This window comes from Cervus elaphus, chromosome 9 (genome assembly GCF_910594005.1).
Source record: "Cervus elaphus chromosome 9, mCerEla1.1, whole genome shotgun sequence".
Taxonomy (NCBI): domain Eukaryota; kingdom Metazoa; phylum Chordata; class Mammalia; order Artiodactyla; family Cervidae; genus Cervus; species Cervus elaphus.
The window spans coordinates 42,103,620-42,234,849 of record NC_057823.1 but is presented as its reverse complement, the minus strand read 5'-3'; the positions used below and the strand labels follow the sequence as shown (position 1 = coordinate 42,234,849).

The window sequence follows — 131,230 nt, the reverse complement described above, 5'->3', positions numbered from 1 at the left end:
TATCACATCTTCTTTATTCATTCATCTACTGATGGATGCTTTTGTTGTCTTTATTCATTCTTCTAATTATGAACACTTATGCTGTTTCTGTGTCTTGGATATTGTGAATAAAGCCACAGTGAACATGGGAGCAAATATCTCTTCAAGATCCTGATCTCAATTCCTTTGGATAGGCACAAACTCTACTTTCTGACTCACTGACTTATTTGTTCAACTAAAATCTATGGAGTACCTAGTGTGTGTCAAGCATGAACACAAAGCTGAATAGCAGCTTGCCTTACCCAACAAGAGCTAGAGAAGAGACACACCCAGACCTGCTTTTCTAACTGTTACCATGTCTGCAGGACCACAGTCCAACAATGGCATGAGTTCCATAGAACATGGTCAGTGAGAGGCAGTCAGCACCCCAGGGAGTGCAGGAAACTTGGAGCAAGAAGGAAAAGCATTCGAGTCTGACAGAAGGGTACTGGGGCATTGGTAGATGACTTTGCCTCTTTGTGTCTCAGTTTCCTCATCTGTAAAATGGGGATGACAATAGCACCAGTCAGAGATAAGAACTGAGCAAATGGGTAAATGTGAGGCCTTTGGAACAGAGCCTGAATCACAGAAACTGGTATCAGTGGTTAGCTCCTCCTCCTCCTGCTGTTACAGAATGGTGTGCAAAATGCTCTTGAGAGAGTCAGTTCCTAGGCAGGCTGATAAGAAGTCCGGGTCCCCTAGGAGGAGAGAGGGGTCTGGGGCTCTCGAAGAGGAGATAGGGATCTGGAGTTCCCAAGGAGGAGAAAAGGACATTTTTTCTACATTCCTTAGTCACATAAACGTTTTTTTTCTTTAAGCCCAGAGCTGATGATTACACAGTAAAACAGCTCAGCTTAAACTCTGTACTAAGGATTATATAACAACAATATATCCAGCTTGAGGACAGTTTCTCCTTCTTGAAAACCTTCTGACTAATCCTGTTATCTTAAAGTGTATATTATGGGAGTGGATCTGGTAAGATCTTTCTATTGTTAGTTCTAATTCTGTCATCTTAAAATGCAAATTGTGAGAGTGGGTTTAGTAAGACCCTTAACACCTTGATACATTCTTCTGATTTACTATAATAATCAATTTTAAAAGTATATAGCTCCCTTGCTAAGACTAGGGAGGGGGGCACTTTCCACCCCCTTTCTGATGTCTATGTCAGAAGCTTTCTCTGTCTCTTTTTATACTTTAATAAAACTCTGCTATACAAAAGCTCTTGAGTGATCAAGGCTGGTCCCTGGTCCTGAAGCTAAATCTTCTTTGGAGATCACAAATCTGACATCGTTCACCATAAGCTATCACTCTGAGAGATCAAAGAGAGGCATCTACTCCCACTGAAGCAAGGGCAGGATAGCAGACCTGAGTCTCAAGCTCTGCATGCGTTAAAGGCCAGGGTGCATGCAGGAGCTGTGAGGACTCCAGATGCTGAGGTTACAGAGAGAGATAGCAGATCAATCAACTAGTAACTGAGAGGGTAGAAAGCAGAGTTCAAATGTCATTCCAGAATTTTGAAACAATACTCTAATCATGTATAAAAACTAATCAAGAAAAAGAAGAAGAAGAAAAAAAACACCATATTTTGCCTGTTATTCTGCATTCTGAAATCATTGTTTCAGATATGGAACTATCAAAATCAGTACAAATAATAAAGAAGGCCATAAAAATAGAATATAACGATTCTCTTTCTATCTATTCATGACTCCCTCCTAAAACCTTGGCAAATAACAACGAATACTGTGTACCAAAGAAAAACAATTATACCCATGAAACACCTGCAACTCACTTCTGTAAAGCAGAGTTGACTGGAGTTCTGGGTATTAGGTTCTAAACCCAAATTTGCCACAAACTCTTTCTAAACTGAATTGGTTTCTACAGGAAACCAAACCAAAATGAAAGTAAATCCACATGTTGCCCCAACCCACCTCCAAGTACATATGAGCCATCCCTGATGATACAGGTCGGAGCAAAATGAGGAAATGACATACGGGTTTTTCTGAACCAAAAAAAAATTCCAGACATGAGACATGAAAGTATAGGCATGGTGACAAAGATCCCAAACATTTAAAGTCAAGATTCTATTGAAAAGTCCGAAGCAAAACAGCAATAACAGTGCAAGTTACCCTAAATACTGCATGTATCTCTGGGCCTGAATGCCTCCAAATCCTCATCCATCTTGCCCTTCCCTCGACCTCCACACAGTTAAGGTGGTATGCTAATTGCCCTTCCTGAGCCTGTGGGGAAAGTAGTTTCAGTTCTACATGAGAAGCCAGAGGCACATTGCTTTCCTAGCAAAGATACTCTTTTAGGCTGTAGGCATTGCTGTCACTTTCCATTCGTCAACCCTGCACTAACCAATAGAGTAGCTACTGGTCTAGTCACACATGGCTACTGAAATGTAAACTTAAATTAATTAAAATTAATGATTCAGGGGGGCGTCCTTGGTGGTCCAGTGGCTAAGACTCCACACTCCCAAAGCAGGGGGTTTGCTCCCTGATCAGGGAACTAGATCCCAAATGCCACAACTAAGAGTTTGCATAAGGCTTCCCTGGTGACTCAGTGGTGAAGACTCCACCTGCTGATGATGCAGGAGATACAGGTTTGATCCTTGATTAGGGAAAATCCCACATGCTGTGGAAATACTAAGCCCATACTCCACAACTATTGAGTCTGTGTTCTAGAGACCAGGCGGTACAACTACTGAACACATTTGCTGCAACTACTGAAGCCTGTGCTCTACGAGAGAAGCCACCACAATGAGAAGCTGGTGCACGGCAACTAGAGAAAAGCATGCAGCAATGCCAGATGGTAAACGGTCTGCCCTCAATAAGGGAGACCCAGGTTCGATCCCTGGGTCAGGAAGATCCCCTGGAGAAGAAAATGGCAACCCATTCCAGTAGTCTTGCCTGGAAAATTCCATGGACGGAGGAGCCTGATATGCTATAGTCCTTGGGTTCGCAGAGTAGGACACGACTGAGCAACTTCACTAATGAACACCCAGCACCGTCAAAAATCAATCAATAAGTCAACATTTTTAAAAAATAGTTTGATTGCTTGAGTCCTAACGGTGAGGCTAACTAAAAACTGAACATGCCGCAATTAAGACCTGGCACAGACAAATAAATAAATAAATATTTTTTAAAAATCAATTCAGTTCTGGCTGGACTGGTGGCATGATAAGGGCTCAGTAGCCACATGTGGGGATAGTACAAAATAGTAAAAGTATATCACAACTGAGTTTTAGTGGTCAGCCTTGGTCTGACTCGAAGGCTGGAAGGGCGTCCTGGAGCTTAACTCCTCATGCCTGGAAATCTTAAATTATTTCCTGCTGAATATTATTCTATCAGACATTACATTGTTGAAGATATGATTACTTATTTTTTAAATATATATATATATATATGTACTTGCTACTGCTAAGTCACTTCAGTCGTGTCCGACTCTGTGCAACCCCATCCCTGGGATTCTCCAGGCAAGAACACTGGAGTGGGTTGCCATTTCCTTCTCCAATGCATAAAAGTGAAAAGTGAAAGTGAAGTCGCTCAGTCATGTCTGACTCTTCGCGACCCCATGGACTGCAGCCTACCAGGCTCCTCCGTCCATGGGATTTTCCAGGCAAGAGTACTGGAGTGGGGTGCCATTGCCTTCTTATTAATACACGGTATAGACAAATTTGGAAGAACTGTATCTGAAACTACAAACATGAAGTTAGAACACATAGAGGATTTTTATTTTCTACTTTAATACAAAGGACTTTCATTGAGTATGTCATACAATATATATTTCTTCATTGACTGGCTTTTTCCCAATAAGCATATATAACTTTGAAATTAAAACAGGGAAAAAAAAAAAAAAGAATGCTACCGAGCACAGCTATCAGGTTGGTGGGTTTGATGGCCTTGAAATAGGATGACAGCGACAGTCGGGCTTCCCTGCTTTTCCAGCCTCCATCAGTACCCCAATCCTCTAACTAATAACACTCCTTTTATTGCTTCTCCCCCATTAGGTGCTGATTCTTTCTCCTACGCCTTCTAATCCACGTCAAGACATGAACTGCAAAAGGCCAAACACCCTGTGATGAGTGTAGAATTTCACAGAAGTGGAACAGATTCTACGGATGGTCAGACCACCATCCAGTGGCCACCTTCTTTCTTGCTAAAAGGAACTCAATTTTGTGCAAGAATTCACCTCTTCCTCATAGGACTTGGGAAAATTTAACTCTTTCCTTCAATTTAAGGGGTGTATTCCGGTTTATATAACTCAATCACTAGATCCAGTCCTCCTAATAATTGCTGTTTAAGGAGTGGGCTGGTGAGTAAGTTCTGGTTAAAAAACTCAGACTCCACAGAAAAAAATCTGCTCTAAAGAATCTCCATATTTGGCCATTTGCTGCCAGTATATGTGGTCACATTGGGATACGATGCTCCGAACTGCATAAGGGAGCATGAAACACTCTAAGGATGGCAGAGCTGGGGGTGGAAGGAACATGTCCACTGAAGCAACCAGCCCAACAGTAAAATGCCCATTTAATAGGACTCTTCTGTTCCTTAGAACCAAAGGCAACTTATACTTACATGCCTTTGTTGAGGTGTGATTGACTTCTCTGTGAGTTTTGATTTCCCTGAAGTCAACACTGAGCTAATACTCACTACTTACAGACATACTATGGCTGAAAACCTGTGCCTGGGCTCAGAGCTGGGCATCAGTGCCCTAAGGACTGTTAAATTGTTCTAAAAATACCACAGTTGCCAGCCACTACCGTTTCCTCACCGTTCACTACTCAGTTGAAAAAAGTAACCAAGTCATTTATATTTTATTATATTGATAAAATACAAACACTTTCACATATAAAAGGGTAAATCCAATCTCTCCTGGAATTTTTTTCTTTTGGCATAATTTTGGTGCCTTTTTCCATTTTATCTCCTTTAAAATAGGTGGTGGTTTTTTTTTTTTGTTTGTTTGTTTGTTTTTTGTTTTGGCCATGCTATCCAGCTTGCAGAATCTTAGTTCCTCAACTAGGGATCGAACCCATGTCCCTTGCGGTGGAAGCACTGGAGTCCTAACCACTGAACCACCAGGGAATTCCCTAAAATGAATGTTTAATTAATTCTTCCTTAGGAAAAGAAGGCAAATCCTTAGCTGTGAGGGTTAGAGGCAAAATTTTTGGCCTCACAGTATATTTACATTTTAAAACTGGTTGCCAACAAACAAAATCTGAGGTTTTCCATAAAACAGATGTCAGCTTTCTGTCTAAAACTTAGAATTCTAGAACCATTCCAAGCAGCACTCCTTCAATATGGAACCAGGAGCTAGAAGAGGAAGCCACACTGAGCTAACTTCAGTTTTCTGCAGTCTCCATCACTCCCTCCAACCTCTTAGATTCAGCCCATACCTTCTATTTATATTTGCTTGCTTGGAATTTGAATTTGAATTCCTAACTCCTCAGTCATATCTTCCCCACCCCCACCCCCAGATTTATTGAGATATAATTGACAAATAACGCTGTGCAAGTTTAAAGTGTACAACATGATTTGGTACACATTATATATTGTGAAATGATCACCATAAGATTAGTTAACACATCCATCACTTAACATAGTTACCTTTGTGTGTGTGTGTGTGTTGAGAATTGTGTGTGTTGTATGTGTGTTGAGAATATTTAAGATTACTCTCAGCAATCAAGTATAAATAGGTATTATTAACTCTTAGTCATCATGCTATATATGAGGTCCCCACAAGTTAATTCATCTTATAACTGAATGTCTTATCTTTAAACAAAGAAAATAAACATTTCAAGTTTTTTCATCAGAAAGAAGAGATATTTGGTAAGGTTCAGTTATATGTATTTAAAAAGTCATTTTAATACACCTGTGTTTGCAGCCAAAGGTGGAAGCAACCCAAGTGTTATCAACTAGTGAATACATTAATAGAATGTATTATATACATACCATGGAATATTATACAGTCTTTAAAAGTAAGTTCTGACATATATTAGAGCATGAACCATGATGACAATACACTAAGTGAAATAAGATAATTATGTAAAAAACACATGCAGTTCCACTTATATAAGATTCTTGGAATATTCACATTCACAGAAACAGAAAGAATGGTGGCCGGGGAGGGGGAAACAGGGACACATTTAATGGTGAAAAAGTTTCAGTTTTGCAAGGTGAAGAGTTCTTGGGATTCCCTGGTGGTCCAATGGTTAGGACTCTGTGCTTTCACTGCCAAGGGCCTGGGTTCAATCCTTGGTTTGAGAACTGAGATCCCACAAACTGCATGGTGAGGCCAGATTAAAAAAAAGATGAAGTGTTCTGGAGATGGGTGATGTTAATGGCTGCACGACAATGTGAATGTATATCACACTGCTGGACTGCACACTTAAAAATAATTAAAATGGAAAATTGTGTGTTATATATATTTTCTACAATAAAAAAGAAGAATACTAATTATGTTATACATTTCCACTCCTCATTTTCTCTCTCTCTCTCTCGTTTAACCCAGAAGAATAAAGGAGTATAAATTCTGTTCCTAGCACTCAGTTAAAAATAAGCAATTATATTTCACTATACCAGCTACTTCTATAGGGGGTATATTGCAATTGTGGATCAATTGCAATACTTAAAATGTTTATATAGATACAGAGAAAAGATGAAAACAGACACACACCACATTTTTGCTTCCAAGATCATCCCTCAAGAGGTTACTGTGTGGGAAGAAGAAGACATTTCTGTTTCATGCAATTCTGTATTGTCTCTATTATAATGAAGCCCCCATGGACCGAGGATCGTGGCAGGCTACAGTCCATGGAGTCACAGAGTTGGACAGGACTGAGCAACTGAGCACATTGTCCATAGAAGGCAAGGACATGATGAACCTCAAAAACCTTTTAAAAGTTATGGAAAAAAGCTAAAACGATTTTCTATTAAAGAGAGGAGGAAGAGAAACCTCTAACTCTTGTGTCTCCTCTGAAATTAATTCAGAACCACAGAGAAACAAAAAAAGAACTTCCACTTCTATGAAGTCACCAATCATGAGAGGGCCCAGGGCTCTTGAAGCCTGGAACTGGGGTGAGGAGAGACATAATGAGAGAGAACATCTGCAAGAAAATAAAGAGAATCCAGAGTTTTCTAGAGTAGGGAACACACACTAGTGGGCAACAGCAACCCCAGTCCCACTCTCCTTGCAATTTCAAGGGTGTGAGTGTTTGGGCAAATCGCCAAACATCTTTGAACCCTGTGGACCGCAGTAGTGGCAGGATGTTGGGATATAACGGGGACATACATTTTCAAGAGTGAGTGGTTATCTGCTACTAGTGTGGGGAGAAACTGTGAGTGAACCAATAGAAGACTGATTCTTGCTGACACTGGTCAGCTAAGGAGAAATCCAAGCTAAATCACCCAAAATCTGTGATGTGAAGAGTTTTGACACAAGTCAAGGAACTTCCTGTTTTTTGGAAGGGGCCCACACCCAGCTGAGAGGAACAGTGAGAATGGGACAAAAGGCAGGAAGGTTGTACCCATGATGCAAGCCTGCTGATGTGCATGAGTCCCTTCTCAGAAGAATACATTCAAGTGCATAAAATAAAGCACATAAGATCACAAAGGAAGACGTTGAAATAGAGGTACCAAAATACTTTTTAAGTTTGTGGTATTTATGCCCAATAATTCATAATTTGAAAGAAATGATGAGAGTAACTGGTATTTTGGCCTTTCTGTAAAATGATATGAAAATAACTCTAATTTCCACTGGTGACAAATGTATAGGATACATGGGCTGTGTTGCCTGCATTCATTAGAGAAAAATCAAGATCAAAATGTTTCCCATCCAAGTTAACAGATCCCCGGACTACACGCACAGAAGCCTCGGGGATATATGCTACCTCTTCCTCCAATTGAAATGAAGTGAAGTGAAAGTTGCTCAGTCATGTTCAACTCTTTGAGACCCCATGGACTGTAGTCCATGGAATTCTCTAGACCAAAATACTGGAGTGGGTAGTCTTTCCTTTCTCCAGGGGATCTTCCCAACCCAGGGATCGAACTCAAGTCTCCTGCATTGCAGGCGGATTCAGTTTTTCAAAAAACACTGTCCAGGAAAAACTCCATTACTTTAAAGAAAAGTGATAATTTTTTTTAAAGAATGATCATGGAAACTATGTAAAGATAATGCAGGAGGGAAAAACAAAAGAAGTAAAGGCATCTGGCAAATAAAAGATAATGACAAACATTTGAATATAGTAACATGGAATGAAAGCATTCCAAAGCAAGGGGAAGTTAGTGGGGCAGGCACAATAATGCACTCCCTCCCAGCATATCCACATTCTAATCCCCATAAATCATGAATATATAACCTTATATGACAAAGGGGAATTAAGGCAGCAGATAAATCAAGTTTGCTAATAAGGTGACAAATTGAGGAGAGTATCCTTGATCATCCAGGTGGGATTAATATCATCACAAGGGTCCTTATAAGTGGAAGAGAAATGTAGAAAAATTCAAAGTGATCTGATGCAAGGACACATGGAAAAAGAGACATCTAGCAGCTGGAAAAGGCAAAGAAACAGATTCTCCCCTAGAGTCTCCAGAAAGGAAGGCAGCCTTGCTGACACCATGATTTTAACACTGCGAGACCCATATTTGAATTCAGACCTGCAGAACCATAAGATTTTTTATTGCTACAAGCCAATAAGTTTGTGACAAGTTGTTATGGCAGCCATAGAAAACTAATACAATTAAGAACCCCTACTTCTGGAACTTTCCTGGTGGTACAGTGGCTAAGACTCCACCTGCCAACGCAGGGGACACAGGTTTGATCCCTGGTTTGGGAAGATTCCACATGACGTGGAACAATTAAGCCCCTGCACCACAACTACTGAGCCCTCAATCTAGAGGCCACGGACCACATCTGCTGAAACCTGTGTGCTCTCCGGCCTGTGCTCCCCAACAAGAGAAGCCACCATGATGAGAAGCCCGTGTAACACAATGAAGAGAAATCCCCACTCATTGCAGCTAGAGAAAGCCCGTGTGCAGCAATGAAGACCCAACACAGCCAAAAATAAATAAATAAATAGATAACCCCTAGTTCTCCCAGAATAGAGAATCCAGAAATAAACCCACATACCAATTACTCACATATCACATATAAATAAACCCACATATCAATTAATTTTGGGGGACTTCCCTGGTGGTTCAGTGACTAAGACTCTGGGTTCTCAATGCAGGGGGCTTAGGTTCGATCCTTGGCCAGGGAACTAAGTCCTACATGCTGCAACTAAGACCCGGTGCAGTCAAATAAATAAAAATTTTAAATTAATTAATTAATTAATTTTAAAAATTCATCTTCAACAAAGGAGGTAAGAATATACAGTGGAGAAAAGAGTCCCTTCAGTAAGCAGTGTGGGAAAAATGGACAACTGCATGTAAATCAAAGACGTTAGAACACTTTGTCACATCATATAAAAAACAAACTAAAAATAGCCTAAACTCTTAAGTATAAGACATGATATCGAGCTTCCCTGGTGGCTCAGTGGCAAAGAATCCATCTGCCAATGCAGGAGACGCAAGTTCAATCCCTGGTCTGAGCAGATCCCACATGTCACAGAGCAACTAAGCCCATGTCCCACAACTATTGAGCCTGTGCTCTATAGCCTAGGAACAGCAACTGCTGAGCCCACTCACCCTAGAACCATGCTCTGCAACAAGAGAAGCCACCACAATAAGCTCTCCGCTTTGGTTCAGCCTCTTCATTCCTTCTGGAGCTATTTCTCTATTCTTCTCCAGTAGCATATTGGACACCTACCAACCTGGGGGGTTCATCTTTCAGTGTCCTAACTCTTTGACTTTTCATACTGTTCATGGGGTTCTCACGGCAAGAATGCTAAAGTGGTTTGTCAGTTCCTTCTCTAGTTGTCTATGTTTTGTCAGAACTCTCCACCATAACCTGTCTGACTTGGTTGGCCCTATATGGCATGGCTCATAGTTTCATTGAGCCATGAAAGGCTCCTGGGTTTCCTTATTACCTCCTACATATCCAGGAAGGGCACTAAAGACTCCTGTGATGAAACTCAGTTCATCCTCCCCAAAATGTAGCACCTTGGTATGTTGAATATATTGAGCTGAAGGAATTTAAAAATGGGATGTGCAGGAAGGACTTTCCAACCTTTCCTCAAAGCACGTCATAAAATCCTCAGGTAAGACGACCTTCCCTATACCTGGTAGAAAGGCACATCCTCATCCTAAAGGGATACAAAGAGAAATCAATGAACAAGCCTTGCTAAGTTCCCCCTAGTTTACTGCACTTAGCTCATACCCTTTTTCTGTCTGGTCACATCTTTCCATGACTTTCCACTTTTCAACAATTCTATCATGTTTATGTTTAATTGCCTTTTCAGGTCTTCATTTCCTTATGAAGGCTCTCATGTCATGTAAAATGTTAGTCATTCAGTTGTGTCCAACTTTTTGCAGCCCCATGGATGTAGCTCACCAGGCTTCTCTGTCCAAGGAATTCTCTAGGCAGGAATACTGCAGTGGGTAGCCATCCCCTTCTCCAGTGGATTTTCCCAACCCAAGGATCATTGCAGGCAGACTCTACCATCTGAGCACCAAGGAAGTAAAGTTTACATTAAATAAATCCATACACTTTTCTTGTGTTAACCTATCTTTAGTTACAGGGGTCCCAATTAAGAATTGAAAAAGATGAAGGAAAAAGTGTTTTTACTCCCCCAACATCTCCAACCCAGAACCACCAAGAGCACAGATAAAAAATGTTGCAAGAAAATAAAATTGCTAGAGGCAAAAAAGGATGTTCAGTTTAGTTCAGTCTATCAGTCGTGTCTGACTCTTTGTGACCCCATGGGCGCAGCATGCCAGGCCTCCCTGTCCATCACCAACTCCCAGAGTTTACTCAAACTCATGTCCATTGGGTCAGTGATGCCATCCAACCATCTCATCCTCTGCTGTCCCCTTCTCCTCCCACCTTCAATCTTTCCCAGCATCAGGTTCTTTTCAAATGAGTCAGCTGTTCGCATCAGGTGGCCAAAGTATTGGAGTTTCAGCTTCAACATCAGTCCTCCAATAAATATTCAGGACTGATTTCCTTTAGGATGGACTGGTTGGATCTCCTTGCAGTCCAAGGGACCCTCAAGAGTCTTCTCCAACACCACAGTTCAAAAGCATCAATTCTTCAGCACTCAGCTTTCTTCATAGTCCAACTCTCACATCCATGCATAACTATTGGAAAAAGGATAGCTTTAACATCTCCTGGAGAAGAGAATGGCAAACCACTTCAGTATTCTTGCCTGGGAAATCCCAGGAACAGAGGAGCCTGGCTGGCTACAGTCAACAGGGTCTCAAAGAGTTGGACATGACTGAGCAACTAACACACACAAGGTCATAAAAGAACTGAACACCAAAATCAACTAATTGGATTCAATTGACATATATAGACCACGCTACCTAAAAACAGTAGAAAACATATATTTTTTTCAAGAGAACACTGGAACATTTATCAAAGTATACCATGCCCTGAACCACTGAGGAAAACAAAAAAAACCTCAATGTAATTCAAAGAATTTAAATCATACAGAGCATGTTCTCTTGTAATAATGGATTAAACCTAGACAACAGGAAAGCTGTAAGACAACGGGAAAATCTCCATGCTCTTTTCACTAGCATGAACCCAAATGACATCTACAAACGTCAGCAGATGGGAAATAACAGGGCCTCATGCAGGCCAGCCCCACATCCCACACACTCCATATGAGTAGGCAAAACAGGAATATTGGTAAATATCCATTTAAAAAGAGCAAAATCCCAAGGAAGAGAGTCAAACATGATGTAGTAAACCATATATTAAGAACTAAAGGTACATTTCTTATTAGTAACCTGAGAATAAAGCCAGATAGATACTATATATGCTTTAAATTTTTGTAAAATATTAATAATAAATTAATAATAAATTGTAGACAAGTAAGAAATATCATCTAACATACAAAATTGCAAAAGAGACTGAAGCTCTCCTAAAATACAGGAAAGTTAAGTGTCAGTTGCATAGTTTTGGAGCAAATGCAATTAAACATTGGGCAAACCAGTGTTAGATGAACTGACTTTGGGGCAAAACTGATTTGCTTCCAAAAGCAGGGGCATTAGGGAAGAGTCTCAAGCCTCTCAGTTCACATGCAGAATTGTCTGTTCACAAAACAAATCATTTTCTGTCTTGTAAAAAATGCAGAGGCTTAAATTTACTTTACTTAGGTGGCCATCAGCACCACCTCTGAGGACAGATGTTGGTAAAAAGGAGAGCAGGGTTTTGAGTTTGGAAAAAGAATCAAGGTGAATAGAGAGTGTTAGTAAGAAGTGTACACTAAGAGCACCTCCTTGGCCCCTATTGTCATGTCACCCACAATTAGCCTTGATGAGGGGCAGAGACAGGTCTCAGAGATGGAGAAGGATATACATGGAATGATTACATTTTTCAATATATAAATGTATCAAAGCAACATGCATATTTTAAATTTCCACAGTGTTATATGTCAATTATATCTCAATAAAGCTAGAAAAAATAAAGCATTCAAATATATAATCTGAACTATATTTTATATATATAGAGAGAGATGTCTATGTATATATACTCACTCATTCGCCAAAGAACTCAACAAGGGAATTCCCTGGCAGTCCTAAATAAAATCTCCCTTACCATTTTAACAAATGTCAGAACAACTATTTAACAACAGCTATTGCTCATGTTTCTAATAGTATAATGTAATCCACTTTGCCTAGAGTCCCAAAGTGAGATCTTGTGCTAAAAAGAGAAAAATTTCAAAATTTTGCATCAGGTCAAATATTTCCTTCATTCTTTTTGTACACAAAATAAACCTGTCATAAGATATTTGCAAATGACATATCCAGTAAGGGGTTGCTATACAAACTATTAATATAAAAACAGTTCATACAACTCAATATCAAATTTTTTTAAAGCATTAAAAAACAGGCAGAGGATCTGAACACTTTTCCAAAGACATACAGGTGGCCAGTAGGCACATGAAAAATACTCAATATCACTAATTGTCAGGGAAATGCAAATCAAAACCACAATGAAATTTCACTGCCAAGGGTACAGATTTGATCCCTGGTCTGGGAATTAAGATCCCGCCAGTCAAATGGTGTGGCCAAAAAATAAATAAATTTTTTAAAAATTAGCTACAATGAGTTATCACTTCATACTTGGCTATTGTCAAAAAGACAAAAACAACAATTGTTGGTGAGGATGTGGAGAAAAGGGAACCCTCATGTACCCCTGGTAGGAATGAAAACTGATGCAGCCACTGTGGAAAATAGTATAGAAAAATTAAAAATAGAATTACCATACAATCCAACAATTCTACCTCTGGGTAGCTATTCAAAGAAAACAAAGACACGCATCCAAAAAGATATGCACCCTTATATTCATGGCAAATTTCAAAATATGGAAGCAATCATCAACAGATAAATGGATAAAGAAGATATGGTTCACATATACGATGGAATATTATTAGCCAATAAAAAGGAACAAATTTTAGTCACTTGTAGTGAGGTAACATAGATCCTGTCATACATTAATGCACATATATGGAATCTAGAAAAATGATACAGATGAACCTAGTGCAGGGCAACAATAAAGATGCAGATGTAGAGAATAGACTCGTGGACACAGCGGGGGAAGGAGAGGGTAGGATGAATTGACAGAGTAGCATTGAAACATAATGTATTACCTTATGTGTAATAAAGAACCAGTGGGAATTTGCTGTATTACACAGGGAGCTCAACCCGATGCTCTGTGACAACCTTGAGGGGTAGGATGGAGTGGGAGATAGGAGGGAGGGGTTCCAGATGGAGGGAACATACGTAAACCTATGGCTGCTTCATGGTTATGTATGGCAGAAACAACCACAACATTGTAAAGCAATTATCTTCCAATTAAAAATAAATTAGTTTTAAAAGAGAAGATACGGTATATACACATATTACTCAGTCATAAAAAAATAAAATAAAATCTTACCATTTGTGACAATATGGATGGACCCACCAAGAGGTGAAATGTCACACAGAGAAAAATAAACACCATATTTCACTTACATGTGGAATCTAAAAACAAGAATAGATTCATAGACACAGAGAAAAAACTGGTAGTGGCAGGGGAAAGTGAAATAGGTGCAGGTGATTAGGAAGCACAAACTTCCAGTTATAAAATAAATAAATCAAAGGGTGTATTATTCAGGATAGAAAATATAGTCAATAATATAACTTTAATGGTAACAAATGGTAACTGGACTTAGTGTGGCAATTATTTCATGATGTATAAAAATATTAAACCACTATGTTGTACATATGAAACTAATATAACATTATATGTCAAACATAACTTAGCCCTTTTAATGAAAAAGTGAAAGTGGAAGTCATTCAGTCGTGTCCGACTCTTTGCAACTCCATGAACTATACAGTTCATGAAATTCTCCAGGCCAGAATACTGGAGTGGGTAGCCTTTCCCTTCTCCAGGGGATCTTCCCAACCCAGGGATTGAATCCAGGTCTCCCACATCGCAGGCGGATTCTTTACCAGCTAAGCCACAGGGAAGTCTTTTTAATAAATAACTAATATTTTTTTAAATTTTAAATAAAAAGAACCTATCATTGCACTGGACCTTCGGTTTTCTGTAAATGGGAGGCTTATTCAAGGTAAACATTTAAAACACACCACAGTTTCGTAACCCTGCTCTGTCACTTCTTCTTTTTTTTAATTTACAAAGATTCTCAAAACAAAAAAGGAAAGGAGAAAAAAAAAAAAATGGAAGTGGCCTGGAACTGCTGTCACAACGCTCTTCCTGCCCACATTCTGGGCACTTCTCCTTTCCAGAACCTGGCTCCAGCTGCGTCTTGGATAGGGGTGAAGGGGTCTCAACACTTCTTAGGTTTAGCCTCTCCTCTCCTCTTTAGGGTTCTAAACAAAACGGCCACCTGGCCTGGCCCAGCTTGGCCTACAATGGGAACAGCTGACGTCATTGCTTAACTAGAGTGGGAAAAGCCTAGTAACTTCGCTTCTGCTACTCTCTGCTATCCTCTGCTGGTTATGAGTGTTAGCAGCACTAACCCTTCCACCCTCCTCCTTAGTTAAGGAGACTAAGGAATAAAAGCAAGGATCAGAGAACAAGAGAAGGGAGAGAGCTAGTCACTGAAGGAAAGAGTGTGCAAGGTATTGGAATTTCCAGGAGAGAGGTGAATGATAAGATACTGGATAAAGATGTTATTTTTCTAGATGAACATAATATAGTTACTTAAAGGGACTTCCCTAGAGGTCCATTGGTTAAGACTCCGTGCTTCTATTGAAGGGGTCAAGGGTTCATTCCCAAGACAGGGAAGTTCCACGTGCTGTGTGGTCGACAAAAAAAAAAAGTTACTCACAGGAAGTAGGGGAGAAATCCCCCTTGTAACCAAGACCTGCATAACGTGAAGCACTCACTTTAATGGGGCATCTCCCCGCTCCCCTCTTGCTTAGGGTGACCAAATGCCCGTCTGTTTATCCTTCATCAAAACCTTTTCACAAGAAAAGCTCTTGTGAACAGGCAAGAAAGCCTTTTTCAATTGTTTAAAAATAAAAAGATATTAGAAATCATCCAGTCTAACACTCTTCCTTTATAAAAGGATACACCGAGACTTAGAAAGATCGGCTTGCTCAAGGTTTAAAAGATTCTCAAGCCTACAGCAGCAGTTCTCAAAAGAGAACCACTAAAGACCCCTTTACACTCTCAAAAATAAGAACCCCAGGGAGCATTCATGGAAACGTATGTATTGGTATTTACTGCGCTGTGTGCTGTGCTTAGTCGCTCAGTCGTGTCTGACTCTTTGTGACCCCGTGGACTGTGGCCCACCAGGCTCTTCTGTCCATGGGATTCTCCAGGCAAGAATACCGGAGTGGGTTGCCATGCCCTCCTCCAAGGGATCTTCCCAACCCAGGGATCGAACCCAGGTCTCCAGCATCGCAGGCGGATTCTTTACTATCCGAGCCACCAGGGAAGCCCGGTATTTACGGTACCAGAAATTAAAACAGAGAAAAATATGTTCAATAATCAGTAATTTATTGAAAATAGCAATCATAAATCTATTTTAATAATAAAAATATTTTTCATAAAAATGACTATTTCCTAAAACTAAAAAATGTCTAGTGAGAGAAGTAACATTGTTTTATACTTTGCACATTTCATTGCTCTCTGATTTAGTAGAGAAGAGCTGAATTCTCAAATCCACTTCTGCATTCAGTCAGGTACAATATTATACATCATGTTACCTGCCAAAAATCCCACTGTACCCTTGTGAGAGTGAAAATAATAATGTCTTAACGTTATTATGAGCATAGTTTTGACCTTGCATATCCTCTGAAAGGATGCCAGGGTTGCACAAGGATTCCCTGACATTTTGAGAACTGTAGGTGAACACCTGTAGTCAATGTCTCTCAAATCTCCATCTGCTACCTTTACATCCTAGGACACTATTATAATTATGTTATCCTTTACCAATTAAAAAAAAGTCAAAATTTCTGTTAGAGCATTATAGAAAACTCTGAAGACTACATTAGGGATGTCAGACTTGTAAAGAGAAGTTGCATGAGTCACTTCAAAAGGTCAGTTTGCTCTTCAGGGAAACTGAACTAAAATTATGAAAGATATATGCAAATGTTGCTGTGGGTGGTGAAAACAAGCAGTGGTTTCTAGCACTTGGCAATCCAGATAGGAGCTATTCTTTGGCACTGAACTGTTTTTAGCTAGGAAACTATATATGATACAATATAGGGTGAAAAACAGTACAGCTGCCTTTAATTTAATGACAGTTAATGGCTTAAGTCATACAGTTTAGGACAATCAGTGAGTTTAGGACTTTTAAAGTCTTCATCCCATGATTGGGAAGACAACAAAGGTTACTGTATGGAGGAAAGTTTCCATCCTGAGACCTAGAGAATGAAGAAAAGGCTCTGCAAAGCCAGGTATCTGCCTGTCTCCTGCTTCTTCATAGCTCTCAGCTCTGTTTAGCTCTGCTTGGCTCCACACTCTCCTACCTATGCCCTCTGTTTCATGACCCTAAGAAAGGTATCCTTTTTTCCAGGTTTAATCCAGACAGGGCCCCAAGTTCCGAGCACGGGGTTGGGGCGGGGGGGGGAAATCCCAAAGCACTGCACGCACCCCTCAAGGCAACCAGATTCACTGGACCTGGACAATGAGCTGAGGAGAAAGAGGAGAGGAAATGCAGGAGCCAGAACTCTGCTGGAGGCAGGCCATGGGGGTGGCTGATCAACCCCAGGGCAGCCAGCAGCAGCAAGGCCAGGAAGCCAGACATCCTAGAGTGTGAGATCAAGTGGGCCATAGAAAGCATTCCTAGGAATGAATCCAGTTGAGGTGATGGAATTCTAGCTGAGCTATTCAAAACCCTACAAGATGCTGCTGTGAAAGTGCTGCACCCAATATGCCAGCAAATTAGGAAAACTCAGCAGTGGCCATAGGACTGGAAAAGGTCAGTTTTCATTCCAATCCCAAAGAAAGTAATGCCAAAGAATGTTCAAACAATTGCACTCATTTTACATGCTAGCAAAATTACATTCAAAATCCTTCAAGCAAGGTTTCAGCAGTACATGAACCGAGAACTTGCAGATGTACAAACTGAATTTAGAAAAGGCAGAGGGACTGAAGATCAAATTGCCAACATATGCTGGATCACAGAAAAAGCAAGGGAATTAAAAAAAAAACATGTACTTCTGCTTCACTGACTATGCTAAAGCCTTTGATTGTGTGGATCACAACAAACTGGAAAATTCTTAGAGATGGGAATACCAGACCACCTTACCTGTCAAACCTGTATGCAGGTCAAGAAGCAACAGTTAGAACTGGACATGGAACAACAGACTGATTCCAAATTGGGAAAGGAGTACCTCAATGCTGTATATGTCACCCTGCTTATTTAACTTATATTCAGAATACATCAAGTGAAACGTCGGGCTGAATGACTCACAAACTAGAATCAAGATTGCCAGGAGAAAGCTAGAACACTTTCTAACAGCATACACAAAAATAAACTCAAAATGGATAAAGACCTAAATGTAAGACCAGAAACTATAAAACTCTTAGAGGAAAACATAGGCAGCATACTCGCTGACATAAATCACAGCAAGATCTTCTATGATCCACCTCCAGGAGTAATGGAAATAAAAACAATAATAAATAAATGGGACCTAATTAAACTTAAAAGCTTTGGCACAACAAAGAAAGCCATAAGCAAGGTGAAAAGACATCCCTCAAAATGGGAGAAAATTAAGCAACTGAAACAACTGAGAAAGAATTAATCTCCAAAATATACAAGTAGTTCATGCAGCTCAATACTAGGAAAACAAACAACCCAATAAAAAGTGGGCAAAGACCTAAACAGACACTTCTCCAAAGAAGACATACAAATGGCTAATAAACACATAAAGAGACGCTCAACATCACTCATTGTTAGAGAAATGCAAATCAAAACCACAGCAAGGTATCATCTCATACCAGTCAGAATGGCTACCATCAAAAAAAGTCTATACAATAAATACTGGAGATGGTGTGGAGAAAAAGGAACCCTTTTATACTGTTAGTGGGAATGCAAACTGGTACAGCCACTATGGAGAACAGTGTGGAGATTCCTTAAAAAACCAGAATAGAATTGCCATATAATCCAGAAATCCCACTACTAGGCATATACCCCAAGGAAACTAAAATTGAGAGATACACATGTACCCCAGTGTTCACTGCAGCACTATTTACAATTGCTAGGACATGGAAGCAACCTAGATGTCCATCAGCAGATGAATGGACAAGGAAGTTGTGGCACATATACAAAATGGAATATTACTCAGCTATAAAAAGGAATGTATATTTGAGTCAGTTCTAATGAAGTAAATGAACCTAGAGCCTATTATACGGAGTGAAGTAACTCAGAAAGAGAAATACAAATGCTGTATAGTAGCACATTATATAGAATTTAAAAAGATGGTACCAATGGTCCTACTTGTAGGGCAGCAAAGGAGACATAGACATAAAGAACAGACTTTTGGACTCAATGGGAGAAGGATACGGTGGGATGATCTGAGAGAATAGCATTGAAATATATACATATATATATGTAAAAAGATGAACAGTGTAAGTTCTGTGCATAAAGCAGAGCACCCAAAGCCAGTGTTAGGGGATAACTTAGATGGATAGGTGGGGAGAGATTTGGGAGGTAGGTTCAGGGATGGGGACACATGTGCACCTGTGGCCAGTTCATGCTGATGTCTGGCAAAAACCATCAAAACATTGTAATTATCTGCTAATTAAAATAAATGAATTAATTTTAAAAAATAAAAGAAAAAAAAAAGAAAAGAAAGATTGCTGGGAGAAATATCAACAACCTCAGATACACAGATGATACCACTTTAATGGCAGAAAGTGAAGAGGAACTAAAGAGCCCTTTAATGAAATTGAAAGAGGACAGTGAAAAAACCAGCTTAAAACTCAACATTCAAAAAACTAAGATCATGGCATCCAGTCCCATCGCTTCATGGCAAAAAGAGGGGGGAAAGTGAAAACAGTGACAGATTTTGTTTTCTTGGGCTCCAAAATCACTGTGGACAGTGACTGTAGTCATGAAATTAAAAGACACTTTTTCCTTGGAAGAAAAGTTATGACAAACCTAAACAGCATATTAAAAAGCAGAGACATTACTTTGCTGACAAAGATCCATATAGTCAAAGCTATGGTTTTTCCAGTAGTCATGTACAGACATAAGAGTTGGGCCATAAAGAAGGCTGAATGTTGAAAAATTGATGCTTTTAAATTATGGTGCTAGAGAAGACTCTTGAGTGTCTCTTGGACAGCTAGGAGATCAAACAAGTCAATCCTAAAGGAAACCAACCCTGAATATTCATTGGAAGGACTTATGCAAAAGCTGAAGCTCCAATACTTCGGTCACTTGATGCAAAGAGCAAACTCACTAAAAAAGACCCTGATGCTGAGAAATGTTGAGGGCAAGAGGAGATTGAAGGCAACAGAGGATAAGATGGTTGAATGGCATCATTGACTCAATGTACGTTAATTTGAGCAAACTCAGGGAGATAGTGAAGGACAAGGAAACCTGTGTGCTGCAGTCCACAGGGTTGCAAAGAGTCAGATACAACTGAATGACTGAACAACAGCAATCCAGACACTGGAATATAGTTTCAAAGCTGCTAAGAAAACACAAATACCCAGATCCAGTAGCATACCAAAAGAGTGCATTGAACTGTGGTGGGTGAAGTGGCCAGTTAATTTCAGGTTTGTGAATAAGTTCCAATGTTAAGAAATTGTGCACTGTTGTTGGGATTGTAAATTGGCACAGCTACTGTTGGGAGCCGCCGGGATGCACCCAGTCTGTGACAAGGTCATGGGACGAGAGAGGAACCTGCAAGGCAGCTCTTCCTCACATGGGGCTGCCCCGGGGGCCCAATATGTCCCCTCCAGAGCCGCCGGGATGGGACGAGAAAGGAACCTGCAAGGCAGCTCTTCCCCTCGAGGTTGTCCCAGGGGCCCGGTATGTCCCTTTGTTCCTTCTGTCTTACTGTTGTTGGGCTTTCTATTAATTTTTGGAAATTATAATATATAGTAATAAGGCCTCACTGGAAAAGTCCAAGCCTTTTTGGAAATGCTCAAGATTGCTCTGGCTCAGGACACAACCATAAACATCAAGTCATAGAAGAAAAGGCCACAGGTATAGTTTGGCTGCTTGCTTAAAAGATTATAATGTTCTAGAATAGAAAAGAGTAGAGGTGTTTAGATTTAGAAGTAGATATACTGCTTTAGTTTACTTGCTCCTTGGTTGAAAGGGTTTTCACTATTGCTATTTCCTTGCTGCTATTTGTTCATTGTTTCCCATTCTTTAAACAACATGGGATATCATGGGTATTTTTGTAAAATTAGAAAATGGGGTATATAGGATTTTAATAGAAGACTTATATTAATCAGCTTTACTGCCATTATCTTACTATTAATAGAGGTGCTTTGCTGCTTTAGAGGTGTCTTTGCTGTTTAATAGTTAATTGTTGTAAATTGAGATTTTGTGGTTTCAGGTAAAGAAAAATATCAGGTTTTTCTTATGGTACTATTTTCAGAAATGTCAAACATGTTACTGTAACCCTTCCCATGTATTGTTTTATTGCCCAAAGAATTTACACTATATCTGAGATTTGTGAAACATTGTTTTTGTTAGAGTGAGAATGTTAGGCCATTGAGGCAAGAAGACTATGTACGGGACATTTAAGTATAAACCCTGTAATCGGAAACGTTCTAGATGAATGCTTAGGTGAAAAACATGGGGAAAAAAATATTGACGGAAGCACAAACCAATATCTGATGTAATATGTGGTTACTTAAGCAGGAGGTAACATTCATTCTATAAAAACTGAGCTATCCTAAAAATTAAAAAAAAAAAGCTACCTCTTCTACGCAACGTCTGTGTGTGTCTGTCTGTCTGTCTTCTTCCTCGCCGACGCCACTCATCCCTCGGGTATTCCTGGTCCTGCCGGGGCTGGACCGTGGCAAGCTACTATAGAAAACAGTATGGAGGTTTCTCAAAAAACTAAAAATAGAACTACCATATGACCCAACAATCCCCTCCTGAGAAAACCATATTAAGAGACTGGGACTGACAAATATACACTGCTGCCACTGCTAAGTCGCTTCAGTCGTGTCTGACTCTGTGCGACCCCATAGACAGCAGCCCACCAGGCTCCGTCGCCCCTGGGATTCTCCAGGCAAGAACACTGGAGTGGGTTGCCATTTCCTTCTCCAATGCAGGAAAGTGAAAAGTGAAAGTGAAGTCGCTCAGTTGTGTCTGACTCTTTGCAACCCCATGGACTGCAGCCTGCCAGGCTTCCCTGTCCATTACCAATGCCCACATCTCACTCTAACTCATGTCCATAGAGCCGGTGATGCCATCCAACCATCTGATTCTCTGTAATCCCCTTCTCCTCCTGCCTTCAATATTTCCCAGCATCAGGGTGTTTTCCAAGGAATCAGTTCTTCCCATCAGGTAGCCAAAGGACTGGAGTTTCAGATTCAGCATCAGTCCTTCCAATGAATATTCAGGACTGATTTCCTGTAGGATGGACTGGTTGGATCTCCTTGCAGTCCAAGGAATCCTCAAAGTCTTCTCCAACACCACAGTTCAAAAACATCAATTCTTCGGTGCTCAGCTTTCTTTATGGTCCAACTCTCACATCCAGATGTGACTACTGGAAAAACTATAGCTTTGACTGGACAGACCTCTGTCACAAAGAAATGTCTCTGCTTTTTAATATGCTGTCACAGTAATCCAAGTCTATGCCCTGACCAGCAATGCTGTAGAAGCTGAAGTTGAACAGTTCTATGAAGATCTACAAAAGTTTCTAGAACTAACACCCAAAAAGGATGTCCTTTCCATTATAGGGCACTGGAATGCAAAAGTAGGAAGTCAAGAAACACCTGGAATAACAGGCAAATTTGGCCTTGGAATACATAATGAAGCAGGGCAAAGGCTAATAGAGTTTTTCCAAGAGAACGCACTGGACATAGCAAACACCCTCTTCCAACAACACAAGAGAAGACTGTACACATGGACATCACCAGATGATCAATACTGAAATCAGATTGATTATATTCTTTGCAGCCAAAGATCGAGAAGCTCTATACAGTCAGCATAAACATGACTGGGAGCTGACTGTAGGCTCAGAACATGAACTTCTTATTGCCAAATTCGGGTTTAAATTGAAGAAAGTGGGGAAAACGACTAGACCATTCAGGTATGACCTAAATCAAATCCCTTACATACAGAAGAAGTGACAAATAGATTCAAGGAATTAGATCTGATAGAGTGCCTAAAGAACAATGGACAGAAGTTCGTGACATTGTACAGGAGGCAGGGATCAAGACCATCCACAAGAAAAAGAAATGTAAAAAGGTCAAATGGCTGTCTGAGGAGGCCTTACAAATAGCTGAGAAAAGAAGAGAAGCAAAAGGTAAAGGAGAAAATGAAAAATATATCCATCTGAATGCAGAGTTCCAAAGAATAACAAGGAGAGATAAGAAAGCCTTCCTCAACGATCAATGCAAAGAAATAGAAGAAAACATTAGAATGGGAAACACTAGAGATCTCTTCAAGAAAATTAGAGATATCAAGGGAACGTTTCATGGAAAGATGGGCACAATAAAGGACAGAAATGGTATGCACCTAACTGAAGCAGAGATATTACGAAGAGGTGGCAAGAATACACAGAAGAACTGTACAAAAAAGATCTTCATGACCCAGATAATCACGATGGTGTGATCACTCACCTAGAGCCAAACATCCTGGAATGTGAAGTCAAGTGGGCCTTAGGAAGCATAACTATGAACAAAGCTAATGGAGGTGATGGAATTGCAGTTGAGCTATTTCAAATCCTCAAAGATAATGCTGTGAAAGTGGTGAACTCAATAGGTCAGCAAATTTGGAAAACTCAGTACTGGTCACAGCTTGAAAAAGGTCAGTTTTCATTCCAATCCCAAAGAAAGGCAATGCCAAAGAATTCTCAAACTACTACAAATGCACTCATCTCCCATACTAGTAAAGTAATGCTCAAAATTCACCAAGCCAGGATGCAACAGTACGTGAACCATGAACTTCCAGACGTTCAAGCTGGATTTAGAAAAGGCAGAGGAACCAGAGATCAAATTACCAACATCTGTTGGATCAACGAAAAAATAAGAGAGTTCTAGAAAAACATCTACTCCTGCTTTATTGACAGTACCGAAGACTTTGACTGTGTCAGTTCAGTTCAGTCGGTCAATTGTGTCCAACTCTTTCCGACCCCATGAACTTCAGCACGCCAGGCCTCCCTATCCATCACCAACTCCTGGAGTTTACCCAAACCCATGTCCATTGAGTCAGTGATGCCATCCAACCATCTCATCCTCTGTCATCCCCTTCTCCTCCTGCCCTCAATCTTTCCCAGCATCAGGGTCTTTTCAAATGAGTCAGCTCTTCACATCAGGTGGCCAAAACATTGGAGTTTCAGCTTCAACATCAATCCTTCCAATGAACACCCAGGACAAATCTCCTTTAGGATGGACTGGTTGGATCTTCTCACAGTCCAAGGTACTCTCAAGAGTCTTCTCCAACACCACACGTTCAAAAGCATCAATTCTTCAGTGCCCAGCTTTCTTCATAGTCCAACTCTCACATCCATACATGACTACTGGAAAAACCATAGCCTTGACTAGACAGACCTTTGTTGACAAAGTAATGTCTCTGCTTTTTAATATGCTGTCTAGGTTGTTCATAACTTTCCTTCCAAGGAGTAAGCATCTCTTAATTTCATGGCTGCAATCACCATCTGCAGTGATTTTGACTGTGTGGACAGCAATAAACTGTGGAAAATTCTTCAAGAGGTGAGAATACCAGACCACCTGACCTGCCTCTTGAGAAATCTGTATCAGGAAGCAACAGAACTGGATAAGGAACAACAGACTGGATCCAAATAGGGAAAGGAGGACATCAAGGCTGAATACTGTCAGTCTGCTTAATTAACTTATATGCAGACCACATCATGAGAAACGCTGGGCTGGACGAAGCACAAGCTGGAATCAAGACTGCTCGGAGCAATAACAGTAACCTCAGATACTCAGATGACCCCACCCTTATGGCAGAAAGTGAAGAAGAACTAAAGAGCTTCTTGATGGAAATGAAAGAAGTGAGAGAAAAAGTTGGCTTAAAGCTCAACATTCAGAAAACTAAGATCATGGCATCTGGTCCCATCACTTCATGGCAAATAGATGGGGAAATAGTGGAAACAGTGACAGACTTTATTGGGGGGGGGGGGCCTCCAAAATCACTGCTGATGGTGACTAATCAATAAGCCTGCAGTTACATTCCAAACAGTTAATAATCAATAAGCCCGTGGTCACGTTCTAACCAGTTAATAATCGATAAGCCTGTGATTACATCCCGATAGACATGGAGAAAAGTTATGACCTATCTGGAGGCAGGGGTGATTACGGTATGTTTCCTCTTAGCGATGAGTAACCTGGATGTGATCTTCAAGATTCCCTTGTCCAGAGGGGGTCTTATCCTTCCATTGTCATTCCCACAGTCACTAAGCAGAGAGTTCAGAGTCCACTGGAGAGGTGACCGAGCACGATCAGCACGGACAGGCCTCAAATGGAGTCAAGGCCCTGTGAATTCCTTCTTCATCATCAAGAGGCTCTTTAGTTCTTCTTCACTTTCTGCCATAAGGGTGGTGTCATCTGCATATTGATATTGATACTTCTCCCTGCAATCTTGATTCCAACTTGTGCTTCATCCAGTCCCACATTTTGCATGATACACTCTGCATATAAGTTAAATAAGCTGGGTGACAATATACAGCCTTGATGTACTTTTCTCCCAATCTGGAACCAGTCAGAAGTTCCATGTCCGGTTCTAATTGCTGCTAATTAAAAAAAAGAGAGAGAGAGAGAGGGAATTCCTTGGTGGTCCACAGGGAACTCCACACTGTCACTGCCAAGGGTGAACCAAACAAAAACAAATGAAAACAACAAAAAAATGAATCTATGGGGTAATGACTGAAAAACTTTTAGAGTGTACTCAAATCATCTAACGCAGTTCAAACTTTACAGTATTTCAGAAACTCACCTGAACTTAGGAAGAAGGAAGATTTCTTGGTTCCATCTTCCAGCAGTTCTATGACTAAGGAAGTCTTGCTTTCAGAGAAAACTCCAGGTAGTTTTGGTGTGGACAGGATTCCACTGCTCTTTGAGAATAAACTATGGTCAGATGGTGCGAAATGCAGGTTGAAAAGACTCCCACTTAGTGCTTGCCATTGGCAAGGTTTTTGAAGGAGCAGGAATCAGGGTTTTCATTATATACACAATTGGAATTCAACGCAGGTATTCCAAAGACTGCCCTTTAAGAACTCATGATAAGGACTTCCCTGGTGGTCCAGTGGTTAAGTATCTGCATTCCAGTGCAGGGGATGCGGGATTGATCCCTAGTAAGATCCCATATGCCCTGGGGCAGCTAAGCCATTGCACCATAATGCCTGATCTCTCCTGCTACAACTAAGACCGAACCAAATAAATATTGAAAAAAATAAAGACCTAATGATATAATAATATGGTTACTGTCTCTCACACTTCTAAAATTGCAAGCCAAAGAAATACATTTAACCTTGTATCGAGTACATATTTATGTATGTGTATGTAAATATGCATGTATGTTTAAAATGGGCACAAAATTCTGGGAACAATACTTACCCTGACATAGCCTAAAAGTTCTAAAACTTAATGTAACAAAAAGTCCTTTCATTTCCCTCCCTCTAGGTCCTGTTTCTCTGTTGTTCCCCATAAAGGGGAGAGTCGTCCACTTCTCTTTTAAATGTATATTTGGGTCCCTTTCCAAATGCAAATTCCACCTTATCTATGGTTATTTAGGGTAGATTTCAAAGCCTGTGCTTTCAAAGGTAGATTGTGTTTACTTTTGAGGACTCCCCAGACTGCACTGTAGATATTCAAACCAACAGTATTTGGAAGGTGGGGGTGTCTTCTTTTGTTCTCTAAAAGCACCCATAAAATTGTGGAAGTGGGAAGTGTAATGAAGTTAACTAATGGTTTCTTGATGATGGATACTCCCCTCATTCTTCCTTCCTGCAGATATTGAGAAAACAAAAGCCCTATTTCAGAAATACCTGAGTCTATGGACTCATTTCCAAACTAGAGCAATGTGATCTGATATTTCATCTCCACTAGTTTCTTCTATTTAAAAAAAAAAAAAGTGAGTGTTGGCCCACTACATTGATTAACCCATGTACAACTCACAAGGTGAAATGCACCAGTCTAAGACCTGTTGGGAAAGGAAGATTTGCTGCAAGGTTAACTTACTTCCCTGGTGGCTCCGATGGTAAAGCGTCTGCCTACAATGCAGGAGTTCCGGGTTCAATCCCTGGGTTGGGAAGATCTTCTGGAGAAGGAAATGGCAACCCACTCCAGTATTCTTGCCTGGAAAATCCCACGGACGAAGGAACTTGGTAGGCTACAGTCCATGGGGTCGCAAAGAGTCTGACACAACTGAGCGACTTCACTTTCACTTTCCAGGTTTAAAGGGCTTCCCAGGTTGTGCTAGTGATAAAGAATCTGCCTGCCAATGTAGGAGACACAACAGATGCTGGTTCCATCCTTTGTGTCCGGAAGCTCCCCTGAAGAAGAAAATGGCAAACCACTTCAGTATTCTTGCCTCAGAAATCCCATGGATGGAGAAGCCTTGCCAGCTACAGTCCATGGGGTAGCAAAAAGTCATACCGGACAGAACAATCCAGGTTAAAAGAGCTCCCTGTTTTCATTCTGAATGGCATTCAATAGGCAACTTGCAGATTTTTTTTTTTCTTAAGCCCCCTGTAGGGAAGACCCTGATACAGAGAGAGATCAGAGGCAGGAGGAGAAGGGGACAACAGAGGATGAGTTGGTTGGATGACATCACCAACTCAAAAGGCATGAGTTTGAGCAAGCTTGGGAAGATGGTGAAGGACAGGGAAACCTGGTGTGCTGCAGTCCATGGGGTCACAAAGACTTAGAACAACAACAGGAAATGTGCAAAAGGTGCTATCAGAGAAGTCACTGGAAGTGGAAAAAGAGGGAAGGCAAATTCACAAAACCTGGAGAGTAGCTGTAGTTTGAGAAATGGGAGACTAGCTGTAGTTTGAGAAATGGAAGCTCAGACTAGGGCGAGATTTTCCCTGAAGCGATGGTTCTCAACTGTGAGACCAGTTTTTTATTTGCAAATGTGAGGAATCCCTGCAGGCACAGACCAGCAGTGGGCGCAAGAAAACCCGGGGAGTGCCACACCTTTTGTTCCTGCTCATTCCTTCAATTTCTGTCAAGTCCGAACAACAGAGAGGCATGAACCTGCTAGCTTCTCCTTCTTCCTCTTCTTTTTTTCAGAAATTTCCCTAAGAAAATTACTTGTATTTAAAATTTCTTTAAACAACCTTTCACCCTAGAAATGGGAGAATTGAAATTCTGGTTAATTCTGATTTCAAATACCTGCACGGCATTTTTGGAATAGATATTGATCCCCGAGACCTCCCACAATTTCACCCTTACAATGGTGTTAGGGCCAACACGAGATTTTCTTAAAACAGAGTTGGTGTCACGGAACCAAAGTTGGTAATGGGTCATTACCTACTGTGGCGGGCAGCTCCTGTGTCTGGTCATCTTCAGGAGCCCAGCACCAGGGGGTAGGCTGTTTAAAATATATTGCCCACCCTCAGAAATTCCTGAGCCAGGGCGAAATGTACTTGGCTGGATGTGCGCACATCTGGACCCTCCCCTCCCCAGTCTGAAGTGACTGACTAGGAGGCCACAGTTCTAGATTCTCCCTTATGGCCAGCCTATCCCTCCCTTGGCTCATGGCCTTTGTAAGGATCAACCACCCCTGCATCAGAGAACTTGGCCCTGGCAGGGGAGGCCCCCAGAAACTCCTGGAGCCTGGTGTGTGTGTTAGGGGGGGTGGTGCCCACAGGTTGAAACGGGCTAGGAGAGACATCACTTTAAGGACAAAGGCCCGTATAGTCAAAGCTATGGTTTTTCAGTAGATGGATGTGAGAGTTGGACCATAAAGAAGAAGGCTGAGCATAGAAGAATTGATATTTTAAAATTGTGGTGTGCAGGGAGCGGCCTGAACCAAAAGGCTGACTCTGGGAGCTGCCTTGATCCTCAAGGGTCTGTTCGCAGACATAGCTCTCTGTCCCGCCACCCCTCTCTGGAATTTATTATCTAAGTTAAATCTTAACAGAACATTAGCAAGCCTTGAATGCACACATGATGCAGATGGATAAGCCTTTCTCGACCACCCTTAAGATAAACGGGATGCCCTTCTTAACCCTCGACGTTATCAGAGAGTTCTGGTGATTGTTATCTCAAAGTGATGTTTATGGAAAAATATTTTCTCTTCTTAAGATTCTCTTCTTGGTTTAATATAAATGTAACCCTGAGAAATAAAGAATCATCGCTGACTGCAGCGATCCTCTCGACCCCATCTGTTCTGTGTCTTTATTTCTTAGCCTAAAGGAACGCGTCGTGTTGCTCGCTGAAATCTTCTGGCTGGCCCAGCAGTGGTGTTGAAGAAGACTCTCGAGAGTCCCTTGGACAGCAAGATCAAACCAGTCAATCCTAAAGGACATCAACCTTGAATATTCACTGGAAGGACTGATGCTAAAGCTGAAGCTCCAATACTTTGACCACCTGATTCAAAGAGCTGACTCATTGGTAAAGACTCTGATGCTGGGAAAGATTGAAGGCAGGAAGAAAAGAGGTCAATAGAGGATGAAATGATTGGATGGCATCACTAACTCAACGGACATGAATTTGAGCAAATTCTGGGAGACAGTGAAGGACAGGGAAGCCTGGTATGCTGCAGTCCATGTGTTAGGGGAAGCACACTGACTGAAACTGCCCACCCTGGCCAAGCACCACAGTAACCATCTGCATGAGGTATATTTTAAGACAGGAGGTCCCAGTAAGGAACACGGAACTAACAAGCCATCACCAATGGATGAATTTGAAAGAGGTCAAAAGGAGAGACCCCGTGTCCTCAGTTCAGTTCAGTCACTAAGTCGTGTCCCACTCTGTGACCCTTTGGACCGCAGCACGCCAGGCTTCCCTGTCCATCACCAACTCCCAGAGCTTGCTCAAACTCATGTCCATTGAGTCGGTGATACCATCCAACCATCTCATCCTCTGTTGTCACCTTCTCCTTCTGCCTTTCCCAACATCTGGGTCTTTTCCAAGGAGTCATTTCCTCCCATCAGGTGGCCAAAGGATTGGAGTTTCAGCTTCAGCATCAGTCCTTCCAATGAATATTCAGGATTGATTTCCTTTAGGATTCACTGGTTTGACCTCCTTGCAGTCCAATGGACTCTCAAAAGTCTTCTCCAACACCACGGTTCAAAAGCATCAATTCTTCAGCACTCAGCTTTCTTTATAATCCAACTCGCACATCCATACATGACAACTGGAAAAACCATAGCTTTGACCAGGTGGACCTTTGTCAGCAAAGTAATATCTCTGCTTTTTAATATGCTGTCTAGGTTAGTCATAACTTTTCTTCCAAGGAGCAAGTGTCTTTTAATTTCATGGCTGCAGTCACCATCTGCAGTGATTTTGGAGCCCCCAAAAATAAAGCTTGTCATTGTTTCCACTGTTTCCCCATCTATTTGCCGTGAAGTGATGGGTTTGGATGCCATGATCTTCATTTTCTGAATGTTGAGTTTTAAGCCAGCTTTTTCACTCTTTCACTTTCATCAAGAGGCTCTTTAGTTCTTCACTTTCTGCCGTAAGGGTGGTGTCATCTGCATATCTGAGGTTATTGATGTTTCTCCCCATGTCCTACTACCCCCCAGAATCCTCACTGGCATCCATTTTGGTTGAGCAATGCTTGACCCACCAGGAAGGACCCTTAGTCAGAGTGATTCGCCAGAGAAAACTTGGAAACTAATCCTATCACCATATAACCTGAAACTACAAGCCATGTGGCAGAGCAGTTCTCCTGGGTTCTCTTACCCTACTCCTCTTTGCATGGGCACCTCTTCTTAATAAACATCTTTTGCTTTGTCAGCTTATGTGACAATTCATTTCTCAGACAATTCATTTCTGAGTGTTAGACAAGAGCCCACTCTTGGGCCCTGAAAAAGGGGTTCCCTTCCTTCAACTCATGGGGTCTCAAAGAGTCAGACATGACTTAGCAACTGAACAACAACAAGGAGGAATTATGAAAGGTGGGAGGGTCCAGTGGAGAACAGAAAAGAAGGCCAAGAGCGTGGATTGTCCAGCCTCCAGCAACCGAAAGGCTCTGTTATAACAGACCAGGCAGCAGTCCCTGTAAAGAGTCCCAGAAATCAGAGGTCAGATGAACTTGTTGAGTCCCTGGAAATTCCTTAAATACCCTGTTAACTTTTCCAGGCTTTGTTTTCAACTCAGTTAAGAAGTTTGATGCTGGATAACTTCTGAGGATTTATCGGGGTATTAACTCTGGACTAGTGGACTAAGTAAATTTTAAAACAAAACAGGCAGACCAAGTTGGGTTGCTGCCGCCATTGTGCCAGCTTCTTGGGTCTCAGTGAGGCTGGGTGATGCTCCAGAATGGGAGACAAGCCAGTTTGGGAGCAGATTGGCTCCAGCTTCATTCAACATTACTACCAGTTATTTGATAACGATAGAAGCCAACTAGGAGCAGTTTATTCCGACGTCTCATGCTTCACATGGGAAGGACAGCAATTCCAAGGGAAAGCTGCCATTGTGGAGATATTGCCTAGCTTCCATTCCAGAAAACCCAGCACAGCATCACGGCTCAGGACCGTCAGCCCAGGCCGGATAGTTGCATCATCAGCACAGTCGTGGGCCAGCTCAAGGCCAATGAAGACCCCATCATGCAGTTCCACCAGATGTTCCTATCAAAGAGCATCAGGGTTGCTTGGATTTGTACCAATGACATGTTCAGGCTTGCCCTGCACAACTTGGGCGGAACCCTCCCAGCCAGGCATTCATGCTATTTCCTCCTTCTTCCTCCTCCACTTACTATTCAACTGTCCACATTCCTCCAGAGGCTCCTAACATCAACAAATAAGCAGGGCCACGGTGGGAATGGGTGCAGGGTGCTGCTCTAGTGAGCTGTTTCGCGTGATGTTTGGATCCTGGACTAGCTGCATCTGATAGAAGTTTGTGTTGTACCCTCGTATACCTTGGAATGACTTAAGTAATACAAAAGGTTGTCTTTTTTTCTTTTTTTGAAAATCTGCTGACAAGTTGCTTTAGTAACCCATAAAAGTGAAGGAGAAAGCCTCATTACCCAGATACTGATTTGTTCAGATGTTTCAATGTCTCATGGTACAATAAAACCATAAATATTTTCCTAACAACAACAACAAAAAGAACAAGCAATTATATCAAGTAACTGTGAGGCTAAAGGCAGATTTTTTTTTTTAAGTGAGACTAAGGATAACCCTCCAACTAGACTAAATAATGTAAAGAAAGAAAATAAGAATACAAAGTAACATTTAGACTATTTGTTTCTAGTCCTGGGAGACTGGACTAGATCCAGTCTAGTTTCTAGATCTAGTTTCTAGATCCATGGGAGACCTGGATCATTCAGGCCACAGAGGAAGACAGCTGTGTTCGCATCAAGTTGGTTATAGACAGTACATCTGTCTCATCTGTTAAGCCCCAGTAGCCTCCCTTCTGACACAGCTGGGGAGTCTCCAGGAAGGTTACCAGCATGAGCCAGACCCAGGGCCCACCTTACAATTCAGAATTCTGGCTATTACTATTTGTCATGAGGTTTAGGAGCCAGACCTTTATTCCCAAAACCCACAACACAGGCTTTAGGTGCTATTTCTCAGCAAGTTACTACAAGATGAGAGTTTTTGGTTCCCAGACTTTCTACAGTTCTGGGAGAGAATTTTTACCTGACAATGCCTTTCCACAATCTAATGGTGACTGAGACATACAAGACCCCTCATCAGAGACTGGATTCAATTACAGTTACAGGGCAGCTGACTTTCTGGCCTTCAACTCCCATACTCACTAACAACTGTCTGTTTTCGTGTCAAGTCAGTAAGCCAGCAGCCCACATATCTCTCTCCTGGGTTTTCCCAAAATACTTAACTGAACTCTGGTACACATCACAATTCCCTTAGCCTAAGGAGAACCCTTCATTAACACTCTACTGTGTTAAAAGACCCATTAGAGCCTATAATAGTATTAAAGAAAAATTATTCATAACACCATATAAAGCACAATAAGGCAGTCTTTATTCAGGGGACTACTGGGATAGGTGTACAGACCACCGAAGTGGGATTTTGCAATGGAGAGAGTGATTGGGCTCAACTCCAAAGGCAAAAAGGAAAGGTGGAAATTCATAGCCAAGGAGCAAGGTCAGTGGATAGCATATTACCAAGGGAAAACCTTAGGAGTAAAGGGGCATTCAGGATAAAGCAATCTGACCTAAGGGGATTCTTGCTGAAGGCAGGCCAAGGTGATCAGATATCACCTGAGGGATGGTGGGGAGGATGAGCAACCTGATCAGAGATTTCAAGGGTAATCAGAAATCTTGAGGGTGGGGGCTCCTGGTTAAACTGACTGAGCAGGATTCCTCCTAAAGTCGGACAATGTAGAGCAGGAATGGAGGCCTGAAAGTCAGGTCTAGTTGGAAAAATGCTCAGGGAAACCTGGGTAGAGTTTGGCTGAAGAGAGAATCTGCAAACACTCCAGCCTTTTTTCTGCATTATAGAATAGAGCAGAAATTATCAGCGTGAATTATGATTTATGTATCTTTGGGCTGCAGGCAAAAAAATCATGAGAAATGATTTACAGAGTGAAACCCAAATTCTTTAGCCTCTCACCTCATCTGCAGGTTGGTCACACAATTCCCTCCAAATAACAAGTATTTTGCATAATGGTCATTCACTCATTTATTTCATCTTTCTATTGTGCCAATGAGGTTTTCCCATCTTCCAGAAGAAGCTCCGTTTGCTCACCCTTGAGCCAGGCTGCTCTGAGTTGACACCCAGTAAATGATAAATTGAATGAACTCAAAGAGGAGAGTGATTAGGATAGCATATGTGCTGGCAATTATCTCAGTATTCCAAGGAGATGACCTCAACAAAAACAACCAGAATGCAAAAGAGAAGATGAATGGGGTTTTAACCAGTTTAACTGTCAGTTTTAACCAGTTAGGTAGGCCTGGGAGGTAAAAGGCAGAGAGAAGCTGATAACTTTTAAGTTTCAATGCGGGGTCTCAAATTTATCTACAAGAGACTATGAGCAAGCCTGGAAATAATCATAAACAAGCAGAAGTAGGACTGTGACAAGTGTTCTTATTGTAGGACAAATTAGTGGGTGTGTGAGGGTGGGTGGGTCAAGGCCTGTGGTTTTTTGTTTTGTTTTGTTTTTTAATATTTATTTATTTGGCTGTATAAGGTCTTAGTTGCGGCATGCGGGGTCTAATTCCCTAACCAGGACTCAAACCCAGGCCCCTTGCATTGGGAACATGGAGTCTTAGCCACTGGGCCACAAGGGAAGTACCCAGGCCTGTGTTAATTTCTTAGGTCTGCCATAACAAATTGCACAGACTGGGCAACCTAAAACAACAGGAATTTCTTCTCTCACAGTTCTGGAGGCCAGAGTGTGAAATCAAGACACGGCAGAACCACACTCTAGGGAAGAATCCTTCCTTGCTTTCTCTTAGCATCTGGTGATTACCAGCAACCCCTGGCATTCCTGGCCTACTCCTATCTCTGCCTTCATGGTCACATGGTCTTCAACCTGTTGTCTATCTTCATATGACCTACTTATAAGGAACCCATCATTGGACTTCAAGCTCACTCTTAATTCAGTATGACCTTGTCATAACTTGTTCACAACTGCAAAGATCCTATTTCCAAATAAGGCTACTTCCACAGTAATAAGAGATTAGGATTTAAGTATATCATTTTGTGGGATACATTTCAACCCATTACAGGACTCTCACTGCCATCCCTATCTGCACGTGAAATGAACTGAGCTTGAGAGAATGGGGCTGAAGGGAGACTGGCAAAATTAGAAGGGTCAGTAGCTAGAGAGTGTCAGGAAATTCCTGAAATAGATCATGCTATGTTTAAAAGATTTAGTGAAAGCACTCAGAGTGTCTGAGGAATAAGGACTCAGAATTCAGAATTCTCTATGTCTGGAGCAAAAATACATAGTGACTACCATCTGGGTGTTCAGTAGCAGAAACACAAACTGAGATGCACTATAATTACAGGTGTTGAACACTAAGAAGTTTAAAAGTTCAAGTACAGCTAACTGAGGAGGAAAGGGGCACTATGACGTATAAATACCTCCTAAGTATCCCCGGCTCTGTGCTGGGGTGCGTGTGTGTGTGCTAAGTCAGTCATGTCTGACTCTTTGCAAACCTATGAACTGTAGCCCGCCAGGCTCCTCTGTCCATGGGATTCTCCAGGCAAGAGTACTGGAGTGGGTTACCATGCCCTCCTCCCGGGGATCTTCCCTACCCAGGGATCGAACTCACATCTCCTACAAATCCTGCACTGCAGGTGGATTCTTTAGGACTGAGCCACTGCAGAAGCCCCTGTCACTGGAGTACTTATACAAAAAATTTTGTTTGATCCATGTGACCCAGGTATTGTATCATTATATATGAGTGGAGAAACTTATCCACTGCCTCCCAGCATCTAAGCAACCTGCAGAGCAAGGGAACAGAAATAAGATTTCCCTGTTCCTGAGACTGACTGAGAAAAAATACCTAAGATATAGGTACTCCATGGTTATGTGACTTAAACCACACTTGAATAGGAAGGCTAGATGGAGGTGGAAGGGCTGGCATAGGTTCTGTGCTCTGAGAAGGGAATCAGGACACACTTCAGAGTGTGGGATCCAACATGTAGTGAACACTTCTGTCCTACAGGACAGACTCCAAGCTCTTCATGTGGCCCTTAGAGCTCCAGCTTCCTGGGATTCCAGTGTGCATTAAGTGATAAAATGCAGATGGTAAGCCTAGCATATGCCGAACATATTGTGCATGATATCTGCCTTCCCCACCCTGACCCCCACACATCTGGGATCCTTGACCAGTTTTCTCTCCCTGAGCTTCAGCTTCCTACAATTCCAGGATCCTGGGATTCACCTCACTTAAGGAACAGACAGAATGAAGGGGAACACTCAATGAACTGCCATGACCAGGGCTGATTCCCTCCATAAAGAGTCAAAGACTATCCAGGACAAAACTGAAAATCAGAGTGGATATAGAAAACAGGCAGGAGGACTTCCTTCATGATACAGTGGTTTAGAATCCACTTGCCAGTGCAGAAGACACAAGTTCGATCCCCACTCTGGGAACCTGCCTCAGGACAACTAAGCCCAAGAGTGAGCTCTAGAGCCTGCGAGCCACAACTACTGAAGCTTGCTTGCCCAGAACCTGTGCTCTGCAAGGCACAAAGCCATTGCAATGAGAAGCCTGCACACAGCAACTAAAGAGAAGCCCTCACTCGCTGCAACTAGAGAAAGCCTGTGCACAGCAATGAAGGACAAGCACAGCCAAAATAAATAAATTTTTAAAAAGAAAAAACAGGCAGGAAAGACAGACACAGTAAAACATCTATGTGTTCACAGGAAACATGGTTTTCCTAAGGTTTTGCTGCAACTGTGAAATGCCACAATGCACCCATCTTGGAGTGACTTTTATTTTCTTACCACCCACACCCCAGATCTGCTTGCTACACTCTTGTGTGACTATTCCATTAAGTCACCCTCGCCTCCCGAAAACTCATGATCCTTAGTTAATCCCACCTGTCCTGAGCCCACCTTTAAAGAGCATCCAAAGTGCAAGTGACCCCTACTTCCCTAACACCCTCCTTCTCCTCCATCCTTGGCACCTTTTTCCAGTGAACAACTGGGTTATTTTAGGTGCTTTCATTGGAGCCCTTGAATAGTTGGTTATGTTGGTCTTTGTGTAGTTCTCAAAGTCTTATTGACTTTGGCAAAAGGAACAAAACAAAACAAAATATAAAAATAGATGAGCAGCCTTCATGTGACAGCTGGGAGGCCTGTATGGCAAGAAAATTAATCAAGCCAAATTTCTTCATTCAGTGGATTCTCAGAGCCCTTTTTATCAGCCATAACCTCTGATGGATATTGGGGTACCAGGTCAGAATGCTATTATCCTTGCTTCCTAGAAGTCTATGAATAAGTCATAATGTTCAGTACTGTTAGTCTCAGGACTGCTATAGTTTGTTGAGCATCTACTCTGCCCAGAACCATGCTGACTCCTTTACAACAGAGCTTCTCAAACTGCAAAGAGCTGGACTTCCCTGGTGGAAGTGGAAGTGAAGCTTTCACTACAAGGGGCATGGGCTCGATCCCTGGTCAGGGAACTAAGAGCCCACATGCCATTCAACTCAGCCAAAAAACAAAACAAAACAAACTGCAAGTAACTAGAAAGTCTAGTACTAGTATTTGGTTAACGATTCAGACTGTGTTTGGGACAGGAGGGTTCTATTTCTAATGAGCTCTCAAGTAAGCCAGATGTGGCTGGTCCAGGAATCAGACAACAAGGTGGCAGGCACATTTTATACACCTGTATTTGTCATTCATCCACAAGTATATCCTGTGGAATGATGACCTTCTCCCCAGGGGAAGATGTAATTGCTGCCCTTCTGTTTGTAGCAACAGCATTTTTAAGAAAGCTATATGTGGTACTTTACAGTACAAAGTTCACTTTCCATGTTTGGCGTAATCTATGGCTTCCTTTGCTACAGTCCATTCACCTTCCACTCTGCAAGGTGAGTGTGTCATGCCTTCCTCCTGCTCTCACATCTCTACTATCTCTTGTTCCTTCCTGTCAGTCAGGGTTCTCCAGAGAAACAAAACTCTGGAGAGGTGTGTGTGTGTGTGTGTGTGAGTGTGTGTATGAAGAGGGGAGGGAACAGATTGGTTTATTTCACAAGACTGGGTCACATAATTGTGGAGGCTTGCAAGCCCAAAATGTGCAGGGCAGGCCAGCAGATCAGAGACCAAGGGAAGAGAAGATGTTGCAGCTCAAGACAGAAGGCAGCTTGCAGGCAGAATTCCTTAAGTGTGGGATAGGGGGAGGACAGTGTGTGTGTGTGTGTGTGTGTGTGTGTGTGTCTGTGTGTGTCTGTGTGTCTGTGTGTCTGTGTGTGTCTGTGTGTAAACCTCACAGCTTGCAGGCAGAATTCCTTAAGTGTGGGATAGGAGGAGGACAGTGTGTGTGTGTGTGTGTGTGTGTGTGTGTGTGTGTAAACCTCACAGCTTGCAGGCAGAATTCCTTAAGTGTGGGATAGGAGGAGGACAGTGTGCATGTGTATGTGTGTGTGTGTGTGTGTGTGTGTGTGTGTGTGTGTGTGTAAACCTCAGTCTTTACTCTTTTTTGTTTTAATCTTTTGGCGGTGCTGCACGGCATGTGTGATCTTGGTTCCTCAACCAAGGATCAAATTCATGCCCCCTACATTGTTAAAACTCTGAGCTATTTTAACCACTGGACCACCAGGGAATTCCCTTGGTCTTTACTTAGAGACTGATTGAAGCCCATTCATTTATGGAGGATAATCTGTTTTATTGCAAAGTCTACTAATTTAAATGTTAATCTCAGCCAAAAAGTATCTTCACAGCAAATTTGAGACTTCTGTGTGATCAAATAACTGGGCACCAAGACCTTGACAAATTGATGCATAAAATAAACCATCACATCCTGCTTCTTCTTTTGCTGAAGTGTCTGTGTATTCAGAAGTCCACCATGGACTTCCACTCACTTGCTCCCTGTTAGGCTCAGGGTCCAGAGACCACCTTGCCTCCTCTTCTCCCTTCTCTGCTCCTCCTGGCTCCTGCCCAGCCGCTCCTTCCTTTAAGCCACACACTGTAATTCTCTCATCTTTAAGATGGGACCCATTCTCCCTCAGCTACTGCTACTTTTTTCTACTCACTGTCTCCACTCCCTCACCTCCCTTCTCTCTCCAAACTACCCCATCCCAGCACTCTACCACCTCCGTTCTGCTTAGGGGGCCTGTATACCAAATACTATGGGTCAATGCTCTTATCAGTGGTTTTTCCTCATTTCATTTGATCTTGCAGCAGCACTTATCCTCAATGACTATCCCTCTTTCTTGAAAATACCTTTGCCTGCATGGGATTCCAAGGCTCAGCACTGCCCAGACTTCTCTCCACCTCATAGTGGCTGCTCCCTCTCTTTCTCCTTCCCCTACCCACTTCCCCCTTTCCTCTTTTTCCCCTCTGGATCTCCTCTCTTTCTAGTCTCCAAAGCTAGTGTGGCCCATTCAACTCCTCTAAGACAGCTCCTCTACCCATCCGAGTCTGTGCTAGGATCTCAACTCCTATTGTTTGCTGTGACAACAGATTTCCACCTCTAGTCTTGGCTTTCTCCCAGAACCATCATAGCTATTTGTCTTGAGCATTTCAGACCTAGCAAGTCCAAAACCCATCTTTGTCTCCCAACCCCTTCCCAGAAACTGTTTTGCAGTTTCCTAGGCAGACTCTCCAATCACCCAACTGGGGCCAAAACTACACACATTTCTCACTCCTTTAACACCCAGTAGCACACCATGGAGGAAACCACTACTGCTCACCAGCCTCACCTCCACCAGCTGATTCTGGAATGGGCCATGTCCTGCTTGCATTTCTGTGGCTGCTTCAAAATAGCCTCTGCCTCCCTCCATCCAGATCCAATCTGCTCTGCACAGTGATAATAATAAAATTAATAAAAATTATAAATAATTATATATATTATATATTATAAAAATATAAATATAAATAAAAATTTTAAAAATAATAAAATTAAAGTCCCATCAAGCCATGCCCTCACTTGAAAACTTCTAAGTGTAAAATCCATGGTCACTCCATCCAGTTACCCCTTTCTCTAGCCAGGGGACAAGCCTCCTGCTTTATGACCTTTGCATACGCTGTTCCTCTGCTGGAATGATCTTCTTGCACACTTCTGTTCAATTTGCCCTCCACCTGCTCTCTGCTCAAATGTTACCTTATGAAGGTCCTACCCAACCACCCTAGCAGGCTCCTTCTTACCCTGTTTTATTTTTTCATGCCATCTATCATCTGATTCCTCTTCTAGCTCCTAAAAGCCAGGATCATCTATCCACTATGATCTCCCCAAGGTTGACAAAACTGGTGGCACACAGCAAGCACTTTATAAAAATACATACAATCAGCGACATAATAGAAACCAAATGAAACATTACTTGTGAGATGGATCAATGGTCCTTGAGTAGCATTTACATTCAGGGTTTTCTTTCTGTTGCTTTACTTGTGGTATCTGTCATAATCCCACTTGATGTCAAAGAAAGCACCTTCCCACGGTCTCCAGTTGCCTCCCCACCTCCACCCCAAGCTGACACACCATGGCCCTCACTCACTCACTGCCTCCCTGTGCTTCTACACGTTTAGGGCCTTTGCTGTCATGGTGGCCTCCACTTGGGACCCTGTTTTCACCCATGCTTGAGCTTGATCAACTCCCTCATCTCAGATGTCACCATCACAGTGGAACCTGCCCTGACCTCTTTCTTAATACTGTGACCATCCCCAGCTCATCCCCAGCATCCATAACCTGATACTGCTAAGCGTTCTTCTTCCTCTGCACTGCGAATCAAACATAGCAGATCACGTTTTTGATTTTGCCCTGCCCTTCTCACCGATCCCCTCAGCCAATTGTGTTCAAAGATGCACCCTGAGAACCTGGAATAGTACCTAGCACCATGAATGCCTAGTGAGTACTCAGTATACACTTGTCAAATAACTGAATGGCCCCACACATTCAGTAAAGTAGACAGCATTATCCATTTTTTGGGTGAGGAAACTGAGGCACAGAAAGGTTAAGTATAGCCAAGATCATCTGGTTAGGAATTGATGAGGCAGGTTTTAACCTAGGTGCTCTGACTCATAACCACTGTACTGAGCAAAATGCAGTAAATAAACACAAAGCTTTGAAGAGATAGTTCACAGAGAGGTGTCAGTTCGGGGGAAGGAACTGGACAGGGCAGTGAGGACTGATCTGATGCTGAGTTAGGGATTTCTGGGCTCTGAATTTACCTGCTTTAGAACTGCAGTGGACAGAACTATGAGCTCAGATTACCAACACTCAACAGGTAGTTCCCTCACCCACCCGATCACAGGGCTGGGAACTCAGGCATATAGGATCTGGAATTTAGAGCAGGCTGCACTATTTACCAAAGCACCTTAGTCTGACCTGCCTTGGCTAATCCTTGGTTCCTCCCCTGCCTCTCCTCCAAGCCATGATGCCTGGCTGGTGCTCCTGAGAAACGGGTGCAGGTGAGTTCTGTTGAGTCCAGTTAAATCTGAAGCGGGTAGTTCCCACTGGTATCTGCAGGTTCCAGGGAGATGGGAGACCCTGCCTGCACCTGGCTGTCATTTGGGGGACCAATCACTGTTCACAAAAATGAATTTTACTCCTTTGCTTTATCTCCTGCAAAAGTCACAGAATCCAAGCAAACACCAAACGGTGACTCCCTGTTAACTCCCTTACTCAGGAATGATTATTTGTTATTTAGAGGAAGAAACAAAAGGCTCCCAAGTCCTTGAAACAAGGAAAGCAATGCCAAGAAATCCAGTTCCAGACCCCACCTTAGTGGTCCAGTGGTTTAGATTCTGTGCTTCCAATTCAGAGGGTTCAGGTTCCACCCCTGGTTGGGGAACTAGGACCCCACACGACATGCAGCACCACCAAAAAATCAATCAATCAATCAATCCAGTTTCATGGTCCACCCACCTCTTTCACATCTGCTCAACCAGGCCACTTCCTTTCTTTAGGGGAACTGGTATTGTTCTGCTCGATCTGACCGGACATCAGTTATCTGCAGTAGTGTATCCTCTCTAGACTCTGTCTGCATGCTCAGTCATGGCAAGAATACTGGAGTGGGTTGCCATTTCCTCCTCCAGGGGATCTTCCAGACCCAGGGATCCAATCCGCATATGCACTGGCTCTTGCATTGGCAGGCGGATTCTTTACCAATTCTTTCCCACCTGGGAAGCCCATCCTGTTTAGCAGATGGAGACATTCCTTTGCCTTCTTCTATGGGAAAGTTCAACTTCAGTGCCCAGCAGATGAAAAAGGGAAGTGTTGGTGTCAATCAGCCCAGCTCAGGACCCCCAGACATGCTTTCTCCCAAGCTCCAGAACCTGCAAGATTAAGGATGGTCCCAGGAAGACCTCTCTGTCTTCGAGCTACATGTTCAGCATAGTGTAGCGGCAAGGAGCCCTGTCTAGACGTCCAGAGTCCCTAATTCTTCCTGGCCCTCGCTGCGACTCGACTTCAAGTCAAAGTCCATTAGCCCGTTCCCCTGACTCAGTGTGAACAGCTAGCCACACCCTACACTGAAGGGAGCTATAAGCTCCCCGACCACCCACTGGGGGCCAAGACGGACCGAAGTCCCTCTGGGCGCTCCCCAGGGTTGTCCTGATGCCCAGAAGGGACGTGTAACGAGTAGCTGTGAAACTCCGCACATCCTCCGAAAGCCAGGGCTGACACCTTGGGCATCAGACAGCGGATAGAAGAGGAAGGTGAGTCTTCCTTTCCCGAGCCTTCCTCGCCTCTCCAGCGGCCGCGGGCCGGGCGTAGAGGAGGGGTTTTGGCTGGAAGGAGGTTGGGCCTGCGGGCGTGGGGTGGGGGTGCCACACGGCGATTCTGAAATGTAACGGGCCGCGGTGCGCCGCAGCCTCCTTCCTCCGCTCCCCCTCCCAACTCCAGCATTCAGCCTCGGCTCCCGGATCGGCCCTTCTGGGAGTAAACAAGCCCCTTGTACGAGTCCGAAGGGGGAGAACAGAGAAGAGAGGAGCCCCAAGACCAACCTTCCCACACCAGCGGCGGCCCACAGCCGGGCGCACCCGCGCGAGCCCTCCCGCTGGCCCGCTTCTCTGCCCCGCCACCCGCCTCCAGGCGCGGTCCCCGTCGCGCCTTCGAGGCCCCTGCCTCCCGCCCCGCGTCGACGCGCGCCCCCGGCGCAAGCCCGCGGGGAGGCCCGGCAGAGGCGGCGTGGCGGACCCACAAAGCCCCCGGCCAGGCGCCGAGGCCCGGGCGCGCGCGAAGCGGGGCGTGGCAGGGCGGGGCGCGCCGGCCGGGCCGGGCCGGGGGTGTCGAATGTCACCCCTAGCGCACACCTCGGCCGGGGGGCGGAGGAGAGAACCACTGAGATGCGGAGACCTCCCCGGTCCTAGAGCGGAGCAGGAAGTGTCCCAGGGGAGGGAGCCGGAGGGCTTCGGCCTTTCCTTTCCTCAGCGTCCGGCGGGCTCCGGAGGCGGTCAGGCCTGTACGGCCCGCCAACTGGGACTCGGAGAGGAGGTGAGTGCGGCCCGGGCGGCCCCGGCTTCTGCGGCCAGCGCGCGCCACTGCGCGTTCCTCGGTCCCCTGGCTCCCAGCCCCGCGCGCTCCGGCCTCCCCTCCCAGAGCTGAGCGCTGAATCCCTGGGCAGGGGGATGAGACGACACAAATGTTTTCCAGGCGCCTGCATTTGATCCCACTTCTTCCCTCTTAAGCGGAGCCGTGGTTTTCTGGATGAGCAGGAGACGGGGTCTTGGCTAGCCAGGGACAGAGTGGCCCTCGCAGAGAACCCGCCTCAGGAAGGACACCCGGGAGACCGGGCTGGAAGGATGAGGAGCTGCCGCCGTAGACTTCCGCCGCAGGAGGGCTTTGAGGTAGACGCTGAGAAGGAGTTCCATGCTGTGAGGTGAGGAGCCGGGAGCTGGCTAGAGTGGAGGTGGGTGTGGGTGTATAGGGAGGGGACAGGGAGAGATCTGGATCAAAGGAAACCTTGCCCCTTTCCCTGGCATACGGTATGCCCATCCCCTTCCCTTTCAGCTCATCCAGCTCCGTTCCTCCTCGTAGAGCTGCTTTTAAGTACGCCCCGCCCCCTGTTGGATCCTCTTGAATTAATCAACGTTAATTCATTCATCACTCATCATTTCTGAGCTTCCTACGTGCCGGTGCCAGGGTGACAGGAACACGGCTCTCTGTTAGGGATGATGGACTAAGCCCAGAGCCAGATGCCCTAGAGCACTGAGGGTGGGTGCAGACCTGAGGAACCCAGAGGCCCTGGAGATGTGTGATGGCCGAGTTCAGGGAAGGTGGAGTTGAGTCGGGCTGAGATTGGGTGTCAGATACAGGAGCAGACACTGGAGGAAATCCGGTGGTGGGGCAAACTGTAATGTGTGCTGGCATGCTGGGGAGTCTCCTAAACCGGGTGTTAAGGGCAAGGGACCACGTCCAAGGATCTCAGAGGCCTGATGGTGGGGGAGGGGACCGTGTTGGACCGTATTTGCCATTCGTTTTCCCTGGGTCCCTTACTCTGGTTTAGTGGCTGCTACTCTGATGTCGCCCTGCATTTGTGGTTTTGTTTTGTTTTTTTTTTCCATTTATTTTTATTATTTGGAGGCTAATTACTTTACAATATTGTAGTGGTTTTTGCCATACATTGACATGAATCAGCCATGGATTTACATGTGTTCCCCATCCCGATCATCCCTCCCACCTCCCTCCCCATCCCATCCCTCTGGGTCTTCCCAGTGCACCACCCCTGAGCACTTGTCTCATGCATCCAACCTGGTCGCCCTGCATTTGTTCACTGAGGAGATGCAGGGGCTCCTGAGCCCCTTCTCTGCATATGTGGAGACTGTGCCATGACAGCCCCACCTCTGTCCTGCCTGGGGAAGGTCTGTGAGGTGTATGTGGTTTTCTTCATTGTGGTTTGAAGATGACAAGAGAAAAGAAGGCAAGATGGGTGGAGGCCAGGTCGTAGGTCCAGATATCTTTAAATATATACTGAAGTTTACTATTCAGACTTCAGTGAATTGGGTGGAGGCACCTTTTAAAACACTGGTGTTTTTAAATACTTAGTGTTATTTTTCTCTAGTAAACTCAGGATGTGCCTCTTTTGCCTCTCCTCATCTCTTGTTTGGGGGCTTCCCTGGTGGTTCAGCAGTAAAGAATCTGCTTGTAGTGCAGGAGATGCAGGTTAGATCCCTGGGTCTGGAAGATCCTCTGGAGAAGGGCATGGCAACCCACTCCAGTATTCTTGCCTGGAGAATCCCCATGGACAGAGGAGCCTAGCGGGCTACAGTCCATCGCATCGCAGAGCGACTGAGCCTGCACACACGCATCTTTTGTGTGGGTGTCTTCGGGGCTGTCTGCTTTCTTCCCTGCTTCCTGGTGCATACTCCACTGAGCAAGACTGACTTGCTCTGTGTTGGTCTAACTCTGATAGCCCTCACTACCAGCAGGGTGAATTTCCTGTCCTGGATCAGCTTTGAAGGCTTTTCCTGTGCATGTTTGTCTTTGTCTTTTCAGCTCGTTTTGTAAAGGTCTCAAGGGCAAGGACGGTGACTTTGACTCTGAAGCCTCAAGATAGCGGCCTTCTCAGCTCGTCCATTTCAGGTCCCTTCCAGGAGGACCTGGCCATCGAAGGTACCACAGAGTGTTAATTACCATCTCTCTCCTGCATGCGGCCCCACTGGTCTCCTGGGATGCTTGGAACACCAGTGCCACGTTGAAATGTCACTGCTTTTCTCCTGGACTGCCTGCCTTGTTCATCCAGTCCTCAGTTAGGGAAATCATATAATGATGCTTTGGGGAATGGGGTTGTTCCTTTTCTGCCTTTGTGTAAGGATCATCTGCACTGACACTTGTCACATATCCTGGTGCTTCTCCCAAGGGCTGATCTCTGTGGGCTTTTTCACTTTTCCCATCACCACCCCCAAAAAACTACTACAGGAGACCAGAACATTGAAGCCAGTGATTTCTGTTTGGAAATAGGGTCGTCTTCTGCTGCTGACCCCCATCAAATCCCATCATGCCCACAGCCCTGTGCCCCCGAGTCTTGGCTCCAAAGGAAAGTGAGGAGCCCAGGAAAATGAGGAGCCCACCGGGAGAGAACCCTTCCTCCCAGGGTGAGCTTCCCAGTCCCGAGTCCTCCCGCCGCCTCTTCCGACGTTTCTGCTACCAGGAGGCTGCAGGCCCCCGGGAGGCCCTACACCGCCTCTGGGACCTGTGCCGGGGCTGGCTGCGACCTGAAAGGCACACCAAGGAGCAAATCCTGGAGCTGCTGGTGCTGGAACAGTTCTTGGCCATCCTGCCCCGGGAGGTCCAGGGCTGGGTGCGAGCCCAGGAACCTGAGAGTGGTGATCAGGCTGTGTCCGCTGTGGAGGCCCTGGAACGAGAGCCGGGGAGACCCTGGCAGTGGGTGAGCAGAGGGGGCTGGGCTAGGCTGGCTGGGAGAATGGGAAGGGAGAGGGAGAGAGTGGGGCTGGGCAGCAGATGTGGAGAGGGTGGCCACCTTGCGCTTTGATGCTTTGGTGGAGTCACGTATTCCCTGGCCAGGGATGAGGAATTCCATCTAGAGCCATGTGCTTTCGTTATGTCCATGTTGAAGTTTGATAACCCCAAAGGCAGACTCCATTACCAAAAGGCTCTAATTTGTGACACGGTTATGTCATCCCTCTTTATAGCCCTGAACAAGGTGGGTCTGTGCTTCTAGTGGTTGAGTTAATGGTCAGCAGGCCCAGGGAGGGGGGAATTTGCCCAGTCCCTGGCACAATTGCTGGTCCTCATCTGGCCAGGGACTTCTCCACCGAGCTCTAAAGAGCCCTCTCTGGGATTGCAGCTCAAGCACTGTGAAGACCCTGTGGTGATTGACGATGGGGACAGCCCTCCAGACCAAGAGCAAGAGCAGCTGCCAGCAGAGCCCCACAGTGACCTTGCAAAGAGCCAGGATGCCCAGCCCATAGCTCTGGCTCAGAGCCCTGGGCTTCCAAGCAGGCTCTCAGGCCAGCTCAGCGGGGACCCAGGTAGGGTGCCCATGGGAGTGGGGGAGGGGCGTTTGTACCTGGCCCTGTGGGCTTGGAAGTAGCTCTTGACATTTTGGTTCTCTCCTGCTCCCTGAGTGGCTCTGAACCTTTTTCAGGGTCTGGTCCTTCCCTAGAGCAATTCAATGAGAATCTCATGAGAGTGTCCTCTTCATGGTGCCAGGGCTGCCCGGAGGGACCTCTACTGTGAGTAGGTGTTTTTTGAGGCTGCATCATGTCGCTGCTTTGAGGGCGCATCTCTGAGTTTGTTTTGTTGGTTTGGAGACAGCTGGGCACCATCACTGTCCAAATAGGGCCTGCGTGGGGAGCTGAGTATAGCCATGTCCTCTTATCTCTCTGAACATCTCTTTTCTCAGCTAAATAACTTCTGCTCTCAAGATTTTATAATGTTGAAAGAAGATATAAAAATGCCTCCTAGGGAACAGAGTGATATCGCCAGGACTTGCGGCTTGAATGGTGGCTAGCCATGTCTGTAACAAAGTGCACTAATGGCCACAAGCAGTTGGATTTGGCAGCAGATACACTTGGCTTTTAATCCTCCAGCTGTGACCCAGGTCATGCTTCTAAACTCTGCAAGCCTCAGTGTCCTAGTCTGTCCAGTGGAGATAATCTCAATAAAGTGAATGACTTGAACTTGTGGTTTTCCGGTACATAAGAAATTTTTATTTACGCTGTAGTTTGTTACGTGCACAATAGCATTTATGTCTCAAAAAATTGTACTTATTTTAACTGAAAATATTTTATTGTTAACCATTGTGTGAGCCTTCAGCAAGTTGAAATCTTTTTGCTGATGAAAGGTCTTGTTGGTGTCTCTGTGTTGGTGGCTGCTGACTCATCAAAATGGCAGTTGCTGAAGGTTGCTGAAGGTTGGGGTAACTGTCAGTGTCTTAAAATGAGACGGTAATTAACTTTTGCCTCATCGATTGAATCATTCCTTTCAGGAACGATTTTCCTATAGTATATAATGCTGATTCATTGCATTTTACCCACAGAACTTCTTTCTTTTTAAAATAGAATCAGTCCTCTCAAACTGTCATTGCTGTATCAATTGAGTTCATGTAATATTCTAAAGCTTTTGTTGCCATTTCACCAGTCTTCACAGCGTCTTCACCAGGAGTAGATGTCATTTCAAGAAACTGCTTTCTCTACTCATCCATAAGAAGCAACTCTTCAAGTTTTATCATAAGATTTTTGCAGTTCAGTCACATCTTCAAGCTCCACTTCTAATTCTGATTCTTTGCTGTTTCTACCGCATCTGCCATCTCTTCTTCCACTCAAGCCTTGAACCACTCGAAGTCATCCATGAGGATTGGTGTCAACTTCTTTCAAACTCCTGTTGTGTTGATGTTGATATTTTGGTATCTTCCCATGAGTGTTTTTTTTTCTTCTGGCCATGCTGGCTTGTGGGATCTTTGTTCCCCAACCAGCTGTTGAACCTGAGCCCTGGCAGTGAAAGCGCTGAGTCCTAACCGCTGGTAGTGGTGGTTTAGTCGCTAGGTCGTGTCCAACTCTTGCAACCCCATGGACTGTAGCCTGCCAGACTCCTCTGTCCATGGGATTCTCCAGGCAAGAATACTAGAATGGGTTGCCATTTCCTTCTCCAGGGGATCTTCCCGATCCAGGGATAGAACCCGGGTCTCCTGCATTACAGATTCTCTACCGACTAAGCTATGTGGGAACCCCCTAACTGCTAGACCACCAGGAATGTTCTCGTGAATGTTCTTAATGGCATCTAGAACAGTGACTCCCTTCCAGGAGATTTTCAGTTTACTTTGTCCAGATCCATCAGAAGAATCACTGTGTATGGCAGCTATAGCTTTGTGAAATGTATTTCTTACCTTAAATAATAAGACTTGAAACTACTCTTTGATCTATGAGCTTCAGAATGGATGTTGTGTTAGTAGGCATGAAAACAACATTAATCTTGTACATCTCCATCAGAGATCTCTTGGGTGACTATTCAAAAAGCAGTACTGTTTTGAAAGGAATCTTTTTTTTCTGAGCAGTAAGTCTCAACAGTGGGGCTTAAAATATTCAGTGAACCATGTTGTAACCAGATGTGCTGTCATCTAGGCTTTGTTCCATTTATAGAGCACAGGCGGAGTGGCTTTAGCATAATTCTTCAGGGTCCTAGGAGTTTGGGAATGGTAAATGTGCATTGGTTTCAACTTACAGCCACCAGCTGCATTAGTGCCTAACAAGAGAGTCAGCCTGTTCTTTAAAGCTTTGAAGCCAGGCATTGCCTTTTCTGTAGCTATGAAAGTCCTATGTGGCATCTTCTAATATAAGGCTGCTTTATCCACACTGAAAATCTGTTGTGCAGTGTAGGCAGCATCGTTAATGATCTTAACTTGACCTTCTGGATAACTTGTTGCTTCACCTTGCACTTTTATATTATGGAGAAGAGATTTCTTCCTTGAACCTTGTGAATCAGCATCTGCTAGTTTCAAACATTATATTTGTGGCTTTTACCTCTCTCAGCCTTTGTAGAATAAAAAGAACTACGGCCTTGTTCTGGATTAGGTTTTGGCTTAAGGGAATGTTGTGGCTTGTTTGATCTATCTAGACCACTAAAACTTCCACTGTATCAGCAATAAGGCTATTGCACTTTCTTGTGTGTTCATTGGAGTAGCACTTTTAATTTCTTGCAATAACTTTTTGTTTGCATTCACATCTTGGCTGTTTGATGCAAGAGGCCTAGCTTTTAGCCTGTCTCAGCTTTTTTTTATTTTTAGTATTTATTTATTTGGCTGGTGGCATGCAGAATCTTTAATTGCTGCTTGCAAACTCTTAGTTGCTACATGTGGGATCTAGTTCCCTGACCAGGGATTGAACCCAGGCCCCCTGCACTGGGAGTGCAGTCTTAGTCACTGGGCCACAAAAGGGAAGTCCCTCAGTCTGTTTCAGCTTTTGATATGCCTTCCTCACTGTTTTAAATCTTTTAATGTGAGAGGTATGTGACTCTTCCTTTCATTTGGACACTTAGAGGCTATTGTAGGATTGTTCATTGGCCTTATTTCAGTATTGTTGTGTCTCACAAAATAGAGGTCCAAGAAGGAGAGAAATGAGGGAGCCAGCACAACACACACAACACTTACCTGTTAAATTTGCTGTCTTATGTGGGCATAGTTTATGGTACCCGAAAACAATTACAGTGGTAACATCAAAGATCACTGATCACAGGTCACTGTGACAAATACGATAATAATGAAAAAGTTTGAAATATTATGAGAACTCTCAAAATGTGACACAGTAACATGAAGTAAGCCAATGCTGTTGGGAAAATGGCACCAGTAGGATTGCTTTGATGCAGAGTTGCCAGAAATCTTTACTTTTTAAAACACATATCTGCAAAGTGCAATAAAATGAGGTATGCCTGGCTACCCATAAAATACTGAATAGGGGGTCTGAGTTGCCCATGAATTTTTTTTGGCTGCACTGTGGAGTTCACACTCTTAGTTGTGGCATGCAAACTCCTAGGGTTTTTTGTTTTTTAATTTAATTTTACTTATTTCTTTTTGTCTGTGCCAGGTCTTTGTTGCTGTGAGGGTTTTTCTCCAGTTGCGGTACATGGGCTTTTCATGCAGAGCCCAGACCCCAAGACGCGCTTCAGTAATTGCAGCACATGAGCTCAGTAGTTGTAGTTCCCAGACTCTAGAGCACAGGCTCAATAGTTGGAGACTTGTGGAATCTTCCTAGACCAGGGATTGAACCTATGTCTCCTACATTGGCAGACAGATTCTTTGCCACTGAGCCACCAGGAAAGTCCAGGGGTTTTTTTTGTTTAAGATTTTTTTTTTTTTTTTTTTTTTGCTGCACCATGTAGCATGTGGGATCTAGTTCCCTAATCAGGGATTGAATCTGAACCCCTACATTGGGAGCATGGAGTCTTAAACACTGGACCACCATCGAAGTCCCCTGCCCATGATTTTTAGTTGTAATCACCATGGAAAAATTTGGTCCTCTCAGGTTGAAGGAAGTGACCTGTATGGTGTGAGGGTTAGCTCGGGTGGACTCATCATTTTGTACTATAGTTACAGATGGCAGAAGAAAGTATAAGGAGACCAGAAATCCATTCTTGGTGATTCACAGAAGTTGTCCTTACTGTAGTAAACTTCAGAGTGTAGAAAAGTTACATTTCTTTATGTGTGAAACTACACTGATTTTTATACAAATCAAATAAATGCCAGCCTTTCCTTGCTTAAAAATCAAGACAGATGTGCTAGTTTGTTTGGGCTGCTATAATACAGTCCCACAGACTGGGCAGCTGAAACAACAGACATTTCTGTGTCCTAACATGGTCTTCGTTATGTATGTCTGTGTCTTAATCTCCTTTTCTTATGAGGGCATCAGGCATATTGGATTAGGGTTCACTCCCATTACCTCATTTTAATTTAATTACTGCTTGAAAAATCCTATGTCCAAATATATTCCCATTCTGAGGTATTGAGGGTTGGGACTTTTAATATGAATTCAGCAGAGATGCAATTTAGCCCACAACCACAGTCATGAGAAATAACCATTTGCCCAAATAAATGTTTCCCAGGTGGCACTAGTAGTAAAGAACCCACCTGCCAATGCAGGAGACCCAAGAGATGCAGGTTCAATCCCTGGGTTGGGAAGATCCCCTGGAGGAGGAAATGGCAACCCACTCCCAATATTCTTGCCTGGAGATTCCCATGGACAGAGGAGATTGGTGGCCTATAGCCCATAAGGTGGCAAAGAGTCAGACATGACTGAAGTTACCCAGCATGCATGCCCGTGCCAACAGCCTGGGTTCTACAGGTTCTACGGGCTATGAGAGAGTCTTAAGGAACTGTGTCAGCCTGCTCACTTCCGGGTAGAGTTCTGAGATAAGCCAGCTACTGTGTGTCAAAAGGGTCAGAGCTGCCATTTCCCTGAGCAGTAATAATAAATGGACGAAGAAAGTATGATGAGAGTTAGCTATGAGCAATACCTTAAATGTTCAGGTGATTGATCACTGGGAAGAATTTCCATTAAAAACCATATAGTTGTTAATCTTGAAGATTTTCCCCAAAATATAGTTTTTATTTAGAGGCTGAAAGCTTTTCAAAGTAATCCTCAAAGTATTGATGTGCTCATTTATCATGCTGAAAGGTAGGGTAGGGCTGTGTTTTATCCCTCAGAAGGTGGTAGGTATGAGAGCAGAATTAAAACATCCCTTCTTCAAGGGACTTCCCGGGTCCCTATGCTCTATGCTCTATACTCTATGCTTACAGTGCAGGTGGCTCAAGTTTGATTCCTGGTCAGGGAACTAGATCCCACATGCTGCAACTAAGAGTTTGCATGCCACAACTAAAGATCCAGTGTGCTGCAACGAAGATAAAAGATCCAGAGTGCCACAGCTAAGACCTGGCACAGCCAAATAAATAAATAATTATTTTTTTTAAAAGTCCCTTCCTCAAATCCATGCCCACCAACCCTGAGCTGCTGGCAGCAGGGTGATGAGGCTGCCTCCCATAGGGAACTGCTCCCCAAATGTCACTGCTGGCTAAGCTGGCTCCTGTCTTAGGCTCTTGTTCCAAGTAACCACACCTGCCCCTGTTTGCAGAAAGCTTTGCATCCCAAGTGTGAAAGGTGAGGAGCATTGGCTTCTATTTGGTACTGATTTTGCATTATGAGCTGGGGTTAATCTCCTGAATTTTCTCTAAACTGAGAGATGATAGTTCATCCTTCCAAGTTTATTCTATGAAAGGAGCACTTTTTGAAACACAGGTCATTTGACATGACTGCACAATAAGCCAGGTATATGACTCACTTCTTGCAGAAGCCCAAGCAGGAGCTTGTCAGGGGAGAGAAATCACATGAGAATATAGCAGAGGCTCTTTGTAGCCCAGGATAAGGGAGAGGGAGATGATCCCAATGCTACACTCTGCATTTTTTGTGTGATTAGTGGTTAGGGTACTGTGCTAAGTACTCTTCCAGGAACATCTAATAGAGATAAGAAAGATAGGCTTCCTTAAGGAGCTTTGCAGTTTATAAACTTATAAATGTATAAATTTACATGACACTAGAGTCCCACAAAATCTGTTGCCAACAACTCTTACTGACCTTTTACTCTGGAGTTTTAACCTTTATTTCCCTCATATCATGGATGATAGAGCTGAGGTCCCTGGACATGGGAGTCACATAGCTGGTTGGTGGCAGAGCCAACTGGAACCCAGGCATTTCGTGTTAAAGCCCACATTGACATGTCTGAAAGCAAAGCAATAGAAATCCTTATGGTTTGCAAGTGATTTTTACGTACATCATCTGGTGATCCTCTTTCTTCAGGTGAGAAAAGAGACTTAGATTTTTTATGGGATTCTTTTCTGATCTCTTTCAGTCCTGCAAGACACTTCCATTCTTCAGGAAGTGAGTTTGAGGGACGCACAGCAGGTGACTACCTTCCAGCTACCCCCGGTGAGTGATTTCTGGAGCAATGTGCTTAGCACATGTGTTTCAGTATCTATCATGTACTGTGATGGCTGTTGAATGTACATGACCCAAAGGAGATGAAACTCATATTTCTTATTAAAAATTGATAGATCTTTGATTAGTGTGACACACAGGGAGATACTGTAAACTTAATATCTAATGAGCTTTGATATGCATCTTGTGAAAGAAAGATGTATATTTTGATATTCAGTGTTGTTTTATCACTCTGTTGAAGATAGTTGCTGCCTAGTGAACTAGAAATCACCATCATGAAAACCTTTTTTTTTTTTTGGTTTTAAAAAATATATGGTAGTATAGGCATAACATAAAATATACTATCTTAACCATTTTTAATATAGTGTCTTTAAGTGTTCGGTAATATTAAACATATTGATATTGTTGTGGCGCCAATCTCTAGTGTTTTGCCATCTGGTGGTGGTGGTGGCTTAGTCTCTAAGTCATGTCCGACTCTTGCGATCCTGTGGACTGTAGCCTGCCAGGCTCCTCTGTCCATGGGATTCTCCAGGCAAGAATACTGGAGTGGGTTGTCATTTCCTTCTCCATCTGCCCAAGTTGAAATTCCTCACAAATTAAGTAACTCCCTCCATTCCTCATACCCCCCAGCCTCTTGAAGCCACCATTTTACTTATTCTGTGACTTGACTACTCTAGATAGCTCCTGTAAGTGGAATCATACAGCATTTTTCTTTTCATGACTGGCTTATTTCATTAAGCATAATGACCTCAAGGTTCATCCTTGAAGTAACATGTGCAGAATCTCCTTCCTTTTTAAGGCTGAATAGTATTCCCTGCTATGTATATAATGCATTTTGTCTATCTGTTCATTCATTGATGGACACTTAGGTCGCTTTGACCTTTTGGCTATTGTGAGTAATGCTGCTCTGTGATCATGGGTGCACATGAAATTTATATATTTTAAATTTTTTTATGTAACTGTAAATTCACATATAGTTCAATTTACATGAAGTTGAATCTCTTGTACTCACAAGAGATCCCTTATACTTTTATACTAAGTATCAGATTGCTTATACTTTTATACTAAGTAATATTTGTTATTGTTCAGTCACTAAGTGGTGTCTGACTTTTTGTGACCCTGTGGACTGCAGCATGCCAGGCTTCCCTGCCTTCACCATTTCCTGGAGTTTGCTCAAACTGTTGTCCATTGAGTCAGTGATGCCATCCAACCGTTTCATCCTCTTGTCGACCCCCTCTCCTCCTGCCCTCAGTCTTTCCCAGCATCAGGGTCTTTTCCAGTGAGTCCGATCTTCGCATCAGGTGACTGGAGTTTTGGAGCTTCAGCTTCAGCATCAGTCCTTCCAGTGAATATTCAAAACTTTAGGATTGACTGGTTTGATCTCCTTACAGTCTGAGACTCTCAAGAGTCTTCTCACACCACAGTTTGAAAGCATCAGTTCTTCAGCACTTAGCTTTCTTTATGGGCCAACTCACATCCATCCATACATGACTGCTGGGAAAACCATAGCTTTGACTATACGGAACTTTGTCGCCAAAGTGATGTCTCTGCTTTTCAATATGCTGTCTGTGTTTGTCATAACTTTCCTTTCAAGGACCAAGTGTCTTTTCATTTCCTGGCTGCAGTCACCATCCACAGTGACTTTGGAGCCCAGGAAAATAAAGTCTGTCATTGTTTCCATTGTTTCCCTATTTGCCATGAAGTGATGAGATTGGATGCCATGATCTTAGTTTTTTGAATGCTGAGTTTTAAGCCAACTTTTTCACTCTCCTCTTTCACCTTCATCAAGAGGCTCTTTAGTTCCTTTGTGCTTTTCTGCCATTAGGGTGGTGTCATTTGCATATCTGGGTTATTGATATTTCTCCCATATTTCACATGTTAGTAAGGTAATGCTCAAAATCCTTCAAGCTAGGCTTCAACAGTACATGAACCAAGAATTTCCAGATGTACAAGCTGGATTTAGAAAAGGCAGAGGAACTAGAGACAAAATTGCCAGCATCCATTGGATCATAGAACAAGCAAGAGAATTCCAGAAAAACGTCTACCTCTGTTTCATTGACTATGCTAAAGCCTTTGACTGTGTGGATCATAACAAACTGTGGGAAATTCTTAAATGGCAACATCTTGTGAAAATATACAGTGTCACAACTAGCAAATTGACATGGATACATACAAGATACAGGTCATTTGCTTCATTGGAGAATCCTTCATTTTGCCTTTTATAGCCAAACTCACTTCTCTTTTACACCATGCTCTCATCTTTCTCTGACAACTATTAACTTGTTTTATATCTCTGTAATGTTGTCATTTCAAGAAAATTATATGAATGGATTCATACAGTATGTAACATTTGGGAATTTACAGCATAATTCTGTGGAGCTTCAGCCAGGGTTTTGCATGTATCAGTAATCTGTTCCTTTTTTAGCGCTGGGTGCAATGTCTTGGTATGGCCATACTACAGTTTGTTTAACCAGTCACCCATTGAAGGACATCTTGGTTGTTTCTAGTTGGGGCTGTCTTGCTGAATCTGCTCACAGTGCCAATTGTCTCGCTTTTCACACTGTCCACACTGTTCGCTGAACTCAGGGTAGGCAAGGCACGAGCTGAGAGGCTAGAAGAAGACTTGAGGAGCCGTAGGAACTACAGACATGTTTATTCTCTCCTGGCTGGCATAGCAGCCACAATACAGCGTCTCTCCTGGCTGGCGTGGCAGCCATAGCAGCAGCCACAAGGTAATCGTAATGTAGCCATAACAAGCTGTAATATAACCTCATATAACATAATCATGATGTTCTTCCAACATAGCCCCAATGTAGCAGCAGCCAGAGTTTTTCATGGTGAGCTCATACAGGGATACCCCACAAAGTAGCCCGTGACCAAGGGAGTACCTCATGAGTGCATGTGCAGTGCTATAAATGATTTCAGCTGTTAATAGTCATTATTTACAAAATGTGGGGTGAGAGAGCCTGAACACAGCCATCCTGGCTAATTTGCTCTCTCCCCACAGGGGCCATTTTGCATAAAGCTGCTATGAATATTTGCATACAGGTTTTGTGTGAATGTCAGTCTTTATTTCTTTGGGATAAATGCTCAGGCATGCAGTTGTTAAGTTGACTGGGAAGTGCATATTTAGTTTTGTAGGGAAGCTTTTATTTTCCAGAGTAACTTCCTTTTCAAGAGCAACTGTTCCATTTTGCATTCCTGTGAGCTATGTATGACTAAACTACACTGCCTACATCCTCTCACCGTTTGTTGTTGTTACTTTTTTTTTAAAGCCATTCAAATAAGTGATATCTCACTGTGGTTTAAATTTGCATTTCCCTCATGGCTGATAAAGTTGGACATCTTTTCATATGCTTCTCCACTGTCTGAATATCCTCTTATGTGAAATGTTTCTTTATGACTTTTGCCCGTGGTTCTAATTGGACCATTTACTTTTTTACTATTGTTTTAAGAACTCAATATATATTCCAGATACTTGTCCTTTGCTGGATATGTGTTTTGCAGATTTTTCCTCTTACTCTGAAACTTGTCTTTCCATCCCTTTAACAGAGTTTTTAACAGAGCAAAAGTGTTAAATCTGGATTAAGTCCAGGTTGTTAGTTTTTCCTTTTAAGTATCAGGCTTTTGGTATAAAGTCTAAGAACTCTTTGCTTAGTATTAGATCCCAAAGATTTTCTCCTATTTTTTCCTAAAAGTGAGATAGTTTCACATTTTACAGTTGAGTCCATTTAATCCATGATCTGTGATCCATTTACATTTAACTCCATGACCTCTAATTTTGTGTAAATGTGAGACTGAGGTCAAGATTCATATTTTTTGCCAGTTGCTCCAATGCCATCTGTTGAAAAGGCTGCCTCTCCTCCACTGGATTGCTTTTGTTCCCTTGTCAGAAAACTTGAACATATTTGTGTGAGTCTTTTCCTAGGTTCTCTATTCTGTTCCATTGATCTTTGTCTCTTTCTCTGTTAGTACTATACAAGTTTGATTACTGTAGCTATATGCTAAGTCTTAAAGTTGGGTAGATTGAGTCTTTTACTTTATTTTATTCTTTTTTTTTTTCCAAAATTATTTTAGCTATTTTAATCCCTTTGATTTTAGCTATTTTAATTCCTTTCTCTGTAAATTTTAGAATAATCTAGTCCATGACTACAAAGGATCTTACTGAGATTTTGATAGGGATTTTGTTAAACCAACCTGTATATCAATTTGGGGAACACTGGCATTGTTATCATCTGAGTCTTCCAATCTGTGAATGCAATATGGTTCTTCATTTACTTTTTTTTTAATTTATTTCATCACTGTTATATAAATTCTTAGCATATACATTTTGTGCTTGTTTTGTTAGATTTAGAGCTAGGTAATTCACTTTATCAGCAGTTGTAAATTATAATATATTTAAAATTGTGGTGACAACACATTTATTTATAGGATAAGAAACATACTTGATTCTTGTAAGTTTATTTTGTAGTCTGAGACCATGCTGGAATGGTTTAAGAAGGGTTTTGGTGCGGTTTTTGTTTTTGTTTTTAGTTTTTCGCAGTCCTGGATTTTCTGTGTAGACAATTATGTCATCTGCAAATAAGGGCAGTTTTCTTTCTTTCTTTCAGTTTCTAAGAGGGCAAGCTTCTCCTGCCCTATTCCACTGAATGGAACTTCCAGCATAATGTGGAAAAGCAGGGCTGGGAGCAAACCTCCATCCTTGCCCTATTCCCCATCTTAGGGGGAAAGCATTTAGTCTTTCACAGTTAAGCATGTTAGTTGCAAAATTTAAATAAATTCTCTTTATCAAGTTGTGTAAGTTTCTTAATTCCTGTTTTTCTGGAGTTTTTATTGTGTGTGATTGTTGAATTTGTCAAAACCTTTCCTTTGGGTGTGGAGAAAAGGGAACCCTCTTACACTGTTGGTGGGAATGCAAACTAGTACAGCCACTATGGAGAACAGTGCAGAGATTCCTTAAAAAACTGGAAATAGAGCTGCCATATGACCCAGCAATTCCACTTCTGGGCATACACACTGAGGAAACCAGATCTGAAAGAGACACGTGCACCCCAATGTTCATCGCAGCACTGTTTATAATAGCCAGGACATGGAAGCAACCTAGATGCCCATCAGCAGACGAATGGATAAGGAAGCTGTGGTACATATACACCATGGAATATTACTCAGCCGTTAAAAAGAATTCATTTGAATCAGTTCTAATGAGATGGATGAAACTGGAGCCTATTATACAGAGTGAAGTAAGCAAGAAAGATAAAGAACATTACAGCATACTAACACATATATATGGAATTTAGAAAGATGGTAACGATAACCCTACATGCAAAACAGCAAAAGAGACACAGATGTACAGAACAGACTTTTGGACTCTGTGGAAGAAGGCGAGGATGGGATGTTTCGAGAGAACAGCATATATATTATCTCTAGTGAAACAGATCACCAGCCCAGGTGGGATGCATGAGACAAGTGCTCAGGCCTGGTGCACTGGGAAGACCCAGAGGAATCGGGTGGAGAGGGAGGTGGGAGGGGGGATCAGGATGGGGAATACATGTAAATCCATGGCTGATTCATGTCAATGTATGACAAAACCCACTGCAATGTGGTGAAGTAATTAGCCTCCAACTAATAAAAATAAATGAAAAAACAAACAAAAAAAAACCAAAAACAAACAAAAAAACTACATTTTAAAAATGAAAAAAAAAACCAAAAAACCTTTCCTTTATCAGTTGATATGATCATGTGAATTTTCTTTAGACTGTTAATATTGTGGATTATATTGATTGACTTTTGAATTTGAACCAGCCTTTCATCCCTGGAATAAATGCCTTCCTGTGATTCATGCCTTCTTGGTATGAAATTCTCTTTATATATTGCTGAATTTTATTTGCTATTATGTCATTAAGGATTTTTTATTCTTTATTCATGAGAGATGTCTGTCAGTGGTTTTTGTTTGTTTTCTTTACTGTCTTTGCCTAAATTGGCCAGGGTAATACTAGCTTCTGAAGATTAATTGGAAAGTGTCCCGTCTTGTTGTTTTCTAAAAGAGATTGTGTAGAGTTAGTGTTCATTCTTTGAATGTTTGGTAGGATTCTTTAGGGAAACTACAAACTATAGAGGTTTGAGGGTGGGGTGGGGTGTGTGTGGTATTTTAATTATGGATTCAACTCCCTTAATGGTTATAGGACTGTTCATACTGTCTATTTCACAGTGGATGAGTTGTGTAACGTGTTTTTCTTTTTCTTTTTAAAAAATATTTATCTATTTATTTGGCTGCATCGGATTTTAGTTCCACCATGCAATCTACACTGCAATGCAAAAGCTTTAGTTATGGCACACATGCTCTACTGTGTGTGGGCTCAGTTGGCCCCAAGGCATGTGGGATCTTAGTTCCCTAACCAGGGATCAAACCTATGTCTCCTTCATTGGAAACAAGGTTCTTAACTGGTAAACCACCACGGAAGTTCCCAAATGTAAGCATTTCTTATGTAAGCATTTTCGTGCTATCCTGCTTTAACAGCATCCCACAGATTGTAGTATAGTGTGTTTTTGTTTTATTATCAATCACTTTATTTTTAAATTCTCTTGAGCCTTATTCTTCACCATACTTTAGAAGTGTGGTGTTCAGTTTCCAAAGATTTGAAAGTTTTCCAGTTATCTTCCTACTATTGATTTCTAGTTCAATTTCATTGTTTTCAGAGAACATATTGTATGATTTCAAATTTGTTGGGAGTCTCTCCTCTTCTTCCAGGATTTTGATGACCCAGTGTAGGGTTGTCTTGTTTGTATTCTGTAAGCATTTGAGTTAAAAAAATTCTGCAGTTGTTGAGTGAAGTAGTCTATAAATGTTGCTTAGATCTTATTTTTGATGGTGCTATTGAGTTCTGTATTCATGCTTCTTTTCTTTTTTTTAAAAAAATTGCTTTTTTGTTTTTTTGACTTTACTGAATCTTTATTGCTCAGTTTGATTCAGTAGCTTGATTCTGTCTGACTCTTTGCAACCCCATGGACTGCAGCTTGCCAGGCTTCCTTGTCCGTTACCAACTCTGAGAGCTTGCTCGAACTCATGTCCATCAAGTCAGTGATGCCATCCAACCATCTCATCCTCTGTCATCCCCTTCTCCTCCCGCCTTCTATCTTTCCCAGCATCAGGGTCTTTTCAAATGAGTCAGTTCTTCCCATCAGGTAGCCAAAGTATTGGAGCTTCAGCTTCAGCATCAGTCATTCCAGTGAATATTCAGGGTTGAATTTCTTTAGGATTGACTGCTTTGATCTCTTTGCAGAACGAGGAACTCTCAAGAGTCTTCTCCATTATCACAGTTCAAAAGCATCAATTCTTTGGCACTCAGCTTTGTTTACAGTCCAACTCTCACATCCATACCTGACCACCGGAAAAACCATAGCTTTCACTGGGTGGATCTTTGTTGGCAAATTAATGTCTCTGCTTTTTAACATGCTATCTAGGTTGGACGTAGCTTTTCTTCCAAGGAGCAAGTGTCTTTTAATTTCATGGCCACAGTCACAATCTTGCAGTGATTTTGGAGCCCAAGAAAATAAAGTCTCACTATTCCCATTGTTTCCCCATCTATTTGCCATGACGTGATGGGACTGGATGCCATGATCTTTGTCTTTTGAATGTTGAGTTTTAAGCCAACTTTTTCACTGTCCTCTTTCACTTTCATCTAGAGGTTCTTTAATTCTTCACTTTCTGGCATAAGGGTGGTGTCATCTGCATATCTGAGGTTATTGATATTTCTCCCGGCAATCTTGATTCCAGCTTGTGCTTTATCCAGCCTCGCATTTCACATGATGTACTCTACATAGAAGTTAAATAAGCAGGGTGACATTATACAGCCTTGACTTACTCCTTTCCCAAGACTGGTCCCTTTGGAACCAGTCTGTTGTCCATGTCTAGTTCTAACTGTTGTCTCTTGACCTGCAAACAAATTTCTCATGAGGCAGGTAAGGTGGTGTGGTATTCCCATCTCTTTCAGAATTTTCCACAGTTTATTGTGATCCACACAGTCAAAGGCTTTGGCATAGTCAATGAAGCAGAAGTAGATGTTTTTCTGGAACTGTCTTGCTTTTTCTATGATCTAGAGGATGTTGGCAATTTGGTTTCTGGTTCCTCTACCTTTTCTAAATCCAGCTTGAACATCTGGAAGTTCATGGTTCACGTACTGTTGAAGCTTGGCTTGGAGAATTTTGAGCATTACTTTGCTAGTGTGTGAGATGACTGCCATTTTGCGGTACTTTGAACATTCTTTGGCATTGCCTTTCTTTGGGATTGGAATGAAAACTAACCTTTTCCAGTCCAATGGCCACTGCCGAGTTTTCCAAATTTGCTGCCACATGGAATGCAGCACTTTCACAGCATCATCTTTTAGGATTTGAAATAGCTCAGCTGAAATTCCATCACCTCCACTAGCATTGTTTGTAGTGAAGGCCCGCTTGATTTCACATTCCAGGATGTCTGGGTCTAGGTGAGTGATCACAGCATTGTGGTTATCTGGGTCATTAAGATCTTTTTTGTATAGTTCTGTGTATTCTTGCCACCTCTTCGTAATATCTTCTGCTTCTGTTATGTCCATACCATTTCTGTCCTTTATTGTGCCCATCTTTGCAAGAAGTGTTCCCTTGGATCTCTAATATTCTTGAAGAGATCTCTAGTCTATCCCATTCTATGTTTTCCTCTATTTCTTTGCATTGATCACTGAGGAATGCTTTCTTACCTCTCTTTACTATTCTTTGGAACTCTGCATTCAGATGGATATATCTTTCCTTTTCTCCTTTGCCTTTAGCTTCTCTTTTTTTCTCAGCTGTTTGTAAGTCCTTTGCAGACAGCCATTTTGCTTTTTTGCATTTCTTTTTCTTGGGGATGGTCTTGATCCCTGTCTTCTGTACAATGTCACGAACCTCCGTCCATAGTTCATCAGGCGCTCTATCAGATCTAATCCCTTGAATCTATTTCTCACTTCCACTGTATAATCGTAAGAGATTTGATTTAGGTCATACCTGAATGGTCTAGTGGTTTTCCCTACTTTGTTCAATTAAAGTCTGAATTTGTCAATAAGGAGTTCATGAACTAAGCTCTCAGTCTTGTTTTTGCTGACTGTATAGAGCTTCTTGGTCTTTGGCTGCAAAGAATATAATCAGTCTGATTTTGGTATTGACCATCTGGTGATTTCTATATGTAGTCTTCTCTATTAGCCTTTGCCCTGCTTCATTTTGTACTCCAAGGCCAAATTTGCCTGTTATTCCAAATGTTTCTTGTCTTCCTGCTTTTGCATTCCAGTCCCCTAAAATGAAAAGGACGTCTTTTTTTGGTGTTAGTTCAGAAGATCTTGTAAGTCTTCATAGAACCATTTAACTTCAGCTTCTTCAGCATTACTGGTTGGGCCATGGACTTGGATTACCATGGTATTGAATGGTTTGCCTTGAAAACAAACAGAGATCATTTTGTTTTTGAGATTACATCCAAGTACTGCATTTCAGACTCCTTTGTTGACTATGATGGCTACTCCATTTCTTTAAGGGATTCTTGCCCACAGTAGTAGATATAATGGTTATCTGAGTTAAATTCACCTATTCCAGTCCATCTTAGTTCGCTGAGTCTTAAAATGTTGATGTTCACTCTTGCCATCTCCTGTTTGACCACTTCCAATTTACCTTGATTTGTGGACCTAACATTCCAGTTTCCTATGCAATATTGCTCTTTATAGCATCAAACTGTGCTTCTATCACCTATCACATCCACAGCTGGGTATTGTTTTTGCTTTGGCTCCATCTCTTCATTCTTTCTGGAGTTATTTCTCTACTAATCTCCTGTAGCATATTGGGCACCTACCGGCCTGGGGAGTTCATCTTTCAGTGCCCTATCTTTTTGCCTTTTCATACTGTTCATGGGGTTCTCAATGGCAAGATGTGATTTGCCATTCCCTTCTCCAGTGGACCACATTTTGTCAGAACTCTCCACCATGACCTGTCTGTCTTGGCCCTACATGGCATGGCTCATAGTTTCATTGAGTTAGACAAGGTTGTGGTCCATGTGATCAGACTGGCTAGTTTTCTGTGATTGTGGTTTTCAGTCTGTCTGCCCTCTAGTGGAGAAGGATAAGAGGCTTATGGAAGCTTCCTGATGGGAGAGACTGACTTAGGGGGAAACTGGGTCTTGTTCTGATGGGCAGGGCCATGCTCAATAAATCTTTAATCCAATTTTCTGTTGATGGGTGGAGCTGTGTTCCCTCCCTGCTATTTACCTGGGGCCAAACTATGGTGGAGGTAATGAAGGTAATGGGGACCTCCTTCAAAAGATCCCATGCAAGTACTGCTATACTAACTGCCTCGAACCCTGCAGCAGGCCAACACCAAAGCACACCTCCGCTGGAGACTCCTAGACACTCCCGGGCAAGTCTGGGTCAGTCTCTTGTGGCGTCACTGCTCCTTTCTCCTGGGTCCTGGTGCACACAAGGTTCTGTTTGTGCTCTCCAAGAGTCTCCCAGTCCTATGTAAGTTCTGGCAGCTCTATGGTGGGGTTAATGGTGACCTCCTCCAAGAGGACTTATGCCATACCCAAGTCTGCTGCTCCCAGAGGCCCTGTCCCTATGGCAGTCCTCTGCTGACCTGTACCTCCACAGTCAGTCAGTTCAGTTCAGTTCAGTCGCTCAGTCGTGTCCGACTCTGCAACCCCATGAACCGCAGCACGCCAGGCCTCCCTGTCCATCACCAACTGCAGGAGTCTACCCAAACCCATGTCCAATGAGTCAGTGATGCCATCCAACCATCTCATCCTCTGTCGTCCCCTTCTCCTGTCCTCAATCTTTCCCAGCATCAGGGTCTTTTCAAATGAGTCAGCTCTTTGCATCAGGTAGCCAAAGTATTGGAGTTTCAGCTTCAGCACCAGTCCTTCTAATGAACACCCAGGACTGATGTCCTTTAGGATGGACTGGTTGGATCTCCTTGCAGTCCGAGGGACTCTCAAGAGTCTTCTCCAACACCACAGTTCAAAAGCATCAATTCTTCAGCACTCAGCTTTCTTTATAATCCAACTCTCACATCCATACATGACTACTGGAAAAACCATAGCCTTGACTAGATGGACCTTTGTTGACAAAGTAATGTCTCTGCTTTTTAATATGCTGTCTAGGTTGGTCATAACTTTCCTTCCAAGGAGTAAGCAGATTTTAATTTCATGGCTGCAATCACCAGGAGACAGTCAAAACAGTTCTGTCTCAGTCTCTGTGGGGTCCTTGGGTCCTGGTGTGCACAAGCTTTGTTTGAGCCCTCTGAGCGTCTGGCAGGAGTGGGGTTTGATTCTGAATGCGAATTTGCCCCTCCTGCCGTCTTGCTGGGGCGTCTCCTTTGCCCTTGGCTTTGGGGTATCTTCTCACAGCTGCTCGAGCGCCACGCAGCCGCCGCTCCAGCGCCGTAGCGTCTTGCTGGGGTTTCTCTGACCTTGGACGTGGGGTATCTGCTCAAGGCCGCTCTAGTGAAGCACAGCCACTGCTTCTGACCTTGGACATGGAGTACCTCCTCAGTTCAGTGTAGGCTTTAAACTCCTATGAGAGTCTAATGTTGCCACTGATCTGATAGGAGGCAGAGTTCAGGCAGTAATGTGAGTGATGGGGAGCATCTGTAAATACTGAGGAAGCTTTGCTCTCTTGTCCACCACTCACCCCTTGCTGTGTGGCCTGGTTTATCTAACAAGCCACAGATGGGTCCCAGTTCCTGACCCGGGCGTTGGGGACCCCTGGACCAGGGTGATCAGACATGACCTAGGGTATGGTAAGGGATGAGGAACCCAATCAGTTGTTGAAGACAGAAGATTCTGGTTAAACCACTACGCTATGCTATGCTATGCTTAGTCGCTGGTTAAACTGACTTAATGCTGAAATTTGGTTTTATGAGGAAGTGCACAGAGGGCATAGGGGAAGGTTCAGGAGCCTGACTAAAGTTTGATCAAGCAAAGAGTTTTTGTCATATAACTTTTTAGTGATAGTGTTGCAGAAAAAATGTGGCACACGTGAGAGGATGGTCATGTCCTAGGTCTTGAATGATTCCCTGGGACAGTCCACCAAGTGAGGGTCATTGGCTATGTGCAGGAGGGAATTCACTAGCAGACCATAGTAAAGTGGAAGCAAGTTTAGAGAAATACACACTCTGTAGATGGCTTCCTTGGTAGCTCAGGTGGTAAAAAATCCACCTGCAGTGTAGAAGACCCAGTTTCATCCCTGGATTGAGAACATCCCCTGGAGAAGGGAATGGCTACTCACTCCAGTATTCTTGCCTCAAGACTTCCATGGACAGTGGGGTCACAAAGAGTCAGACACAACTGAGCAACTAACACTTTCACTTTCACACACTGTGGACAGTGTGGGTCACTGCAAAAGTTGAGAGCAGCAGCCCCAGAGCATGAGGTCGGGGTCTTGGGAAGTACGAGGCGCTGGGAGAAAATACTCCACAGTGTGTATGGTCTGGGAAGGCAAGAGTGGCCCTGAGGTGTGGCAGTGGTTACTTTTTATTAGCTGAGTAACTTCATAGGCTAACGAGTGGGAAGATTATTCTAATTTGGGGAAGGAGCAGAGATTCCAGGAATTGGGCCACCACTCCCTTTTTGACCTTTTATGGTTGTCCTCTGAACTGCCGTGGCATCTGTGGATGTGTCATTTAGATACTAATATGTTCCCAGAGTGTATAATGAGGCTCAAGTCCACCAGAAGGGACATCTTCCACCCTCCCAGGCGTAGTTGGTTCTAACCAGTCTATATCCTACTCTGTTGTTAATGGTTGTGTCATTCTTTTAATGGTTGTGCCCTGCCCTCTTCCTTCCTGTCTCACTTTCTCTGGGTAATATACATAAGTTATCCCAGTGTTTTATATCCCTTTACCCTTCCTATTTTATAATACAATTGATTTAAGTAGTTTTTCTGCATACATTAAGAATCATGTCTGATATTTAGAACTATGTTAGACAATGTTACAACCTTTGCTTCAACTGTCAAACATTATTTAGTAAACTTAAAAAGAAGGAAAGCCTATTGTCTTTGCTCATATTTTGGCTTAACATTTTCTTCCTTTCTTATGTTCCATAATTACTTTTATTATTTTCTTGTTTCCTTTCTGTTTAGGGAATTTTCTTTAGCCATTCTTTTAAGATAAATCTGCTGGTGGCAAATGTAGCTATTTTTGATTCCTCTGGGAATGTCTAGATTTTCCCTTCACTCCTGAAGTATATTTTCATCAGTTATAAAATCTACAGTTGACAGTTCTCTTTCAGCGCTTGAAAAGTACGGTTCATGCACAGTTTCTGACCAGAAATCTGCTATCAGATTTGGTTCAGACTTTCTTCCTATAGGAAAGATCCCATTTTTTAAAATTTTGTGTTTAGGTTTCAGAAGTTTCTTATGATGTATCTTCCGGGTCCTTCACTATCTCTTGGAGTTTGCTCAGATTCATGTCCATTGAGTTGGTGATGCTGTCTAACCGTCTTATCTTCTGCTGCCCTCTTCTTTGGCCTTCAGTTTTTCCCAGCATCAGGGTCTTTTCCAATGAGTTGGCTCTTCACATCAGATGGCCAAAGTATTGGAACTTCAGCTTCAGCATCAGTCCTTCCAATGAATATTCAGGACTGATTTCCTCTAGGATCTACTGGTTGGATCTTCTTACAGTCCAAGTGACTCTCAAGAGTCTTCTTTTAACACCACAATTCAAAAGCATCAATTCCTTGGCTCTCAGCTTTCTTTATTGGTCCAACTCTCACATCCCTGCATGACTACTGGAAAAACCATAACTTTGATTATAGACCTTTGTTGGCAAAGTGATGTCTCTCCTTTTTAATATGCCGTCTATGGGGTCTCACAGAGCTGGACACGACTGAAGCGACTTAGCAACAGCAGCAGCAAGGTTTGTCATAACTTTTCTTCCAGGGAACAAGCGTCTTTTAATTTCATGGCTGCAGTCACTGTCCGCAGTGATTTTGGAGCCCAAGAAAATAAAATCTGCCACTGTTTCTACTTCTCACCCATCTATTTGCCATGAAGTTATGGGACTGTATGCCAGGATCTTAGTTTTTTGAATGTTGAGTTTTAAGCCAGATTTTTCACTCTCCTCTTTCATCCTCATCAAGAGGCTCATTAGTTCTTTGCCTTCTGCCTTCAGAGTGGTATCATCTGCATATCTGAGCTTATTGATATTTCTCCTGGCAGTCTTGATTACAGCTTGTGATTCCTCCATCCCAGCATTTAGTCTGATGTACTCTGCATGTAAGACATACTCCCTTCCCAATTTTGAACCAGTCTCTTGTTCCATGTCAAGTTCTAACTGTTGCTTCTTGACCTGCATCTCTTTAATTGCTTCCATTAAGTACAACTAAAAGTCCAGAAAATTATACATTTTTAAAAAACACAGCAAACTCTTAAAGGTGGAGAGGGGAAAACAAGCAGGTAGTCTACCATATTACTGACAGGTGAAGGAACAAATCAAGCTCCCCCCTTAACTTGTCTCCACTGGCTCCAAAGTCAGAGGACTCCTGAGGGGGGTTGATAGTTCCTGATATGATCTCCACTGATATAGTGGTGGTAGTGGGGGAGGACTCTTATCAGCAACAGGGATGGAAGTTCCAGGTCCCTGCTTGGCATTTTCTGAGACCACCCCAGCGGGGGTGTTTGAACACTTCATTGCAGCCTAATGAGGGTGGAAGTTTAGACTCTGACTCACTCACTCCTATCATGAGCAAGTTTGGAGGGTTTTTCTGTGGTGCTTGGCTGGAGTAGAGCAGGTATTGTCTGTCTAGCTACTTTCTCAGTCCTGTGCCTTAGAGAACAGGCTTTTGTTAGGGTTTTATTTTTATCTGTGCCTATTGGGGTTTTGGAGTCTCTGGCTCCTTCAGCTTCAAGTTCTGATTTGATATATGAGGCAGAAAGGAAAATGAGGGTACTCACCACTGTTGTTCCTCCTGTTCCAAGGTTTCTATCTGGTGTGCCTCCCTCTCTCCACCTTTCATAGTCTGCTGTGTGTTTTCTTTTTTTTTTTAATGTATGATTTCCTGGGATTTTAGTTTTACTTAGTGGGAGCACTTAAAGAAAGGTATGTCTCCTCCATCTTCAAGAAGGAAACAGAGGTCTCCTCTGAAAATCTGATTTTAAATGGACCTATATATTCCCCCCACCCATTCTTGTTATAAAAATTGGCAAGATTTAGAAAAGTAAAAGCATATTACATGTTTCCAATTTTCTGAGATTTCTGAGTATTTTCATGAATTTGTTTCTTTTCTCTGCCATTTTGCTTATGCCTTTCTAGGATCATGTTGTATTTGAGTCCTGTTTTTATTAAAGCTTTGTCTCCAAAGTGTGTGTATGTAAGCATTTTTCCACGTGATATAAAAGCTCCCTGAGTATCCTAGTGACTGTCAGTGATTGGAGCATCACTGATCTGTTGATGGGGCCCTGGGACTTGGGTTTGCTTCCATGATGCCATGAACATCTGTGCCCACCGTGTTTTGTTCCTATTCCAGTTTGGGGTAGATTCATAGACACCTGTCCAAGGGTCACGGGAAAAACATCCAAGTCTATTTTGATAATACATACTGCCAATTTTGTCTTTAGAATCTTCAGAATGAGACACCTCCACAGTGCTGTCTGAGAGCACTGATTTCTTTCATATTTCATCAATAGTGTCAATTACTGTCTTTTCCTTATCAATTTCTCATATTGAGAGACTTCCTAGGGAGGGGGAAAATAAAACTTTTTCCTCTACTTTCTAAGGTTTAGTGGCCAGGAAACTGCAAATTGAACCAATAGAAGACAGATTAACAGGTGAAAATTTTTTATTTTGTATGCCTATGGGATGCCTCACAGGAATGAAAACTAGAAAGCAGTCAGATCCAGAGATTTATATACCATTTTAACCACGTGCATGTATGCTCAGTCATGTTAGACTCTTTGCGATCCCAAGGACTGTAACCCACCAGGCTCCTCTGTCCATGGAATTTTTCAGGCAAGAATACTGGGAGTGGGTGGCCATTTCTTCTTCCAGGGGATCTTCCTGTCACAGGGATCAAACCAGAGTCTCTTGTGTCTACTTCACTAGCAGGCAAATTCTTTACCACTGCACCGCCTGGGAAACCCATTTTAACCACAGGCAGTTCATTTATGGAGAAATGACAAGAGGATTTTGAGCTTCAAGGGCTAATAAATTGTGGGAAGGTAGATATGTATAGAAACTAATGGAAGATAAAGATTATTTAGTTAAGTTCGCTATGCTGTCTCTGGGCTGATAAGAGTCTAGAGTTCTGTCTGGTAATTAAGTCACCTTACCTCCCTGGTAGGAGGGGAGGCACACTTGCACAGAGGAACATTTACGGCCTGCCTTTAGGCAAATGGGGGGAGGGTACTTTTTTTTTTTTTTGCAGTCTTCCTGTTTATCCATTCCCTACAACTCAAAAAGATCCTTGGGCCAAAGTGGTGTATTTCAGGGTGGCATATTTCTTGCCCACTTTAAGACCAATATCAATTTCTCTCCTGCGGGCCACTGAGAGGAGAGCCTGTGACTTCCTGAGCCTTGGCTTCCATTCTGTGGAACTTGGAGGACAGATTTCCCCCACACTGGCCTCTGGCTAGCAGTAAAGCCACTTGAGAAATGTAAGCTCTCAGGTCCCACCCTAGACCTGTAGAGGCAGAATGTGCATTTTTACCAAGATGCTTTGAGTGATATGTATCCAAGTTTGAGAAGTCCAGCTCCAAATTGATTCAACCTTAGAAGTTTTTTTTTTTCCTTTTTGGCCACACTGCATAGGATTTAGGACCTTAGTTCCCTGACCAGGGATTGAACCCATGCCCCCTGCAATGAAATCAGGGAGCCTTAACCCCTGGACTGGCAGGGAAGTCCCTGAAATATTGTGTTTATTTTTATTTTTAACTTTTTCGGCATTGATATCAAATTTGGGGAAGATTGCCAGAATAGTAGACTTGCAAATAGCCTTACTTTATTTATTTGTAATTTTATTTTTATTTTTTGGCTGTGCTGAGTCTTCATTGCTGCCAGGTTTTCATCTAGTTGTGGTGAGCAGGGGCTGTAGTTATGGTGCACAGGCTTCCCATTGCAGTGGCTTCTCTTGTTGCGGAGCATGGGCTCTAGGGCTCAGGCTTCATGTGGGCTCCGTAGTTGCAGCTCCTGGGCTCTAGAGCACAGGTTCAATAGCTGTGACACATTGACTTAGTTGCTCTGCGGATCAGGGATCGGACCCATGTCTACTGCACAGGCAGGCGGACTCTCTACCACTGAGCCACCAGGGAAGCCCTGGTCCTTTGCTTTAATTCCCCCATTCTCTGTCACTTTCTCTCGCTTGTCCCTCCCTCCATCCCTCCCTCCTACTGTCTTTCTGTCTCTGCCTCACCCCTACCCACTGCCCCACCTCGTTTTTTCCCCCAGAATTTTTAGGGAGTTATATGCAGACATTCTACCCCTTTTATCTCTTTGTTCATGCCAAGGGGGCATATTTCCTAAAAGCCAGGGCAGTTCCTTGCATAACCATAATGCAATTACTACATTCTGGAAATTCAGCATTGAAATAGTGATCTTAGAGCATCATGCTTCCCAGTTAGTTGTCCTGTGTCCAACATTTTCTCCTTGAAATTTCAGTGTTTGTCACAGTGTCAATAGTTCTGAAGAGTGAAGACTAGTTGTAATGCAGACTCTGCTCAGATAAGTTTTAACTTGCATTGAGATTCAGGTTACATGTTTTGGTGGAAGTGCCAAGCTGGGTTGTGTCTTTCCCCATGTGGCATGTTTTGGCCATTGAAGGGGTTTTCCCCATATGGGTGATGCCAGCTCTGACCTCGGGGGTAAGGATCTCAGGTGATTTTTAATGTGACCCACATATATAGAATTTATGTATAATTGTTACATATATATTTTTTTATATTAATGTTTTTTAAATCTTTGCTGAAATGATGGCTGAAGATGGTCTCTATATTTTCACTTTTTTTAATCTAGTTTTTGTGCTAAAATTTGCATACAACACACCTATTTTTGGACATGAATCTGAGTAAACTTTGAGAGATGGTGGAGAAGAGGAGCCTGGCATGCTACAGTCCTTGAGGTTGCAGAGTCAAGACATGACTTAGCGACTGAACAACAATAACACCTGTTTTAAATGTAAAGTTTAGAGAGTTTTTGACAACTGTCTACACATGTAACCATTAACCAATCAAGATATAAAACATCTCCATCATCCTAGGAGTTCCCTGTGTCCTTCTGCATGCCCTCTCTCCCAGACCAGCATTGATTTCCTTTTTGTCCCAATAAGGTTTGTTCTTGTTTTAAAATTTTTTTTTTTTTTTTTTGCTGAGCGAAGGCAGCCCCCAGGAGCGGCCGCCCCCACCCGGCGCCGGCCCGCGCGCGCTTGTTTTAAAATTTTATATAAATGGAATCCTACTGTATGATAGAGGAGTCAGGCTCCTCTTTCTCAGCCCAGTGATTTAAGCATCATTCGTCTTGTGTGTATTAGTAGTTTGTCCTCCGTTGTATAGCTGCGTCACAATTAATTTATCCAGGGTGATTCTCTGGCAGTCCAGTGGTTAAAACTCCCCTCTCTCACTGTGGAGGGCCCACACCGGTTGGGTAACTAAAATCCCACAAGCCACATAGTGTGGCCAAAAACAAACACACATAGTTGCTTTATCCACTGACCTGTTGGTGAATATTTGGGTCACTTCAGCTTTTGAATGTTATGAATGAAGCTTTTATGAACATTCATATGCAAGTCTTTTTGTGAATGTATGTTTTCCTTTCTCTTGGGCAATACCTAGGAATGAATATGGTATATACACTTGCCATAGGGGAAGTGTATATGTAATGAACTACAGGAGAACTGGCTGTTTTCTATAGTGATCTAACCACTTATTCTCCTACCTTCAATGAATATGAGTTCCAGTTTTTACATATCTTCACCATAACCTGGCACTGTCATTTTTAAAAACATGTATTTTGGTTATTGAAATAGATATCTTAATGTGGTTTTGATTTGCACTTCTCTGTTGACTAATGAAGTTGGATATCTTTTCATGTGCCTGTGCATCATTTCTGCATCTTTTGTGAAGTGTCCAAACGTTTTCTCTGCTCATCAGGTTGCTGGTCTTATTGCGTTTTAGGAACTTTTTAAAGCATACATGTTCTAGATAAGTCCTTTGTCAGATACATGTATTGAAAGTATGTTTTACCAGTCTTCAGCTTGCCTTTACATTGTTTTAATGATGTCTTTTGAAGATCGTAGCTTCCCTGGTGGCTCAGAGGGTAAAGCATCTGCCTGCAATGCGGGAGACCTGGGTTCAATCCCTGAGTCGGGAAGATCCCCTGGAGAAGGAAATGGCAACCCACTCTAGTACTCTTGCCTGGAAAATTCCATGGGCAGAGGAGCCTGGTAGGCTACAGTCCATGGGGTTGCAAAGAGTCAGACATGACTGAGCATCTTCACTTTCACTTTTGAAGGTCATATATCTTCAATTTTAATGAGATTGAATTTATCAGTTTTTTCTTTTATCATTTAATACTTTTTGTGTCCTATCTAGCAAATCTTTGTCTAGCCTATGGCCACAAATATTTTCCTACTGTGTGTTTCATAGTTCTGGGTTTTGCATTTAGGTCTTTGCTTTTTTTTTTTTTCCTCTTTTTTCCCCTCTAGCTGCAATGAGCAGCATGTGGGAATCTTAGCTCCCTGACCAGGGATTGAGCCCCCCTGCCATGGAAGCATGGAGTTTTAACCACTGGACAGCAAGGGAAGTCCCTTTGGTTCCTTTTAAAATTATATTTTGTGTATGGTATGAGGTGTAGGGTTTGTGTTTTGTTTTGGTTTTATTTTTTTATGTTGATATTTAGTTATCACAATTTACTGAAAGATTTCCCTTTCTTCCATTGAATTGCCTTGGTACCTTTGTCAAAAATTGATTGTCCACATATGTCTGGACATCTGGGCTCTATATGGTGCACTGATTTATGCTTTGATCCTTTGTGTCAAGAACACTGTAACATTATACTGTGTCTTTGCAGTTGGTAGTGAGTCCTCCAGTTTGACTTTTGTTTTACAGAGTTCTTTTGGCTACTCTTAAGTTCTTAGTATGTCATAAATTTTCGAATCAACTTAAATAAATAAAGCCTCCTGGAATTTTTATATGGAATTTCACTGAATTTATAGATCATTGTGGGGAAATTGACATCTTAACAGTATGAAGTCTTCCCATCTAGAAACATTTAAATCCTTCCATTTACTTAGTTCTTCAGTGTTTGGATAGTGTACATATTTAGTAAACATTTTCCTTAAGAATTTCATGATTTTTTATGCTATTGTAAGTGGTATGTTTTTTTAATATTTCGTCTTCCACTTGTTCATATATAGAAATAAAATTGATTTTTGAATGTTGACTCTCTATCCAGCAACCTTGTTAATTTTACTTGTTGGTATAGAAGCTCTCATGAAGATTCCAGGGGATTTCTGTGATTGGATTGTAGGACTTTTGACCTCTGGGCTCAAGTGAAATTTATCAGCTTTCTTTTTGAAACTTCATCAAAGTGAACATTGGTACTGGTATTTTATATACATTTTTTTCATGTACTAGTAAAGATGAATTTTTTTTATATGTTTTAAAATACTTACTTGGTTCCCTCACTTTTTTTTTTACTATATTAGGAAGCTTTACCAGTTGTGTTGTAAGGGCTCCATATATTTTAAGTACTCTTTGCCTTTCATTAATGGTGCATCTCTGTTCCCAATTTGTCATTTGTCTTTTAATTTCATTCATGCTGTTTCATCACTGTGAATATTTATAATTTATGTGGAGTATCTGCCAATTGCTTTTTCATATGGCCTCTCTGTTTTTAGTGCTTGAAAGCTTTTTGGTTGGGAGTTGGGCTTCAAGTTGTTTTTTTTTTGTAGTAATTATGATAAAAGATCAAAATCTAGTTTTATTTCTAAGTAGTTACCAACTGTATCAGGCACATCAGATGAAAATAATATTTTTCCCCCACTGGTTAGGGTCCTGTTTTTACTTTTAGATTTTTTCCGTAAGTAAAATTTATTAATTAAATTTTTACATATTACCAAATTTTGTTTCTGAACTTTTTCTTCTCTTCTCTGTTGGCCTGTTTTTGTTCCAGAGCCACATTTCTGATATTGAAGCTCTTTTCTAAAATGATCACCCTACTAACTTGTTAAACATTTTCTTGCAATCCTTTCTATGTCACTAATATTACTGATTACTCATACAACCATAAAGTGATTGACGCATACTTAGAATTTTTCTAATTGAAATCATATTATTTTTTATTTTATGATTGTTAAGTATAGCCACAGTTAATAACAAGCTGATTTTTTTTTTAAAAAAGAAAGAACAAACTCATCATTAGATAAACAAGCATCTTCTCAACATTGCTGATTATTATTGTTGTTGTTTAGTCTCTAAGTTGTGTCTGAGTCAATCCCACCAGGCTCCTCTGTTCATGGGATTTCCCAGGCAAGAATACTGTAGTGGTTACCATTTCCTTCTCTAGGTGTTCTCAACCCAGGGATTGAACTCATGGCTCCTGAATTGGCACATGGATTCTTTACCACTGAGCCACCAGGGAAGCCCTAAGCTAATTATCAGGGAAATGCAAATCAAAACTGCAGTGAGGTTACCACCTCACACTGGTCAGAATGGTCATCATTAAAAAATCTCCAAATAATAAATGCTGGAGAGCGTGTGGAGAAAATGGAACCCTCCTACCCTGTTGGTGGGAATGCAAGCTTGTGCAGCCACTGTAAAAAATACAGTGGAAAAAAATGTATGGAAACATATGGAGGGTCCTCAGAAAACTAAAAATAGAACTGCCATATGGTTCAGCAATTCCACTCCTGGAAATAAACCTAGACAAAACTATAGTTCAAAAAGATACATGCACCCCGGTGTTCATAGCAGGACTGTTCACAATAGCCAAAACATGGAAACAACCTAAATGTCCTTGGACAGATAAATGGATAAAGAAGATGTGGTACATGTATACAATGAAATACTACTCAGCCATAAGAAAAAAAAATGGAGCAACATGGATGCAACTAGAGATTACCATACTAAGTGAGTCAGAAAGAGAAAGACAAATACCGTATGATATGACATGTGGAATCTAAAAAAATGGCACAAATGAACCTATCTACAAAATACAGACTCACAGACATAGAGAACAGACTTGTGGTTGGGGAGGGATGGAGGGAGAGGGTTGAACTGAGATTTTGGGATTGGTAGATTCAAACTCTTACATTTAGAATGGATAAACAAGGTCCCACTGTATAGCACTGGGAACTATATTCAGTATCCTGTGATAAACCTTTATGGGAAAGTGTGTGAAAAAAAGGAATGCATATTTGTGTATAACTGAGTCCGTACAGCAGGGACTGGCACAACATTGTAAACCAACTATACTTCAGTGAAAACTAGCATAAATAAATAAATAAATGGACCTCTTAAGACAAAACCCAATTGCCCAATAAATCCACAAAGAGATGTTCATTGAGCTAAGGGGAGTTACACTGCTATGATTGCCTCATACCCACAGTGTTGCTAGAACCTTAGATTTTTCACAATACCCAGCGTATTGGCAAAGGTGTATGGAAATAGGCATGCCAGTGGGCTGCCAGTGGGAATGTCCTTTAGGTACTCTACCTGCAAACCAGTGTGGAAATACTTAAGATTAGTCAAAATGTGTGTTCCCATGGCTCCCTCTGCATATATACTCTGGAGACACTCTCACACATGGACGAGGTGACAGATGAGAACTTACAGAACAGTACTGTCATTTCATGCTATATTCATATGTACTGGGAGTTTGAAAGACATGCATAGAATATTAAACACCAATTCCATAGTGAAGCCTCCTTCTAGGAAGGTTTAGTGGTGGGACCTTCATTTTTACATACATCTCTGATGATTTACTAGAAATAGAATTACTAGATCACAGGGTATCCTTCTGCTAGTTCAAGTGTTCATTTTTCTCAGTTGTGTATAAAGGCCTACTTTTCTACATCCTGAAGTACCTGGGGGAGAATCACACTTAATTTTTTCTGATCAAATGGATTTGGGCCAAAAAAAAAAATTATAAATAAGTAATTGTAAGCATACACCTATGGTTATATGAACATAAGACTGTTGAATTTTATTTATATTCGGATGATTGACATTTTAAGGCAATGCATGTTTAGAAAGACTTCTAGGGGCCTATTAGAAAGCTTTAACCCAGCAAATTCCAATCTTGACTTCTTGTCACAGTTACCTGTATAACTCTTCATGGTTTTTTTCCTTGAAAGGATAATGCTATTTCATAATTCAGAAGATGCTTATTGAACCAGTGTTGTTTCTTGGCTATTGTAGAACAGTTTCTTGCCCATGGCTTTGTTGACATTTTGGCTGGATAATTCTTTGTCACGTTGGCTATCTGGGGCACCACCACCCAGGGACGTGTTACGCGGCATCCTTGGCCTTCACCCCCTCGATGCCAGTAATGCCTACCCCTCAGTGGTGACAAAAATGTCTCCAGACATTGCCAGACATCCTCTGAGCACAGTCAGTCCCCCTTGGGTGAGAACCACTGTGCTAAAAAAAAATAAAATAAAATAAAAAATTGTACTGATGTAGGAGAATAACTTTTTAGTAGGAGATTCACATTGATGCATGTTGGGATGAAACGTACTGTGGACAAAATGTTAATTTATTGACTCTAGCTGCAGAGTTGTATATCCTTCATGTTTATTGTATTACTCTGTTTTCTCTAGGCTTAATTTGAAAAATTAAAAAGTGTGTATGTGGCTGGGAGGAAGGGTCCTAAGATACTGGAGGAGATTCACTGAAAACTCTCCTGGGACTCCCCTGGTGGTCCAATTTTTAAGATTCCTTGCTTCTAATGCAGGATACATGGGTTCAATCCCTGTTCAGGCAATTAAAATCCCACATACTGCATGGTCAAAAACAGAAAACTAACAAAAATTTTCCTTACCCAGCCTTTCCCATGCCCCTTCTTCCTGGCACCTGGCCCCAGGGCAATCATATATGGCTATAACTGGTAATATTTTGAAGTCTTTTCCAATTAAATGTATAAAGGACTTTTTTTAAAAACCCCGAACAGAATTTTATTTTAAATGCTTTGTGATTAAAACCTTTGCAGAAAATATGTGCACGTTAAGCTAATGTATAGTGCATGCTGAGTAGAAATGTATTTATGTATTTCTGTTCTGGAATTAGAAGGTGCAAACAGAAATGTCAACTAGACCAGTAATTGTCCATCTTTCACATTTTACATCTCCCAACTATTCTGTCAAATGATCGAGGTTCCAGATTACTACAAACAAAATGAGTAATTTTTCAGTGACATTTACATTTGCCATTAATCTATTGTCATATTAGTATTTACAGGAAATTTGAGAACCTAGCATCATGCTCTAACTGGCAAAGAATTGTAATTCCATATTGTAAATGACTTCCTTATTTTTATGGTCTCTTGATATTATGTGGATGTGCCATCATGTCACAAATAAAAGTTAATTTTTGATACATTCCCATGGTTCGTGACACAAAGTATAAGAAAAGTCTCAATATTACACTTATCTGGAAAGTCCTAGCTCACTCTGCAGAAGCAGCCAATGGTCAAGACTTCTAGGTAGAATCTAGACCATCTTTGCACAGATGCTTTTTTCATGTAACAATACACCTTGGAGGGCTTCCTACTCAGGACAGATAAGCTCTTATTTTTTTCTAATACTGGTGATTATGCCTTATAGGATATCCTGCAGCGTACGTAAACAGTCTTCTGTTGAGCATAAATGTTGTTTTCAACTTTAACTATCATCACCAGTGCTGCAGCAGAGGAGCTCATATAGACCTTATGCTGCACATGTGCAGAATAAACTCCAGAACTGGGATCTCTGCATTACATGGATCATTTGGAGACATTCTGCATTTGCCTGTTTGGGGTTGTAGATATGCAGCCTCTCCAGCACTGTGTAGGAAGACCTGTCCTACACATCCTTGGCCACCCTGTGAGGTAGCCACTGTTTGGATTCTGCCAAACCATATGCATCTGAGGGTGGATCTCAGGCTAGAACTGGGGAGACTGTGAGCTCTGCAGCAGCCTCTCTGCTTTGTCTTTCTCCCAGCTGTATACGTTGCTAGGGGCTCTGCCTCAGACTCATCTTCCTTCCCGCATCCCTCCCCTAGCTTGTGCCTGGATTGAGGTGTACTTGTTCTGTGGTTTCAGAACCGGGTTTCTCCTTTCAAGGATATGATCTTCTGCTTCTCAGAAGAGGACTGGTCCCTTCTAGACCCTGCCCAGACTGGCTTCTACGGAGAGTTCATCATTGGAGAAGACTGTGGGGTCTCCCTGCCTGCAAGTAAGACTTAACTCAGCTCTCTCCTGAGACCAGGGACCTGGGGGCCCACATCTTACCTCACTGTTCACCCCCACTCCCTAATGGGACGCGCCTGTGCCCAGTGGTGCCAGGGCCACTCTGCAGATTAACCATTGCCTGGTGTATCACGTGAAAGTTAGGCTTGTTACCTGACTGTTTTACATACACACCAAATATAACTTGTATCCCTTGCATTTGCTCTTCTATCGTTCTTACTCTGACTCTTTTCATTGCTGGTTTTCTGGTAGGCCTGAAAGAGTTGTCCCAAGCCCACAGCTTCCCCCTAGTGTCCACTCCCCTGCCCTCTCCCCGCCTGCCCTGGCCCTTCCACTTTCCCTGCATGGCCCCTTTTGGTGGTCTCGGTGTGTTGTGCGTCCCTCCAACTTCTCTCTCCTCTACTGTCTCAGAGTCACCACTGTCCTCCCGCTTTGGTTTCCTGCGGGAGCAGAGGCCTGATGAATGCATATCCTTCCCTTTTCTGTGAATAGATGATGCAGCTGCCCAGCTGGATCTCTCCCAGGGAGAAGAGAATGAGCCACGTGTTCCAGAGTTGCAGGACTTCCAGGGGAAGGACATGTCCCAGGTCTCCTACTTGGGTGAGAATGATACCAGAACTCAGTGGAATGCAAGGCTGCTGCTGGCCAGAGGCAGGCCTGCTCCTTCTACCACTCTCTGACCATGTCTCTGACCATGACTATCACCCCTGGACCATGTCTTGGTAGAATGAGTCCTGCCTCATCCCTCATTCCTTACAGAAAAAATGTGGTATTTCAGTTTTCCCAGGTGTGGGGATTGCCCTCTTTCAACCAGGAACTAGGATATGATGGGAATATCTTTCTCCTCTGCTGTAAGTAACATCTGGCTTGTGGTAACAATGCAGTGACCGCTTTATAAGTAAGGTCAGATGCTCTCCAAAAGTCAGGTGGGAGAGGAGGAGGGCATGCCACCTCTGGCTGGGCATTGGGCACAGTGCCTCTGGGTGCCTCACCTGTCTTCTTCCAGCCACATACTGCAGGTAGTGTAAGGAAACTGAGGCTTGGGGAGGTGCTGGGGTTTGGTTGACGTGCCACAGCTCAGCAGCAGCATTTCCCACCCCCCTACCCCCACCCCCAGCTTTCCATGTCACCAGAGCTTGTGTTTGTAACCACTGTGCTTTAATGCCTTAAGATGCCTGCTTCTTCAGGGGAAAAGCTTTGTACCATGCCAGCAGTACCCCCAGGCCTCCTTTCTCTTAGGACTTTGAGCTGGCACAGAGCAGATCAGTATTTCACTCGCCACCCCCACCTGGAACAAGCAACCAGGGCCTCTGGTGTGCTCAGTTTCCCATCCCATCTCTGCCCCAGCAGACTGTCCAGACTATGTTTATGCAGTGTCTGTGTGGAGAACTGGAAATCCCACCACAGAAAGTGAAAATGACTGCATGGATGCCAGTTACTTGTCCACAGTCAAGTGGATGGGGCAGAACCCAGATCCACGTTCATTCTGTCTAGCTTCAAAACCCATGTTCATGGTGTTGGCCCATTTTGCCTACAGGTTTATTTGCTCATCAGACATTAATTTACTGAGTGACTGCCCTGAGAGGGAGCCCAGGCCTGCTCTCGCATCACAGCCTGGCATCTCTTAAGATGCCTCTTCCAGGTAGTGCTGCAGCAGCAGAAAAAATGAATTTTTCATTTTCTTCTCTGGAAAGACTTTCCAAGTCTCCAGCCATTCCAGGTAGAAGAAAGAAGAAAGCGGGATGAGCTGCAGGTGCCAGAGTTCCAGACAAGCCAGCAGACAGTGCTCCCTCAAAGCACCTGCCCAGGTAAAGGAATTCTTAGGAGGGTGTGGGGGTGGGTGCCCCTGTGTGTGATGAGTGGCTTGAGTGTGTATATATGTGTGTAGTATGTGTGTGCATGTAGCATGCGGGTATGATGTGTACATGTGTATCTGTGTATGTGTGTGCATGAATGTGGTAGTAGGATGTATGGTGTATATGTATGTAGTATGTTTGGTGTATTGTGTGTGAATGTGTACATGTGTAGGGTATATGGCATGTGTTGTATACATGTGAGCATGCCTGTGGGCATTTGTGTATGTGGTACATATATGTTTATATAATGTCTGCTGTGTTGTGTGTGTGAAATTGTGCGTGTGTGGTTATGTGCATGCATATGTGTTGTGTATGTATATACATCTGTGCTGGTGATGGTGGGGGTGGTGTAGGTTTAGGAATTGAGCTTTCTAAAATTTCTGCTGACAGTTCCTGAGAGTTACTGAGGCTGCCTGCCCTAGGTTTGTTTTTCTAGGATCTTTTCCAGCTGACTCCCAGTCTGAGTCTCTCCCCTCCATGCCTTTCTCTTGTGGGTTGGTTGAGGCAGGGTGCTGACAGAGTGCTTTTGGACACATGGTCTGTGTATTTCTTTTCTGTGCATATAAGACCAGAGTCCCTGGACAATGTTGCAATTAAAGAACAGGTTAGCAGAATGCTAAAAGGAGGACCACTGGAGAGTGTGCTCAGCACCATTTAGACTCTGAGTCTCTAGTCCTTACTTAAATCCACTGTGTCACAGAGGGTTTTTTGCAAGTACAGTGACTCATGCACAATTTGATACCATTCAGAGGCAAGATTTGCATGATATTCTGGTATTTCCACCTAGTATCATGCAGAGTTCACAGTCATTTGTATTCACCCCCTATCCTGTGTAGACTAAAGGGATTTTCTGTTTTTGTAAATCTACAGCAGATCTAGGTTGAGAGTCCTCCCTCCCCACAAGCTTTGATGCCCTGGTTTTCTGAGGAGCCTGCTTCTGCATGCCGAGGGTGATCATCCCTGTGTGGCTCATTCCTAGTTCAGCTTGATTCTCAAGATGAAGTTTGAATCCTCTCTGCTTCTGCCTGCTCACAGGAGGTCTCAGCCCTGGCAGCATACTTACAGAATGTGGATTTTCATTACCACAGGGGAGTTTTCACTCTCCCATTGCTGAGCTCTGATACTGAATCTATTTTGAAATGAGAAGAAGCTAAGGGTTGCTATCTATCTAAGATCAGTGAGAGATGATAAATTGCAGAGAATAGGCACCATTTTTATTTTGGTAGTTCTTCCCACACCTTCTCACAGCAGGTGAAGGGTCTGCATCGCCACATCCACACTCACAAAGGACCCTTCCAACCAGTTCCATTTGTGTCAGTCCAACCAGCACATTATAATGCTACCACTGAGACTGAATATCTTTTCTTGTTTATTGTGTTTTTTCTGTGAATTGCCTAGTGAATACTCTTTGGTCCTTTTCTTTTTTCTTCATTTTTGCCCTTCCCCCTTCACATTTGATAAGCTCTGTGTCTTTATGTCCCAAGCACTGCAGCAGTATAAGGTCTTTACGTGATTATATTCATGTATCTTTATGTACCTTCTGAGGTAGGTATCATCCTAGTCAGCATAGGCTACTAGATCAGAATAGCGAAGAGATATGTTCTGTTAAACAGTATAAATTTATTTCTCAAGTTCTGGAGGTTGAGAAGTGTGAGATCAGGTCAGCAGCAGATTCAGTGTGTGGTGAGGACTCTTCCTGGCTTGTAGTTGGCTTCCTTCTCCCTAATGCACTCACATGACCTTTCCTTGCTACACAGAACTCTTGTCTCCTCTTCTTATAAAAGTACTAATCCCATCACAAAAGTCCCACCTTCAAGATCTCATATAAACCTAATTACCTTCCAAAGACCCCACTTCACAAACCATCACATTGGGAATTAGTGCTTCAACATAAAAATTTTGGAAGGACACAAATCCTTGGCCCATAGTATCAGACTGAGGATCTGAACCCATGTGATTAAGAGACACCATGCTCTTTATTCCATAGCTGCTTGTCCTTTCCGTGAATTGCCTCCTAAGTGCATGCATGCGTGCTCAATCACTTCAGTTGTGTCCGAGTCTTTGCGACACCATGGACTATAGCTCGCCAGGCTCCTCTGCCCATGGGATTCTCCAGGCAAGAATACTAGTGTGGGTTGTCATGTCCTTCTTGAGGGGATTGTCCCAACCCAGGATCTATCCTGCATCTCCTGTGTCTCCTGCATTGCGGGTGGATTCTTTACTGCAGAGTCATTGGGGAAACCTTGTCCTAATTATTTGTACATAATTCTTACTACTTTTTAACTTTCTTTACGTGTCTTTTAGCACATAATTTTTAAAAATTATTTATTTCTTTATTTTTGATTGTGCTGGGTCTTTGTTGCTGCTTGCCAGCTTTCTCTAGTTACAGTGAGCAGGGACTTCTCATCACTGTGGTGCATGGGCTTCTCATGGCGGTGACCTTTCTTGTTGTGGAGCATGGGCTCTAGGCACTCAGGCTTCAGTAGCTGTGTCGCATGGGATTAGTTACCCTGTGACAACATGTGGGATCTTCCTGGAGAAGGGGTCAAACCTTGTCCCCCACATTAGCAGGCGGATTCTTAATCACTGGACTACCAGGGAAGTCTGCACATAGATGTTCTTTTAAAAAACATTTTAAATATGTAAATACAGTTATTCATCTCTTTTTTGTGTATCTTGCTTTAGAAAGCCCCCCAATCCTAACGTTATAAGGATATATTTGTTATGATGTCTTTATTTACTTATTTTTTTACATATAGCTTCCTATCCTCCTGCTTCTCTCCTTAGCACCTCCACCTGACAGGAAATGATTTATTCCCAGGCCATAGCTTGCCCTTCTTGAGGAGTTAGCCATCAACCTGGTTATGAGCTTTTTGCTCTTAAAAGTACAAAGCAGCCTTTGTTCCCTGGCCTTGGAAGAGCATGGTCGTAGTCTTAGGTTCACACCCCTACCCCCACCCCCAGTTAAGCGCAGTTCCCCTGAACCTTGGGCTATTTTATCTCTGTTTTACATTTTTCTCCTGTAAGATAGAGATAATAGTCAAGTCTACCTTATGGGGTTATTGTTGAAGATTGATACAATACAGGTAAAAGCACTTACAGCTAATAACTTTTCCCTATTTTCTCTACTGTTACCCTAACAGTCAGTTTAGCTTCTCTTTTGCCCTGCACCTTCCCCGCATCACCCATATTTATCTCAGTGCTGAGCTGAGACATCCCTAGTGTTACTCTTTCTCTGCAGTGTTACGGACACACCTCTGTAAGTCTTATCTCATCTACTAGAAATTCTTTACACTGTTGTGTCAATGGCACACAGCAACATTATTGTTGAATTATTTCCCCCTTTTTAGAAACTATGCATCCATTTTTAGTCACTTCATCTGATTTCAGGGGGCTGTTATCCCATACGTGGGCTTCCCAGGTGGCACTAGTGATAAGGAAACCATCTGCCAATGCAGGAGACCTAAGGCACGCAGGTTCGATCCCTGGGTTTAGAATACCCCCTAAAGGAGGACATGGCAACCCACTCCAGTATTCTTGCCTGAAAAATCACATGGACAGAGGAGCCTGTGGGCTACAGTCCATAGTGTTGCAAAGAGTTAGACACGACTGCAGCGACTTAGCACACATGCATGAATCCCATATGTACTATATTAGTCTCCTAGGAATGATATAATAAAGTACCACAGACTGGGAGGCTCAAACAACAGAAATTGATTTTCTCAACATTGTGGAGGCTTAGAAGATTGAGATCAAGTTTTCAGTAGAGAGGTTTCTCCTGCGGCCTCTCTTCTTGGCTTGCAGACAGCTGTCTTCTCCCTATCTTTTTTTTTTTTAGTTGGACTCCTTGTGTCTTCTCATGGGCATCTCTCTGCATGTCTATGTCCTAATCTCTTCTTCCAAGAGGTCTCTTGCATATTATCTCTTGAAAGATCTTATCTCCAAATATAGTCACATTCTTGATTACTGGGGGTTAAGACTTCACCCTCTGTTCCCCCATAATCCATACTTCTTGTTCCCCTTTACCCTCTGTTCTCCCATAATTCATACTTCTCATATGCAAAATACATCCATTCTATCGCAACATCCCTTAATCTATTCCAGCATCAACTCTAAGTCCATAATTTAATCTAAATATCATCTAAATCAAAATTGAGTGAGATTCAGGGTATTGTCACTTCCAACTGTGAATCTGTAAATCCAGACATCAAGTTCAGTGCTTCCAAAATGAAATGGTGAGACAGGCATAGAGTAGACACTCTCATTCCAAAAAGAAGAAAGACTGATGGTTCCCAAGAAAGTGTGAATCCTAACAGGGCAAATTCCATTAGATTTTAGGGTTTGAGATTCATCTTTGGCTCAGTGCTGTGTCCACCCTGTGAGCCTGTGGATGCAGTGGCAGTTCTGTCAACCTCTGAACTGCCTTTGGGGCTGTCTTCCTTTTCTTTCAAGGATAATCCATGTTTGCATCCAGATATCTCTATTAGTTTGTTCTAGAAGTTTGATAGAGGTAATAGTGTTAGTCGCTCAGTCTAATCCAACTCTTTGACCCCATGGACTGTCTGAAGGCCTTCCTTTAGTCCATCTTCTTTCCTTTTTATTCCAAGATGGATATTCTCAGAAAAACTGTTGGCCTCCTATGAAATTTACAAGGGTTCAGGCCATCAGACAAGAGGGTCCTCTACAGACCATTCCTGGATTATCTCATCTCCACTCTTGGCTTCTTAGATGATCAACAGGATCCGTGGTTGTCCTGCCACATGCTTGGTATTCTCTCCAGAACATACTTTCTCATTTTTTGCAGGATAGATAGACTGAAAATGTTCTAAATCTTCATGTCTTTCCTTCCTACTCCCCCATCTCACGTTGTACCCAGTCCCCTCACACTTGTGCTCTGATGTATGGGTAAATACCCGCATAGACTCTGCCACTGCCCAGTGTCTCCTGCTTGCTATGGTATTGGGTCTTCCTGCTATGTTCTGTCCAGTTTCACCTGCCCTCACTTCCTTAAGCTGCCGGAACTCTCCTCCTTCCAGCAATTAAGTCCAGAATAACCATATTCCTATTATTGTATCAAAGGACCTGGCACCACTATCCCCCACCCCTGTTTTAGACCTGAGCCCCCCATTTCACAAAAATAAGGAAATGGCTGTAAGGAGAGCTGTGTAATGGGCTCTGGGCTGCAGGCAAGGACCTCATATCAGGGTCCCCACTGCCCACCCAACTCCTCCCCACAGTACATCTTTCCAACATCACAGACTCAAGATCCATTGAGTCAGCTTCAGTTAGTTTATAAAGTCCAGTGCATCTTTATGCATTACCACTAGTGGCTGTTGGTTGGCCTCTGATATGATACTGAAAGGGAGAGATGACCTTGGATAATCTGGGGCCTTTGAACAGCCCTAACATCACAGCAGGGCTCAATATCACTAGCCCTGAGCCCTTAAGCACGACGTGACCTGAGTTTGCCTATGTTTATAATGGCAAGTAGTACATCATTGGCTTGTGTCCAGGATCAAATGGGCTTGTGCATGTCAGAAGTCTTGTACAGCCCCTGGGGAATTTAAGTGTCTAGCATATAGTAGCTGGCAGCCTCCAGTCACTGTTTATAGAATACAGGACCCTTCTCTGTCTCAAGGCTTTTAATGCACCCTGACAATTTTTCCCTTGTCTGATTAAGAAAGGCAGAGTTAAGTGATGTGTAAATGGTCAAGGCTTACACGGATAGATACAACGTCTTAGAGCTTGGAGGGGTCTCAGTGGCTAGAAAAGAAATGAATAAAAGGACTGGGTCTGGGGATTTAGGAGAAAAAGGTAGAAAGAAAAAGGTATGCAGAATGGGTTAGCAGTGTGGCCTGTGCTAAGGGATTCCTTCTCACAAGACATACCACAGAGATACCTGCAGGGGAAGATTCCTTACAAAAATGTGGGTTTCTGGACCCACACAGAACCTCCTTGGGTAGGATTTGCAGGGGCTCGGGTGTGGCCTGGGCAGCACCACTGACCACCTCGTTGCTTTCTGGTAGTGGGAGGTGATGCACCATTCCCTGAGAACAGCCTGGATGAGGAGGTGACGATCGAGATTGTGCTGTCTAGCTCCGGAGATGAGGATTCCCAGCTCGGCCCCTACTGCACAGACGAGCCGCGGAGCCCCGCGGAGAAGCAGCACAGCCTCCCCACCTCCCACCGGAGCGGCATTGAGGCAGCGGGTGAGGTGCAGACCTCCTCTAAAAAGTCCTACGTGTGCCCTAACTGTGGCAAAATTTTCCGCTGGAGGGTCAACTTCATCCGACACCTGCGGAGCCGCAGGGAGCAGGAGAAGCCACATGAGTGCTCGGTGTGTGGGGAGCTGTTCAGTGATAGTGAGGACCTAGATGGGCACCTGGAGACCCACGAGGTCCAGAAACCGTTTAGGTGCGGTGCTTGTGGGAAGAGCTTCCGCCTCAACTCCCACCTGCTCTCACACAGGCGGATACACTTGCAGCCAGACGGACTCGAGTTAGTGAAGAAGAGAGAACAGGAGGCGTCAGGGACCACGGGTGGGGATTCTGACGACCCGCTGACAAAGGGCAAGGCCAAGCTACGCTGCCAGTGCTGTGATTGCGGGAAGGTGTTCCAGCGGCCTGAGCACCTGGCCCGGCACCGCAGTAACATTCACATGGACAAGTCCCGGCCCTTTCAGTGCAGGTACTGCGTCAAAAGCTTTTCCCAGAACTCTGACCTCCTCCGCCACCAGCGCCTACACATGAAGCGCCGGTCCAAGCAGGCTCTGAACTCCTACTGAGCCAGGGGCTTAGCACACATTTTTTGCGTGCAGCTCCAGCGTGGGTGGAGTGTATCCCACTTGTGCTTGGCACTGCCCAGTTTCAGACTCCTCCCCAGGACAGAGACCACGTCCTCCTGACCTTTAACTCTCAGGTAGAAACGAGATAGTGGCCAGTTAAGTATTTGCTCCAGGAGAGTGTGTCAGCACCAGCTTTGACTTGCCCATGTTTCGGGTCTAAGAGAACCCTGTTCAGGGCTTCCCACCTGGTGGAGGGACTAGGGTGCCCCCTACCACAGGGAACCTTTGAGGGGTCTGTCCCTTGCCAACTTGCAGTACACTCCCTTCCTGCCCCATCTGAATTCCTACCCCATCCTGAGGTCTGGAGGTAATTTCTCCCTACCTGACAGCAGGAAGCTGCAGGTGGGGTGATGGGTTAGGAGGAAGGTGGGGCTGGGTCTCTTGGCACAAGGGCAGCAGGGCCAAGCACACCAAGCCATGTCCTGTCATCAGAAGTCTGTGTCCCAGGCACCATCTGGTCCATGAGAACACCTCAGAATTATCAGATGGCCCTTCCAGGCTCAGAAGCCTTTGTGGGAGACTATAGCTTGCCAAAAGGGAACTCTTTCTTCTATGGTGGTGACTGGTTATTGGGAATTGTGAGCTCATTCAAGGCAAAACCCACATTAAGCCCACATTTTAATTTGTTTGTTGGCACACACTACAAAGAAAGTGTCCTTTCTTTGTACCCTGAAGGTCCTTGGTATACTTGGCTGTGGGATAGAAGTGACAACATCATCTTTTGAAAGGCGCTTAACTTTCCCTTCCCCATTGTATCATGTCTAGGAAAGGAGAGCTCAGGTCCCGTAAAGGAGAGCTCAGGTCCCATGAATGAGAAGTTCTTTTGTCTGGATGAGCTGAGCAGGAGAAACAGAACCTTTGATGAAGTCATTCTATATATATATATAAACTTCATGTGCCAGTTGTATTAATTCCTTAAGGCTGCTGTAACAAATTACCAAAAGCTGGGTGGCTCAGAACAACAGAAATTCATCATCTCAGTTCTGGAGGCCTGGAATCCAAGATTAAGGTGTCAGCAAGGTTGGATTCTTGTAAAGGAAGGATCTGTTCCTTGCCTCTCCTTTAGCTTCAGTGATTGCTGACAATTGTTGATGTTCTTTGTCTTGTCGAAGCATCACCCCACCTCCTCCTCGTCTTTACATGGTGTTCCTGTGTATGTGTCTGTCTCCATATTTCCCCTTTTTGTAAAGATAACAGTCATATGGAGTAGGGCCTGCCCTATTGATTCCAGACTGTTCTCATCTTAATTATATCTGCAATTTGGATATTATTGGAGATATCCAAATAAGGTCACATTGTGAGGTACTGGGGTTAGGACTTCAATATGAATTGGGGGGATGGGAAGACAATTTAACCCACAACACTAGGTAATCCTGAGGTTCTGCTGATATTTCTCATTCTTAGATGAATTAGTGCAAAGTTGATTTAGCTTACTCTGAGTTCCATTGGAAGCAGAACTCAGATTCAAGCTTCTGTTCCCAGGGTGGGGGATCCTCTGCAGAATACCCTTTAAAGTTCATTGCCTGGGGTTCTGGACTGGGAGTGACACTGGTAGTGAAGCCTCAAGCAATGAAAACCATCGTCTTGATCCTGAAAGACTGGTCAGATTGGCTCAGCTCAGTGATGAAAAAGCATGGAAGCTGTGGTGTATTGGTGGCTGAGTCAGAAAGCCGGCCACCAGGCCTGTGTTTTATATTTATATGTCAGGTCCCATTAGCAGACAGTAAGGCCGGGCAAATGAATGCAAGACCCTTTGCTCTTTGTCACTTCATTATCACATCAAGCGATAACAAACCCAATGAAATAGTTACAGTTTATAGTTATGATTACTGTGCCTGTATAGATGCATCTATATACCCAGGAACAGTAAATACAATAAAATAATTTGGTTATACCCTGAACAAAAAATAAACTATTGGGGCTCTTGGTTTTCTAAATAGTTTGCCTCTTGGGTTGACCTTGCCAGAAAAGAGGAAAACATGTATCTTGAAGGACAAGGGAGGAGAAAATTTCAAATAGAGGCCAGATTCTGTGAACATTTGCCCTACCCACCTATGCACTCTTGCCCAACAATTCCATTAAGGGAGGAAGTTATGAACTCACCCACTTCAGATATTTGTATAAAAGAAGAAAACTGTTCTGTTTAGTATATTTTATCTGTAAAATCAGATCATAAGTAAGACAAAAGGGGATGTAACAGAATTGAAACCTATGGGGAGGCTATGCATCTGATCATTACCCACCAAATATTGTGAGGGAGTATCAAATTCACTGATGCAAACCTGACCAAGGTACCTAGCTAATCAGAAGTTCACCTTCCCCCTGGATTCAGAAGCCCCTCTGGGTGGTGCAGCTCAAATCCCAGGTTCTTCCCATGCAGAGGAACCATTGAGTTCTGAAAAAAGCTTCTCCAGAAGATAGAACTGACCCACTTCATCCTTCCTACCCTCCCTTCCTGGGTGGCTGGGCAGACAGATGAGCTGTGTGTGTACCTTCCCATGGATGTTCAGAGACCCCACATCCAAAAAGCATCTGTCCTCCCTCTTCCTCTGATTCCTTGGCATTGTTCCCATAAATTCACAGGTGCAAAATAAAAATTTGACTTACTGAATTAATATTCGTGTTTGACTTTTCATTTTAGTTAAAAAAGTATGAGTAGCACAGCTGAGAGAGATAGTCAGTTGGCCTGACAAAGAGAACTTGAGGGCTTCCCTGGTGTCTCAGTAGTAAAGAGTCCGCCTGCCAGTGCAGGAGTCTCGGGTTCAATCTCTGATCTGGGAAGATCCCACGTGCCACAGAGCAACTAAGCCTGTGTGCCGCAACTGCTAAGCCTGTGCTCTGGAGCCCATGCTCCACAGTAGGAGAAGCCACCACAGTGAGAACCCTGTGCACCACAACTAGAGAGCAGCTCCTGCTCGCCACAACTAGAGAAAGCCTTTACGAAGCAAGGAAAACCCAGCACAGCGAAATACATTAAATTTTTAGAAGAGAACTTGAAGTGGGAAGATGCTGAAAATAGCCCTTCTGGATGTCAGGCATCACCTTATAAAACTTTTAGGCCTCAGGTAGTTGTGGTCACCTGATCTGATCACCTCTCTTTTTAGAAGAGAGAGGAAGTAATGGCCTTTTTTTTTTTTTTTAAATGTTTTGTCTTAGTTGTGGCATGTGGGATCTTTCTGGCGTGCAGGATCTTTAGTTGCAACATGTAAACTCTTAGTTGTGGCATGTGGAATCAAACCTGGGCCATGGAATCTTAGCCACTGGACCACTAGGGAAATCCCAGTAACCAGGTTCAGGATTAGGATACACTCCTGATCACACCATACCTGTTAGCTGTTTCACCCAACCTTAGCCATTTTCATACAACCTGAACTCCCCTTTCACTAAAATCTTATGTATTGCCCTTCCCCCACTGCCTCTTTGGAGCAGTCTCAGAGCTATCTGAGGTGCTGTCCCCCAGGCTGCAGTCCTCATTTTGCCCCCAAATAAAACTTACCTCGAAACTCTCAAGTTGCGCATCTTTTTTAATCGACAAACTCTTGATACAAGTGGAAGAGAAGGCACAAGTCTGTGCCAATCTTAGACTTGGAGATTGGTCCTGGTTGCTTTTCTCCCATGAGATAGTTTCTGTCCTCTACCAAAAGCAGAGTTTTGATCAGGTACAAACACTTCTGCTTGCAGTGTAATGCAGGGAATTTGATGACATTTATGTCACCTCTGCCCCCCACCCCCACACACACACACCCCATTCCATCAAACAAGCCCAGGTGTTTTTTTTCTGTTAGCAACAGAAGTTGATGCTGTTTTATAAGTAATAGTCAATGCCCACCAGTGCTCCAGTGCAAACAAGTCTACAGATTAGGTAGCATGTGTAAGACATCTTGGCCAGGAAATGAGCATCAGGATGAATTTTGGATGACCAGGCTCTCCTGCTGCCTCGCCCCACATCTAAGGCATCCAGCATCTGCTGGCTGGTTATTAAGGGTCATAAGTTCATCAAGTACAAAGCCCTGGGTTCCATCCAAACCTACTTTGACCATTCCATACAGACTGGGAATTTTATCCTCTAAACCATAGTCAACAACCAAGGTACCATGATTAATGTGCATATAATCACCAAGGTACATTGCAGTGTTATCAATTCCCCATAAAAAATGCAGATGAAATGGAGGACCAGATTCATATATAAGTGGGAAGGGCCAGGCTTCCCTTGTGTATCTAGGCTATAGCCAAGAATATTGAATTGGGAATCCAAGTTCTTGTTCTCAGAGCTAAAGAAAGAACTTCACAAACACTCAAGGTAGCAAGCAGACAGAATTTATTTCACAGAGAAGACAAGTACAAAACTCTCAGCATAGACATTGAGAGGGGGTGAAGTGTCCCCTGAAAGCGTTATCTTTAGTAGTTTATGTTCTTACTAGTATTAATCTATATGTCTCTGGTTGGCTCTTACCCTTGGCATATGTCATTTTTAACCAATCAACTTAAAGGTCACAGTTTTTATTGTAGCATTCCTTAGTTATCTTTTGATCCTCAGGTTTTAAGTTGTCTTAGACATTTAGTTGCCAGTGTGGCCCTTTTTTATGACCTCCAGCCATTTTACAATGGACCAGATGCATAAAGATTAATGATCACCAGTTGTTTTTCCCTTGGGCATGTGGAACAGTTAATTACTCCCCTTTTCTGGATCTGAGTGCTGATAATTTATCAGACCCAGAACACATTCCTCTGAGAGCCAGGAATTTGGGACAAAGGATATAATTTTAGGTTAATGGAGTGGGATGTTTATTGAAATAGGCTGAGATCTCAGAGTTCCTACACTAACTGCCTAACAATTTCTACCTCAATATTACAGGCAGGTTGGTAACCCTCACAAGTCAAAGGACTGTACTCTTAGCATGTAAGTAAATGGCAGGGGATTGCCGTTTTTCCATCACTCGCGAAAAAAAACAAAAATTTTTTTGGTACAGTTGTGTCTACACTAGCCTATTATATACAGGTCTTGCTACATCTTGTCAAAATATAAAGGGGCCAGGATACCTGCCCTGAAAATGTCGCAGGTCAGAAAAAGTGCAGATTTAATAGCTGGGGTAAATTGATCCTATCCAAATCAAGCTGCATCCCCTTTGAAGGTGTCTGTGTGCTCAGAAGAGATGGGAGCCTGCTTCCAGTCCATCTAAGGTAAATTCAAAACGAGATTTCTATGTATTTTTAAGTGTTTTCCCTGAGTATTTTTAAGGAAGAAGATCTGGGTGGAAAAGTGTGTAAACTCATATGGGAATCACACCTACAGTTTACATCTTCAGCACACTTTAAGTTGTCAAGTTGCAGATAGGGGGAGTGGGGTGTGGGGTTGCTGAGTGGCTGGACCAAATTTTATCTTGGACTCCCTTTGTTGCCACACATATTTTTCTAAAATGGCTTGCCTAATCTCAAGATGATATTCTGGAGTCACGATCTGGAAACTTCACTAGCAATTTCCTTTAATCATCTGCTCGAGAAGCCAAAAGTCTAACCAGATGTGCACTCACCAAATTTATAGAGGCAGAACCAGGTGTTCCAGCAAAGATGGCTACTGAAACAAGAGAGCCAGGGGCCCCAGCATCCTTAAAGCTCTCTCCCATGCCTTTGGAGAGTTTCATGTAGTTACCTTTGGTGACAACACATAACTTTGGCTTGGGCACACTCTCTCTCCTTCGAGAAAGTGCCAAGCAGGTAGGCAGTGTTGGAGTTCAGAAAGGGTGGCATAGATCCACACTGTAGTTGGGAAGGAGAGGTGGGCAGATACCTGGTGCATTCTCTCAATGCTTTCTCCATTGCTAATCACCAACAGCAGAAATCTCATTGAGTTTATCTGTCTACTTTGTCAGCTCAGGATCTGATACAGAGTGGGGTACTGATAATGTGCACCTTGTCACTTCTGCCCTCCTAAGAGAGACTGGACTCCTGTTGGACTCCTGAAAACCAGCTTGGGTCGAGATGCTGAGAAGAACCTGCTGCTATCCTGACACCACTTCTCTGACACCAACTGGGTGGGTGTCCACTGTGGACAGGGAATATCGCCTATCATTCCAGTAAACAAGGATCAAGCCAGTCAGTCACGGTAGCCCTACCATCCCCACCCACTACTCTCCTGACTGCGTCCTGAGGGGAATTCATGAGAGAGAAAATCAGGAAGCATTGTGTGCTTTGCATACTGGCCCTATACAATCAAGATGCATATCTAAGGAATAATTTATTCTTTTCTTACAGAAAAGCACTAAAATCATTAAGTTGAGATGTCATTTTGTGATTAGCAGTAATAATGCAGTTACTCTCCCACTAGGATGGACAATCTGAGAACATGGAACACAAGATTTTTGTTTTATTCACTTTTTTGGGTGGAGTAGAGGTTTTTTATTGGTTGTTTTTTTTTTTTTTTAACTGAATTTTAAGAGGCAGGGAGAAGCAAATAACTGTTTTGCAAATTTTCATGGTCACTTGGAAAGAGAGGTCTAAGACTGAGGCTTCTAGGAAGCCAGACAGCTTCCTCCTCCCTGATCAGATCTCCTTCAGCTTTGGCTTCAGGGAAGGGCCCTCCAGGGGATATCAGTGCTGGGATATCAGCTCTGGGACATCAGCCCAAGTGCTGCTCCCTCCCCACCTCCTCCTCTATGATTGGATCACAGGATGTGGCTGAAGAAGCCAGAACCACAACACTGGTTGAGTTTCAGATTCTAGATAGCAAGGGTGTAGTTGAAATCAAGCAGGACCCTGCGAGGCCCTCCTAGGTACAAAAGCCTTTCCATGTCCCTGATTTCTTTTTTGTAGGAAATAGGCTTCATTCATCCTGGAATGATGGGCCTTAGGAAGGATCGCTATGAACAAAGTTAGTGGAGGTGACAGAATTCCAGTTCAGTTCAGTTCAGTCGCTCAGTCATGTCGGACTCTCTGCAACCCCATGAACCTCAGCATGCCAGGCCTCCCTGTCCAACACCAACTCCCAGAGTCCACCCAAACCCATGTCTACTGACTCGGTGATGCCATCCAACCATCTTATCCTCTGTCGTCCCCTTCTCTGACTGCCCTCAATCCTTCCCAGCATCAGGGTCTTTTCCAAGGAGTCAGTTCGCATCAGGTGGCCAAAGTATTGGAGTTTCAGCTTCAGCATCAGTCCTTCCAATGAATACTCAGGACTGATTTCCTTTAGGATTAACTGGTTGGATCTCCTTGCAGTTCAAAGGACTTTCAAGAATCTTCTCCAACACCACAGTTCAAATGCATCAATTCTTTGGGTACTCAGCCTTCTTTTTTTTTTTTTTTTTTTTTTTGCTCAGACTTCTTTATGGTCCAACTATCACATCCATACATGACTACTGGAAAAACCATAGCTTTGACTAGACGGACCTTTGTCAGCAAAGTAATGTCTCTGCTTTTTAATATACTGTCTAGGTTGGTCATAGCTTTTCTTCCAAGGAGCAAGCATCTTTTAATTTCATGGCTGCAGTCACCATCTGCAGTGACTTTTGGAGTCCAAAAAAATAAAGTCTGTCACTGTTTCCATTGTTTCCCCATCTATTTGCCATGAAATGATGGGACCAGATGCCATTATCTTTGTTTCTGAATGTTGAATTTTAAGCCAACTTTTTGACTCTCCTCGTTCACTTTCATCAAGAGGCTTTTTAGTTCTTCCTCGCTTTATGCCTTAAGGGCAGTGTCATCTGCATATTTGAGGTTATTGATATTTCTCCCAGCAAACTTGATTCCAGCTTGGGCTTCATCCAGCCCAGCATTTCACATGATGTACTCTGCATAGAAGTTAAATAAGCGGGGTGACAATATACAGTCTTGACGTACTCCTTTCCTGATTTGGAACCAGTCTTTTGTTCCATGTCCAGTTCTAACTGTTGCTTCTTGACCTTCATGCAGATTTCTCAGGAGGCAAGTCAGGTGGTCTGGTATTCCCATCTCTTGAAGAATTTTCCACAGTTTGTTGTGATCCACACAGTCAAAGGCTTTGGCATAGTCAATAAAGCAGAAGTAGATGTTTTTCTGGAACTCTCTTGTTTTTTCAGTGATCCATCGGATGTTGGCAATTTGATCTCTGGTTCCTCTGCCTTTTCTAAATCCAGCTTGAACATCTGGAAATTCTCAATTCACATACTGTTGAAGCCTGGCTTGGAGAATTTTGAGCATTACTTTACTAGCATGTGAGATGAGTGCAATTGTGTGGTGGTTTGAACATTCTTTGGCATTGTCTTTCTTTGGGATTAGAATGAAAACTGACCTTTTCCAATCCCGTGGCCACTGCTGAGTTTTCCAAATTTGCTGGCATATTGAGTGCAGCATTTTCACAGCATTATCTTTTAGGATTTGAAATAGCTCAACTGGTCATTATTAGAGAAATGAAAATCAAAACAACAATCAGATATCATCTCACACCAGTCAGAATGGCCATAATAAAAAAAAAAATCTACAAACAATAAATGCCAGAGAGAAAGTGGAGAAAAGGGAACCCTCACACTATTGGTGGAAATGTAAACTGATACGGTCACTATGGAGAACAGTATGGAGATTCCTCAGAAAGCTAGGAATAAAACTACCATATGCTAAATGTCTTTAGTCATGTCTGATGCTTTGTGACCCTATGGACTATAGCCTGCCAGGCTTCTCTCTCCATGGGATTCTCCAGGCAAGAATACTGGAGTGGGTTACCCATGTCCTCCTCCAGGGGATCTTCCCAACCCAGAGATTGAAGCCACATCTCTTACATCTCCTGCATTAGCAGGAGTTTTCTTTGCCACTAGTGCCACCTGGGAAGCTATACCTTGAGAAAGTCACAATTGTAAAAGACAGATGCATGTGTGTTCATTGTAGCACTATTTACAATAGCCAGAACATGGAAGCAACCTAGATATCCATTGACAGATGAATGGATAAAGAAGTTGTGATACATAAACACAATGGAATATTACTCAGCCATAAAAAGGAACAAATCTGAGTCAATTGTAGAGAGGTGAATGAACCTAGAGCCTGTTATACAGAGTGAAGCAAGCCAAAAAGAGAAAAACAACTACAGTATCTTAAAGCATATATATGGAATCTAGGAAAATGGTACTGATAAACCTATTTGCAAGGAAAGAATGGAGACACAAAGATAGAGAATGGATTTGTGGACACAGAGAGGGAAGGAGAGCATGGGATGAATTGAGAAAGTAGCATTGATATACATACACGACCATGTGTAAAATACATAGCTATTGGGAAGCTGCTGCATAACGTAGGGAGCCCACCCTGGCTCACTGTGATAACCTAGAGGGGCAGGATGGGTGAGAGTGTGTGTATGTGTGTGTGTGTGTGGCTTCCGTGGTGTACATAGTTATGACTGATTTGTGATGTTGTATGACAGAAACCAGCACATTGTAAAGCAATCATCCTCCAACTAAAAAAAGAGAAAAGAATGAATTTTGGTCAGTTGAACTGAGATAAATGAAACTAGAGCCCATTATACAGAGTGAACTAAGTCAGAAAAAGAAAAATATCGTATATTAACACGTATATATGGAATCTAGAAAAATGGAGTAGTGAACTTATTTGAAGGGCAGGAATAAAGACACAGACATGGAGAACAGACTCGTGGACACAGTGAAGAAGGAGAAGATAGGACAAATTGAACGAGTAACATTGAAACATATATATTACCATGTGTAAAATAGCTAGTAGGAGGCTGTTGTGTAACACAGGGAGCTCAACCTGATGCTCTGTGACAGCTGAGGGGTGGGATGGGGTGGGGTGGGAGGGAGATTCAAAAGGGAGGGGATATTTGTATACTTACAGCTGATTCATGTCATTGTATGGGAGAAAACAACACAATATTGTAAAGCAATTATCCCCTGAAATATATTTTTAAAAAAAAATCCAGTCCATACCATCAACAAGAAAAATGCAGAAGGCTGATAATTAGAAAAGAGTATATTTGGGATTTTAGAAATTGCAGTTCAGAAGACAGATTCAGGTAAAACCCAAAAGTGTTCTGGAAAGGAGGCAAAAGCCACAAGGAAAGCTGTCTGGCAAGAATTATGACAAACTCTGAAACAAGAAAGAAAATATTTGTCTTTCAGGGATAAGGTGCCATAAGTTATTCTAGATAAGCATCCAATAAGTCTTTTGAATTTCTGGCACATGTTCTAGATGCCTACATTAAGACAATAAGTGGACCAGATGTGGGCTTTAGGCAACCATGTCCCAGGTTGGGTCAGGACCATTGGTTCACCAGTCATTTACAGGGGGCAGAATCAAAGTGGAGAACTAGAAGAATGTGGAGTTCACATATTCTCATAAGTACGACAAGAACATATTAGAGCAATTCTCACAGAGCACCTGCTGAGCACCCGTGGGAGACCTCAGACACTTCAGGAGGCAGGAGGAGTACTTGTGAAATCAGGCCAGGGATTGAGTCTGAGCCCCTGAATTGGTAGCATAGAGTCCAAGCTGCTGGTCTACCAGAGAGGTTCAGGTCCCAGGGGATATTAATGGATGTGAGCTCTTCTGGACACCCTCATCTTGGCACCAACATCTGACTCTGCCCAACTGCCTGTACACTCCAGACACTTCAAGTCAAACAGCTAGCAAGAGAGGAACACAGCCCCACCCATCAACAACAACAACAAAAAAATGAGATGATATACAAATATGTTATTTAGGAAAGAGAAAGGTAAAAACCTACAAAACCAAATAAATGAAGAAGAAATAGATGATCAACCTGAAAAAGAAATCAGAGTAATGATAATAAAGATCCAGTATGTACCTGATGGTCCAGTGGTTAAAAATCCACTTGCCAATGCATGGGACACAGATTGAAACCCTACTCCAGGAAGACTGCACATGACTCAGTGCCACAATTACTGAGCCAGTGCTTTAGAGCCTAAGAGCTGTAACTTTTGAAGCCCACACATCCTAGAGTCTGTGCTCCACAACAAGAGAAGCCACCACAATGAGAAATGCCTATTCTAGAGAGTAGCCCCTGCTTGCAGCAACTAGAGAAAGACAGCACACAGCAACGAAGACCCAGTGCAGCCAAAACTAAATTAACATGCAATAAATAAAATACTAAGAAAAGAAAGACAATCCAAAATCTTGGAAATAACATGGAGGCACAGATCAAGAAAATGCAAGAAATGTTCAATAAGGACCTAGAAGAACTAAACAACAAATAATGATGAAAAAACACAATAACTGAAATGAAAATACACTTGAAGGAATTAATAACAGAATAACTAAGACAGAAGGACGAATAAGGGAACTGGAAGATAGAATGATGAAAATAACTGTCATGGAACAGAATAAAGAAAAAAGAATGAAAAGAAAGGACAATCTCAGAGACTTCTGGGACAACATAAAACACAACAAGATTCTGATTATAGGGAACCCAGTAAAAGAAGAAAAACAGAAAGGATCTGCAAAAAATGTTTGAAGAGATTTTAGTCAAAAACATCCCTAACATGGGAAAGGAAATAGCCACACAAGTCCAGGAAGCACATAGAGCCCCTTACAAGATAAACCTAAGGAAAAACATACCAAGACACATACTAATCAAACTAATAAAAAATAAATTGAAACAATCAATGAAAAGGGGTGGTGGAGGATGAGGACATAATAGCAAAAATTAGCAAAGCTAAAAGCTAGTTCTTTGAGAAGATAAACAAAATTGATAACTTTTAGCCAGGCTCATCAAGAAAAGAAAAAAAAAAAACACAGAGAGAGAGACAGAGAGAGGACTCAAATCAGTAAAATTAGAGATGAGAAAGGAGAAATTACAACTAACACCGTAGAAATACAAAGGATTGCAAGAGACTATTATAAGCAACTGTATACCAACAAAATGGACAAGCTGGAAGAAATGAACAAATCTTTAGAAAGGTAGAATCTTCTAAGACTGAACCAGGAACAAATAGAAAACATGAACAGATCCATCACAAGTAAAGCAACTGACAAGAAGGGATTAATCTCCAAAATATACAAACAGCTCATGCAGCTCAATATAAAAAAAATAAGAACCCACTCAAAAGGTTGGCAGATTTAAATAGCCATTTCTCCAAAATGCACATGAAAAGATGCTCAACATCACTAATTATTAGAAAAATGCCAATCAAAAAAACAATGAGGAGTCACCTTATGCTGGTTAGAATGGCTATTGTCAAAAAATGTACAAACAGTAAATGCTGGAGAGAGTGTGAAGAAAAGGGGATCCTCCAGCACTGTTGATGGGAATGTAGGTTTTACAGCCACTATGGAGAATGAGATGGAGTTTTCTAAGAAGTAAGTCTTGGGTGGTGTTCAAAATAGGAGGAGTTAATGAATCTTTATATAGAGAAATCTTATAAGAATGGTCAATCCTCTCCAGCTATCGTTATTGCTGTGGAGGGTGTCATAGTGTAGCGGAGAAGCGTACAAAGCACAAACAGCTTGAAAGAATCCAATAGAGAACAAATTAAAATAACCAGTGTAACTAGGTGCAATCCAGATCACAATAAGGCATCAAGACAAGAAGGGTGCCAACTGAAGAAGACTTTATGGGTTGAAGCTTTTTTTTTTTTTTTTTTTTTGCAATTTGAAATGTCTCTGATGATGTCATTGGGTGTCCAGTTAAACTTTCTGAGTAACTCATACAGCATCAGGCATGAAGATTGCAGGTGAGCTGTTATGGGGATTTCTCTGAAGTTTATGTCATGTTATCCAATGTTAGCTTGAGTGTATTCAGAAAAGGGGCAGTTTCGGTTCTTAACGATTTCCAGTCAAGAGAATGGGAGAAAAATGGAAACATTTGTTTGAATAATCATAGTCAGATAGTGAGAAAACTAGAGTAATTCAGGACATTTTCCAGTTTACAAGTAAGTATCATGACAAACTGTGGGAAATTCTTCAAGAAATGGGAATACTAAACCACCTTACCTGTATGCAGTACAAGAAGCAAGAGTTAGAACCGGACATGGGATTATTGGTTCACAATTGGGAAAGGAGTAAGTCAAGGCTGTATATTGTCACCCTCCTTATTTAATTTATATGTAGAGTTCATCATGTGAAATGCCAGGCTGGAATCAAGATTGCCGGGAGAAATATCAATAACCTCAGATATGCAGATGACACCACCCTTATGGCAGAAAGTGAAGAGGAATTAAAGAGCCAGTTGATGAAGGTGAAAGAGGAGAGTGAAAAAGCTGGCTTAAAACTCAACATTCAAAAAACGAAGATCATGGCATCTGGTCCCATTGTTGCTGCTGCTAAGTCACTTCTGCTGTGTCTGACTCTGTGCGACCCCATAAACGGCAGCCCACCAGGCTCTGCCGTCCCTGGTATTCTCCGGGCAAGAACACTGGAGTGGGTTGCCATTTCCTTCTCCAATGCATGAAAGTGAAAAGTAAAAGTGAAGTTGCTCAGTCGTGTCTGACTCTTCGCGACCCCATGGACTGCAGCCCACCAGGCTCCTCCATTCATGGGATTTTCCAGGCAAGAGTACTGGAATGGGTTGCCATTGCCTTCTTCAATCTGGTCCCATTACTTCATGGCAAATATATGCAGAAACAATGGAAACAGTTACAGAATTTATTTTACTGGGCTCCAAAATCACTGCAGATGGTGACTGCAGTCATGAAATTAAAAGATGCTTGCTTTTTGGAAAAAAAGCTATGATCAAGCATATTAAAAAGCAGAGACATTACTTTGCCAAACAAAGGTTCGTCTAGTCAAAGCCATGATTTTTTTCCAGTAGTCATGTATGGCTGTGGGAGCTGGACCATAAAGAAGGCTGAGCACTGAAGAATTGATGCTTTTGAACTGTGGTGTTGAAGAAGACTCTTGAGAGTCTCTTGGACTGCAAGGAGTTCAAACCAGTCAATTCTAAAGGAAGTCAATCCTGAATATTCATCAGAGGGACTGATGCTGAAGTTGAAGCTTCAATACTTTGGCCACCTGAAGCAAAGAACTGACTCTTTGGAAAAGACCCTGGTGCTGGGAAAGATTGAAGGCAGGAGGAGAAAGGAACAACAGAAGACGAAATGATTGGATGGCATCACCAATTCAATGGATATAAGTTTGAGCAAGCTCCAGGAGTTGATGGACAGGGAAGCCTGCTGCAGTCCATGGGATTGCAAAGAGTTGGACATGACCGAGTGACTGAACAACTTGACTATAGTCTGACCTGTGGCATCCCATCTTGTAATCCATTTACAAAAAGTTTTGAGGATCCTCCCTGGACTTATGAAATTCTTTTTTTTAAAACATTTGCCCCATATACTTTTTTTTTTTTTCCACTTCACTGGGTTTTTGTTGCTGCGTGCAAGCTTTCTCTAATTGTGGAGTGTGAGATATACTCTCTAGCTGTGGTGCATGGGCATCTCTTTGTGTGACTTCTCTTGTTGCAGAGCACAGGATTTAGGGCGTGCATGCTTCAGTAGCTGTGGCACATACCATCAGTTGCCACGAGGCATGTGGGATGCTAGTTCTGAGGCAGAGATGAGATCTGTGCCATCTGCATTGGCAGGTGGATTCATTTTTTTTTCTTTATTAATTTTTTACGTGAAGGATAATTGCTTTACAGAATTTTGTTGTTTTCTGTCAAACCTCAACATGAGTCAGCCATAGGTATACATATGTCCCCTCCCTCTTGGACCTCCCTCCCATCTCCCTCCCCATTCCACCCTTCTAGGTTGATACAGAGCCCCTGTTTGCCCTGAGCCACACAGAAAATTCCTGTTGCCTATCCATTTTACATATGGTAATGTAAGTTTCCATGTTACTCTCTCTAGACATCTCACTCTCTCCTCCCTTCTCCCATGTCCATAAGTTTGTTCTCTATATCTGTTTCTCCATTGCTGCCCTGCAAATAAATTCTTCCGTACCATCTTTCTAAGCTCCATATATATGAGTTATTATAAGATATTTATCTTTTTCTTTCTGACTTACGTCACTCTGTATAATAGGCTCTAGGTTCATCCACCTCATTAGAACTGACTCATATGCGCTATTTTTCTGACTAATATTACTTTGTGTGTGTGTATTACAACTTCTGTATCCATTCATCTGTCGATGGACATCTAGGTTGCTTCCATGTTCTAGCAATTGTAAATAGTGCTGCAATGAGCATTGAGTGCATGTGTCTTTTTCAGTTTTGGTTTCCTCAGAGTATATGGATGGAATCTCCATACCATCTCTATAGTGGTTGGATCAATTTACACTCCCATCAACAGCAAAAGAGGGTTTTCTTTTCTCCACACCCTCTCCAGCATTTATTGTTTGTAGACTTTTTGATGATGGTCATTCTGACCAGTTTGAGGTGATATCTCACTGTAGTTTTGATTTGCATTTCTCAACTAATGAACAAAATTGAGTATCTTTTCTTGTGTTTACTAGCCATCTGTATATCTTTCTTGGAAAAACGTGTCTCAGCCTTTTTCCCACTTTTTGATTGGGTTGTTTGTTTTTCTGGTATTGAGTTATACGAGCTGATTGTATATTTTGGAAATTAATCCTTTGTCAGTTGTTTCATTTGCTATTATTATTTTCTCCCATTCTGAGGGTTGTCTTTTCACCTTGCTTATAGTTTCATTTGCTGTGCAAAAGCTTTTAAGTTTAATCAGGTCCCACTTGTTTACTTTTTTTACAATTTCCATTAGTCTAGGAAGTGAGTCATAGAGGATCTTGCTTTGATTTATGTCATCAAATGTTCTGGCAGGTGGATTCTTAACCACTGGACTACCAGGGAAGTAGTTTGTTAGTATGCCTTTCAGTTTAGCCGTGTCCTGAATAGGATCACCTACAGCCTCATGTAGTCCCATTTCTAAAGGCAACATTTTAAAAGTCTTTTCACAGTGGAAAGGCAATTCAAATAGAGGATTGCTAGAGTGAGTACTCAAATAAAGGAGGATAGAGGGGAGCAGTAGTTACATCAGTCTTATAAATTTTTGTTTTAAATACCTTTTATATCATTAGTCTTTGATTAGCCTTCTATAGCAAATCCTTCAATGAGATTATTTTGAAATTTTGGAGCCTTTTGGGGGCTTCTTCATTTAAATTAAAATTCATACAATAGTTTAAGATGAGAGAATTCTAAAATTTTAACAATTGTCTTTCCAGTTCAAAGGGTCTAAGGAACTAGTCCTACAAATATTTTCTCCTGATTATGTAATTTTGGAAAAGATAAAAGCTCTTACCACTTTTGTTTCCAATAGACCCTGCAGGCAGGGATCAAGGAGACTGACTGACCTAATGAGAAGTCTTGCTTTCCATAGGGTTTCTCTAACTGTACACACAAAAATAAGTTTTGGAATCAGGTCAGGATTTACTTTAATTCCCAATAGTTCTTGCAAGTATCAGTTCTGTGTTATACATAAACCCAGCCTAGTATACACAGCTGTTCCATCCAGGAGGTATTTGGCCTTTGAGACACCATTTCCCAGTACTATTATGTAGTCTAATTCAGATATGAGATATGATCTGAACAAGTTTCTGAAAACAGTGTAGTGGATTAGACCTGTGTTGCTTCTGCATCTAGCTCCCCAAAGAGTCACTCTTGGGTCCACTGGACTCTTTTGTATGTCTCAGCTTCTCCCTCTGACAGTCTAAAACCACTATGAATGCTCAGACCACTAGGTGATCAGCCTCTATTATGCATCCCTGAAAGAGGAGAATTTACTTAACTGTTGTAGTGGGATACCCTGTGAGACAGCTCCTTGTCAAAAGGATTGATCCTCAGACAATTCCACTAGGTTCTCAGTCACCTGAGGACACCTTGTGGCTAGAAGGAGCAAATGTCTCTCATTCTTTGGGGCTAAATTCATTCAGTCTCTCATTTCACTAGTGAACAGTTTGTTTAGACCATAATTCAACTTTTTTCCTCCCAATTTAAACCAAATTTAACAAAAGCCCACCCACCTCTGTTTCCCTGGACTTCCTACCCAGAACCTCCTAGGCTCATGCCTAGAAAATGCATCAGTCTTAAGTCAAAACAGCTCAAATAAAAAATTTTTAAGATCACCATTTAAAAAAAGGTGAAACCCAGATATCAGGGAACTCATCAGAACACTAAGGAGTACCAAAAAGTTGGTGGAGCTCAAAGTGCCAATTTTATTAAAAAGCAGAGATATTACTTTGCCGGACAAAGGTCCGTCTAGTCAAGGCTATGGTTTTTCCAGTAGTCATGTGTGGATGTGAGAGCTGGACTATAAAGAAAGCTGAACACTGAAGAATTGATGCTTTTGAACTGTGGTGTTGGAGAAGACTCGAGTCCCTTGCAAGGAGATCCAACCAGTCCATCCTAAAGGAGATCAGTCCTGGGTGTTCATTGTAAGGACTGATGTTGAAGCTGAAACTCCAATACTTTGGCCACCTGATGTGGAGACCTAACTCATTTGAAAAGACCCTGATGCTGGGAAAGATTGAGGGCAGGAGAAGAAGGGGAGGACAGAGGATGAGATGGTTGGATGGCATCACCGACACAATGGACATGAGTTTGGGTGGACTCCGGGAGTTGGTGATGGACAGGGAGGCCTGGCGTGCTGTGGTTCATGGGGTCGCAAAGAGTCAGACACGACTGAGCGACTAAACTGAACTGAAAGTGCGAATATTGGTACTAAGCACCAGTTCAGGGTAGACTATATGTTCACAGTTGGGTACCTTTTTTTTTCCCCCTATTTTTTAAAATTTATTTTTAATTGGTAGGTGATTGCTTTACAATGTTGTATTGGTTTCTGCCATATAACAGTGTGAATCAGTCACAAATATACATATAAGTCATAGGTACACTGATAGTTCAGTTGGTAAAGAATCTGCCTGCAATACAGGAGACCCCGGTTTGATTCCTGGGTGGGGAAGATCCTCTGGAGAAGGGATAGGCTACCAACTCCAGTGTTCTTGGGCTTCCCTTGTGACTCAGCGGGTAAAGAATCTGCCCACAATGCGGGAGACTTGGGTTCAATTCCTGGGTTGGGAAAATCCCCAGGAGAAGGGAAATGCTACCCACTCCAGTATTCTGGTCTGAAGAATTCAATGGCCTGTATAGTCCATGGAGTTGCAAAGAGCTGGACGTGACTGAAAACTTGCATTTTCACTTTCTTTTTTTCAAGTGCACATATCCCCTCCTTCTTGAATCTCCCTCCCACCCACCCCCAACCCCAATCCCACCCCTCTAGGTGTCCCAGAGCACCAGGTTGAACTCCCTGTGTCATATAGCAACTTCCCACTAGCTATCTATTTTACATATGGTAATAAATGTACTTCAATGCTACTCTCTCAATTTGTCCCACTCTATTCTTTCCCTGTTGTGTCCACAAGTCTGTTCTCTATGTCTATGTCTCTATTCCTGCCCTGCAAATAGGTTCATCAGTACCATTTTTCTAGGTTTCATATATATATGCATTAATCTACAATATTTATTTTTCTTTTTACTTGGTATCTTTGATATCCTGCTGGTTCTGCCACAAAAATGTAGGCCAAAAATTTAATCAATATAAATAGTCAAACTAAAAAAGAAATAAAAATATTATATGAGCCAACCTGAGGCTCATATATAACCAGGGAGACAGTCTTTCAGAAAGCTCTGAGGCCTGTTCCACCCATTAGAGGTCAAGAAACAGTTACGTACATTTTTGAGACAAAGGGCTATATTTTAAACTATGTATTGACAGTTTATACAATCCAGATTTGCACTACAAAGTGAATAGTGAATCACTGTGAACCCTTACTGAATTAAAAAGGAATGTTTTCTCCTATGGAGGTCTAGATAATACAGAAGCACAAAACACATCAAAAGGGAAGAAAGAGGACTAAATGGGCATAGAAAAATTTTATGTTTAAGCTTTTCTTATCTTGTCATAAAATGTAAATTTGATTTTATTAGGATTATCTTAAACTGGTTATTTTAAAGAAACTGCAGATATACAAGCTCTGAAAATTGAGTAAATTTGTCCTTTTAAAATTTTTTATTTTTAATTGCAGAATAATTACTTTACAATATTTTGTTGGTTTCTGCCATACATCAGTGTAAAACAGACATAGGTATACACATATACATAGGTCCTCCCCCCCGGACCTCCCTCTTACCTCCCTCTGCCTAGGTTGTAACAGAACACTGGGTTTGCATTCCCTCATCATATAGCAAATTCCCCCTGGCTATTCATTTTATCCATGGTATGTACATGTCTCAACGCTATTCTCTCAATTTGTCCTACCCTTGTCTTCCCCCATTTTATCTGCAAGTCTATTGTCTATATCTGTGTCTCCAAGGCTTCCTTGCAAATAGGTTCATCAGTACCATCTTTCTAGATTATATATATATGCATTATATATGGTATTTGTTTTTATCCTTCTGAGTTATTTCACTTTGTAGAGGCTCTATGTTCATCCATCTCATTAGAATGGACTCAAATGTGTTCCTTTTATGGCTGAGTAATATCCCACTGTATATACATACACCATAACTTCTTGGTCCATCCATCTGTTGATAGACACCCAGGTTGCTTCCATGCCCTAGCTATTGTAAATAGTTCTGCAATGAACTTTGGAGTGCGTATGGTTTTTTTCAATCATGGTTTTCTCAGAATATATGCCCAGCACAGGGATTGCTAGGTCATATGATCATTTTATTCCTAGTTTTTTAAGGAATCCCCATACTGTTCTCCATAGTGACTGTATCAATTTATATTCCTACCGACAATGCAAGAGGGTACCCTTTTCTCCACACCCTCTTCCACACTTACTGTTTGTAAATTTTTTTGATGATGACCATTTTGACTCACGTGAGGTGATACTTCATTGTACTTTTGATTTGCGTTTCTCTAATAATTAGTGATGTTTAGCATCTTTTCACAGGTTCATTTGTATGTCTTTTTTGGAGAAATGTCTGTTTAGGCCTTTTGCCCAATTTTTGATGGGGCTGTTTGTTTTCCCGATATTGAGCTGTATGAGCTGCTTATATATCCTGGAGAGTAGTCCTTTGTCAGTTATTTCATTTGTAATTATTTTCTATTTTGAGGGTTGTCTTTTAATTATGCTTATTGTTTCCTTTGCTGTGCAAAAGATTTTAAGTTAATTAGGGCCCATTTGTTTATTTTTATTTCCATTACTCTGGGAGGTGGGTCAAAGAGGATCTTGCAGTCATTTATGTCAAAGAGTGTGCTGCCTATGTGTTCCTCTAGGAGCTTTATAGTTTCTCACCTTACATTTAAGTCTTTAATTCATTTTGAATTTATTTTTGTGTTTGGTGTTAGGAATGGTTCTAGTTTCATTGTTTTACATGTAGCTATGCAGTTATCCCAGCTTGAAGAGGCTGTCTTTTCCCCATTGTATATTCTTGCCTCCTTTGTCATAGATAAGGGGTTCTTAGGGGTGTGGGTTTATCTCTGGGCTTTCCATCTGTTCCATTGGTCTATATTTCTGTTTTCATGCCAATACCATACTGTCTTTATATATGACTGTAACTTTGTAGTATAGTCTGAAGTCAGAAAGGATGATTCCTCCAGTTCCCTGTTTTTTCTCAAGATTTCTTTGGCTATTTAACATATTTCATGTTTACATGTAAACTGTGATTTTTTTTTTCTTGTTCTCTGAAAAATATCCTGGGTAGGTTGCTAGGGATTGCGTTAAATCTGTAGATTGCTTTGGGCCATATAGTCTTTTTTACAATATTAATTCTTCCAATCCAAGAACATGGAATATCTTTGCATCTGTTTGCATCATCTTTGATTTCTTTCATCAGTGTCTTATAATTTTCTGCAGGTAGGTTTCTTCCTAGATATTTTATTCTTTTATTTGCAATGGTGAATGGGATTGTTTCCTTAACTTCACTTTCTGATTTTTCATTGTTAGCATATAGGAATGTAAGGCATTTCAGTGTATTAACTTTATATCTTGCAACTTTACAATATTCATTGATTAGTTTTAGTAATTTTCTGGTGGCATCTTTAGGGTCTTCTATATGTAGTATCATGTCATCTGCAACCTGTGATAGTTTTACTTCTTTTCTGATCTGGATTACTTTTCTTTTTCTTCTCTGACTGCCATAGCTAGGACTTCCAAAACTATGTTGAATAATAGTGGCAAGAGTGGACACCCTCATCTTATTCATGATCTTAGAAGAACTGCTTTCAGTTTTTTCAGCATTGAGGATAATGTTTGCTGTGGGTTTGTTATATATAGCATCTATTATGTTGAGGTATGTTCCTTCTATGCCTACTTTCTGGAGAGTTTTTATCATAAATGAGTGTTGAACTTTGTCAAAAGCTTTTTCTGCATCTATTAAGATGATCGTATGGTTTCTATCTTTCAGTTTGTTGACATGCTGTATCACATTGAATGATTAGCATATATTGAAGAATCCTGGCATCCCTGGGATAAATTCTACTTAATCACAGTGTATGATCATTTTAATGTGTTGTTGGATTCTCTTTGCTAGAATTTTGTTGAGGATATATGCATCTACATTCATCAGTGATATTGACCTCTAATTTTCTTTTTTGGTGGTATCTTTGTCTTGTTTTGGTATCAAAGTGATGGAGGCCTCATAGAAGGAGTTTGGGAGATTTCCTTCCTCTGCAATTTTCTGGAAGAGTTTGAGCAGGATAGGTTTTAGCTATTCTGTAAACTTTGGTAGATTTCACCTGGGAAGCCATCTTACTCTGAACTTTTGTTTGTTGAAAGATTTTTGATTGCAGTTTTGATTTTGGTGCTTATGAATGGTCTGATCACTTCTATTTCTTCCTGGTTCAGTATTAGGAGATTGTACTTTTCTAAGAACTTATCCATTTCTTCCAGTTTGTCCATTTTATTGGCATATAGTTGCTCATAGTAGTCTTTTATGATCCTTTGTATTTCTGAGTTGTCTGTTGTAACTTCTCCTTTTTTGTTTCTAATTTTATTGATTTGAGTTTTCTTTTTTATTTTTCTTAACAAGTCTGGCTAGTGGTCTGTCAATTTTATCTTGTCAAAGAGCCAGTTTTTAGTTTTACTGATCTTTGCTATTGTTTCCATCATTTCTTTTTCATTTATTTATGTTCTAATCTTTATGATTTCTTTCCCTCTGCTAACTGTGGCTGGTTTTTTTTTTTTTTTTTTTTTTTTGTTCTTCTTTTTCTAGTTGGTTTAGGTGTAGTCAAGTTGTTTATTTGATGGTTTTTTTCATTTCTTGAGGTAGGCTTGTATTGCTATAAACCTCTTTCTTAGAACTGCTTGTGCTGAATCCCATAGAATTTGGGTCATCGTGTATTCATTGTCATTTGTTTCTAGGCATTTTTTATTTCCTTTTTGAAGTCTTCAGTGACCTTTTGGTTATTTAGAAGCATATTATTTAGTCTCCATGTGCTTGTGTTTTTTACATTTTCCCCCTGTAATTGATATCTAGTCTTATATTGTTGTGGTTGGAAAAGATGCCTGACACAATTTCAATTTTCTTAAACTTACCAAGGTTTGATTTGTGACCCAAGATATGACCTCTCCTGCAAAATGTTCCATGTGTACTTGAGAAAAAAGTGTATTCTGCTGTTCTGAAATGAAATGTCCTGAAGATATCAATTAGGTCCATCTGGTCTAATGTATGATTTAAGGTTTGTGTTTCCTTATTAATCTTCTGTACAGATGATCTGCTCACTGGTGTGAGTGGGGTGTTAAAATCCCTTACTATTACTGTGTTACCATTGATTTCCTCTTTATGGTTGTTAGCATTTGCCTTATGTATTGAGGTGCTCCTATGTTGGGTGCATAAATATTTATAATTGTTAAATCTTCTTGGAAGATTGATCCCTTGATCATTATGTAGTGTTCATTATTACCTCTTGTAACAGTTCTTACCTTAAAGTTTTTTTTTGTCTGACATGAGCATTGCTACTCCCACTTTCTTTTGATTCCCATTTGCATGAAATATCTTTTGCCATTCCATGATTTTCAGTTTGTATGTTTCCTTAGGTCTGAAGTGGGTCTCTTGCAGGTAGCATATGCAAAGGTCTTGTTTCTGTATCCATTCAGCCTGTCTGTGTCTTTTGGTTTGGGCATTTAATCCATTTACATTTAAGGTCGTTTTCTATATATATGCCCTTATTGCTATTTTCTTAGTTGTTTAGGATTTGTTTTTGTTGGGCTTTTTTTTTCTCTTACGTTTCCTGCTAGAAAAGTTCCTTTAGTATTTGTTGTAAAGCTGATTTGGTGGAGCTGAATTGTCTTAGCTTTTATTTGTCTATAAAGCTTTTGATTTCACCATCAAATCTTAATGAGATCCTTACTGGATAGAGTAATCTCGCTGTTCAGTCACCAAGTCAGAATCAACTCCCTGAAACACTGTGGACTGCAGCATGCTGGGCTTCCCTGTCCTTCACTATCTCCTGGAGTTATTCAAACTCATGCTTATTGAGTTGGCTATGCTATCCGACCATCTTATCCTCTGTCATCCCTTTTTCCTTCCTGCCCTCTACCTTTCCAAGCATCAGAGTCTTTTTGCCATGAATCTATTTGCCATGAAGTGATAGGACAAAGTGCCATGATCTTAGTTTTTGAAGGTTGAGTTTTAAGCCAGCTTTTCCACTCTTTTCTTTCACCCTCATCAAGAGGGTCTGTAGTTCCTCTTTGCTTTCAGTCATTAGAGTGGTATCATCTGCATATCTGAGGTTGTTGATATTTCTCCCGGCAATCTCCATTCCAGCTTGTGATTCATTCAGGCTGCATTCTACATGATGTTAAATAAATAGGATGACAATACAGAACCTTGATGTCTGGTTCTAACTGTTGTTTTTTGCCCTGCATACAGGTTTCTCAGGAGACAGGTAAGGTGGTCTGGTGTTTCCATCTCTTTAAGAACTTTCCAGTTTGTTGTGATCCACACAATCAGAGGCTTTAGTATAGTCAGTGTAACAGAAAGTAGATTTTTTCTGGAATTCCTTTGCTTTCTTTACGTTTCAATGAGTGTTGTCTTCTCTGATTCCTCTGTCTTTTTAAATCTAGCTTGTACATCTGGAACTTCTTAGTTCATGTACCATGGATGCCTAGCTTGAAGGATTTTGGGCATTACCTTGCTCCCATGTGAAATGAGTGCAATTGTATGGTAATTTGAACATTCTTTGCCATTGTCCTTTTTTGGGATTGTTATGAAAACTGACCTTTTATAGTTCTGTGGCTGAAAGTAATCTTGGTTATAGAGTAATCTTGACTATATATTTATTATATATATTAATATATATATATGTATTTTCCCCCTTTCATACTTTAAATATATCCTGTCACTCCCTTCTTGTCTACAGAATTTCTGCTGAAAAATCAGCTGTTACTCTCATGGGGGTTCTTTGTATGTTATTTTTTGCTTTTCCCTTGTGGCTTTTAATAGTTTTTCTTTGTGTTTAATTTTGATTAGTTTGATTAATATGTGTCTTGGTGTATTTCTCTTTAAATTTATCCTGTACAGGACTCTCTGGACTTCCTGGACTTGGGTGGTTATTTCCTTTCCCACGTTAGGGAAGTTTTTGACTGTAATATCCTAAAATATTTTCTCATAACTTTTCTTTTTCTCTACCTCTTCTGGCATTCCTATAATTTGAATATAGGAATTTAATATTTAATTTAATTTAATATTTAATATTAATATTGTCCCAGCTGTCTCTTAGACTGTCTCTTTTCATTCTTTTTTCTTTATTCTGCTCCTCAGCAGTTATTCCATCATTCTATCTTCCAGTTCACTGGAATCATTCTTCTGCTTCAGTTATTCTGCTATCAATTCCTTCTAGAGTATTTTTAATTTCAGTGATTGTGTTGTTCATCACTGTTTGCTTTTTCTTTATTTCTTTTATGTCTTTGTTAAATGTGTTAAATATTTCCAGCATTTTCTCTATTCCATTTTCAACATGTTTAAACATCTTTACTATCATTACTCTAATTTCTTTTTCAGATAGGTTGCCTATTCCCTCTTCATTTATTTGGTCTTGTAGTTTTTCACCTTGATTCTTCATCTGTAATGTATTTTTTTTTATCATTTCTTTCTTTCTTTCTTTTTTTTTTTTTGATGAGTGGGACTCCGCTCCTGTCTCATTAGTTGTTTGGCCTGAGGTTTCCAGCGGTGGAGTTTGCAGGATTGAAGGGGTCCACAGAGGATAGAACCCTAGAGGGAGGAGGAAACCAGAGAACAGAGGGTGACCCTGGAGGATGGAGGGAGACTCCTGGATAGCAGTGGGATCTGCCTGGAGGGAGGAAGAGGGCCTCAAAGGGAGAAGAGGGCCCTGGAGGGCAGAGGAGAAACTTGGAAGGCAGAGTGCCCAGTCCAGAGGCCAGATGGGTGTCCCTAGAAAGAGGATGAGGGCCCCAGGAAACAGGGGTCCCAGAGGGAGTTGGAAACTAGAAGACAAAGGGCAGCCGAGGGTAGAGGGGGGCCCTGGAGGATGGAGTTGGCTCCAAAGGGTGGAGAAGGTGGCCTGGGGACCTTAGGAGGCTCCCCAAGGCTGAGTGGGTGGGGGAAGACCAGTCAGTTCCCTGTTCATGGAATCCCACAAGATCCTCCCCTAGCTGGCCCACCTTTTCCTCTCTCCACAGGAACCTCCCCACTCCTTCTCATGTCCATGGGACCCACACAGGTAGAGGAGCCCCTGAAAAGTAGAGAGTGCCCCAAAGAGGTGAGGGCTCAACTGGAGGGTAGAGAGGACCTGGGAGGACAGATGGGGCTTCAGAAGGCAGAGGCCCAGGGGGTCCCAGAAGGCTCCCTGGGGCCAAGTGAAATGGGAACCACAAGGGATTCCTCAATGGATCCTCTGATCCCTTCAGGGGTCTCTCTTGGCCAAGCAATCATGTTGCTCCTAGCACCCAAAGACACCCAAATGACTATCCCTCCCCCAGCAGCCCCTCAGTCAACCTGGCTGAGTGATGGAGAGCCCCAGAGGCTTCCCTCAGTGCATCCTCCAATCCCCGGAGATTCCTCCCTCTTTTGGCTGTGCAGACGTGTTTCTACTGGTGCCCAGGGAACCAAAACCACTCCTGCACCCAAACTGTTTTTTGAGCCCAAATCTCTCCCCTTCCCCCAGCAACCCCTCAGCCAGTGGTCCCCCAACTTCAACCTCCCCCACTTTCCCCTACCCAGTACTAGGTTGCCCCCAGGGCTTCTCCTGCAGCCTGTCTGCCAGAGGTCCTCCACCAGCACCTGGTGAGTATCCTAGGCCTGAGGAGACACAGACTCTGTGTCTTCTCTCATTGCCATCTTGACTCTGCCCCCTGCCCATTTTTTGATTGGGTTGTTTGTTTGTATGCTGTTAAGCATCATGAGTGGTTTGTAAATTTTTAAGAGTAATTCCTTGTTAGTCACATCATTTGCATGTATTTTCTCCCAATCTGTGGGTTGTCTTTTCATTTTGTTTATTGTTTCCTTTGCTGTGCAAAAACTTTTGAATTTAAGTAGTCCTCATTTGCTTATTTTTGTTTTTATTTCCATTATTCTGGAAGACAGATTGAAAAAGATATTGCTGTGATTTGTCAGAGAGTGTTCTGCTGATGTTTTCCTCTGGAAGTTTTATAGTGTTTGGCCTTGTATTTAGGCCTTTAATCCATTATGAGCTTATTTTTGTGTATAGTGTTAAAGAATGATCTGATTTCATTTTTTTACATGTAAAACTGTCCTGTTTTCCCAGCACCATTTGTTGAAGGGACTATGTTTCCAACATTGTGTAGTCTTGTCTTGTGTAGTCTTTGTCATAGATTAACTGACCGTAGGTTCATGGGTTTATTTATGGGTTTTCTGTTATGTTCCATTGATCTATATTTCTATTTTTGTGCCAGCACCATACTGTTTTGATGACTGTAGCTTTGTAGTCTTGTTGGAAGTCAGTGAGCCTGATTCCTCCAGCTCTGTTTTTCTCTCTCAAGATTGCTTTGGCCACTCGGGGTCTTTTGTGTCTGCATACAAATTTTGAGATTTTTGTTGTTGTTCTATCTGTATATTTTCAAAATTTTTATTTATTTATTTATTTGGTTGGATTAGGTCTTAGTTGCAGCATGCAGGATCTTTGATCTTTAGTTGCAGCATGTGAACACTTGGTTGTGACATGTGGGATCTAGTTCCCTGAAAAAAGATTGAACCTGAACCCCCTGCATTGGGAGCACAGAGTCTTAGCCACTGGGTCACCAGGAAATTCCCTGGTCTTGCAAGTGAATATTAAAAAAACAAAATGAAAACTTTATTTCTTTTAATATACTTAAATTTCACTTGTGGAAAACCATTAGGAAAGAAATTATTTGAAAACCAAGATGGCCAGTTTTCATGATGATGAATAGCTATGTTTGTCCTGAGGGACAATGCCTTTTGAATCTGCAAGAGAGAAATATCCCTTCTATATGTGGCTGCTACTGGAAAAAGTAAAATTTACTATGTTCAGGTCAATTCAATAAAGATTTAACAGAACATAATTCCTTGTTGATGAGTCAGAGAATCACCCAAATAAATGAGGCTCCATAAGAAGCCAAAATGTGGGACATATTTAAGCAACCCAGGATAATAAAATACCAGATAAACAAAGTAATTTATCCCTGCCAACCCTCCCACATAGAGTCTTGTTTTAAGCAAAATGCAAGGCAATAGAGAAAAACAAATCATTTAATGGGTATCTAGGGACTCACTTCCTCCGTGGTTTCCTATTTGTCTCAAGGATTCTCTGGAGTACTTACTTTTATCAAATGTATGTGTAATTGTCTATATGATCTCAGAAATGTTGCTTGTACATGGAAAACAAAATGCTCCAGTCTCCTACAACAAGGCTTCTTCAGGAAGTAACCAGGAATATCACTTCTTTGGGGGAAGCATGTTGTGTTGAGGAAAATCCAGTGTGTGTAGGTACACAAGTGCAGGTAAAATGAAGAGACTGGCCTGGCTTCCAGTAATTCTACCTACAGTTTTGCCTCTCTTCAGTTTAGTATTTCCACTTAATAGAGTCCTTTGTAGCATCTTGAACAACCAGAGGGGAATATTTTGTTCAATTAGCTGGGTGCAACTTTAAGGATATGGAACAAACATTAGGAACATTTTTATTAAATTAAATCACCTCTTGCATCTGGTTCTTTCTTCAGCTTTCAGCTCCTTGTCTCGCTGTTCCTAAGAGTTTTCCATAACTTCTGTCTAGAAATTTAGTAGTCAGCTGATAGGAAAATGCAATTATTGGGCCCCAGAAGTAAGTAAATCTAGTAAACATCAATGAAGCAACATTAAGAGTAAATTGTCAGTGTTACCTTCATTTTCAGCAGTAAAATGAAAATGAAATTTACACATAATCACTGTTGTCACCAGGAGGTACCACTTGGTGGTATTGGTTGGGAAAGTGGGAAATCTTAGAGCTGTTCATATCCCAATCAGAGCTTTCCCTTTGAAATTTGTCCCTTGTAGATTGAAGTTTTCTTACTGCCTACATACAACCTGAGTAACTAGTGATATGGACATAAAAGTTAAAGTTCATGCTTAGTTGCTTCTAGCCTGTTTCAAGCTACTTAGAAAAAAACAAATTCTCCATTTCTATTTCCATAAACTTGTAGGGAGGAACATCCTCCCTTTTGAATGTAGGCACAATCTTATTTCTCATTTAGAGTTTATGAAATCTGATTTCATTATTATTTCTGAATTTATCTTGATGTGGTTTATATAAGTTTTTATGAAAAAAATCTAAATGAGAACACAGCTTTGACTATACTGGTTGATTCCTTGGCTAATGTATATTGTTTTAGAAAATGACCCCCTAGATTCAAGTACAAGGCAACAGTTTCATTTTGCTATACTCTATTTCTCATTTATCTATGGTTTCTTCCAGAAATATATGTAACTAGATCCACAGGTAGAGGAGAACTAAGAAAAAATTTATGTATTTACCTGTTGCATGTCTAATCATGAATATAAGAAATTGCTACATATGACCTCAAGGCAGTCTTTATGGTGAAAATAGTTTGTGATCATAGGAAACCCATAGATCTTTATCACTGAGTCTTAGTAGAACACATTAAACAGGATACTAAGAAATAATGAAATATCTGAATACCCAGCATTAAGATCATAAAATTGAGAATGGTAGAGGTAGGAGCTCTGAAAAATGTAATAGATCATATTAATTGTTTCTAATTCTCTCTTCATGTCTCAACAGTTTAGAGTTTGCTGTGGGTGGAGCTTACTTCCCCATCATATTGATGTTGGGTTTCTACTTGTGACTTACTTTAGTCAGTGGAATGTGGTAGAAAGTAATAGAGTCAGCTTTAAGTTCAGCCCTTAGGGGAAATCCCTGGTGGCTTAGAGGGTAAAGCATCTGCCTGCAACTCGGGAGACCTGGGTCGCCAGGTTTGATCCCTGGGTCAGGAAGATCCCCTGGAGAAGGAAATGGCAACCCACTCCAGTACTCTTGCCTGAAAAATCCCATGGACAGAGGAGCCTGGTAGGCTACAGTCCATAAGGGGTTGCAGAGAGTTGGACACGACTGAGTGACTTCCCTTCACTCACTTAGGGGAAATCAGGTAATTTTGCTTGTCCATTTTTGGCTCCTGCCATCTTCTTTGAGAAGAGCAAGCCCCAGAGTGAGAGACTTATGGTGGAGTATATCTGTACTTGGTGGGCCTCCTAAAGCAAAATGCCTCCACCTGACTCACAAATATGGGAGCAAGAAAATATATGTTTACTGTCATAAGCCACTGAAATCTGTGGAGTTACTTTTTACCTCACATTATTACAGCAATACCTGACCAATAAAAATATTTTCAAAAGCTTTTATTTTATTTTATTTTGTTCCCTTTCCTTCTTCTTATAGCTCAACAAGATCAGTCAACCATGGAAGAAGAAAATGAGACATTAACAACAGATTTTATTCTCTCAGGACTCTTCCCCAATATGAAATATGTCAGTATTCTTATTTACATTATCATCTTAATATATCTTGCCACAGTAACCGGAAACTTCTTCCTGCTCCTCCTGATATGGATGGACTTGAGTCTCCACACTCCAATGTACTTTCTGCTTAGCCAGCTTTCTCTCATAGACTTGGCCCTCATCAGCAGCACTGTTCCAAAGATGATGGTAAACTTTTTCTCTGGAAGGAAAGACATCACTCAGGTAGCCTGTGGAACCCAGGTATTTTTCTTTTTTACTCTTGGGGGTGCTGAATGTATCCTCTTGACTCTCATGGCCTATGACCGATATGTAGCTGTCTGTAACCCCTTGAGATATGCAGTCATTATAAACCATGGGGTCTGTCTGCAAATGGTCATAGTGTCTTGGACTGGGGGAATTTTAGCTTCCACAGCCCACACATTCTATACTATGAGCCTGCCTATCTGTGGCTCCAGAGAAATCCACCATTTCTTCTGTGAGATGCCAGCAATCATGAAGATCTCATGCAAAGACACTTCTATCTATGAAGTGGTGGTCTTTGTGATGGGCATTTGTTTCATCATCATCCCTTTTGGATTTATTATGGCTTCCTACATGCTCATCTTCCACACAGTCCTTCATATGAAATCCCCCCAAGGCAGGAGCAAAGCCTTGGCCATCTGCTTCTCCCATCTTACAGTGGTAAGCTTTTATCTAGGACCATGTGTTTATATGTACATGACACCTGGTTCTTCTCATACCCCTAATCAGGAGCAGGCTGTGTCAGTATTTTGCACTGTGCTCACACCCATGCTCAACCCATTCATCTATAGCTTGAGAAACAAAGATGTTCTGAGGGCTTTTCAGAAGGTCCTGAGGAAGCATCCAGTCTTTAAATGGACCACATAAATATCAAGGTGGAAAACAGTTATCTAGAGGGTCAAGAACAAAGACTTCAAGAGCATCTCAGTGGCATTTTCAAGCATGAGGAACTTTGCTGTAGCCCCATACACAAACCATACTGTTGAATTCAATTGACAATATTAATTCAATAATAGTACATAAGGGGCTTTTTCTCAGTTTTTAATAACTTGTTATCAAAATAGATCAATCCGGTTGCTATTAATCAAATCAGTTCATAAGCACAGACAAATTTCCAATCTTCTCTTCTTAAACATGAAATATTTAGACATTTTTAAGTGTCCTTGAGGCTCAGCTTTATCTGGTATTATTGGTAATTCAAGTCTTGTTAATTTCCATTGTTAGAAGTACAAAGTTCCTGTGAAAGACATATGTGACTGATAATGTAAAAAAAGAATTGATTTTGTCATGGACAATAAAAAGATAATTTTTTTTCCTCTTAAATACCTGACTCTTTGTGACCCTATAAACTGTAGCTTCTGTCCATGGAACTCTTGAGGCAAGAATACTGGAGTGGCTAGATATTCCCTTCTCCAGGGGATCTTCCTGACCCAGGGATTGAACCTGGGTCTCCCACATTACAAGCAGATTCTTCACCATCTGAGCCATCAAGGAAGCCCTAAATACCCTAGAAAACTCAATATGTTTTCTCTATTCTCTCTGCCTATCTTGGATAGAAGCTTTTCTTGGACAAGCTTTGGATTCTTCATTCAGTGAGTGTGTTTGTAACTCAAGATAAAAAGTAGAAATAAGAGTCTCAGAAGGCTACACCTACCCATCAGCTATTTAGGGGAGGTACCCTCTGCCTATGTCAAATATTTCCCAGACTCTGGAATCAGTCCATATTCATACCTGTTTTTTTCCTTATGGGATAATTTTAAGCTCTTATAAGGCACTATCATTTATCCATAAAAAATGTGTAAATAAGTCAACTTTGATGAACAGACTTAAAAAATAATTGGAGTATTTTTGAAGAAACTTAGGCAACTGTAAGGTTCATCAAAAAATGAAACACGTTGGAAAAAAAAGAAACATATTGAACTAAGAATGAGGCTGAAGTAACCAATAAAGGTTAGCAACATTTCAGAGTTGATTATATACATATTAGGAAGATGTTGCATTGAACTCCCAAGAGGATATCCATGACTGCATGTGGAAACACATGCAAACCCAGATTGCTAACTAAAATAAGAGAGGATGATGCCTCTATTGCTTAGAACATAGACTACAAGCAGGAAAGCTGTCCAGCTGCTACTGAGAACATGGGCTGTAAAGAGCATGCAGGCAAAACTCTCTCTAACATTGTGCCATTTGAAGCAATCCCACATTTCACATGACAAAAGAGTATAAAGTCTGGTTAGAATTGTGAGTCCCAGTAATAAGGCCCAAGATAAGACTTTCTAGATGCAGAAAAGATTTTATTTAGTTTTCTATGTCTATGAAATTGGTCCTTGATATCAGGCCATTTGAATCATAATAAAATTTTGTGATTGAAATACGTTACAAAATCTAAGCTTGTTTTCTACCTTCATGAGTCTGTTTCTGTTCTGTATATAGATTCATTTGTATTATTTTTTAGATTCCACACATAAGTAATATCATATAGTATTTGTCTTTCTCTGTCTGATATACTTCACTAAGTATAATATTCTCTAGGTCCATCCATGTTTCTGCAATTGGCAATATTTTTTTTTTTATACCTCAGCAATATTTCATTGCATATGTACAACACAACTTCTTAAGCCAATCATCTATTGATGGGCACTTTGGCTATTTCCATGTCTTGGCATTTGTAAATAGTGCTGCTATGAATATTGGAGTGCTTGTGTCTTTTCAAATTAGAATTTTCATTTTTACCAGATATATACTCAGGATCACACGATAGCTCTATTTTTAGTTGTGAATGAAAAATCCAGACTGCTTTACATAGTAGATGCAAGAATTTATAGTCCCACCAATTCAAGCTGGATTTAGAAAGGGCAGAGGAACCAGAGATCAAATTGCCAGCATCCATCAGATCATAGAAAAAACAAGACAGTTCCAGAAAAACATCTACTTCGGCTTTATTGACTACGCCAAAGCCTTTGACTGTGTGCATCACAACAAACTGTGGAAAATTCTTCAAGAGATGGAATACCAGACCACCTTACTGCCTCCTGAGAAATGCAGGTCAAGAAGCAACAGTTAGAACCAGACATGAAACAATGGACTGGTTCCAAATTGGGAAAGGAGTAAGTCAAGGCTGTATATCGTCACTCTGTTTATTTAACTTCTATAAAGAGTACATCATGCAAAATGCTGGGCTGGATGAAGCACAGTTGGAATCACGATTGCCAGGAGAAATATCCATAACCTCAGATATGCAGATGACACCACCCTTATGGCAGAAACCAAAGAGGAAATGAAGAGCCTCTTAATGAAAGTGAAAGAGGAGAGTGAAAAAGCTGGCTTAAAACTCAACATTCAGAAACAAAGATCATGGCATCTGGTCACATAACTTCATGGCAAATAGATGGAGAAACAATGGAAACAGTGACAGACTTTATTTACTTGGGCTCCAAAATCACTACAGATAGTGGCTGCAGCCATGAAATTAAAAGACACTTGCTCCTTGGAAGAAAAGCTATGACAAACCTAGACAGCATATTATAAAGCAGAGACATTACTTTGCCAACAAAGGTCCATCTAGAGTCAAAGCTATGGTTTTTGCAGTAATCATGTATGGATGTGAGAGCTGGACCATAAACAAAGCTGAGCACTGAAGAATTGATGCTTTTGAATTGTGGTGCTGGAGAAGACTCTTGAGAGTCCCTTGGACTGCAAGGAGATCAAACCAGTAGATCCTAAAGGAAATCAGTTCTGACTATTCATTGGAAGGACTGCTGTTGAAGCTGAAACTCCAATACTTTGGCCCCCTGATGCAAAGAAATGATTCATTGGAAAACACCCTGATGCTGGGAAAGATTGAAGGCAGGAGAAGGGGATAACAGAGGATGAGATGGTTGGATGGCATCACCCACTCAATAGACATGTGTTTGAGCAAGTTCCAGGAATTGGTGATGGACAGGGAAGCTTGGCATGTTGCAGTCCATGGGGTCACAACGAGTCAGACACGACTGAGTGACTGAACTGAACGGAACTATCATCTCTCTACAGCTTCTTCTTTGTCTTTGGATGTGGAGTATCTTTTTTTGGTGGGTTCCAACATTCTTCTGTTGATGGCTATTCAACTTCTAGTTGCAGTTTTGGTGTTCTTGCAGGAGGAGATGAACACACATCCTTCTACTCCACCATCTTGAGCCAAAAGCCTGAAGTATCGTATGTCTTTAGACTAAAGAGCGTTTTTTAGTATTTCTTTTAGATAGGTCTTCTAGTTTTAAATTATCTCAATGTTTATTGATCTGGAATGTCTTCTTTGTATATTTTGAAATTTTTATACATTTTTAAAGGTTATACTCCATTTACAGTTATTACAAAATATAACTGTGTTCTTTGTGTCATACAATACATACTTGTAGCCTATCTTGTACCATTATTTGTACCACTCACTCTCACATCCTTTTATTGTCCCTCCCCACTCACCGCTGAAAACCACTAATATGTTCTCTGCTCCATTTTTTTGTTTTGTTTTTATATTCATTAGTTTCTAGTAGGAGAAGGAAATGGCAACCCACTCCAGTGTTCTTGCTGGAGAATCCCAGGGATGGGGGAGCCTGCTGGGCTGCTGTCTGTGGGGTCACACAGAGTCTGACAGACTGAAGCGACTTAGCAGCAGCAGCAGCAGCAGCAGCAGTTTCTAGTATACTTTCGGTTTTACACATAAGTGATATCATATAGTATTTGTGTTTATCTAACATTCCACTCAACATAATGCACTCCAAGTCCACCCATGTTTCTGCAAATGGCAAAATTTTATTCTTTTATGGCTGAGTAGTATTCATTGTATATATCTATATGTACCACTATTTTATCCATTCATCTGTTGATGGACACAAGTTGCTTCTTTATTTTGGCAACTGTAAATAGTGCTGTTATGAACATTGGAGTGCATGCATCTTCTTGAATTAGTATTTTTTTGTTTTTTTTTCATATATATATATATATATACATATATATATATGTATGTATGTATATACACTCATGAATGGAATTGCAGGGTCATTGGGAATTTTATTTTTAATTTTTTGAAAAAACTCTGTACTGTTTCTCACAGTGGCTGAACAAAAATTATGTTCCCAGCAACAGCATAGGAGGGTTTCATTTCCTCCACATCCTTACCAATATTTATTACTTGTGTTCTTTTTTTATGATAACCATTCTAATTGGTTTGAGGTGATATCTTGTAGTTTTGATTTGCATTCTCTTGATGATTAGCAATGTTAAGCTACTTATCACTGACAAAACAGAAAGGCAGCCTACTGTATAGAAGACAATGGTTGCAAATGATATGTTTGATAAGAGATTAATATCCAACATATATAAACAGATCATACAAGTCAACATCAAAAAATAAAACAACTCTAAAATAGGCAGAACTGAATAGACATTTTTCAAAGTGGAAATGCAAATCATCAATAGTCAAATGATACCTTTATTGTATTTTTTACATATACAGTTGTGCTGGGTACAATATTCTTGCTTCACAGTTTTTTTTTCATTGAGCACATGGCAGAAATGTTTTGACATAAAATTTAAAATACTTCTTTGTGGTACTTATATACAATGGAATATTACTCAGCCTTAAAAAGGAATGCATTTGAGTCAGTTCTAGTGAGGTGGATGAACCTAGAGCCTTTTATTCAGAGTGAAGTAAGTCAAAATAGAAAAACAAATACTGTAGATTATTTTGTATACATGGAATCTAGAAAGATGGTACTGATGAACCTATTTGCAGGGCAGCAGTAGAGATGCAGACATTGGGAACAGATTTGTGGATCCAGTGGCGGAAGGAGAGTGTGGAACAAATTGAGAGAGTAGAATTGAAACATGTACATTACCATATATAAAATAGATAACCAGTGGCAATTTGCTGTATGAAGCAGGGAGCTCAACTTGGTGATCTGTGACAATCAAGAGGGATGGGATGGGGTGGGATGTGGGAGGGAGGTTCAAGAGTAAGGGGACATATGTATACCTATGGCTGATTCATGTTGATAAATGGCAGAAGCCAACACAACAATGTAAAGCAATTTTCTCTAATTAAAAATAAATTCAAAAAATTTAAGATACTTCCAAGAAAGAAAAGAGACTAAAGAAAGTCATGTGGAATGCACAATGATGTTATTACAATGGTGGCTAATGATAGATTGAAAACAGCAGGGAGAAGTGTGTTCCAGACTGCTTCAGTTTGTGAGATATATGTTCCTGAGTCCAAATAAATGGTTTGAAGAAGGTCAAAATGAAACGTGAGAGGTACATCATATTAAGCCCAAACAGGCTGAGAGGTTATGACCTGTGCTAATATTCCTAGTGCTAGAGGATTACATTTACCACTTTAAAATCAAATGGTGCTTAACAAAGAGGAACACAAATGTTGCAGTCATAATTAAAATTAAGTTTAGGGTTAGTTGGGCTTCCCTTGTGACTCAGCTGGTAAAGAATTCACCTACAATGCTGGAAACCTGGGTTTGAACCCTAGGTTGGGAAGATCCCCTTGAGAAGGGAAAGGATACCAACTCCAGTATTCTGGCCTGGAGAATTCCATCGACTATATAGTCCATGGGATCACAAAGAGTCAGACATAACTGAATGACTTTCACTTTTACTTAGGGTTAGTTATAAAAACAATGTGGTTGGTAGATGTCAAATTAGCAAAGAAAAATTGACATTTACTGAAGAATGGGTGCCCTAAAGTTGGCAGTTGAAATCACTGCCAAACTCTCCTGTGAAAAGAAACAGAATACTGAAGAATGATAGTGACAAAATATGCTGCCACAGTAGTCTAATATTTCAAGTAAAATATCTCTGGAAGGACAGTGCATACCCCAAATTTCAGTACTGCTTGAAATGGAATTGACTTTCCTGTTGTCAATAAATACATTGATAAAATATAAAAAGCATCTTGCATTCTGCTTTTTGTGTTTGGTGCCCTGGCTCAGAGCTGTGGCTGAAGAGTCACTTTCCTAAATCATTCAAAGCTGCTTATAGTCTAGGGGTGACCCTGAAAACTAGATAATACTGGGGACTGTGTGTGCAGGACACCAGGAGTTCCTGGAACTAGCAAGGATACATGGAAAATCTGATATTGAACTTTACTCATTCTGAATTGAGGGTTATTGTTTGACTTTTGTTTTTTGTCGTCAGGCCAAAAGACCTAGGAAAATGAGCTCTCACATGGAACAATTTGGGACCAGCTCTTCCTACTCTGTTTTTTTCAGGAATGAGATAAGCCCCCTTTGGGGGATCCCTATGCTAATAATCCCAAGACCAGAGATGTCAACTTTCTACATATGTCATGAAAATTATAGCCTTGGAAGGAGATGGGCTGATGGCATCCTTTCCTTATAATTTTATCTAGCGAGCCTCATATCACATACATGGACTCACTTCATTGACTCAGCCTGGTGAGTTTCTGTTTTGCAACTTCATTAATGTGAGTGCTTAAGACTCAGGTGTCTTGTGGGATGAGGCAAAATTTTCTCAGTGAAGTGATAGGAGGATTATCTTCTCATAATTTCAGACTTACATGTTAGAAGATCAGAACAAAACACAGTAGATATTTACAGATGAAAACATCAATTTTGTGAATTCTACTGAGCAATGTATTGTGATTATGAATATTCATATCAGCACCAGCTTCCAGCTGTATCCTGCATTAAGTTTAATTACTGAAGGAGAGTGGATATATTGCATTCTTCGCTTATTTTACTTTTCCCTGAGAATTTGCATATTTCACAAAGGTCCATGAAAGTGACCAATATGGGGAGGGGATCTTCCTTTAGTAAAATTGTATGAGATTTTTCTCATGTTTCCCACTATTGCCACTGAAGCAGTGTTATGTAGGTAGTATGATAATGTGGATGGCAAAAATAAAATAATTAAATACTAACTGATTAATATAATAATAAAGCAAACTTTAAGATGCTACTTTGTGATGTAGTATAAATTTTATCTAAACTGGGAAGAGTACTAAATTCTTTGCAGAAATGGTGCCATTCATGAAATGAAACAAACCTAAAATTAGATATTACTCTAAGGATGAAGAACTAGATTTGCCAAACTTTATTCTCTCAGAACAACTTACTTGTTATCTCGCCGGATAGCAGTTGGATTCCAGACATGACCTACTCTTTTCATTTTTTTTTCTCTTTTCCTTTGAATCTAACCACTCGAAGTTTAGATAACTTTCTTGTTCTTGGTTTATCTAGTCTTATTTTCCCATCAGTATTTTTAATATATGCATACTTTGAGTCTTAGAATATTGAGAATAGACTAAAATATAGCCAATTTAATGAGGATGAATTTGATCCATATTCTCTGTCTCCTGAGTCAGCTCAGAGGCTTTACTTATAGACTCTGAAGTACCTGTTTTTATCTCTTCTAGTGAGTCCCTTGACATGAATTCATTAATGTGTTAGAATACAGTTATGCTCTACAGTCTGACCAAATCTATGTGACTTCAATGGATGTTCCTAATTCTATTTCTCCTTTGGTCTGGACCATGTTACTAAAATCCTATGACTCTTCTAAGGCAGGGTGTCAGATTCAGTAAATAAAAGTCCATGGCATCCACTTAAGTTTGAATTTTAGTTGAGTAACAGATAACTTTTAAAAACAAAATCATACCTGTAACTTTTTTAAGGTTTGTATAAGCATATGTTCTATCAAATTGCTGCCTTCTATGCTATATGGCAATGGTTCCTACAGGTAAAAGTGCCTTGAAAACAAATAATTTTGACTAGACTACCCACAACCATCAATACTGACCCTACAAATGGCTTTCATTTAGAAAAATAAAAAAGGCTCAAAAATGAAAAGGGCTTTCCAATTTCAGGAAATTGAATCTTTCTCCTTTGGATGGTTTGTATTGTGGACACATTTTAAAGAGAAATAAAGACATATAGAATCTGAAATAACAAAAACAAAACACTTTTCTGCAAAAGAATTTTCAGTTTGAGCATGCAATATTGGCCTGCAGTTCTGAGAAATCTTTATAGAAAAAATATTTTTAATTGAAATTTAAATTTAATTGAGTACCCTGTGTGCTGTTTGGTAATCCCATTCCATGAGATCCATTGTCATCTCCAGTTCAGCCTCAGGATCAATGAACTCAAAAGCTTCATTGGAGAAAGGGGCACTGACCATCTAGGAGATCAATTCTTAGTGCCCACGTGAGTGCTAAGTCGTTTCAGTCCTTTCTGGCTTTTTGTGACCCTATGGACCATAGCCTGACAAGCTCCTCTGTCCATGGGATTTTCCAGGCAAGAGTACTGGAGCGGGTTGCCATGCCCTCCTCCAGGGGATCATCTTGACCCATGGATCAAACCCACATCGCTTACATCTCCTGTACTGGCAGAGGATTTTTTTACCACTAGTACCACCTGGGAAGCCCTCTTAGACAGTATGTGATACTAAAAATCTCCCTATACTAATTAAGATTTTATAGAGAAAAAAGACATATTTAATCAGCTGTGCAAATACTCATTCATAAACTTATAAATATTTGGTGATTTTAGTGTAATATTCTACTCAGCCATGAATTTCTGAATATGAATCAAGAATACCATCTGGCTACATTTATGCATTGCTTTCATATTTTATTTATGGAAACGTATTTCTGTAAGAAACCTTAAAAACATAACCAAACACTCATAGACACTAAAAGAAGAATATGAAGCTATATGAGGTTTTGTTTTCTTATACAGCTGAAATTTTCTATATTCTGGATTGATTTAATTAGACAAAATAATAATGCTTATATTCACGGTAAACACATGAAAATGTAACTTTTAAAATTCTTCAGTAAGATTTTTTATGGGTTCTGATATTTAATAGATCTTGATAAAGTACAAAAGAGAATAACTTGCTACTGCTTTTACTATAGCAATATTTTAATATTCCTTTTTTATTTTTAATTACTTTTATATTGGAAATATATCTCTTCTCTCTTGGTTTACTTTAGTTTCTAAATTATTTATTTATTTTAATTGGAGGCTAACTACTTTACAGTATTTTGGTGGTTTTTGCCATACATTGACATGAATCAGCCATGGGTGTATATGTGTCCCCCACATCCTGAACCCCTCTCCCAACTCTCCACCCATCCCATTTCTCTGGGTTGTCCTTGTACACTGTCTTTGAATGCCCTGTTTCATGCATCAAACTTGGACTGGTCATCTATTTCACATATGGTAATATACATGTTTCAATGCTAGTCTCTTAAATCATCCCACCCTCGCCCTCTCCCAAAAGTCTGTTATTTATACCTGTGTCTCTTTTGCTGTCTCACATATGGCGTCTTCATTACCATCTTTTTAAATTCCATCTAGGAATCAGTGAACTAAAATGGGCTGGAATGGGTGAATTTAACTCAGATGACATTATATCTACTACTGTGGGCAGGAATCCCTTAGAAGAAATGGAGTAGCCATCATGGTCAACAAAAGAGTCTGAAATGCAGTACTTGGATGCAATCTCAAAAACGACAGAATGATCTCTGTTCGTTTCCAAGGGAAACCATTCAATATCACAATAATCCAAGCCTATGCCCCAACCAGTAATGCTGAAGAAGCTGAAGTTGAACGGTTCTATGAAGACCTACAAGACCTTTTAGAACTAACACCCAAAAAAAGATGTCCTTTTTCATTATAGGGGACTGGAATGCAAAAGTAGGAAGTCAAGAAACACCTGGAGTAACAGGCAAATTTGGTCTTAGAGTATGGAATGAAGCAGGGCAAAGGCTAATAGAGTTTTGCCAAGAGAACGCACTGGTCATAGCAAACATCCTCTTCCAACAACACAAGAGAAGACTCCACACGTGGACATCACCAGATGGTGATGAAATCAGATTGATTATATTCTTTGCAGCCAAAGATGGAGAAGCTCTATACAGTCGGCAAAAACAAGACCAGGAGCTGACTGTGGCTCAGACCGTGAACTCCTTATTGCAAAACTCAGACTTAAACTGAAGAAAGTAGGGAAAACCACTAGATCATTCAGGTATGACCTAAATCCAATCCCTTATGACTATACAGTGGAAGTGAGAAATAGATTTAAGGGACTAGATCTGATAGATAGAGAGCTTGATGAACTATGGACGGAGGTTCATGACATTGTATAGGAGACAGGGATCAAGACCATCCCCAAGAGAAAGAAATGCAAAAAGGCAAAATGGTTGTCTGAGGAGGCCTTACAAATAGCTGTGCAAAGAAGAGAAGCTAAAGGCAAAGGAGAAAAGGAAAGATATTCCCCATTTGAATGCAGAGTTCCAAAGAATAGCAAGAAGAGATAAGAAAGCCTTCCTCAGTGATCAGTGCAAAGAAATAGAGGAAAACAACAGAATGGGAAAGACTAGAGATCTCTTCAAGAAGATTAGAGATATCAAGGGAACATTTCACACAAAGATGGGTTTGATAAAGGACAGAAATGGTATGGACCTAACAGAAGCAGAAGATATTAAGAGGTGGGAAGAATTCACAGAAGAACTGTACAAAAAGGATCTTCACAACCCAGATAATCACAATGGTGTGATCACTCACCTAGAGCCAGACATCCTGGAATGTGAAGTCAAGTGGGCCTTAGGAAGCATGACTATGAACAAAATCAGCGGATGTGTAGGAATTCCAGTTGAGCTATTTAAAATCCTAAAAGACGATGCTGTGAAAGTGCTGCACTCAATATGCCAGCAAATTTGGAAAACTCAACAGTGGCCACAGGACTGGAAAAGGTCAGTTTTCATTCCCATCCCTAAGAAAGGCAATCCCAAAGAATGCTCAAACTACTGCACAATTGCACTCATCTCACATGCTAGTAAAGTAATGCTCAAAATTCTCCAAGCCAGGCTTCAGCAATACATAAACCATTAACTTCCAGATGTTCAAGCTGGTTTTAGAAAAGACAGAGGAACCAGAGATCAAATTGTCAACATCCAGTGGATCATTGAAAAAGCAAGAGAGTTCCAGAAAAACATCTATTTTTGCTTTATTGACTACACCAAAGCCTCCCACTGTGTGGATCACAATAAACTGTGTAAAATTCTGAAACAGATGGGAATACCAGACCACCTGACCTGCCTCTTGAGAAACCTATATGCAGGCCAGGAAGCAACAGTTAGAACTGGACATGGAACAACAGACTGGTTCCAAATAGGAAAAGGAGTACGTCAAGGCTGTATATTGTCACCCTGCTAATTTAACTTATATGCAGAGTACATCATGAGAAAGGCTGGGCTGGAAGAAACAAGCTGGAATCAAGATTGCTGGGAGAAATATCAATAACCTCAGATATGCAGATGACACCACCCTTATGGTAGAAAGTGAAGAAGAACTAAAGAGCCTCTTGATGAAAGTGAAAGAGGAGAGTGAAAAAATTGGCTTAAAACTCAACTTTCAGAAACTAAGATCATTGCATCTGGTCCCATCACTTCATGGCAAATAGATGGGGAAAGAGTGGAAACAGTGGAAACAGTGGCTGACTTTATTTTTCTGGGCTCCAAAATCAGTGCAGATGGTGATTGCAGCCATGAAATTAAAAGACGCTTACTCCTTGGGAGGAAAGTTATGACCAACCTAGACAGCATATTAAAAAGCAGAGACATTACTTTGCCAACAAAGGTCCATCTGGTCAAGGCTGTGGTTTTTCCAGTGGTCATGTATGGATGTGAGAGTTGGACTGTGAAGAAAGCTGAGAGCTGGAGAATTGATGGTTTTGAACTGTGGTGTTGGAGAAGACTCTTGAGAGTCCCTTGGACTGCAAGGAGATCCAACCAGTCCATCCTAAAGGAGATCAGTTCTGGGTGTTCTTTGGAAGGACTGATGCTGAAGCTGAAACTCCAATACTTTGGCCACCTCATGCAAAGAGTTGATTCATTGGAAAAGACCCTGATGCTAGGAGGGGTTGGGGGCAGGAGGAGAAGGGGATGACAGAGGATGAGATGGTTGGATGGCATCACTGACTCGATGGACATGAGTTTGAGTAAACTCTGGGAGTTGGTGATGGACAGGGAGGCCTGGTGTGCTGTGATTCATGGGGTCGCAAAGAGTCGGACACGACTGAGTGACTGAACTGAACTGACTGACTGACCTCTCCATATAAACTCTAGAATCAATTTGTCAATAATCATAAAATAACATTTTTTTGGACTTACACCGAAGTATTTCATTTTTTGCAGTGCTAATGTAAATAGATTATGTTGCTAAATTCAAGTTCCTGTTCACTGTAGTTATGTAGGAAAATTATTCTCTTTTGTGTATTAACCTTGAATTCTATAATCTTTCTATAATTAAAACCCTAGTTTTGGCCTTAGGGTAATGCTGGCCTCAGAAAATGAGCTAGAATGAACTCCCTCTGCTTCTAACCTCTGAAAGAGAATTTAGAAAACGTGTAATTTCTTTCTTACATGTTTGTTAAAATTCACCAGTGAACCAAAAGGGTTTGGTATATCCTGTTTTAAATTGTTAATACTCTTTGATACAATTTCTTTAATACATAGGGACTATTCAGATTTCCTAATTTCTACTTGTGAGAGGTTTAGCAAACTGCATCTTTTAAAGATAAAACATATCATCTAGGCTATCAAATTTTAAGCCATAGAGTTGTCTGTAGTATTCCTTTATTATCCTTCCAATTTCCTTGTGATATATAGTGATGTCTTCTCTTTAACTTCTGATATTAACAATTTGAATTCCTGTTTTTTTTTCTTAGATGTCCTGACTACAGGCTTATTAATTTAATGGATGTTTTCATAAAACCAAGTTTTGTTACTGTCCCCTATTTTCTATTTCCAATTTCACTGAACTCTGCTCTAATTCCAATTCTTTTGCTTTCCCAGTTTTGAACGAGTCTATTGTTCCATGTCCAGTTCTAACTGTTGCTTCTTGACCTGCATACAGAGTTCTCAGGAGGCAGGTCAGGTGGTCTGGTATTCCCATCTCTTGAAGAATTTTTCACTGTTTGTTGTGATCCACACAAAGCATAGTCAATAAAGCAGAAGTAAATGTTTCTAGAACTCTCTTGTTTTTCGATGATCCAGTGGATGTTAACAATTTGATCTCTAGTTCCTCTGTCTTTTCTAAATCCAACTTGAACATCTGGAAGTTCTCAGTTCATGTATTGTTGGAGTCTTGCTTGGAGAATTTTGAGCATTACTTTGCTAGTGTGTGAGATGAGTGCAATTGTGTGGTATTTTGAACATTCTTTGGCATTGTCCTTCTTTGGGATTGGAATGAAAACTGACCTTTTTCAGTCCTGTGGCCACTGTTGAGTTTTCCAAATTTGCTGGCATAT

At 41.6% G+C, this 131,230-nt stretch overlaps 3 protein-coding genes across 6 annotated transcripts; all 3 read left to right on the top strand.

The window, feature by feature from the left end:
• Nucleotides 1–31,227: 31,227 nt before the first annotated feature.
• LOC122700754 lies at nt 31,228–43,319 on the top strand. The gene is given in 5 exon segments (XM_043913812.1): nt 31,228–31,396; nt 31,399–31,722; nt 42,160–42,204; nt 42,360–42,982; nt 43,142–43,319. Coding segments are annotated over 5 exon segments (1,242 nt in total). The 3' UTR covers nt 43,223–43,319.
• A 1,664-nt stretch (nt 43,320–44,983) lies between these two features.
• Nucleotides 44,984–89,660, top strand: ZNF496 (zinc finger protein 496). Of its 4 annotated transcripts, XM_043912477.1 has the most exons (9): nt 44,984–45,100; nt 45,449–45,875; nt 46,296–46,479; nt 52,844–52,920; nt 78,199–78,331; nt 78,838–78,945; nt 80,040–80,153; nt 86,228–86,410; nt 86,670–86,854. In XM_043912477.1, exons 2-9 carry the CDS (start codon nt 45,486–45,488, stop codon nt 86,702–86,704), a joined length of 1,224 nt encoding a protein of 407 aa, XP_043768412.1. In that variant the 5' UTR covers nt 44,984–45,100; nt 45,449–45,485; the 3' UTR covers nt 86,705–86,854. The 4 variants fall into 4 exon arrangements, with proteins under 4 accessions (XP_043768412.1, XP_043768411.1, XP_043768409.1 ...); XM_043912476.1 differs by having other exon boundaries at nt 45,496–45,875; nt 86,228–89,660; XM_043912474.1 differs by having other exon boundaries at nt 78,220–78,331; nt 86,228–89,660.
• Nucleotides 89,661–116,827: 27,167 nt separating this feature from the next.
• LOC122699981 (olfactory receptor 2M2-like) lies at nt 116,828–118,144 on the top strand. The gene has a single exon (XM_043912492.1). The coding sequence runs from the start codon at nt 116,828–116,830 to the stop codon at nt 117,773–117,775; it is 948 nt and encodes a 315-aa protein (XP_043768427.1). The 3' UTR covers nt 117,776–118,144.
• The last annotated feature ends 13,086 nt before the right edge of the window (nt 118,145–131,230 follow it).

Coding starts and splice junctions, on each gene's coding strand:
- ZNF496 (XM_043912473.1), top strand. CDS start 45,486: ATGCCCACAGCCCTGTGCCCCCGAGTCTTGGCTCCAAAGGAAAGTGAG. Junction 52,921..78,198: donor CTACCTTCCAGCTACCCCCG/GTGAGTGATTTC, acceptor CTGTGGTTTCAG/AACCGGGTTTCTCCTTTCAA. Junction 78,332..78,837: donor TGGGGTCTCCCTGCCTGCAA/GTAAGACTTAAC, acceptor TTCTGTGAATAG/ATGATGCAGCTGCCCAGCTG.
- LOC122699981 (XM_043912492.1), top strand. CDS start 116,828: ATGGAAGAAGAAAATGAGACATTAACAACAGATTTTATTCTCTCAGGA.